The 144,179-nt window shown below is 46.8% G+C and overlaps 4 protein-coding genes across 9 annotated transcripts in view; 2 read left to right on the forward strand and 2 right to left on the reverse strand.

Moving 5' to 3' along the window:
* The window catches only part of LOC140217331 (beta-1,4-N-acetylgalactosaminyltransferase bre-4-like), a 32,140-nt gene extending 7,020 nt beyond the window's left edge, over positions 1 to 25,120 (reverse strand). The window contains exons 1-5 of the mRNA XM_072287838.1: positions 25,030 to 25,120; positions 15,997 to 16,271; positions 6,148 to 6,380; positions 4,250 to 4,440; positions 508 to 630 (exon numbers count right to left, since the gene is read on the reverse strand). Of these exons, the coding sequence (XP_072143939.1) occupies positions 508 to 630; positions 4,250 to 4,440; positions 6,148 to 6,380; positions 15,997 to 16,271; positions 25,030 to 25,037 (830 nt within the window). The 5' untranslated portion in view covers positions 25,038 to 25,120. The remainder of the gene's footprint in view (positions 1 to 507; positions 631 to 4,249; positions 4,441 to 6,147; positions 6,381 to 15,996; positions 16,272 to 25,029) is intronic.
* A 3,473-nt stretch (positions 25,121 to 28,593) lies between these two features.
* LOC126537167 (beta-1,4-galactosyltransferase 4-like) lies at positions 28,594 to 70,270 on the reverse strand. Of its 6 annotated transcripts, XM_050184345.3 has the most exons (11): positions 65,538 to 65,878; positions 63,567 to 63,799; positions 62,326 to 62,513; positions 58,432 to 58,554; positions 53,950 to 54,045; positions 47,528 to 47,802; positions 42,624 to 42,856; positions 40,586 to 40,776; positions 39,953 to 40,075; positions 33,133 to 33,228; positions 28,594 to 29,057 (listed from the first exon to the last, which is right to left on the reverse strand). In XM_050184345.3, the coding sequence occupies exons 1-11, from the start codon at positions 65,806 to 65,808 to the stop codon at positions 28,880 to 28,882; spliced, it is 2,007 nt and encodes a 668-aa protein (XP_050040302.3). In that variant the 5' UTR covers positions 65,809 to 65,878; the 3' UTR covers positions 28,594 to 28,879. The 6 variants fall into 6 exon arrangements, with proteins under 6 accessions (XP_050040302.3, XP_054929740.1, XP_072143937.1 ...); XM_055073765.2 differs by lacking the exons at positions 62,326 to 62,513; positions 63,567 to 63,799 and adding an exon at positions 69,766 to 70,267; XM_072287836.1 differs by lacking the exons at positions 33,133 to 33,228; positions 62,326 to 62,513; positions 63,567 to 63,799 and adding an exon at positions 69,766 to 70,267.
* Positions 70,271 to 75,854: 5,584 nt separating this feature from the next.
* LOC129386344 (uncharacterized) lies at positions 75,855 to 85,362 on the forward strand. Its single transcript, XM_055074201.1, has 4 exons — positions 75,855 to 76,126; positions 79,842 to 81,045; positions 81,868 to 82,079; positions 84,725 to 85,362. The coding sequence occupies exons 2-4, from the start codon at positions 79,898 to 79,900 to the stop codon at positions 84,823 to 84,825; spliced, it is 1,461 nt and encodes a 486-aa protein (XP_054930176.1). The 5' UTR covers positions 75,855 to 76,126; positions 79,842 to 79,897; the 3' UTR covers positions 84,826 to 85,362.
* A 6,346-nt stretch (positions 85,363 to 91,708) lies between these two features.
* On the forward strand, positions 91,709 to 108,900 carry LOC126537163 (solute carrier organic anion transporter family member 4A1-like). The gene is made up of 7 exons (XM_050184338.3): positions 91,709 to 91,886; positions 94,329 to 94,418; positions 96,725 to 96,917; positions 97,664 to 97,823; positions 98,926 to 99,125; positions 102,190 to 102,254; positions 108,133 to 108,900. The coding sequence occupies exons 1-7, from the start codon at positions 91,712 to 91,714 to the stop codon at positions 108,339 to 108,341; spliced, it is 1,092 nt and encodes a 363-aa protein (XP_050040295.2). The 5' UTR covers positions 91,709 to 91,711; the 3' UTR covers positions 108,342 to 108,900.
* The last annotated feature ends 35,279 nt before the right edge of the window (positions 108,901 to 144,179 follow it).

Genomic DNA, 144,179 nt, shown 5'->3' on the forward strand with positions numbered 1-144,179 from the left:
TGATCGCCGAGCATCCGTTAGGTCATGAAGGAAACAAATAGGCTTGGAGGACTTTCAAAAGAACAAAATTATAATGTAAAGAATAAAAGCTTCGGAACAGGCTAAACATGGCTACACCATGCTGAAAACAGAGCCAGATGGTTCCTTATTCTGTGACCCTCTGTTGGGCTAATGGAGCGATCATCGCCCGTTTCGAGAAGGAAAACTGTGCATCGACATAGGGGTGCTATTCTGGACATAGTCAAATTCCTCCGTATTGCCAAATTTGGTAATGGCGGCAGTTTGAGCCAATCAGAGAGGCTGTAGCATTCCTCTGGGCCAATCAGAGCTAACATGATGGCGACGGAAGTCGACAATATGGCAGAATTTGTGAATCTTCAGAATAACAGCCCCGCACGATAGCGTTGCTTGCTGAACGACGACTCTACTGCAAGCATGCGCATACTCATCACAGCGCTCAACATGGCTGCGTCTGGAATTGTCTCTAGAATGAAACGGTCAACGCACCTGATGGACATGTCGTCGTCCTCGCCACCCCATCCCCAGAACACGTTTGAGAAGCCGTTGACCTTCTCCATGTGGTCGCTGCGCAGGGCGCACGCGCCTCCAAAGATGGTCTCGTAGAACGGCCTGCGTGCATCGCAGCGTACATGCGTCAATGCGCTTCGCTGCGCCTGTAATAAAAGGACGCTAAAGAGTAACATTTAATCAAATTGGAACAGGCATGATTTGAAAACTGTATTCATTCACTGCGCGGGATAAGATAACTGGTCGATAGTCACTTGTTTCTAACTTATCGCCAAAATCATGGAGTCGTTGTCTTACAGTATGCATTATTTGCGTCGTCTTAGAAAAGGATGTGTTATCGAAGTTTTCTGCTTTTATTTTTTGGTTTCTTAAGAATGCAGTGTAACCTTCCCTTAACAATAAGAGGACCTGAGCATACGCTGTAACTTCGCGGGGAGCTATTGGTTTCTTAAAAATGCAATGTAACCCTCCCTTAACAATAAACAATACTTAGGCCTGAGCGGGCGCGGTAACTTCACGCACAGCTGGTGTGGGAAGGTGGCGTTCGCACCCGCGTGTAGTTTTTTTTTTTTTTTCCGGGTTTAAAGTCTCCTGCACAGTAATTCTTCCGACATTACTGAAGTTTATCTTACTTATCTATCTTAAAGGGACACAGAACAATGTTGCACTGGGTTGGTACAGCATATATTTGTAGAAAAACAAGAAGGTCACTTAACATGAAACAAGAATCGATAGGTAAAAAAAAAAAAAAACTTGGAGGACGCTTAAGCTTCGCCTAAAGAACGTAACGCGATAGCGTTATTGTACCCAGTTCGCACCGCCCACTCATTCGCTCGGCATGCTATTGAGTCACACAAAGACGAAACGTGCGCCTGAGCAAGCGGAACGAACCAAAGAACTCGGTGTCTCGGAGGGAGAAACAATCTACGCGAGCCAAACGTCGTGATCGGCACGGACAGCCGGGGCGCGAAGCGCCATGAAGGCGGACGCGATCATGGGGCTGACGCCTCGATGGGATCGTCATCTATCTCGCTTGGGAGCACAACGCAGACGCATGACTCCTAGCCCATAGAGTTTATCACTATAACACCTAGAGGGTAATCTGGCGCCACCGTCTATGGGAGTTTCTTAAGGGGGCACCGTGCCGTCATGGGAATGATGGTATATGTGTCTGCGAGGCTCGTGTTGGTTGGTGTTGTAAGAGGCTTTGTCTAAAACGTGGAAATGGCTACGCAAATAACGCGTTCTCAAAGTAAAATCTTCATAAAATGTTTCCATTCAAGCATATTACATCTTTACTCACCCACGATGCATGACCAAGCGAAGAAAAGCAAGAACAGACGACCAACTGTTTCAAAGCGAGCGCGAACCTTGTCGTCTGTCCTCCAACTTTAGCGGCCCGCTGATACTTTTTACGTAACATGTAGTCGTACACACAATTACAAGTTCTCATAGTTAAACAAAACATGTTTTCGCGTAATAATAAAGCTAAAACAGCTTTTCCCGTACTGTTCTAGTAGAAAATGATTCATTGTGACAGACGGAACGGTACTTGCCAACATAGAGTTTCTATGCTTGCCAAGCGCGTCTTCAAGGTGTCCTGTCTCTACGAGAACGATGCCAATCGGAATCAACAATATACCGGCATTCCCATGCATACCACAGCGCAGCAGCGCCAGATTTCCCTCTAGGTAATGTAGTGAGAAACTCTATGTCCTAGCCAGCAGCATGCACACATCGCAGGGGACGCTTTCCCACCAGACGCGCTACGGCACAGCGATCACGTCAGAAGGCTGTTTCACATGGCGCGATTTTCAGTCAGCGACACAGCGAATTCCGTCGCTCAGCGACCGCCGCGACGTCGTGGGCTCTCCGCGACGAGATTCCAACAAGTTGGTCGCGCCGTCGCTCAGTCGCAGCGATCGGCGCGATGTGGGAGGGGCAATGTGTGTTTCACCGCGCGTTGGTAGCTCTGTGGAGCAATGTCGCGCGTCAGTTCTAGCTATGTTTACGGTGTACCCACCAGCGTTTGCGGCTTAGGAGCTTCATACATTTTTTTTCTTTCGCTTACACAATTCGTTTGAAAGGAGAAGCTGCACTATCCAGATCGGGAGGACGCCGCTTCAACATAAGGCACGTACCCACTTGATCGCCGCCGTCGTTAACCGCTTCATCTCTACAAACCGCGCCAGCTGCTTATATACATGCACACTCAACAGTAGTTTGTTCTTCTGCAAAAGCAAATACTCATCCAGGAAAAAAAGTTGCGCCTCCCATAGTAACAACGAAACTAGAGTGTACCACACAGAACCATCCCACCGACGCCGCGCAAGCCGCACGGTCATACTTGCGGTGTAGAGCAGCGCCTCACTCACCGTATCTGCAAGCTGTCGTGTCTCAACGCCTTTAAACGTTAAAAATGGTGTACCTATTCTATTATTGAATAAAACTAGGAAAATTCGAACATTTGACCAGTTTCCATGTTGTTTTTGTTTAACGATGTAGGTATGGATACTTTGTGAGCAGGAGGCAGCCCTGCGCATCGCTGCGACGGATATCGCGCTGCCATAAGCGCATGTGAAAGCTGTGAGCGAAAATCGCTCTGCGACGTGCGCGGCAGAACGATTTTTTTCGCCCCAATCGCGCCATGTGAAACAGCCTAGAGGCGTTCCGCATCGGACGCTGCACCTAGGAATCGCGCTGTGAGCGGAAAGAGGAGCCGCGTCGCCTAAACACGAGGGTTCAAGTTACACACGCTGGAAGTTGGAAGGGGAGAGAGCGAGAAAACTTATTAAACGCAAGGGTATTGGGGCATCCTCGCACCGGTCCGCGCACGGCCCCAATGCGCTCAAACGAGACGAAGGGGAGAAGCAGGCGAGTGGCGCGCCATCTGTCGGGGCAGCTCCGTACATTGCGAGGAGGGGGTCTTCTGTGTTTGCCGCAAGATGGCTCTGCGTGTGCGCCAAGCGCAGAAGAAATGTAGCGGAAACGTACTTCGCTACGTGTTTAACTGCGACTGCTGTAATTTACATGCTCATAATTACCGATATACACCGCAGTATAACTTTCTACGGCACGTTTCTAAGGCAACACCGCATTCACTAGAGGCGCTTTTGTCCCGCTTTGAACCATCGAACTCATGGCTAAGTGGTAGCGTCTCCGTCTCACACTCCGGAGACCCTGGTTCGATTTCCACCCAGCCCATCTTGCAAGTTGTTTTTATTTATGAATTGCCTTCCGCCATTTTTCGCTCACGGCCAACGCCGACGACACCGGCTTTTCTGCGACACGAGCTCCTTAACGCTGTCGCATTAATACGCTAAAGCGATTGCCAGATAACGACGCCACCTTAGTTGTTACCGCACGAGCTACCTTTGACTTCATGGACTTTTGCAGCATCTGTGCGGCACGAATAATTACATCCCATTACGAATGCATCAGCGAATAAACGCAGCAAGCTTTGACAATTTTCTCTGCACAAAATGGCTCAAAGACAAAATGTTGCGGTTTAAGTTTATGACGTCGCGTTGACGCTCCGTGGCTGTGGTTTGCACACGAAATTCAAAAGGGCAAAGTGGGCTCTTTCACTTTTCTATTTTACGTTCTAATAGGTCAGGTAGATAGCTACGAATAAACTTCTTGAAAGAATAGTCCACCAGTGTAAAATCGATCTTCCGTCGTTTTTTTTTTTTTCTCAACGACTCAATGCTATACAGCTCACTTGTATTTCTGGTAGTCGAGGCAGGTGGTCATGTGGAGCGGGCCTCCGTGCTTGCAGGCGTACTCGTTGTGCTTGTTCTCCGGCAGCAGGTCGACGTCATGGAAGATGAAGCAATCGTAGCTGTCCATCGCCTTGGCTATCTCGTAGCCCACGTTGAGCAGCTTTGCGCGGTTGAAGTCTCCCATGCCGTTCTGCGCGAAAGAGCGGCGTTGAGTGAGCGATGACACGCGTAATGACTGCATTTGTGTTTTAGAGGTTGCCTGACTCGCGTGTAAATTCCATTGTGTGGAAGCGGCTAAACGCTCGATGTTTGATGTATGCAGGTGACTTTTTTTTTCTCAGCCATTCGGTAAGAAATTGAGCTTCTGGCCGATAATTGCGAAGAGCGACACGCTAAGATATGGGTTCAATGGAAGGTACTCGGCCAGGCCTTATGGTGTTTATGGTTATGTTATGATCACGTGTGTGATCAGATAGTCACAATGCACGGAGACTAAATACTGAGTTGACGAATATGAATACTTATGTATCGATTAGAGCATGGGAAAAAGTGTGCATTAAAGAGGAGAATTGTATAGAAAGGAACATGAACAAGAACACGAAGGGAAACGCTAGCGAAATGTATCCACCATTAAACATGCATGGGGGCACTGCAATTATATGGTATTGCGAGTCATGCGTAAAGGAGTTTTGGTTTCTCGACGTATGTACATATGGAAACTCGGTGTTGCATATAAAATCAGAAGCGCAAACTGGGCTATAAGAATAAACCAATGGACAGTTGAAAGGCTAGGATGCACGTGAGCATGGCAAGGAATCTACGAGGATACGCTGGCCGGCATGCTCCTTCGAAGTGCAGGGCGCCTATAGAGTCATCCGCTTGAAAGAAACGACCGAGATATACGAAGGACAATATATCGGCTGCTAAGGCTTTCAGGCACCTATATGGAAAAACGTCGACTTACAGCGGAGAATACGAACCAGGAACCCGACTAGAATATATTACGTCAATAGCGTTGGCAGCGACCAAGAAAATGGGGTTTAACGTAAAGTTGGGGAGGCAGAAACGACATACGAGAGTGATGAAAATATCTCCAACAACCGAAGAATGAAATCAAAGCCTACAGGTATTACGATCTTTCAAATAGCAGTGTGTTGCTGTTCGAAAACCATATCAGGATTTCTGAAAGCACAGTGTTATAGGAGAAATTTGCTGGTGGCGACTGAACATGCATAGCGCCGATACCATAGGGCATGTTTCGTTAGCTTTTCGCAGTACAGTATCCATTCGGAGGTCAGTGAGGACGTAGTAATCCTGCCCGAGGTATTGGACTTTGAGGGCAATAGAGCAAGGAATAATGAATATGCAATAGAGAATTATAGCTAGGTGGCTTGAATATTGGTAGCACAATGGCACGAAACAAAGAATAGATTTTCGGACTCTCATTTGCGTACGATGGTTTGTTTAACGCGATGGCTTTCAAGGCCATTTAAGCGCAAGAGGTAAAAAGGACGAACATGTTCTCATCCGTAAACACCCAGTTCCAAAAGGGAACGTCATATAATATCAGTCCATCCGGGAGACTGGAAAGAAACACTCTACCGAATGTGTACTCATACTGTGATTCAATTTGTCCTTACAGAGAGACGAAAAAAAATTATTTCTCGTACTCGAGCATCGACATGACCGGCGAACCTCGCTTAATTCCATTTCCACCAAGTTCCCATCCTTGTTCCAATAATGGAGTTTGGTTCCAACCGACTCACTCACTCGCTCGTGCTCACTCCATAAAAATATTCCATGTATTCCACATCGTTTCCGGCATAATAATATGCGGAAGTCCTATTGTACTTAGTGGACTGCGTATGGAACGTTCCCGTTGAATGGCGGTGCCGACCTGCTCCACAAGGTAGATGGCGTAGTCGAGCTGCTGCCTCTGCAGGAACGGGTGCATGTGCTGCAGGAAGGCTCGCAGGTTGTCCAGCCTGTCCCGGTAAGGCACCACGAGAGCCACACGCTGCCGCGCCTTGCAGTGGGTCGGGAACCAGCGGCCGCCGGGCTTCAGATGCGGCATCGCTTTCTCCAGCTCCTCGAGCGGTGGGCCCTTCCTCTGGATCTTCAGCATGTCGCCTGCGGCGAGTAACGCGGATAGGTGAGAAAGCGTGGGCTTGGGCGAGACGGTGGATGCAGCGTTGGGCGTCATTGTTATAGAGCACAAAAAAGTCGCAGTTTGCCGTGGGGCAAACTATAACGCAAAGAAGAAAAAAAAAGTCGCCGTTATGCCCGAAGGGCGAAGCATTGACAGCGATAGCAATGTACGTATTAAAATATTACAGGAAGTAAGACTAGTAGTTCTATGGAAAATATATAAGAAAAAAGAAACAGGGGCGATATAGCGGTAAATGAGAAATGCGTTAGCATTACGTCGCACGTGTTTGAGGTCCAAGATCCATGATTTCAACCATCATTTCAATATATATTGTGTCTGGCATATATATATATATATATATATATATATATATATATATATATATATATATATATATATATATATATATGCGCATAGTCATGCACACTGGGTTGCATATTGCATACGGTGTTACTCGGTTTACAGAGGAGGACGATTGCAGACTTGCACAAAGGCTGTTTTGTGGCTTCGCGCCGCACTGCCAGGTTGTACCTTCGCATTTGCAATAAGGGTATGCGAGGGGCAATCATGCGCCCCTCTCTACAATTGAGCAGAGGGAAGCGGACAGGCTTGGGCGGATATTTATACTCATTGCGCACAATGCACAAATGCACTTTAACTTGGGCGAGCGAAGGCTACACACCTTAAACGAAAAGAATTCAACGTCGGGAAAGACCAAAGCCAAGGTCGCGTACATGAGGGCCGTAATGCAGTCCATGTACTCCAAGTGCCACAGTCATACACAGAACACGCAAATACCAAACGGGCTGTCGATGTATACCCGCTTGGAGATGGCCGTCGCAGCCGTTGCCAAAGACAGACGTTCCTTGACCTTGTGATTCTGGCATGCGACGTCCACAGCTAGTCGGGCTTGTCGTCCAACCGTTCCAGCAGCGCGCTTGGCACGTTTGGGCAATCTGTGGCTCTCCAATCGTGTCTGTCCTTTTTCGGCAGTTTCGTTGGCACGTTTCAACGCCATGAATTGTCTTCGTTGCTGCAGTCGGTCGCAATCGCTTGGCCACATCTTCGTCGGTCGACTCCCGCTGTCTCTGCCGAGCTCTTTGTTGTTCGCTGCTCTTGGTGCGACGAAGTAGAAGTTTCGCACGCGAAACGCCCGTGATGAAACGTGCCTATGAAGAGGCTTCACACAGATATAGGTAAAATCTAAGTTGGTAGGCTAGTATGGGCTTTCGCAGTAAAAAATGATGGCAGCTTCACTTGAAGGCCAAGCATTGAAAGCGATAGCAAGGTTTTGCGTTGGCGCTGAAGGCGTTTCATAAAGCTGTCGTGAAGAGGAGCACTGTCAACGGCGTTGCAAAACGTCGCATCTCAATAGTGCACGCAAGATGAGAACGAAGGAAAACCATCGGCACTCGTCAGCACCCAAAGAAGAGACTATAGTGATATCAATACCATGACGGCTTGCTATCCGTCCAGTAGTAGACCAGTGTTTTATGCGTCACGGCGTGCGCTGGGCTATTGAGCGGAAGAGCTAATATGTGTGCGCTCAGCGCTCATGCCAGCAGCGGAAACCTGCCCTGGCTCTGGCAGAACCCGATTGAGCAGTGCACGACGTTGCGCCCACTTGGCTTCGTCGCTTTTGCGGCCGAATGCACTGCACTTCTTCGGAGACTTTCTGACCCTTCAAAGGAGGTTAAATATTTTTAAACCTCCTTGGTCCCTACTCGTGCGCGCCGCGCACGCGCGTAAGTATCGAGACAGCACGCCAACGGCGGTGGCGCGAATGTGCCTAGAGTGTCGGTATAATTGCTGTCGCAATAAAATTCGCTTACTAACTGAAGACGCACATGCACTGTAGCGTACACACTGTGGGCCTTCGTGGTCACAACGTTAGAGCGACAGAGTTCCGGCAGCGTAAAACCAGACTCTTGTTACTGTTACGTTTCGCCTACAACGCGCGGTAATGCCGGCGCGGATGCAACGGACGCCGGGGCTTCGTTCAAAGCGGCGGACATTTTGGCCCGTGCGACGCCGCCACGCCTCCCCGCCAAGCGTGTCCAGGCGTGTTTCAGTGCCACGTGTCTTCGTGTGTGTGTGTGTGCCCACGCTTGTCAAAGCGCGGCAGCCGGGGAGCGGAGCTCCCCAAGTGAGGGTTGGCGATGCGTCACTACACTCGGTTCAGCAGGTCTCTCGGCTCAACCGTGCGCGCCGTCGTGGGCTCATGCTCCGCCATCCCGTGACTTTCATCCCGTGACCTTCATCCCGTGACCTTCCCTTTTGGACCGCGACGCCGAGAGTATAAGAGCAGCTGCCCCCGGACGCCAGGGGAGAGGCTCCGATTTGTACTGTTGAGTTACGTGCTCTCCCGTCTCTCCACTTCGGTCGACCTGACCGGCCGCTCTTTTGCTATGTTAGAATAAACAAGTTGTTCTGTTACCAGTCTTCTCTTGCTTTGCCGGGACCTTCAGATGCTTCCAGTGCCCCAGGCCGCCAGGCCAACGCTACCCTTGGGGCTTGCGACCCATTGGCAATAACGGGCGTCAGCACCGAGACCCCAACAACTCGTGCCAGCGGTGCGATTCCAACATCTGGTTGCCAGCGGTGAGATCGCGACAACGGAGGCCAGCAGCGAAGAGATGCGGTTGACTGTATGCTGAGCAGCACAACGACCATCCGGGAGCAGCGCAACGAGCCCTGTGTGATGACTGGTTGCCTGCAGCGGAACGACTGCGCTGAAGTCTTGGCTGCGAGGTTTGGTGAGTGCGGGACTTTCTTCTTCTGAGTTTTGCCAGGCTTTTGTTAGTGTTAGAAACAGAGCTGGTAATTGGGGTTGTCGTTGCTGCCGGGTTAGTTTGCGGCAAGACAATAGTAGGCAGTAGAGAAAGCAGCATTCAGAGCAGCCATGGATTTGAAGTCGTTGCGCAAACCGAAATTGCTGGAGCTTGCGAGAGAGTTGGGTCTGGATGTCTCAGACAAACTCAGAAAACCAGAACTGCTAAGGGCTATTCTTGAGTTAGAAGCTGAGGATGACGAGCTGTCGGAATGCCTTGAGACCATTGAGGAGAGGGAGGAGCAAAAAGAGAAACAGGAGCGCGAACTTAAAGAACAGAAAGAGAAAGATGAGCGCGAACGTAAAGAGCAACAAGAGAAAGAAAGAGAGCGCGACCGTCAACACGCTTTGGAAATGAAGCTTCTCGAGTTAGAGATGGAACGCGCTCGTAATGGAAGTCAGGCACACGGTGCAGGAGAACGAGTATTGTTCAAAATGACTGACCTGATGCGGCCGTTTAAGCTTGGAGAGGACATTGGTTTGTTCCTGGTTAACTTTGAGCGAACGTGCGAGAAGCAGGGGTTCTCTCGGGAAACGTGGCCACAGCGCTTGCTCACTTTGCTACCCGGCGAGGCGGCCGACGTAGTCGCTCGCTTGGAGAGAGAGGAGGCAGAGGATTTCGACAAAGTGAAATCGAGTCTGCTAAAGAAGTACCGGCTGTCAGCGGAGGCGTTCCGTCGGAAGTTTCGGGAAAATGAGAAAGGCAGAAGTGAGTCATATACAGAGTTTGCGTACAGGCTTATGTCAAACATGCAGGAGTGGCTCAAAGCAGAGAAAGCGTTTGGTGACCACGAGAAAGTTCTGCAGTGTTTCGGGCTAGAACAGTTTTATAGTCGGTTACCTGAGAACGTGCGGTACTGGGTCTTGGATAGGCCAGACGTTAGTACGGTGGCTAGAGCCGCTGAGTTAGCCGAGGAGTTTGTGACGCGTCGGGCTCGTGGAGCTAAGGACGGTCAAAAGGGTGAATTTGGCTCCAAGTTTGAGAGGCCAAAGTTCACGCCCATGAGAGCAAAGGGGGACACACGTAGTTCGGATGCGAGTGAAAGCAGTCCGACCGAACGTAAGGAGACGGCGGCAACCGAAGCCGAACGCAGAAAGCGGTTCGAGACGAGGCAAGCGCGCGTTTGTTATACGTGCCAGAAGCCGGGTCACTTTTCGGCGCAGTGTCCAGAAACAAAAACAAAAGTCGTGTTTTTGTCTTTATGCAGCACTGACGAGAACATGAAGCTTCTCGAGCCTTACATGCGAGACCTCCTCGTGAACGGGAAAGAGTGCCGAGTGCTTCGCGATTCCGCAGCTACAATGGATGTAGTTCACCCCTCTTACGTAGAACCCGATATGTTCACGGGCGAGTGCGCATGGATCAAGCAAGCAGTGGAAGCTCATAGCGTGTGTCTGCCGGTAGCAAAAGTGCTTATTGAAGGACCTTTCGGAGCACTTGAGACGGAGGCCGCAGTGTCATCTATGCTGCCCCCCCAGTACCCGTACCTATTTTCGAACAGGTCCGATCACCTCCTGCGCGAGAAGGGGCTTTTGTTTGGTGAGGCTAGCGTTCAGGCCTTAACCAGATCGAAGGTTCGGGAGCTCGCTGCAAAGGCGGTAGTTGCGGGGCCGACGTTGTTGAACGATGAGAAAGGGTCAGAGGCGCAGCAAGCTGGTATTCAGAGCACGCCCGAACAGAATAAAATTGAGCCTGTAGCGTTAAAGGCAGCAGATACTGGAGAGGAAATTCCCGACACGGGAAAGTTAGAAGAGCTGTCTCCAGATTTGCTCATCGCGCCTACGTCAGACGGACTTAACAGGTTGCTAAAAGTCAGCCGCTCGGCTTTGATAGCCGAGCAAAAGAAGGATGGCAGCCTAGAAAACATACGCTGCATTATCAAGGAAGGTATCGCCAAGAAAAATGCTCGCTTTGTGGAAAGAGGTGGGGTCCTGTACCGGAAGTATCTAGACCGCAGAGGAGTGGAGTTCGATCAGCTGATCGTGCCTCAATGCTATCGTCAGGATCTGTTGCGCTTGTCGCATGGGGGTTCGTGGTCCGGACACCTAGGAGTTAAGAAAACTAAGGACCGTCTCTTGCAGGAGTACTATTGGCCAGGGTGTTTTCGGGACGCAGACCACTTTGTGAAGACATGCGACACCTGTCAGCGGGTGGGCAAGCCAGGGGACAAATCGAGGGCGCCGTTGAAGTTGGTACCTATCATTACGGAGCCTTTTAGACGGCTCGTTATTGATACAGTGGGACCTCTGCCGGTAACAGCCACGGGGTACCGACACATTTTGACTGTGATCTGCCCAGCGACAAAGTTCCCTGAATCAGTGCCGCTTAAAGAACTCAGCTCAGTTGAGATAGTCAATGCACTACTGTCCATATTTGCGCGAGTTGGTTTTCCTGCAGAAATCCAGTCAGATCAGGGTACAGTGTTTACTAGCGCTTTGACGACAGCCTTTCTCGAAAGGTGCGGGGTAAGGCTGTTACACAGCTCAGTGCACCACCCCCAGTCGAATTCCGTTGAGAAGCTCCACTCCGTCATGAAGCGCGTGTTGAGAGCATTGTGTTTTGAACATCAAACTGACTGGGAGCTGTGTCTGCCTGGAGTGATGTTTGCATTAAGGACCGCGCCGCATGCGGCTACGGGGTTTTCGCCAGCTGAGCTGGTGTACGGTCGCTCGCTGCGATCTCCGCTTCGCATGCTTCGAGAATCATGGGAAGGCAGGGGCGACGACCCAGTCGTGGTAGAGTACGTGCTTAAGCTCCTCGAACGCTTAAGAAGGGCACAGGAGTTGTCAGGTGAAGCAATGGCAGAGGCCCAGCAGAGGGCCAAGGTTTATTATGATCGGACAGCCAGGGCCCGTCGTTTTGAGGTGGGCGATGAGGTCATGATATTGCGCACATCGCTAAAGAACAAACTCGACGTGCAGTGGGAGGGCCCAGCACGGATTGTTCAAAAACTGTCGGACGTTAACTACGTGGTGAGTCTGCCAGGAAAGCGGAAAGCACAGCAAGTTTACCACTGTAATCTGCTCAAACCCTATAAGCAACGGGAAGCAGTGGTGTGCATGATGGTAAACGTGCCCGAAGAGCTTCCGGTCGAGCTTCCGGGACTAGGCTCAGTGACAAACAGGAAAGACACCGATCAAGTCATTAGTGACTTAATAAGTAAAGCGTCGCTGTCGCCTGAGCAGAAAACCGAACTACACCAGCTCTTACAAGAGTTTCAGGGTCTGTTCTCTGAGAGGCCTGGTAGGACTTCTGTCCTTACTCATGACATAGAACTTACCTCCCCAGAGCCAGTACGATCCAAGGCGTAACGGGTGTCACCCCGCCAGAGCGATATTATGGAGGCTGAGGTAAAGAAAATGCTACAGCTCGGTGTTATTGAAGCGGGTGAGAGTGATTATACCTCCCCTTTGATTTTAGTTGAGGTACCGGGCAAGGAACCTCGTCCTTGCGTCGACTACCGCAGGCTTAATTCCATCACTAAGGATCAACTTTATCCGATCCCTAACATCGAGGAGCGCCTTGAGAGAGTGAGTAGCGCTCAGTTTATTTCCACCCTAGATCTTGTCAGGGGTTATTGGCAGGTTCCACTTACAGAAGAGGCTAGTAGGTATGCGGCGTTCATTTCACCAATGGGGACATTCCGTCCTAAAGTTTTGAGTTTTGGTTTGAAGAACGCGCCATACTGCTTTTCAAGCCTCATGGATAAAGTGTTGCGGGGACAGCAAGAATTCGCTTTACCGTATCTAGACGACGTAGCGATATTCTCCGCATCCTGGCCTGAACATATGGCGCACTTGCGGGCAGTGCTAACCCGCCTGCGCGATGCGGGCTTGACAGTCAAGGCTCCCAAGTGCCAGTTAGCACAGGCCGAGGTTGTCTACCTCGGACACGTGATTGGTCGGGGTCGACGCCGCCCCTCTGAAATAAAGGTGGTCGCTGTGCGAGACTTCCCGCAACCGCGCACGAAGACCGATATTCGGTCGTTCTTAGGTGTCGCCGGCTACTATCAGAGGTACATCCCCAGGTACTCTGATATCGCGGCTCCCTTGACGGATGCTCTAAGAAAGACAGAGCCGCAAACAGTCGTCTGGGATGAGACGAAGGAAAGAGCTTTTAGCGCCCTAAAGAGCGCCCTAACAAGCCAGCCTGTGCTACGATCGCCCGACTACACAAAAGGGTTCGTTGTTCAGTGTGATGCTAGTGAGCGAGGCATGGGCGTTGTACTGTGCCAACGGGAAAATGGAGAAGTAGAACACCCCGTCCTGTATGCTAGTCGTAAGCTGACCAGTCGTGAGCAGGCGTATAGCGCCACCGAGAAAGAGTGTGCGTGTATCGTGTGGGCCGTTCAGAAATTGTCATGTTACCTAGCCGGCTCGAGGTTTATCATTGAAACGGATCACTGCCCTCTCCAATGGCTGCAGACCATCTCTCCCAAAAATGGCCGCCTCCTGCGCTGGAGCCTCGCTTTGCAACAATATTCCTTTGAGGTGCGTTACAAAAAGGGGAGTCTCAACGGTAACGCCGATGGCTTAAGTCGAAGCCCCTAACGTGGGAATCAGCCTCAAAATTGCTTGTTACTGATGTTTTTCTTCCTGAGGCAGGATTTTTAACCTATTGCTTTTGTGTAGTGTTTCAAAGTGATGATGTGCTTTTTAGTGCAATTTTTCCGATTTGTGGACGCGTTCTGAGTGCTGCTAAACTACTGTAAGGAACTAGGCAGCAGTATAAAAGGGGAAAGAGCCTGGCAGGGCTTAGTGAGGGTTGTGCCGTGCTTGCTGACTGAGCGGTTGACTTTCGGCGTAGTTCTAACGCTTGCCGGAAACGAGAACAAAAATGTCAACTCTCCCGAAGTCACTTTGCAGTGTCCTGTGTGCACCTGAACGTGAGAACGAGGCCTTCTCTGTGCGCTGCGCTCAAGAAACGCCAAGGACGCCCGACTTCGGTTATGAGCATCATCGAGCGACATCCCTCCGGACAGCGGATGCAGTCCCCTGACCATCGGGATCTCCTTCCCCCGGCGGGGCGGTCTGTTACGTTTCGCCTACAACGCGCGGTAATGCCGGCGCGGATGCAACGGACGCCGGGGCTTCGTTCAAAGCGGCGGACATTTTGGCCCGTGCGACGCCGCCACGCCTCCCCGCCAAGCGTGTCCAGGCGTGTTTCAGTGCCACGTGTCTTCGTGTGTGCGTGTGTGTGTGTGTGCCCACGCTTGTCAAAGCGCGGCAGCCGGGGAGCGGAGCTCCCCAAGTGAGGGTTGGCGATGCGTCACTACACTCGGTTCAGCAGGTCTCTCGGCTCAACCGTGCGCGCCGTCGTGGGCTCATGCTCCGCCATCCCGTGACTTTCATCCCGTGACCTTCATCCCGTGACCTTCCCTTTTGGACCGCGACGCCGAGAGTATAAGAGCAGCTGCCCCCGGACGCCAGGGGAGAGGCTCCGATTTGTACTGTTGAGTTACGTGCTCTCCCGTCTCTCCACTTCGGTCGACCTGACCGGCCGCTCTTTTGCTATGTTAGAATAAACAAGTTGTTCCGTTACCAGTCTTCTCTTGCTTTGCCGGGACCTTCAGATGCTTCCAGTGCCCCAGGCCGCCAGGCCAACGCTACCCTTGGGGCTTGCGACCCATTGGCAATAACGGGCGTCAGCACCGAGACCCCAACATTACCGAAACTGAGCGGTTCACGTCACCTTCAAGGGCGTGCGGAAGAGCGCGCAATGTCCGCGTGCCCTCGCATGCCCGCAGACACAATCACGTGACATTGACCACGAGACGCGAGGGCAGCGCATGCGCTTCGCTAGTCGTCTAGAATTCTAGTACACTCTAGAGACGCGGTTACATACGACAGTTACGCTCGGAAAGGCCACGCACGCGCCATTGCACCGGGGACAGCACGGCAGCGTCGGCGCAAACACACGTCGACTTGTCCGTCTGATTGCTAGTGCAAAAAACAGGTGGGGTGTATGGAAAGCTATAAAAGATTCGAAGCGTTTCTAGCTTGCAGGTGCAGAGGAAAAGGTGCCCCTGCGAAACGGATATTTAGTCGGAAAGTTCCGTCTACAAATCTTGAAAACGTGCGGTGCCCCATGAATTAACCGTCTTTTGTAATGCAGTCATGCGAAACGAATGACATGTAATATACGTAGGCTGCTCTTAAATTGACCGCAGTGACGCAGAATTTTCATGGCATCGTGTTTCGTGCGTTGTCTACAGACTGCTGCACGCACGAGTGCCTCCAACGGGTGCCTCCAATTATTAAGCTGAATTAAGTCAATTTATTATGGCCGTCTATCAGAAGTTTCTGGACCTATGTCACCTGAGCCAGGTAACCTGCCCCCTGTATGACTTTGTTTGCTTCAAACCTTCAAAGGTTGAAGATGGCATGCTCATTTTCCAAAGCTTAAGAGCGTCGTGTAGGCTTCAGGAGGTTGTCACTCACACCTTGCACAGATCTTGTCACTTGCGGAGCGACATAGAAATGTTTGATAAAGCCAGTGCATCAGCCATGTAGTCCACAAACTATATCTGCATTATTAACGCCACTCGCTGAATACTACGATGGAGAGTGAAGCTTGAGAAACACCTTTTTCCGCGCCAGCGTCATTAAACAGGCGCTGTAAAATGCATGATTGTGAAATTACAACAGTATAATCGCCCCGAATGCGTTACTGGAACGCTGCGTCGCCAAGGTGATCCACTTTCAGTAGTCCATCGAAGCATCAGGTCAGATGGTAGAATGTTTATTAATACGGGTGCTAAACTTACCGCCTTGTCCCCAGTCCACCGAACAGAACTCGGAACGAGGTGCGGCCTGCTCCCTGCGTGCGAGTGTTGCATGCCTCTGGCCAACGGAGGGCTCGACGACGTTGTGGCTCTGTCGTGCAGTGACCGCGTTGCCGAACGCGACAGCATCGCCGACTGCCGGGGCTGCACCGACGCATGCGATCAGCAGCTGGATCACGCCGACGCCGAGCACGCGGAACGCTAAGCTCCTTACGCCGCCCATATCCTCTGCAGTCTTGAACACCAGCGACAGGTGCCTGTAAGATGGTAGTGCAACAACTATTTACTCTTTTAGCAGTAGGAATGTCAAAGTGGGAAAAAGTATGTGACGTGTGGAAAGCCAGTGTGGTATATATATATATATTGCCACGACAAACTTCGTGACATTCAAGTTGCGCGCCCTTTGCATTGGGCACTGTGCACGCCGTACAGTGGTGTTGTTCAGCAACAACAGGCAGCGATCTTCGTGGCACGAGCAGCCAGTTGGACCCGGCTCGCATGCGCCACGCGCACGAGGTGTCACGCGAGTAGAAGAGAAAGATGGTTCGAGCCCAGTTTGAGAACGCGACTGCCGCGGATTTCTGCACGACCGCAGTGACTTTTACTTGTGGGCACAAGTTCGCTTTTAATAAATATCCTTGTTTTACTAACATCGTTACATTTCTGGTGGAGGTGCGGGGTATGAGTCGAAGCCCCACGAACGAAAGTCAGCGTAGCCCCGACAACCCGCGAGTCCATCCCGTGGAACTGACACCTGTACACCAGCGGACCAGCCGCCGTCTTCGAGGTGACTCGCCCGAATTCGGCCCTCTTCTCTTCTTGCCAAGAGAAACTCCCACAACGGACGCCGCCACAATGACTACCCAAGTAACACCGGCACAGCTAGTCGTAAGCCAACCTCGCAAGCCGCCAACATTCCATGGTGACTCGTTCGAAGACGTGGAAGATTGGTTGGAACTGTTCGAGAGAGTGGCGAGCTTTAATGAATGGAATGAAAGACAGAAGCTGCGTAACGTATATTTCGCGTTGGAAGACTTCGCAAAAACGTGGTATGAAAACCACGAACCCTCTTTGACCTCTTGGGAGGAATTTCGACGACAACTGCTAGCAACGTACGCCAGCACGGATCGTAAAGAAAAGGCGGAAATCGCACTTCAAGCCAGGAACCAGCTCACTAACGAGAACGTGGCGATGTACATCGAGGACATGTCCCGCCTGTTCAAGCGTGCTGATCCCACCATGAGTGAAGATAAGAAGCTGCGCCATCTCATGCGTGGAGTAAAGCAGGAACTCTTCGCAGTTCTCGTCCGCAACCCACCGCGCACGGTCGCCGAGTTCAGATGTGAAGCAACGACCATCGAAAAGACGCTGGAACAGCGGGCTCGGCAATACAACCGTGAGGCAAGCTGCGCACCTGTCCATGTCTTCCCTGGAGGCCTGCCAAACGACCTGGAAGCCTTGCGGGAGCTTGTCCGGTCACTGATCAGGGAAGAGCTCAACAAGTTGCAGATACCTCAGGCTCCAGCTGCACTATCTATCGTCGACGTTGTCCGGGATGAACTCAGGAACGTCATACGGGATCCAGAGCGTGAGCCACAGCCGACGCGGCGCACCCCAACGTACGCAGACGTACTCAGGCAACCCGCGGTACACAGTAGTGGAGCAGTTGCGACGACCTTTCCCTACGCGTCGACAGTACGCAGTGCACCTCGTCTACTGGAACCACCGGCTGCCTATCCGCCTCCAGCACGTAGTGCACCTCGTTTTGTGGAACAAAGGCCCCGGAAAAGTGACGTCTGGCGTGACCACGAGCGCAGGCCTCTGTGTTTCCACTGCGGAGAAGCGGGTCACCTGTATAGGTTCTGCCCGTACCGTCAAGTTGGGTTAAGGGGTTTTCCCTTAAGCGCACCATGCCCCCGAAACGGTGAACGACCAGCGGAGATCGAAGAATACTTGTCGATGCGCCAAAGCCCCGTTACTCCTCGCCAACATCAACCACGGGCACCGTCGCCCATGCGTTACCGATCGCCTAGCCCACGCGCGTCTCCAAGATTGCCTAGGCGTCGTTCACCAAGCCCACACCAGGAAAACTGAAGCAAGCGACCTGTGGAGGTGAGGCCGCTGATAACCAGAGTTACGAAGATCCTCCAACGCGATTCCAGTGCGGTGACGAGATAATTCCAGTCTACAGGTGCAGGAACGAATCGATTACGTCAGATTTGCGGTTGATAATAGACGGATGCGAGCTGAATGCCTTAGTCGACACCGGCGCTGATTATTCGGTAGTAAGCTTCAAGATGGCGAAGCACCTTAAAAAAGTTGTGACGAAGTGGACTGGTCCGCAGATACGCACGGCAGGCGGCCATCTTATTACGCCCCTTGGCCGATGCACCGCAAGACTTACGATAAAAGGCTTCACTTACGTTTCTGACTTTATTGTACTGCCAGAATGTTCACGGGAACTTATATTGGGAATGGATTTTCTACAAGCTAACGGCGCCATAATTAACCTACGTAGGTCCAGTGTATCTTTCTCGACAAAACAAGCTATACCTGTGGAAGAATCGGAGGAGCGACGTCTCGCTGCACTGCGCGTCGTTGACGATGACGTAACTGTGCCGCCACGCTGCAGTATAATGGTTCTTGTGGAGAATGAAAGATTTTCCGACCGCGAAGGCATAGCGGATGGAAACATAGAGCTCCTTTTCAACAAAGGTATTTGCGTGGCTCGGGGCCTTGTTCAGTTAAGCGATGGCCGTGCAAATGTCGCACTTACAAATTTTGGTAATGAATTCCAACACATCGCACAAGGAACAGCTATTGCCTATTTCCACGAGTTCTGTGAAGCGACCGAATTATGCAGCCTAACTACGTCAACTGCCCTGCCAGGAACCTGCAGTGTCGACAGATCAATTACCGTCAACCCGAGACTCCCTGAAGCCCAAAAGAAACAGATATATGCCCTGACAAAGGATTTTTCTGACTGCTTCTCCACGTCCTCGAAGGTACGGCGCACGTCTGTTGCGAAGCACAGAATAATAACAGAGGACGCCACAAGACCGGTATGCCAGCACCCGTATCGAGTGTCACCAAAAGAAAGGGAGATCATCAAGAAGCAAGTAGAGGAGATGCTTTCAGATGACGTTATTCAGCCTTGCAGCAGTCCATGGGCGTCTCCAGTAGTGCTGGTTAAGAAAAAAGATAACACACTTCGATTCTGCGTCGACTACCGTAAACTGAACAGCGTAACCAAGCGGGATGTGTACCCCCTTCCGCGTATCGACGATACGTTAGATCGGCTCCGATGTGCAAAGTTTTTCTCCTCCCTGGATCTCAAGAGTGGATATTGGCAAATAGAGGTGGATGAACGGGACCATGAAAAGACAGCATTCGTAACCCCTGATGGCCTCTACGAATTTAAAGCACTTCCATTCGGCCTCTGTTCCGCACCCGCAACGTTCCAGCGAATGATGGACTCTGTGCTTGCAGGATTGAAATGGCAGTCATGCTTAGTGTATTTGGATGATGTGGTCGTATTTTCCACCACATTTGACCAACATCTAGAGCGCCTGCGACTAGTATTAGAAGCTATTCGCGCAGCAGACTTGACAATTAAGCCGGAAAAATGTCAAATCGGCTTCGATGAACTTCGGTTTCTCGGTCACGTCATCAGTACTGAAGGCGTTCGGCCAGATCCCGAAAAGACAGCAGCTGTTGCGAGGTTCCCGACACCCACAGACAAAAAGTCAGTGCGACGTTTCTTGGGTTTATGCGCATACTACAGAAGATTTGTGGAAAACTTTTCAAAGATTGCTGAGCCCCTTACAATACTGACAAGAGAAGATCAACCTTTCATGTGGAAAAGCGAACAACAAGACGCCTTTGACGAGTTAAGGAAACGCCTGCAAGCTTCTCCAATCCTTGCCCATTTTGATGAGACAGCCGACACTGAAGTTCATACCGATGCGAGTAACGTCGGCCTCGGTGCCATACTAGTGCAGTGGAATAACGGCCAGGAGAAAGTAATTGCTTATGCCAGCCGTAAGCTCTCGAAAGCAGAGGCAAACTACTCCGCAACCGAGAAAGAGTGCCTTGCAGTCATTTGGGCAATATGTAAATTTCGACCCTACCTCTATGGTAGACCATTCAGAGCAGTCAGCGATCACCATTCGCTTTGCTGGCTGGCGAATCTCAAGGATCCATCCGGACGACTAGCAAGATGGAGCCTTAGGTTTCAAGAGTATGACATTACTGTCGTATACCGATCCGGGAGGAAACACAGCGATGCCGACTGCTTGTCACGCGCACCCGTCGAGAAAACTGTGTCAGAAGAAGAGGATTTCCCGTTCCTTGGCATTGTTGACGAGTCACAAATTGCTCAACAACAACGAGATGACCCGGAATTGCTTCCACTTATACAGCGCCTGGAGGGACTCGACGTTCAATTGCCGCGTATTTTCTCTAGGGGGCTATCCTCGTTCTGTCTGCGAGGAAGTGTCCTCTACAAGAGAAACTTCGAGAACAGCGAGACAAAGTTTTTACTTGTCGTACCCACATCTATGCGAGAAGAAATTTTGCATGCATGTCACGATGAGCCGACGTCTGGACACATGGGCGTGAGCCGTACAGTCGCCAGGATTCGTCTGAAATACTACTGGCCCAAGTTATTAGCATCAGTGCAGCACTACGTCAAGACTTGTCGCGAGTGTCAAAGGCGCAAGACTCCATCCGTAAAACCGGCCGGCCTCCTCCAGCCAATAGAGCCACCAAAAGCCCCATTCCAACAAGTCGGTATGGACCTCCTTGGACCCTTCCCAACATCATCTTTAGGCAAAAAGTGGATAGTTGTGGCCACGGACTATCTGACCCGTTACGCAGAAACTGATTCCCTGTACAATGCAACGGCTGTCGAAGTTGCAAAATTCTTTGTCCACAATATCGTGCTCAGGCATGGCGCTCCCACAGTTGTTATTACCGATCGTGGAACGGCCTTTACTGCGGACCTAATGAAATGCTTGTTGCAAATGACACATACTGATCATAGGAAAACTACGGCGTACCACCCTCAGACAAACGGGTTAACTGAACGGCTTAACAGAACACTGACCGACATGCTTTCGATGTATGTCGACGTTGAACATAGGCTGTGGGACGAAATTTTGCCATACATCACCTCCGCATATAATACGGCCGTTCAGGAAACAACACGAGTGACCCCGTTTGAACTTGTATTCGGCCGAGCAGTATCCACAACTTTGGATGCTATGTTGCCGTTAGATGAAGAAAACCATAACTCATCTGACCTAGATGATTTCTTGCAACGAGCCGAGGAGGCACGACAGATGGCAAGGTACCGAATACGCCGCCAACAACACATCGACTCCAGCCGGTACAACCAGCGCCGTAGTGAAGCTCATTACCAGCCCGGTGACAAGGTGTGGGTATGGACCCCAGTGCGACGCCGTGGACTGTCTGAAAAGCTTCTGTGCCGATACTTCGGCCCTTACGAAATACTTCGTCGTATAAGCGACGTCACTTACGAAGTGAAATCCGCTGGACACGAGAGCCCAAGACGGCGCAACTCCACGGAAGTTGTGCATGTTGTCCGCATGAAACCCTACCAGGAGAGGTCATGAACAAGAACAAAAAAAAAAAATGAGCGCCCACAGGAACCCTTACTTCCTCTCACGCATCGGGCCGATGCGGTAAGGAGGGGGATAATGCCACGACAAACTTCGTGACATTCAAGTTGCGCGCCCTTTGCATTGGGCACTGTGCACGCCGTACAGTGGTGTTGTTCAGCAACAACAGGCAGCGATCTTCGTGGCACGGGCAGCCAGTTGGACCCGGCTCGCATGCGCCACGCGCACGAGGTGTCACGCGAGTAGAAGAGAAAGATGGTTCGAACCCAGTTTGAGAACGCGACTGCCGCGGATTTCTGCACGACCGCAGTGACTTTTACTTGTAGGCACAAGTTCGCCTTTAATAAATATCCTTGTTTTACTAACATCGTTACAATATATATATATATATATATATATATTAACAGGAACATGTGGCGAACGCTGTTTAAATCATGGATCCAGGACGTCAAAGAGGTGCGACGTAACGCATTTCTCTCGCAGTTACCGCTAAATCGCCACTGAATATTACGCGCAAGCGTACGTGCCCCATTTGTGAAATCAGCGAGATTATGTGTGTCACCGCGAGGGAAGCGAGCACCGGGGAAGGCGCCTGGAGGTGGAGAAGAGAATCACGCACCGGGGAAAGTATGGGCTAGCGCGCTAAGCGCTGAGCTCGTGCCCGGCGCTTGGCGACGACTTCGGGGTCGGTCGACTAGCGCTCGGCCTGTTTCCGCCTGCGTCATTGCTGCGCCCTTCTCGCTTGGCCTCTCGATCACGAGACAAACCCGGTGCGTCCATGGCGCGCACAGAACCAGTAGCATCTGCCAGACAAGTCAACCCAGTGCGCCTCCGCCTACCCTCCTCCTCCGCAACGCTTCGCCTCCTTTCTCTTTCCCCGCTTTGCTAAACGCCACTTTACTTTTCTCTAGGCGGCATTGATATGCCGCGCGCTGAACGCGCTCCTCCGTGTTTTTCCTGGTGCGCGATTCTCTTCTCCACCTCCAGGCGCCTTCATCCTCTGGCACTCGCTTCCCTCGCCGCGACACACATAATCTTGCCGATTGCACAGGCGGGGCACATAAGCTTGCGCCTAAAGCTCCTAGTTGCCCTCCAATGGGGAGCGCGCAGCTTGCGTGGGAGCCGTCATTAAGATGAAGCCATCCACAACCGTGCTCTAACGCAGCTGCATTAGAGCGCGTTCATGGATGCCTTGTTTGAACGCAGCTGCGTTAGAGCGCGTTCGTGGTTGGTTGTTTTTACAGGGAAGCTGTATATGACCAAGGCCCCGGGATTTCTTCGTCTCCGCACCCAAAAACTCAACCAATCACGGCGACAGGCGCGCCGCTGGGTTCCGTGCAGCACCACCAAATGGTGCTCGCATCCACGACAGCGGCGCGCCGGCCGTGTGGGGGAAAGCAAAGAAAGAACCAGAAAGCTCGCCTTCGCGCATAGCTTTTGCCGCAAGCGTTTACCGGCAAAGATTACGGTTGCACGAACTGCAGTTGCCGGAAAGCAGCAACTATAGCATACGAAGCAGGGAGTAACGTAACTACACTTTCATATGTAGAAGAAGAACCCGCTTAGCAACTGATTTCATTTGTGTTCTGATACCGCTATGGAAAGGCCACACATAGTTAGGACTCCTGAAAAGCTGCGTGTATTCAATGAGTGGCGACGGGAACAGCAACATCAATGTGCACAGTGGCGTCGTGCTCAGTCTATAGGCAGGACGCAGCCGTTCCTGCCCAAAGCAAGCCAAGCACAGTTAGGACACATGAAGAGCAGCGCAAGCACGACGAGCGACGAAAGGAACAGCAACGTCAATATGCATAACAGCGTTATGCTCAGGCTCGGCAGGACCCAGTTCAAGGCTAGGTCACATTGGTCTATCTGACAAGGTGATAGCACGACTTCGCTGGCCAACCACCTTCACAGCGTGGATTGCAGCCCATCTTGTTTGATTTTTTTTTTTTTTTTAGCGACTTCTCCTAGGCAGGCTGCATTGCAACCACGGCGTCAGCATTCCCTGTCCCAGCCGAACAAACTCTGACCTCCAACGCCGAACCGGTATAATGCGATGTGAGAAAAAGCAAATTCGGATTACTCGTTTAAAAAACCGCGCATTTAAGTTGTCTATGCGAATGGGACGTACACGAAGCTTCCTTAATTTGCAAGCCTTCCCGTACTTCCCTGATGGTGGCTGGGAGCTGCTGCCTTGCAGCGAATAGCTCATACGCAGGACAGCACTATCACGTTTACTACCCCTAAGGTGTCCTGGCTGCTGGCCTTGTTTTCTACCGAATTACTCAGCGTTAAAACAAATGATAGCTAGATATTCTCACTGCAACAAATATGTGAAAGAGAGGGCACAATTCCTTTCATAAAGCAAACTTTTCCATGCCTACTTTACTAGGGTTTGGGGTTTGCCCATCTGCTTGGTCGGTCTTTCCGGTTGCAGTTTACTGTTGCAATATTTCCAGAGTCGACCCACTCTAGTCGGCGCGCCAACCCTGGATGCAGTGTCATAGCAAGTGGGAGAGGTGGGGGCAATCCCAGAGACAGCATAATGCGCGGTCACCACGGTCAGGCAGTCGCTGGTCTCGGCATCTTGCTCGTTTCACTGACAGGGAGGTAATTATCATGGTGCAAAACGCTATGCAGAATATAATCAGTAGCATGCGATTTGTTTAACCGCTTCACGAAAGCTTCGCTTCTCAGATTCCAACACGTTGGTTGAATCTGCATAAGATGTTCTTTATAATCACTGATCACTACATCTCAAAGGAAATTCAGTACTCCCGAACCACACGCTGCATTGCATTAACATTTGATATCGGCCACGCCGTCCAACGCCGGCCTTCACCGCCGCACAAATAACCGTTGCGGAACTCCCCATAACAGCTTCGTTGTAAAAAAGAAATACTGCGCCAAATATGAAGCTTTCGGCGTGTATGAAGGCTCGTTGGCAACAACAATAGTGTAATACAACGTTGCCAACCTAAGAACCGTGCCAGCAAAACAGTGGGCCCGGGCTTTCAAAGTCTCGAGCACTGTGTTCGCAACGCATCACAGCGGCAATGGCATTTAACGGCTATTAAGCTAGGCACACACACTTCAGTGCCCGCGGAAGCGGACTGGATGGCTACGTAACGTCTTGACAAGCTCGGCCACGGCTGTGCTGGGACAGTGCCAGCGTTCCGGCGCGGCCGTGGCTCAGCAATCAAGTAACCGCTTACCCCTGCCGCCAAGCGCTTCTGACGACTATGACAGCTACATGTGAAGCCAGAGTCCAATGGAATGTTCGCCCACTTCTCCCGACGCATCAACTTGCAAGCAACATATAGCGTTCTTGTTTGCAAACAAAGAAGAGGTGCGTATACAAGGAGCGTACCTGGACATAGAAATCTGGATACGAGCTTCGCAATTTCTTGTTCTTTGGAGCGGCTGCTTTCGTTCTAGAGCGCACTCTTCTTGACGTCTTCTTCTTCGTCACCTGGCCGTGAAAGCACGCGCCCTCGCGGAGCGCGTACCAAGGCGATCGCACAGTGCTATCCATCGCTAGAGTAGTCACATGCCTACCCAACGTTATTATTTAGAACGTTAGATTGACCTATTTTGTTTTATTGTTACAAGAACGACGAGTTGCGGCTAACTTAAGAGCGTTGGTGCGTCCCCTGTCGGCGTGTTTGCTCGCTGTCTTTCTGCCAGAGTAGCAGCAGCGAGACGAAAGGCGGCATCGCCATTGGCCATCGCCTACCCCCTTTCAGCCCGGACGACTAAAGTGGAGAGGGGGCAATCTTAACACGTAATTCAAAGAGTTGACAGAAAACTTTGTGAGTGCGACTGTACAAGTGCTCGAAAGCGTTAACGCGTGTTTTCACGGAGTTTTATTTTGCAAGAACTACATCATTCACCTAGTTTATGTTTAGAGGAAATGAAGCGCGTGTTAGCGCTCATATATATCCAGATAAATTTTGAAAGAACACCACTAAACACTCGTTTTCTGCCTCCTTAGAAGCGTTGCATGAAACGCTTACAATGTTTCTCCGCTGTCCTGCGAGACCCAAGTATGCCAGCAATTTTATATCTAGAGAGATTGCGGCAATGTCGTGGGTGACGCGTACAAACAGTTTTAAAATGTGGAGGTCAATTGTGTGTTTTGAAAACAATTACTTAATACTCGTTTTCTTTGTTTCTCCGTGCGTTAGAAAGGCGCCTATTTGGTTAACATGGTTTACTCGTTCGGCTCGCTGAACTAAAAGAGACACGTTGTTTATATTTCGTTAAAATAGGAAGCATGTTTTTTGGCGCTGCACGATAAAAGTTAGAACTGCGTAGCTCTGTACTATAATTAGAGCATTCGTAGAAAGTTACTTATGCAAGCATTTCAGACGTTTACGAGTGCGTATTACGAACCGCGTAGAAATTTTCCCCAATATCTTGAAATAAGTCAACGTACCTCAAAGCTGACATTTCGAGAAAATATGGGACATATTATAGGTAATGTGTGGGCAGTGTTTCAAGAGTGTCAGTTATTTACGGCCTTTACAACAATGACAAGAAATGTAAGAAAGTGTTCGCAAGTGTTATACGACGATTATCCGGGTTTCTCAGGGAGAACTGTATGCGTTACCGAGTTCCCATTCCGTGGACTAGAGGGCCACTTTAGCCGTTACGTGTGTGGAAAGTGTAACGTTTATTAGGGGCGTTGCAAATAATTTCTGAATACGTGTTTTCTGCTATTTTTCATCATCCGTTATGTACGAGCTTTGCGACAGGTTTTCACCGATGTCCTCGATGAACTAAACGAGGCACCTTGTACATATTTGGTGCAAATAAGGGGAATGTTATGGGTGATGCCTATGAGAAGTACTGAGAGTGTGTGTTACTTAGGCCCTCTGTAGTAAATTGCGTATTCAAACGCTCCGGAGTGTTTCACGAACGGCACAGAACCTAACCCGCTGTCCTGGGAGAACTGTATAGCTGTCACCGAAATCAAATTTAATAAAAATCTTTGTACATATGACCGGAAGTACATATGACCTGCTGCATAGGAAGTTAAGCGTTGGGGCATAAATGCAGCCTTTGTCAAAAAATCCTTTAGGAAGGGCTCGAAAGCGTACGTTCTACAGGTGTTACACTTAACGTACTCGCAAATCCAATTTGTTACAAATTAAGCAAGAAGAACAGACTGGTGGGCTAATTGGTACTGTATAACTTGTGGTATAGCGCACATTGGCACGCAAGCAAACGTGCCTATTTGCGTTATACGTTAAATTAAGGCAGTTTCTGGCTTAATAATGAGCTTTGCAAATAATAACTGAACCCATGCTTTCTGCCTGTTTTCGTGCGATTCCCGAGGCAGGAAGTAGGTTCCAGTGATGTCTGCGGTGAACTAAACGAAGCACCTGGTTTATGTTTGGTGAAAAATAAGCGGTAGGTTATGAGTGATGTGTACGCAAATTTCGAATGGTGTGGGTCAATTACAGCATTTTGCTGTAATTTTTGCAGCTTTTTGTGTGTTTTAAACGAACGGCTTAGAATTTCGCCCGCTGTCTAAAAAATCTATAACTGTCACCGAGATCAAATTTAGTGAATATGTAGGGAACCTTGTGGCCGTTGTGGATTCGAAATTGTATGTGTCTGAATGTCTTTTTGGCATTTCTAGAACACTCCTTCAGCAAGCGCTCGAGAGCTGCAGTCATTCGCTGTTTGTCGCGAGAAAACTCTACTTCACGCGTCATGTTGAGATTAGATGAGAATGGGGAGCATGTTAATGGGGGGCTAATGTGTGGCGAAACTTCAACGTTTCTGGATTAGGATCTTTGCAAATAATTACTGCATTCCCGGTTTCTCCCTATTTTCATGCATTATACGAGACGCCCGCGATGGCCTCGGTGAATTAGACAAGCCTCATTGTTTATATTTCGTGGAAATCTGGGGTCATGTTATGCGTGCATGTAGCAAATTTCTAAGTGTGTTGGCTAATTGTGGCTTTTGTAGTAATTTACGTAATCAAGCGTTCCAGAGCGTCTTAAACGTAACTGCGTATAACTTATCTAGCTGTACTGAAAGGGCTGTGCGAGCCATCGAGATCAAATTTTGTGGAAACGGGGGAACTTTGTGATTGAGGTGCTCGCAAAGTTAAACAGGTCTCGGCAACATAGGGTCGTTGCTAAATATTTCTCAAGTAGGTACTGGAAAGCGTTATTTAGGGGCAGCGTTTCAGACGGGTCATTTGTGGTCAACATTTTAAATTGTGTGGTTTCATACAGGCAACTGAAATTCCTAATGCAACTGCTCTAAAGAAACACCTTCGCTCGAAATCTAGATGTGGTTCTGCAGTGTCGAACAACTTTGCTGTTTATGTTTACTGCCCAACAGTGAAGAAAACGCTCGCAGTTTTGCAAAGCTGTAGAGAAGAGAGAGAAAAGTGCAATATCAAAGGCAGAGAGGTCAGACTTGCGCAACCGCCTTCATACTTAACCTGAACACACCTTAAATGCGTTCATTTATTCTGCTACGGGTGGTGCTAGTTATTCCTGAATGGGTTGCCTTGAATTTTCTAGCTTAATTGGTAGTCTTTGCAAAACACTTAATGTTTGCTCCTTACGAACAGTGTTTGTCCAAGCCGCTATAAATGTCTTCTGTGTTCGTCTTACGGCGGCTGTACATTCCTCTAGCCAGTTATTCTGCGGTAGGATAAGAAGACGGAAAGAGAGAGGAACATGGTAGGTTGTCATTCCTAGGTTGTCATGTATTCGTAAGTCCTCACTGACTTGACTTACCTTGCGATAGTGTTCTTCGCGAATAAGGCCGTGACTGTATATGTTCTACGTTGTACAAAGGGATTAACAGTTCGCCAACAGCCACGTTCCGCAGTCGTTTATGCTGCTTCAATCATACCAAACTGATGGCAAGCCAACGGAATCTGTATTCTCTAATTGTCAAAAAATTTTACAGTTACCACAGTGTATTGTGCCAGTGCACCCAAAGCTGTTCCAACGCGCTGAACAATTCACAAAACGCACGTTTGTTCTCTTAATACGACTGTATTGAAGATTGCACAATAAATTATATCGCAAACGTTTCTGTGTATGCCATCATACATGCTTGATAAAAGGGGTATCACCGCACACGCAAAAGTAGAAGGGAAGGGGGGGGGGGGGGACACGAAACAAACGTCGACAAAACACTGCAAGATCCTCGCTCGCACGCGCTCGTTCTTCGTATAGCGTTGGTCACGTGTGCTTGCTTTCTTTCCTTGTTTCTTTTTCTGGCTCGGACGCCGTGTGCGCAGAGAGGTCCACGATGACGTGCGTGTAAAGCTTCTTGAAGACAATGTCGAGCACACTGTACTGAAGTGTGTTGAGGCCGTCCTTGAAAATGCGGAAGAAGCTGCGCCTCAGGAGCCGGAACCTGAAAGGAATAAATGAAGAGAAATTAAAGTGAGCTCGTGCTCCGCCGAGTGCTCGCAGCCATGCTTTTGCTTAATTCCCGAGAACACCGAGTTTCTCTTCGTACTGCAATGAGAAAAACGAATTGCCTCAATTCTGCCACATCAACACCCTTCGCTGCTTTCCTTTATACCATCTGCCTGGACGGTAACACTGCAGTTGGTAATCATCTGCATGTAGATTCTCCCCATAACATCTCTGGTGGAGGTGCGAGGTCAGCTCGCTACAACACCGGAAACTGGATCTTCGCAGCGGACGGCACGTTGCTGCCTCCACAATGACCGATCAAGCGACCCAGTGTGAAGAACGGCCGTCACCAGTCACTCTCTTGCGCCCTCATGATCACGGGACATTCAACAGCGCAAACGGCGTAAACGCCGATGAGTGGCTGGCTATATGAGCGCATTAGCAGCAATAGCAAGTGAAACCCGACGATAATTCTTGCGAATGGCATATTCTGTTTGCGGGACACTGTGCGACTCTGGTTCGAGACACGTGAGAAAGATATGAAACGTTGGGACGTAAGTAAGCAGAAATTACGTGATCTGTTTGGGAAACCTATCGTACGACAACTACCGGCGTAGAAAGAACTCGCAATTCGCGCCGAGACGTCCACTGCAGAGCCGTACATTTATATTCAGGACGTACGTGTTGGCTCTGTGCCGCAAGGTCGACAAGGACATGCCTGATGCGGACGAAGTCGGACACGTACTGAAAGGCACAGCCGATGACGCTTTCAATCTGCTACTTCGTAATAATTGTTCTACAGTGGAGTTGGTCATCCCGGAATGTCGTCGTTTTGAGCAGGCAAAAAGTCAGCTTATTACTCACCGCTTCGACCGACTTCCGATACGGCTGCCACGTCCTCATGCGAAGGTTTACTCACGCTACGTCAAATGCCAGCTCCAGAAAACGTCATCAGGATCGCCCGTCGAGAATTCGAGGCCATGAAACCCGTTACTCTTTATGACGATATGCCGTGACCTGGCTACTATTTCACTAATTCAGGCCGCGCTTCGCCAAAAGGTCGCGAATATGGGCATTTTACGTGCCTTTCTTTACGGTATAATGCTGCTCCTCACTCAGTCTCTCCAGTTGGCGCTGCTGCTACACCGAACACGACCTTCACGCCACGTTCTCGTAATCCAGATGAATGGCGCACGCTGGATGACCGGTCCATCTGCTTAACATGCTCGAGGATTGGACACTTCGCACGCGATTGCTGCAGCCACTGGCGCACGTCATACCGACGAAACTTTGTAATCGGTGGCTCCCGGAACGTGCACGATCTGCTCCGTTGTTCCGTCCTGGGGCCTCCAAGTGCTGAACGTCTTTCTAGGGAAAACCGGACCAGCCGCTCATCATCACTCCATCGCCGTCAGTCCCGCTCGCCCCAACCTCGCCGCTCTCGGTCTCCCTTCGACCAACAGCGAAAACTTGCCGCTGTAGCCCCTGGAGGTGACGCTGCATTTACGACCCGGCCTGAAAATCCTACGATTGTCCCTCCTACACGATGAAACCTCATTGAAGTTCTGGTTGATGGTGTGGCAGTTACTGCTCTTGTTGATATACCGGCGCAAAAATCTCTGTAATGAGCTTGAACCTCCGCCGCCGCTACCTCCAAGAAGCCCTGACGCCCGCGGCTTCACCTACCGTCTGAGTAGCCGACAAGAGGACACCTGCCGTGCTTGGAATGTGCACTGAACGCATCACCATTACTGGTAACCACACATCTGTTCTTTTTGCTGTCCTAGAACAGTGCCCCCATGACCTTGGAATTGACATACTGTCCACACACGCTGCCCTCGTCGACTGCTCCGCGTGACTACTCCGGCCAGAACTTCCGTCGCGTTCCGACAACATCGCTGCAAACGTCGTGGTCGGTGCTTGGACGATGACGACGACGGCAGTGTGGCTGTCTGGTATGCATGCGCTATCCCTACCATTTAAATGATGCAATGTTGTGCGCCTTCCCTTGTAAATATATCATCTGTATATAGATTCTCACCGTAACAACATGCATTGTCCCGTTGTCGTGACGGCGTAGAATAATACGCTCTCAAAAGCGCGGTTTGAGAATGTTAACTCTTTATTGGGCGAACCTGCGCCCAGCAAAACAAGTGGCGCTCAAAGCTCAACGACAGCGGCGAGCACAGCCGGCGATTGCCGAAAATATGGTCAGTGGGTTAAGTGTGTCGGCTTTTCGGCTTTTACATGACTGGTCGAAGGTTCCAGCGTAATCGCTAGTGCCCGCTGTTGTGATTCGGATGTCCGAACGGTCATTAAGTTTCCGTGGCTGGTGATGTGCCAGGTGCCGGGCAATCGAGAGAGAGGTCCGGGGCGACGTCCAAGAGATGAGAAAAATGGTTTATTTACAAATTGACATGGTGATTGTTTACATGTACGAGCACGAGCACGAGCACGATTATGAGCACGAGTAGGAGCACCCCTCCCCCCACGAAAGTCAAGGTCCACTTTTTAAGCACTTCTTTCTCCCCTTTCTCTCGTCGGGGAAATTTACTGTTCTCGGCCAACCACAATCGTTGAATCATTCGCAAAATCTCGCCATTGACATCGCATCGTTCTGCCGTATATACAGTTGCCCGAACGCCACCGCATACGAGGCAGCGACGTGGCAAACTGGGAACTTAATGCCGAAGTCGTTCCCACCGAAGTTCTCGACGTTGGCCCCTTTAATAAATTAGTGGGCCATACCGTGACGCTCCACTTGTCAGGGTCATCTTTCGGTAGAGTGGTATTCACGGTAGTCATTGCTTCCACGAAGGGTGGCGGCTGTTGTCGCTTCGACGTGAGCGCCTTTATTTGTGTGTCACAGCCTATGTTGAGTCCAGTCTAGTCCAGATGGGCGCTCGTCTCACCCGTCAGCTTTGGTGACGCTGATCTAGTCGCCAGCTCCCTTGTCCCGAGAAAACGGCGATGCAGCGTGAAGAGCCTCTCATAGCTGCACGCTTGCCGGTGAAGGATTAATCGTGGAGAGGGGATGGAAGGTATAATAATGCTAAATGCCAATCGTAACACCGCGTTCCTTCCAGAAAGTACTACGCAATTCGCGTCGCGCATACAATCAGATTACGAAATTCAGTGACTACAGACAACGGATGGGACTATCAACATCATTCAATAAACTTCTGATACATGCAGGCGCGTCCTGTGCTGAGCGACAACGTTGAACATTTGATAGCGGATGAAATGCAATCTTGGAGAACAGGGTAAATAAGTACACCTGTCTTTATATATATCAGGAGGATGTAGGAGATCAATGGGCCAGTTGTAATTTGGAGAACAATCAGGCGTTGTTAACTTGAAGTTTGTCTGTGTCAACGGTTTCGAGAGTGCAACTCACTGTTGCGCTCACTGGAACTAACTATAGTAGGTCCCACCAGCGGGACGCCGCACGAAGAAATTCGAGAATGGATCCCACCAATGCTTCGCAATAAAATGTTGGCTAAGTTTGCAGGGGAGATCAAAGCAAACGAAATGTTGCGATCATGGCCGCGATGCAACTGTGCGAGGAGGCGAGCTGTGCTTCCCACAGCACAAGCTCTCTACAACAGACTCAACCATCAGGCGCCTCTCAGGGGACATTCTTCCCTTGTGCTTTCCAGCTGGCCGGCTTAACCAGCACTTGCAATATCGGCGTTGATTGCGAACGCTGTATAGTCAGAATGCATGCACAACTTACTGCGTTTTTTTTCAATATTCGCGCTGCTAGAACAAATGTCTGCGGGCCGACTCAAAATTCGCGGAAACATCAAAATGAAAAAGCCCGCTTTGTCAAAATTCCTCTTCAAACACAAAATTCCTCAAATTAACTTTATAGAAGCTGATGGCCTGGAGCAAGCAGCACCGCGACTTCTGAAATCCCTGTAACAAAGTCCTCCCACACAATTTTTTTTTAAATCTGCCCTAATATTTTTTTCTTTTCTTTTTTCCGCAAGGTTGCGCGGCCTCTTACATTGCCCTTGATAACTGATGCCTCTTGCCCACGAGAACAGATATCATTGTTTAGAACTTACCGTTCGGGATTTCGGCGCACGTCGACGTGTTTGAGGGAAGTGTACCGGCCGACAGTGCAGTCATTACGCACTATATTGAAGCCGCTAAACCGCAGCCTGCAAGAAAGTGAAACCAAGCTTTGTTGTGTCTACTATATTACACATGTTCTGTCGGTCTCAATTTAATCATGCCAAAGTAAAGTATGCGTGTACTTTTTTTCTCGACTCGTATGACGCTCTCTCCTGTAAAGATTGTTGGCCTATCGCAGCCAGCGCGCTGCACAGGGAAGAGCACGGAGCCGCAGCAAGCTCCTATAGTTTCGGTTTCACCCGTTCTGATAGCCGAAATTCGTTGTGCCACAATTCCACATTGATTCGAGAGGCGCGGCTTTGCGTTCACTGCAGCCTCCTATAGTTTCGGTTTCGCCCGCTCTGATAGCCGAAATTCGTTGTGCCACGATTTCGCGCGTAATCGCAATTTTCCATATCCAAAAGTTGATATGGCTTACGCAGATAGTTTGCTTCAATTTCCCAATTACAATGAGCCCTCTGAAAATAAATGTTCAAAAGGTACTTATTAACTTTTTATTTAATTAGCGAATAATTGCCACCTAGCACTCGTCATTCCGTGGTCGGCACTGCTGGCGGCATGTCTCCGAAGGAACCGCCCTCATATTTGAAAATGCCTATATTTAAATGTTACTTAAATTATTGATAGAAACACCCTGCACAGTACACAAGAAATGTATCTGCCATGGAATACGAGACAACTACTTATCACTATAGTAATGACTAATAATAGCTACAAACTGCATATTATGAAGTCGAGGGTTCGACGGAAACCCGTCTGGTCGGGATGAAGCATGAAGCAATAAAACGACGAACACCGACCAAAAGAAGTGCTAAAAAAGGAATAAATCTAAAAGACGTTTCGGCTTCCCTGCGGAAGCCTTGTTCACAATGGGATGAAGCAAAGTTCACGGAAGCTTATGTATACTTCATAACGTGACGTAGGCAGCGCGTGTATGACAGGGGGAGGGTTCCCTCATTTCGACTGAGCGTGTGACGTGTTTTTTGTATCTCCCAGTGATTCCAGATACAGTCGCGATTTCAGGCTTCTTTCTTGGCCGATAACTCTCGAGCGATTCCAGTCAATCTGGAGATACAAAAAACACTTCACATGCTCAATCGAAATGAGGGAACCCTCCATCCGTCATACACGCGCTGCTTACGTCACATTCAGCTTCCGTGAACTTTCCTTCATCTCATTGTGAACAAGGCTTCCGTATGCACGCCGAAACGTCTTTTAGATTTATTCCTTTTTCAGTACTTCTTTTGGTCGGTGTCCATCGTTTTATTGCTTCAAACTGCGTATTAGTTGATTACTCCTTAAAAATTTATGCTGGAATTCTAACAAGAAATTCTTAGTTAAAAGAAACTCGTTGTTAAAGTGTGCAGTAACGTGCTGCAGTATTTTGCAGCAAGAGACTGCATACAGCAAGCGAAATCTATCATTAATTTTCTGAATAGATATATCCATATATAATGTATTTTCTTGTTCTTCAGTACTGCTTGGGTCCGACTGCGGCATGCAGTATGTATAAGTACAAAATATATACAGGTTGTCCCAGATAAGTCGAGCTAATGTTTTAAAAATGAAAGGCACTCCGGACGCGAGTTGAACCGAATGCCTAATTTTGGCACTGGCCTAGAGTTACTCGGGCTATTTTTTATTTTCCCTTTAACTAAAGTATTAGTTTTGTTTTAATTAATCAACTTTTCAAATATTGGCTGCCAACCCCAAGTGGAATACGTAAAGTTCTAGAGCACTTTGAGAAACCACTCAATAAATTGTTTCCAACACGATATATCTCACGTGGTCCTTTCTTCTGCGTTCCAAAGAAAGCCAGCGAAACATGAAAAAAGAATACCACGTGACGGCGCGCTTGCGCACTGTTATTGTGCTGCTCTCAAGCGTGCTATGGATGAAGAAGGTCGACTGCAACGAGACTGGCCCACGACAGGGCATTTGCACAATCATGCGATAAGAGCGGCATGCCCAAATACCTACACCAGACATAACGCCCGTTCTTGTTGTCGTCATGCTCTGGTATCTTTAGGGTGCTTTAATTCAGGCCAGCATTGGGAACAGTCTACGTAGACAGCTAAGGAGACAGCTTCGAGACCAAATAAATTAACGCGTCTGGAACCGTCCAGCAGACGATGATAACGCGCCTTCGCGACGTGATGTCACCTCGTGGTAAGGGGATAAAGCTAAGTATATATTATTTCTCAACCATATAAAGCCAAGATGCAATGGCTACGTTTACAAATACTCGACGTAGGCGGGTCGAGTCAGAAATCGGGCTAGCCGATCCAGGCGTGACCACGTTTACATGATATCGCCAATATCGCTTCTGACGAATCTTGATAACGACGGCACACAGCTTCGAGCAGAAGACATCAACGCGTTCGAACAGGGCTTCCAGTTCACGCTGCCGTCTGCAACAACTCTATTTCATGGATCTTATCGCTACGGTGAGGTTGCACTGCGCAGTGCTTGTCTTGGCCTTGTTCTGATACTATTCCCGCTGTCGGCGCATAAATCGCGACGCCAATGTGGTCCCACGAAAGTCTCGTCGCTAGCGGGCGCGACCCATCCGCGTTTACATGCATGCACGCTGCAAATGGGTTGGGCTGGAACAACCTATCCCATGCATTCGGGCTGAATCAGCGGGACTCGATGCTCGTTCATCCCCATCGGCAAGCGCTTACATGAACTCGACAGGCATATTCCAGCCCGTCAAGCCTTGACTTGACTAACTTCTGTCGGGCTCACGTAAACGCCATGAATGGAGCCAAGGAACATATTATTTCTGTGTTTTAACTCCTTGCGCGTGCGAGCCTATATGAAGAACACAACGTGACTTACATTAGGCGCACAGTAAATCGTGGTTACGTTTTCTGGTGCGCGGACGACCTTCCCGCCGAGTTTCCAGGCCTCTTGCTGAGCCACCGTCTTATTGAACAGCTACATAACCTGCGTCGTTTCTGACTTTGACGTTGTCTTCGCAAAGCTGCCATCTTTGAACGAGACTGTGGAACGAGGCTTTAGATGGCCGCTGTCTGGCCACTTAGCCGTCTATACACAGCGAGTACTGGAATAGAGCCTTGCAAACCAAACTCGTTGGTGTCAATGTCGCGAGGTGCTGCGCTTTTAGGTTCAATGCGCGCACATACTTTAACATTGTATGATTTTTGTATGTGTTTTAAGCTCTCTTCGCCGTTGATACTTTGTAGGCGCTCTGTGTGTGTCTACAGAAATCGACCTCACAAGCTATCTCGAGTAAGAATTTTGTTTCAGCACTCCTTTCATGTGTACTACAAGGAAATTATATATATATATATATATATATATATATATATATATATATATATATATATATATATATATATATATATATATATATATATATATATATATATATATATATATAGGTTTTTCATAACTCGCCGTGGTTGCGAAGTGGCTTTGGTGTTGCGCTGCTAAGCCCGAGGTCGCGGGATCAAATTCCGGTCGCGGCGACGGCATTGCGATGGGGGTGAAATGCAATAATACCGTATATTGAGGGCATGTTAAGGAACCCCATTTGGTCAAACTTAATTTGGAGTTTCTACGTATTCATAAAAGCTTTCGACTTCCTGGTCATCATGACTAGATGTAGGAGCGTAGACCTGTACAACCTTCATTTTGTACCTCTTATTAAGTTTCACAACAAGACATGCCACCCTCTCGTTAATGCTATAGAATTCCTGTATGTTACCAGCTATTTCCTTATTAATCAGGAATCCGACTCCTAGTTCTCGTCTCTCAGCTAAGCCCCGGTAACACAGTACATGCCCGCTTTTTAGCACTGTATATGCTTCTTTTGTCCTCCTAACCTCACTGAGCCCTATTATATCCCATTTACTACCCTCTAATTCCTCCAATAACACTGCCAGACTCGCCTCACTAGATAGCGTTCTAACGTTAAACGTTGCCAGGTTCAGATTCCAATGGCGGCGATGGGTAAAGTCAAAACAAAATACACTATACTGATGGGCGACTTCAATGCCAGGGTAGGCAAGAAGCAGGCTGGAGACAAGTCAGTGGGGGAATATGGCATAGGCTCTAGGAATAGCAGAGGAGAATTATTAGTAGAGTTTGCAGAACAGAATAATATGCGGATAATGAATACCTTTTTCCGCAAGCGGGTTAGTCGAAAGTGGACGTGGAGGAGCCCGAATGGTGAGACTAGAAATGAAATCGACTTCATACTCTGCGCGAACCCTGGCATCATTCAATATGTAGACGTGCTCGGCGAGGTACGCTGCAGTGACCACAGGATGGTAAGAACTCGAATTAGCCTAGACTTGAGGAGGGAACCAAAGAAACTGATACACAAGAAGCCAATCAATGAGTTAGCGGTAAGAGGGAAACTAGAGGAATTCCGGATCAAACTACAGAACAGGTATTCGGCTTTAACTCAGGAAGAGGACCTTAGCGTTGAAGCAATGAACGACAATCTCATGGGCATCATTAAGGAGTGCGCAATAGAAGTCGGTGGTAACGCAGTTAGACAGGAAACCAGTAAGCTATCGCAGGAGACGAAAGATCTGATCAAGAAACGCCAATGTATGAAAGCCTCTAATCCTACAGCTAGAATAGAACTGGCAGAACTTTCTAAGTTAATCAACAAGCGTAAGACAGCGGACATCAGGAACTATAATATGGATAGAATTGAACAGGCTCTCAGGAACGGAGGAAGCCTAAAAACAGTGAAGAAGAAACTAGGAATAGGCAAGAATCAGATGTGTGCGTTAAGAGACAAAGCCGGCAATATCGTTACTAATATGGATGAGATAGTTCAAGTGGCTGAGGAGTTCTATAGAGATTTATACAGTACCAGTGGCACCCACGACGATAGTGGAAGAGAGAATAGCCTAGAGGAATTCGAAATCCCACAGGTAACGCCAGAAGAAGTAAAGAAAGCCTTAGGAGCTATGCAAAGGGGGAAGGCAGCTGGGGAGGATCAGGTAACAGCAGATTTGTTGAAGGATGGTGGTCAGATTGTTCTAGAGAAACTGGCCACCCTGTATACGCGATGCCTCATAACCTCGAGCGTACCGGAATCTTGGAAGAACGCTAACATAATCCTAATCCATAAGAAAGGGGACGCCAAAGACTTGAAAAATTATAGACCGATCAGCTTACTGTCCGTTGCCTACAAAGTATTTACTAAGGTAATCGCAAATAGAATCAGGAACACCTTAGACTTCTGTCAACCAAAGGACCAGGCAGGATTCCGTAAAGGCTACTCAACAATAGACCATATTCACACTATCAATCAAGTGATAGAGAAATGTGCAGAATATAACCAACCCTTATATATAGCTTTCATTGATTACGAGAAAGCGTTTGATTCAGTCGAAACCTCAGCAATCATGGAGGCATTACGGAATCAGGGTGTAGATGAGCCATATGTAAAAATACTGGAAGATATCTATAGCGGCTCCACAGCCACCGTAGTCCTCCACAAAGAAAGCAACAAAATCCCTATAAAGAAAGGCGTCAGACAGGGAGATACGATATCTCCAATGCTATTCACAGCATGTTTACAGGAGGTATTCAGAGGCCTGGAGTGGGAAGAATTGGGGATAAAAGTTGATGGAGAATACCTTAGCAACTTGCGATTCGCTGATGATATTGCCTTGCTTAGTAACTCAGGAGACCAATTGCAATGCATGCTCACTGACCTGGAGAGGCAAAGCAGAAGGGTGGGTCTGAAAATTAATCTGCAGAAAACTAAAGTATTGTTTAACAGTCTCGGAAGAGAACAGCAGTTTACGATAGGTAGCGAAGCACTGGAAGTGGTAAGGGAATACATCTACTTAGGGCAGGTAGTGACCACGGATCCGGATCATGAGACTGAAATAACCAGAAGAATAAGAATGGGTTGGGGTGCGTTTGGCAGGCATTCTCAAATCATGAACAGCAGGTTGCCACTATCCCTCAAAAGGAAAGTGTACAACAGCTGTGTGTTACCAGTACTCACATATGGGGCAGAAACCTGGAGGCTTACGAAAAGGGTTCTGCTGAAATTGAGGACGACGCAACGAGCTATGGAAAGAAGAATGATGGGTGTAACGTTAAGGGATAAGAAAAGAGCAGATTGGGTTCGGCAACAAATGCGGGTAAACGACATCTTAGTTGAAATCAAGAAAAAGAAATGGGCATGGGCCGGACATGTAATGAGGAGGGAAGATAACCGATGGTCACTAAGAGTTACGGACTGGATTCCAAGGGAAGGGAAGCGTAGCAGGGGGCGGCAGAAAGTTAGGTGGGCGGATGACATTAAGACGTTTGCAGGGACAACATGGCCACAATTAGTACATGACCGGGGTAGTTGGAGAAGTATGGGAGAGGCCTTTGCCCTGCAGTGGGCGTAACTAGGCTGATGATGATGATGATGATGAATTTGGAGTTCCTTGACTACGGCGTGCCTCATAATCACATCGGCGTTTTGGCATGCAAAACCTCAGAATTTAATATTTTTGTTTTGGCCAGGAAAACTGCACGCCACTCAGCACTGGTTAAGTGGTGCCTAGCGCTTCTCCTTGCTATCGCGGTGCTCGCTAAGCGAATCTATGTAGACATTATGCGTTGACAGCACGCACGAGTAGTCACAACAGTGCGTCTACAGCATGCACAACAGTGCTCATCATGGCGGCGTCTAGCATATATATATACAGTGAAATGCGCTATAGTCTGCGCTGCAGCAATCAACACTGAGTAATGTACCGGATGGACATGTCGTCGTCCTCGCCGCCCCATCCCCAGAACACGTTTGAGAAGCCGTTGACCTTCTCCATGTGGTCGCTGCGCAGGGCACACACGCCTCCAAAGATGGTCGCGTAGAACGGCCTGCGTGCAAAACAGCTTTCGCCCGTTTAACAATCCTGTGGTATGCCACAGCTCGTAGAAAAAGAAAGAAGTGAAGAAGAAAGTGAGGTGAACAAAAAAAAAAAAGAAGACGCAAAATCGAAACACATTTCCTGGCGCCACCTTAAGGCTTCCCACCCAGCTGCTTGTGGAACCACCTAACATTTACAGCATCTGCTCGGGATTATAGTAATTGCTTACACAGAGGAGGAACGGTTACATTCGACTTCGAAGAGACCAGAGCATAAACGTATGGTTCGGTCACTTTCTCGGTACAAGAACGGTTCAAAATATGTGACGTCACGCTGCCGCATTGAGGCGGGCAGTTTTATGAGCGAAATTGCAAAGGGGAAAATTAATCTTTTTATTTTCCTCCTTTAAAACGTTCCGCCAGATAACTTTATACGAGTGGCCTTCTGAAAAAAAAAACTTAACAAAACTGAATCAGTTTTTTCTCGCTCTTTATCTAAGACTCAATGTTATATAGCTCACTTGTATTTCTGGTAGTCGAGGCAGGTGGTCATGTGGAGCGGGCCTCCGTCCTTGCAGGCGTACTCGTTGCGCTTGTTCTCCGGCAGCAGGTCGACGTCATGGAAGATGAAGCAATCGTAGTCGTCCATCGCCTTGGCTATCTCGTAGCCCACGTTGAGCAGCTTTGCGCGGTTGAAGTCTCCCGTGCCGTTCTGCGCGAAAGAGCGGCGTTGAGTGAGCGATGACATGCGTAATGACGGCGGTTGCTCGTATAGGCGACAAATGTATAGCATTTGTGTTGAGAGGTTGCCCGAAACACCGCTGCTGTTTTGTCATACGCACACCGTACAGTGCGCTTAGGTGTCAAGAAAAAAAAAACGTTTCTTGGCCCCAGCTATACGCCAAGTTACTCCCTAGAGGAGGAGGAGGAAAAACTTTATTTGCTCTAATTGGTTAGAAATTTGCGGAGGCAGATGCGGTCGGCCGTCAAAAACACCGACACATGGCGTTGGGCGCCTGCGACTATCCCAGAGTTTCACCAAGTACATGGTCACTACGTATTAGCGACCAGTTTCGGCGTGCAACATCACCGTCAGGGTAGTGTTGCGTTCTCCAGGGTAGCGTATTCCACCGCTGCCAAGTTATGCGACGTCTCTTTCTCGAAGCTCGATCGACGTTACTATTGGGTAGCGTGGCGTTGTCGGCAGGCTGCAGGCGTCCGGTAGACCATGACAATTAGGCAGGGACGCGACGACTTCTAGTGCGAACCTTGCACGGTTTATTCAACGGTTGGTGAAAGATAAGAAGAAGCGAATGAAGTGGGGGGGGGGGGGGGGGGGGGGGGAGTACATTGCGGGGCCCTTTAAATACGCCCACTAAAATCGTAGGCGGGATCTTGCTTACGTCAACGTCACGTGACATGCACTGAGTCCCATGGTGCTTGGCGGCGGCACCCTCTTTCCCAGGACGATGTTTTCCCGAGCTTGCCTCCGCTGGGGGCAACCCGTGGTTCCTGGGGATCGTAGGCAGCTGATCTCTTCTATTACGCGCGTCGCTGGTTCGCGGAAAGGGCGTCTGGTTGTGGATGGGCGATTGATCCATTACCCCAGTTGACGTCTTCACAAGCGTGCCTCCGCTGGCGGCAGCCTGGGAGTCCTGTCTGGTTCGCGGAAAGGGTTTTCACGCGCACACACAAAGGGGCCTGTGAACACTGCGGGGCGTCCGCCAGACTAGCAACCATTCGAGACAACCATAGAAAATTGGGAATCCACCCTTCGTTTCGATGAGGCATGGTGGTAGAGCATCCTTTTTGACCGGGGTGTTACACGCCAACCGTAACAGTAGCCACAGTGTTTTCGTAACGATCGAGTCTGGCGGCTTATTATGTTCATTATACGATTTTTTTTCTCGATCATGCATTCTTACGGGAGAGTGGCGCCTTGTCAGATACTGGACATAAGCTCTGCGCGCCAGATCTGCACTAATGCGGAGATTGCTCTTTCTTTCACTCTCACTCACACACTCACTCTCTCATGCATTCTATCATTCCATTGAATTTCGTATCGTTTCCGATATTCCGTAAGAGTGGTAATAGATTTTTTTTTCTTGTCCGTAAACGTATTACATCTTGCGGAATAGCGGGCTACCGGACACGTAAACGTAAACGGTCTATAGAGTTGCTGACGCCATCCTTTGGCGCGAGGTTTCATCGGGGAGGACGGAGTGGTCATTGCAGTAACCAACCATATTCTGTTATAGCTGCTGGTGTAAAGTGTCGGCAGTGGCGTAACCGTTAACAGGAAAAGCGCCCTTTTAATTTTTCTTCCGCAAGGACACCCATGTCACAGGAAAAGGTGTCTAACTCATCATGGTTGGACAAAACGTCACGAGGTGTCGCTACCTGTGTTGTTGCTGCCATCCGCGTCCACCTTACTTCGCTGTTCCGTGAAAGTTAAAACGTTTACGGACTATAGCTAAAACCGTCTAGTATACGGATGGTCAAAACTTCTGCGACCGCGTCAAACGGAACGTTTCCGTGACGTTCTGCGACGGTGCCGACCTGCTCCACAAGGTAGATGGCGTAGTCGAGCTGCTGTCTCTGCAGGAACGGGTGCATGTGCTGCAGGAAGGCTCGCAGGTTGTCCAGCCTGTCCCGGTAAGGCACCACGAGAGCCACACGCTGCCTGGCCTTGCAGTGGGTCGGGAACCAGCGGCCGCCGGGCTTCAGATGCGGCATCGCTTTCTCCAGTTCCTCGAGCGGTGGGCCCTTCCTCTGGATCTTCAGTATGTCGCCTGCGGTGAGTGACGCCGATAAGCGAGAAAGCGCGGGATTGGGCGAGACGGTGGATGCAGTGTTCGGCGTAATCGTTAACGAGCACCAAGATAGGTAGGACATCGGCAACAGGTAGTTGTAGTACAGTCGAAGGGAAATGTTTCTGGGCTACAGGCGCAACGAAAACTGTCCAACCGCGAAACGGCCGTCTAGTGTGAAAGCGCCTTCGCCATGTCTTGAAAACTTGTTTTGACAGCGAAATTAGCGTTTTTAATTGAACTCACGTGAGTAGAATGGCGTATAAATCTCCGTTGGTACGCTGAAACGAGTGAAAGTAGTGACGAAATTTCTGGCTATATATATATATATATATAGTCATATCTTAAGAAGCCAACAAACACTGACACCAAGGACAACACAGGGGGAATCACTTGTGTTTAATAAATGAAATAAAGAAGCGATAAATTAATGGAAATTAAAGTGGATGAAAAAACAACTTGCCGCTGGCGGGAACCGAACCCACAACCTTCGCAAATCGGGCCCCTCTGCTAACCCCCTTTCTTCTCGTTCATATATATATATATATATATATATATATATATATATATCCAGAAATTTCTTTCAGGGGGAGCTAACGCTGCCGTTCGGCCTCCTTCCTATAGAATTCGTCGAGGAATCAAATACATGAATAATAACTGCATTGACGTTGCTAAGTATGCTGCAAACGAATTCTTGAGCGCTACGCACTGACAAGAGAAGTAAAATATGTATTTTTCATAAAAGAATATATTCGTATCTCCCAAAAGTGGTGCGAGAGATAACTTATATCAATGCTTCCATGTTTTTCGTCTCTTTAATTAGTAAAGAAAATATCACAGGAACTTTAGAACTACGTGAGTTCGAAACCAGCAAAGCAGTGCATGCCGCTGATATGAAAACGTAAGGCCCATAAGATGAACAAGTAGAGGACAGATATTTTAATGAAACTTTGTCATTCAAGAACCAAGCTTGTTTACATTTTTGTACATATGCAACGGCCAGATAAAACTCAAAGACGTTGTCCTTCGTTCCAATGTATTGCGCAGGAGCAGCTGTCACCGGTCGTGTATTGTGAGCAATTGCACCGAAATTATAGCCCCAACAGAGAGCAGATATAAAGATCAGGGGTTCTGCAAAATATACATTAGAAATGCGAAGATACAGTAGAATATACAAATGCGAAGATATAGCTCGATAAAAGGCAAGAAAGTGTCAATGGATACAAAGTTCACTGCATGTATAGACAAAACCTCGCAACAAGATATTTAAATACACGTGTAAGTCTCCTATAAATGTACGCACCTAAGCAAAATGTTACTGTTTATAATGCGTCAAACAAGGCAAATAAACATGTTGCTCAATCACAGATTCACATATCACTAGCCAGAAAGCGTCCAAATCTCTGCCAGGCCAAAATTCACTCGGCCAGAGAAAAACGAACGCGCACCGAAGTGCGCCGCGTGGCGGTCGGGGCATTATGAGAAAAACGCATACGCTCTGGCTGGCGCTGGCAGCCTGCGGTTAGTGAGAACAAGAAAATTGAAGAGGCTCAATGTGTCCGCGCGAATAAAACTCAAATTAGAAAAAAATAAATAAGAGCGTAGTTACTATTGCAGGCTTTAGTGTCTTTATGTGGATGCTTTGGCACAGGTGAAAAAAATGTTGATATTATTTCCTGTGGCATGACGGCACAAATGAACCACCACAACGCTTCGTCTCATTGGAGCTCGCAGCGTGCCTTGTCAAGTTGCTTGATAGTGTGTTGATTTGGCGTGTCTCGTTGTGTGGTCCGATGCACGACTTTGGAAAAGTCAACGCATCTTTGGCATCAAATATTTATAAGAACATTAAACTGAGAAAGTTCCGGAATTGGATATCTAAAGTACGACTTTGGAAATGGCAATGCACCTTTCGCATCAAAAGTTTATGAGAACTTTATACCCATAAGGTTTTGGAATTGAAATCCATGCGCTCCGTAGATTCCGCGGCTTCCGCGAGATGCCGCGACGAGCCCGCTCGCCATCACAACGCTCTTGAAACTTTGCGCTTGGAGGGGGCTCCTTGCGTTATGTGACTCCAGGTGCATAGGTGTCGCCACGAAATCCAGCCCGAGTTGCAACGTTCGCGCCAAAATATCTTTTCGAGCGTGGAAAAAGCATTCCAGACAAAATCCAGAATGATTTCCGGCGCCGAGTGTTGTTTTGGTCGGCGGTACATGATGGATGGATGGATGGATACAACTTTCTTGTACGTCCGGCAAGGTTTAACGCGACCCGGGCTCAGGTCTCCCACGGGGGAACGTCAAGGCCCTGCCTCAACGCCGCCTCACGCGCTTGCTGGACTGCCCACGTCTGGATTCCGAGGTCTGAGCTGCGCAGAGCAGTGGCCCACCACAAAAAAATTCAGGGGGGGGGGAGGTCTGAAGCCCCATAGCCCCCCCCCCCCCCCCATCTACGCCTCTGGCTGAAACTGACTGCAGCGACGTCGCATCTACATGATGTCGTGCTTGGCGCGTGGTCTACTGACGCTGGCATGCGCGGGAGCCTTAATATGTGGGCATATGTTAACTAATTTCAGTTGAAGCTAATTTATTCATTACCTCGTGTTTATCAGAAGTTTCTTCGGGTCAGATCGTACATATGTAATCTGCTGAGCTTGAAAGCGCCATGTATGACGCATATAGGCGTGTCGTTACTCGGATCTTGTACACATCCTGCCACCCGGGGTGTGGCGGCTTCGAAACTTTTGACATGGTGCATTGTCATATACGAGTGATCTCTAACAATGAAAATAGATTTTTGAAAAATAGGATTTAACGATGTGGTGGTGCTTTCTTCACTATTTGTTCTTTCAGCGCGACGGACATTAGCCATTTCAGTGTGACTGACGTACCGGCACGTTTTCGCGCTTCTGTCCCGCCATCTCACTGACGTCAGTAGGAATGCGAGGACCATACCAAGAATGAATTTTCCGTCATCCGTGCAGTTCTTTTTCTTTTCATTCTGCATAACAAAAAAAAATGTGGTGTTCGCTTTATAATATCGGAGAAACAAACCCGACGCTGGAGCTACATCACGTCCAAGAAACACGACACTGTAAGGGTTCCACAGTCGAACAGCCATCGCCGTCAATCAATTCTTTAACTTCTTATTTACTCGTTCTAACACAAATGTTGCCGTGGGCCGATTGAAATGGTGCACGCCGCTGAAATCCAAAGCAATTTATGCGACTTTAAGAATGACACCTGTAGATAAGATATCCGTTGACGAAAATTCCCCTTTTCCCGCTTCGATTAAGTCCCCCTCCAATACTACAATTTTGATGATATTGTTAAAGCCAGTAACGAAAGAAGTTAATGGACAAATGTTATACTAATTACCAAGATTAATTACCAAACGTACTGCAACGGCTATTCAACGTGTGTAGTGTCCGCCATGCTAGAAGAATATTAGCGAAGAAAGCATCATGGAATCAGTGAAACCGCATTTAAAAACAACCTATTTTCTTTAAAATAGGGTAAATAGAAATAGTATTTGCAGCAAAGTTGAAGTTAGCGAAATCTATGTGCAGTTTTCTGCACATATTTCGACCAAAAAGTCAGCGTGATGATTGCCGCACAGGGTGAGGAGCAGACGAAGCATTCGCTCCCCGCTGCCAGCGCTCTTCATGACAGCATCGTCCCAGTGCGAACGACGCTATCAGCCGCGGGGGCAAAGTGCACGCGAAAACGTGGCTGGCTTCGCTTAATTTGTACCGCCGATGTGAAAATATCGTCGATGCGGCGTGAAACCGTATGATTCGTCGCCGACTCCCAAATTTATCAAAGTGAATTGTTTTCTTATTCAGATTTGCTTTTTTTTTCGGTTGCCCGATAATTTGGAAAATTCTGTGGCACCTTTCCGCGTAAATCAATCGGCGGATCGGCGACTGTACTTATTTGGATAAAAAGGTCGAATTTCAATATAACCAAATTTTGATATAACGAAGCAAATTGCCAATTTTACCTACTTCGTTATATCGAGGTTTAACTGCATTAATTCTTTAGAATATCAACATGTACTTTGGAAGTAGTGCTGGCACGACAAGTGAAGGAACGTTTATGAATACGGGAGCTATAGCACCCGTATATTATATGTATGCTATATTTGATTATAAAGTTCAATTATAGTTCATTGATTATGAACCGTCTACCAGAAGCTTTCGGACCTGTGGCCGGGTCATGCAAACGGACGCCTGCATTACTTTGTTCGCTTCAAATATTCAGAGATTGAAGGTGGCATAGTCATTTTACAAAATTTAAGAGCACCCTGCAAGCTGCAGAGGTTTGTCACTCACACCTTGCACACACCTGGTCACTCGCGAAGCGACATCGAATTTTTTTATAAAGCCAGTGCATGACCCATGCAGTGCCCAAATTATATCCGTATTATTAACGCTGCCAGGTGAACACTAGGACTAGGAGTTCAGCTATAGAGAAACGCCTTTCCGCACCAGCATTTTTAAACGTACGCTGTAGTGACAATGAAACTTCAGCTGAATAATCGCCCCAAAGGCATTAAAACACTGTGTCGCCAAGGTCATCCACTTTCAGTAGTCGATTGAGACGGCAGGCCAGACGGTGGAATGTTTATGACTACAGGTGCTAAACTTACTGCCTTGTCCCCAGTCCACCGAACAGAACTCGGAACGAGGTGCGGCCTGCTCCTTGCGGGCAAGTGTCGCGTGCCGCTGGCCAACGGAGGGCTCGACGACGTTGTGGCTCTGTCGTGCAGTGACCGCGTGGCCGAACGCGACAGCACGGCCGACGGCCGGGGCTGCACCGACGCACCCGATCAGCAGCTGGATCACGCCGACGCCGAGCACGCGGAACGCTGTGCTCCTTGCTCCGCCTAAATTAGCTGCTGACTTTAAGATCAGCGGCAGATACCTGGAAGTAACATAGTAGCGATGCAGCAAGGACCCGTATTCACACAAAAAGAAATGATTAAGCCAGAACTCTTCGTAAAAGTATAGATACCAGCCAATAGCAATGTCGGACATCTTATTAGCAAAAGCGACCAGCCAATAGGAGAGAGCACTTGCGAATGAAAATGTTTGTAACTTTGGTCCAAGGATGTTTTGTAATTATCACTAAACTGAATGTTGCGTCGTCCAGGGAGATCGCCGGCTCGTTTTAGATAAAATTTCGAGCTAGGCCGCATTTGATGGTTCATCGTTTCGGCCAGGTCACAGTAGATTTCTCCGTAACGCAGTACTTACACCAAGAAACTTCACAAGAATCTTGGACCTTGGTCGAGCCTTATAAGCCTATAAGTCGTCGTTACCCCGGAGCTCTTTAGCTGTATATATGACATGACTGCTCGATGAAAGCGCCGAGGAGCATTCGGCGTATACGAAGGCCGCCTAGCGCCAACCACGGTTTAATAGAGCAGAGCTGCCTGCCGCTATGCGTTACATAATCATGCCTAAATGAAGTTGTACCATTTTAGTGGCACGCGCTCGCAGTTGGAAACATATCGCTGCGGCCAGGAACTCATATCAACTCGTCGGTGACGGAGCTAAGCATACAACTCAGTGATGTCGGAAGCGGCGCGCATGGCTACATCTTCACATACTCGGCCAGGAAACTCGTAGGCGAGCAAGCAAACGTTTCCGTCACCATCAGTACTTCTTTCACAGGACGAGAATCAAAGGGAAGGCTCGTCCGCTTCTGCCGACGCAGCACCGTGCTGGTAACATATATGGTGTCTTAGTTTGCGGATAAGGAATACGTGTTTACAAGCCTGGGCTTACAGAGAGAGAACCATCTGGGTGCAAGCTTCTTGATGATGATGATGATGATGATGATGATGATGATGACGACGACGACGACGATGATGATATCTAGCACTCGTGTCCCTTTAATTGCAAGAGTCTCCATGTTAGAATACGAGTTTAGTTTTCCGCCCATATGCGATACCCAGATACTTTAGGGACTCTACCTGTGAATGGTTATCTGATCATATACTAATCATAACTATCGTCCCGGAAAGCGGGAAGACAAGGACAGCACTTTTGTTTAAGCTTAGTGACAGATGAAGGTTATGAAGCCGCGCTTCTAGAGTACAAATGTATGCATGCAAAGACAGGTAAATGGAATTGATGTCTCTCGCTGCCACGAAAAATGCAATGTCGTCTGCGTATACATACAGGTGCATATCCTGGCGCAGTGGAACTGAACTCATTAACATGTTTAAATAATACAGGAGACAGAATAGCCCCTGGGGCCCTCCTCTTGTTTGCTCGTACTTGTCGGAAAAAAAGCCGTTTTGAAAACATTGAAATTTTCTGTTAAGTATTCAGAAATTCATGCCGTTATATATATAGGAAAATACTACGACTGTAACGTGTCCAGCAGTAGTGGGTACTCGAGATTATCATAAGCATTAGCTATGTCAAAATTCGCTAATACACTAAATTCTTTCCTATGCCGAGTAAGTTGGATACAGCTTTCCAAGTCTACATGCGCACGCCAAATGGAAAGACCAGGCCGGAAATTTATTTGACTTGGACTCGGCAACGCCTTTTCTAATATATGATCCGTCATGCGGCGGCACAGGGTGTCATATTTTTTAGAATATACATACCTTTCTTTTTTATAAAGACGCTATAAGCGCAGCAAACATGGCATTTTTGTCAAGAAGATCGTAGGCGGGATGGACATACTTTGCCGCTAATAACGTGAGTTTAAGAACAATAATTAACAAAATCTATTAACGTTTTCATTAGTGCCTTATGGGTAGTTCGAAGTGGAAATTTGAAGGCAGTCACATTTTTGCATACACTCATTTAAAAAGAAAACTTAACATATCTAACCATGGTTTCAACAGTGTCGCTTTCTTCACTCTGAAATAATGCGGCTTGATGGCCTTTATCGTCAAATCTCGGTTCCCTGCAACGCCACTCGATGGCGCTGCCGTCAGCGCATCGCTTGCCTCACGGCTGTTTGAACCCACTGCTTGTACCCGCAATATCGCGGAAGTTTTGCCGCAGCGAGGTCATGCCTCGCCTTTCCCTTTAAACACATACTGTTAACTATCACGACGTGCTTATCCTTTCACAGGAGCGCCAGTGATGGTGACTCGCTTGGTGTGCTGCTGCGTGCCCGGTTGCACCAGTGTATGCTTAATAAATCGGCAAGCTCACAAGCATCTAAGAGAAGCGCAGTAGTTGAAACTAAAACGCTATAAAACATCCTTTACCCTGAAACGTCATGAAGGAAGCAGTGCCCTCACATCCCCGAGCGATCAGGCGAGCTCGAGATTGGGAGCGAAAACGCCATGCCCGCACCACAAATGACGCTTTCCTTGCGGCTTCCTTCCCACTTTGAGGGTACTGGCTTACGCTGTCTTGCCGAGCAGATAACTTGAGTAGCTGAGTATGTCGGCCACAGAGAGGTGAAGAAGTCGGCGACAGAAGCAGCTGAATGTCGAGACGGAAGTAGACAACTTGGACCACTGGGCATTTCAAAGAAGCTTTCACTACATAAGCGCGGTATCCACGAATTGTTTTTATTACATTTTACTCAAAATTTTCCCGTTTACTAATCTAAGTCAGTGCATCCGCAGTTATGCCAATTTGGGACCCAACGCAGAAAACGTCCTTTTGCTCTGTTAAAACGACTGTATTGCATACTGCGCAATAAATAATTTTGCTGGCGTTTTGTGGCACACGCCTTGTTATACATGCATGGTAAAAGAATTAGCACTACAACACAAGAAATGAATAGGTAACAAAAGAATTCTGGACGAAACGTTGCAGGATCGCCGCTCGCGTGCACGTTCTTCGTATTGGGTTGACCACTACGGCGTGCTTTTCTTTTTTCCCTTTTTCACTTGGGCGCCGTGTGCTGAAAAAGGTCCACCATGACGTGGGTGTAGAGCTTCTTGAAGACAATGTCGAGTACCCGGTACTTGAGGCTGTTGAGGCCGTCCTTGTAGATGCGGAAGAAGCTGCGCCTTATAAGCCGGTGCCTGAAAGAGTTGACGGGAATACAGGCAGCAGAACCAGCGAGTTGCAGTCTACGAGGGCGAATCGGAAAGTATTTGCCCCTATCTTTTATTAGCCAAAATAAGGTAGCAATTACAAGTACACGTACTATTCTACGTACCTTACACTATTTTATCCACACAGTCCCCACACCGGTTCAGACCATTTGCCTCATCGCAGCACTAAATTTGATATGCCGCTGTCGTCAGTCAGCGACGCACGCGGCCTCCCCGAACGCTTATTGTCATGCAAGTCTTCATTGTCTTTTGCGATCTCACAACTCCACTACTTCACACCTCTCAAAGCGAGACACCTTCCCCCGAAAGTGGTCTGCATTTCTCTGTGGATCTGGATGGGCGTTCGTCCGTTGCTCCGCAGAAAACGAATCGCACTTCGTTGCTCGTAGGCCGTGGACGTGTGAAACACAACCGCCATGTTCAACAACTGACAACAGCGCCGTGCCGTGGAGCTACGGGCAGATAAGGCCGGGCCGGTCCAAGAAAGGGCCACCGCTGTGAATGGATATGTTGATTTCACATTTACAGCCGTAATCTGGCTTTAAAAAATAGGGGTAAAGACTTTCTGATTCGCCCTCGTATATACAGCGAAGGTATATACGATATATACGTATATACATATATACACTGTGTATACGTATATACAGTGAGTGCACAAAGAGTCGAAACAGGAGTTTTTATTGACTGCCCGCACAAAGTGACCAGGAAGGCGCACAAAGTGACCCAGAAGGCTTTATTCGGGCATTGTAGAGAAGCTAATGCAATGCGGCCACGTATGCGCGAAGGCGAGCTTTCTGTTTTTATTTCTTTCCCCCGCACGCGCGGCGCCGCCAGTGCCACGGATGCGTAGTGTTTCTGTATATATACAGGGACACTACGGATGCGCGGAGGCTAGTGCCATCTGGTGGTGGTGCAAGGAACCCAGCGGCTCGTGCGGCGCGCGTTCTCCACTGTGATCGGTTGGCCTATTCGGCAAGAGAACAGCGGCACCGCAACAACCACGGTCATGAAACCCGGCGAGGTTCGCAAAGAAAAACTTCGCTTTTAAAAATGCGATCACGTGCGGTAGGGACTTGTGTTTGCAGGGGCTTTTAAAGCGAATAGCTTTATTTGGCTTGTTCGGCCGTTTTTCAGGTAGGTCGGTGGTACGACGGTAGGTCGGAAATGATCGAAATGTGCTATTCGCGTCCTGAGCATGAACGCATGTACCGTCGCACGATGCCGTTAAATACAATTTTTATTAAATTATTAGTATTAAGGCGTGTTTAAATGCAGCGCTACCGCGGTTACAAGACACTCACACCGGTCGCCTCTCTGCCTTAAAAGAACGATTTCACTATTTCTTCCTATCGCGATGCTGCATTTTCTTTTAAAGAGCCCCTCACAAGGCCCCATAGCAAATTTCTTTTATACGCTGGAAGTTGTTACGTGTCCTCTAGGAAGCGTTCTGCCGCAAAAATTTTTCAAATCGGCTCATTAATAGCTGAGACAGAAATATTTCAGTGCCGCGAACCCATGATTTCAGCAGGCGGGCTCCACTGCCAAGCGAGACGCTCTCTCCACTCGCCCCGTCTAGCGTTCGCAAGCGAAATTCCTTCCCTGCGTTCTCCCATACCGGACCTCGAGGATCGCGTGACGCATACGTCACAGGTCCCGCCTTAATTTTTTTTCTCCTCGCTTTTTTTTTTCCTGGGCTACGCATTTTTGCTGACCGCCCCGCGCGCGAGCTGTTGTCTCGTTCGCGCAGCGCACGATTTTGCGCGCTGTGCACAAGGAAACATGACTAGCGGTATCATTCAGTCCTACGCAAATACTGAGGCAGAACAAGCGGATCGCAGAGGGTGATCACGGCGCTGGAACACGGTAGAAAATAACATAGTTTCGGCACCTGCGCACGCGGCCGCACGACCGTTGAAACAAGCAGACGAAGCGGAAGTACATCTCTCTTGCTTCGGTGCGAAGTAAAACAAAAAAACACGCAGGCGTTTCGTTTGTGTGTTTGATTATTTCTCTAAACTTCAATTCGTCAATTCAAGAAACAGATTGCACAAATAACAGATGTCTTGAATAATTCTCGAAGTCACGTGTCACCACGAGCGACGTCACACTGCGGACACGATTACGTAGGCGCAGGGGCACGATTACGTCACCGTCCGGCTTGGAGCGCGGCGGCCGCGAGTGAATAGGGAAACGGCATTCGGATTGAAATTTCAGATCTTTCCGAGGCGCGTAGCGATGTAATACTTTGCAGACACGATTGTTATAGCGCAATGTATGCTCTGCGCTTGTCAACTCAAAATGGCCAGACCTGGTGAGGGTCCCTTTAAATTGCCTGTGGCAGATAGCGTAATTCTAGTCCATGAACAGGTCTACTCGAAGAGGCGTACATTACTCGCACAAAAAAATTGATGTGGATAATCGACTTGTTAAAGAAAATTCACTCATGTTTTTTTTTTAATTAGCTTGTGGCACATGTTGCAATTTACAAATTCTAGCCGGGAAGTTCGCAAGGTGGATCCACTCGGAATGACTTCTCAAGATGGCACAAGTTTTCAGATATTAATTCCCAAAATTTGCTGAGAAATGCATTGGCATTCCAGCTACTTTTGGGCTTCAGTGCATAAAACGACGTTTTGTTAAGAAAGTAAGCGGAACGGCAGTGCATTTTTACCGCAAATTTGACAGCGCCTATCTCGAAAATTGTGTCATTTACACAATTCTTTTTAAGTGAATATGCCTTGCGGTCTCGCCCGCTAGTATTTTCAAATCGCAATCTGTGCCATAAGGTTATTAGTTAAAAGCTTAATTATTGGATTGTTTGTTACTTAGTCGATTACGCATGTTAATCTTTTGTGGAACTAATATTCACCACGCAGAGTAGACCGGCTCATGGACTAGAAGTTTACTATGTGCCATAGGCAACACAAAAAAAGCAGTTTTTGAGAAAGTGTTCGAAGAAACGTCCGGTATGTCTCTCGGCTCGGCTGTGATCACTCTGTAATCTGCAGTGAGTGCAGCGCATACGTTACCTTGACTCGCTCTGCTTTTGATTTTCGTGCTTCATGGCGATGTAGCGGCCGATGCTGCAGTTGGCGTGCACAAGCTTGTAGCCGCTGTAGCGCACCCTGCAGTCGTTACGAAATTTCCACTTACATCGAACGGCCGACTAAAACGGCGCGTGTACTCAAACTAAACCACTTCCGAAAACTTTAGGACGAAACAATGCAAAATTCGTTTCCAACTTCTCGGATCAGGCTATATGGAGCAAGCATTTAAAGAACGCGCTCAGGCAGACCTCTGTCAGCGCTATATCAATCTTTAGTGAGCAGCCGTTTTTTTTTTTTTTAACGCGTTAATATTTTTATCAAGGCGTTATCGTTCTACAGTAACCGACACCACGTGCCACAGACTTCGCATGCGCGCAGTTGGGGGATGTGGTAGCGATAACTGTATAACGGTAACGCTGGGATAAAAGAGAGTTTCAGCAGAGCGTTTACGGTCCGTTCCGCTCAGACCGGCCTATCACAACAATTGGCAGGCAGCCGCTCAGCAAAACGCTACTGGGAACACTGACGCGCGTGCGCACAGCACACATAGCGGCAGCGGAACGTGGGACGCTGGCCACGTTCCGATAGGAAACTGATTTAGCGGTGCGTCAGGGAGCGTGTAGTTGCTTTCTTAATCGTTTTACCGCCAAGCTGAGAGCACGTCAGTGGCATCTCTGGAAGGCGCTCTTGTTAGATAAGCGAAATCAATGCATTCTGTGCAGCCACCGGCGCGCGTGAAACGTGTGCGGAGCGGAGCGCAAGCAAACGCTCTGCTAAAACTGTCTATTCATACTCTAGTCGTATACGTACGAGTTACATCTATCTATGTTCGCCTGCGCAGGTTGGGTAGTGAAACTCAGGGAAGCGTCCAGAATATTGCAACGACAAATATACAAACAGAAGGAAACCGAAAATTAACTTCGCGTTACTGAAATATTTTACCGCCCGTGGTAGCCCAGTGGCTACTGCGCGTTGCGCTGCTCAACTCGAGGTCGTCGCGGGTTCGATCCCGCTCGCGGTGGTCACATTTCAATGAGAGCGAAATGCAAAAAAAAAAAAAAAAACGCTCTCGTACTTAGATTCAGGTGCCACGTAAAGAAGTCCGGGTGTGGTCTAAACTAATCCGGATTCCCCCCTATACGGGGTCATTTACTTTAATACGTAAAATTTAGCGGAAACCTTTACACTTTATTAATGCTTGTCGATCACGTGGTCCCTATAGTTGTGCGAGAGCAAAAGAGCAAAGCTTGTACGTCCGGCCGCTTCGCTCATGTGACTCAAACTGGCCGTCCCAGATGACTCTGGTAAGCGCCGCGCCAACAGTGGGAGCCTCGCCGAGAAGTCTTACGAGAGAGTAGCATAGGATGCGCAGTAAACTTCGGAAGAAAACAAAAAGCAAGTGAAACGATAAAAGGTCCAGTCAGGGGCAATGCAACGGTGAAAAGATTTAGTGAATTAAATAATGACGCGGTTGCGGGCGCAACTTATAATGCTGCTATATATAATTTAGGGAGAACTGGAAAACCGGCGGATGACCTGCCAATGTGTGGGCCTAGCCGGCAGCCGGCAGTGGGACAGAGACACCGGCTGTGCTTTTCACAGTATACCGAGCCGCTTGACGAATCCTGCCGTGGTATAGTCCGGATCATACATCCTCTGCGATGTGCGGCCACATTGTGTAGAAAGGCTAGGTTGAACTTATGATGAGCTTTTTCTGAAATGGTTCCTCATTCACTTTCACAATATGATCTCTATTGTCTATTATTCACTTATAAAGGTTGTGATAGCTATGTAGATTTCATGCGAAAATATCCGCAACTGTGATAATGCGTACACGATCGTTTCAGTGGAGTCCTTCCTCATCATCTTAACGTACTCGATGCCCGTCGCACAATGCCATACGTATTTTTACTTGTTTCAACTGGAGTGAGTCACGGAGACCAAGTGTATGCTATATTTATGTACAGTATGTCCCACGTAACTTGAGCCAAACATTCAAAATATGGAAGGCGGACCAATATGCAGCAACGACAGCCTGTGAAAGACTAACAGAAATAAATCTTCCATTCAAGGACTGCGTCCGGGTAGTCCGCACTGCGATCACCTCAACGTTGCAAAGGGATTGAGACTGTCAAGTTAACAACAAACTACCAAATAGTATAAAGCCCATACTGCATAAGTGGAAGACATCATACCACCAGGAACATTTCATGAAGTTATCCCATGTCGCGTTCGTGTTGGATACACACACCTCACATATAACTTTTTCATCGAAAAATGAAGAACAAGCGGTTTATAATCAATGCCAAGAAACTCTAACTATGAATCAAATTGTACTAACATGTCCGGCGTTGGAGGAAGAAAGACACAAATATTTTTATGAACCTTACAAAACATTAACACCAGTTCATCGCTCCCTGATCCCATAGCTGAAAACGCACTTGTATCTTTATACGGTATTTTTGAGTTTCTAGTAGAAGCAGGTTTCTTAAACAAACCCTAAAGTAATCATTTTTGTTGCAATCATTTTCATCAAATTACATATCCTTATCTTGTGCATGGCGCATCATAGCCGTAGTTGCTTTCGCTCCATAAAACCATACAAACTAACATTACAAATACACAGATGCTACGTAGCTGAACAGAACCGAGGTAAAGTTGTGTGTCGTCTCTTGGAGATACTCAAATTGTTTTTTTCGTTACACATAATGAGATAATTAGTCTTAAATAATTATTCAACTGCTCAAATACTGTAATTAAATGAAAAGTGTCAATGAGAAAATTGTAGAGCAACATGAACAACTCCCGACACAGCTTTCTGTTGCTCATTACTTGCTACTTAAAAGTATTTTTCCGAGCGTGAAAGAAGCCCGCAAATATTCGCGAAACTGCCGCGCGACTGGTCGCTTGAGGCACTTTGCGTGTATTCGCTGGCTTCTTTCACGCTCGGAAAAATTAGTAAATTGAGGGCGCGAATTTTTCACACAAGAAAATCTTATTTGTCTTTTAAAACCAGCGATTCAGTTAGTTTCACTGTGCTGTGTCTCGCGTAATTATTTTCTTGTGCGTAATAAATAAATCGCGCGAAATATGAAAATAGCTGCATGATCAAACGCGACCGCGCGCCCCGACACCAGCGGTGCCAGGCGCTACTCGGAAGAATTAATTATATACGCGCAAAGTGCCTGGAGCGGCCAGTCGTGCGTCGAATTCGCATGTATTCGCGGGCTTTTCTCACGCTCGAAAAAACTTTTACGTAGCACGTGTTGAGCAACAGAAAGCTACATCGGGAGCTTTTCATGTTGGTCTACAATTCTCCCGTTGACACTTTTCATGTAACTATAATATTTCAGAAGCTGATTAATTCAGTAAGACTAATTATGTAATTAGGTGGAATGCAAAAAATAATTCGAGCATTTCCAAGCTACAGCAGACTACGTTCCCTTGGTTCTCTCCAGCTACGTGGCATTTTGCATATCTTTAAATATTTATGCATGATATTTGGGACACCCTGTATATACCAAGATACGGCGAGAGGGGCACTGAATTCGTCGGCACGGAAACATGGAACGAAATACCAATCGAAATAAAGGCTGCCAGCAATAAAACTAAAATGTGAATTGCCATATCTATCTCGCTCAACAATCTGGCTTTATGAACAACATTAATTTTTGTTTTGGAATTTTCTTTCCCAAATGCGTAACAAAAACGTGTATAGTTCGTCAATGTATGTGCAGCTTAATTATATGCGAATGGTTTGCTTTCATAATGGCAAATAGAATTCATTCGTATAGGTTGACGCATCCAATCGCATGACGTATAACCTACTTTGGACCAGCCTCCAGCCACTTAGGCTATCGGTCAAATTACTCTATCAGTCTTACCTATACAACTGAGTAAAGCTGCCTGTCAATATACGCAAATATTCAGTTAACTTGAATGAATTTCTCCTAGGTGGCGGTTGCTATCGGATGAAATAATCGACGGACATAGGACACTAAGAGCGACAATGGTGACCATTCTGTACTGAAGACAAATGAGTGTCATGCACGTGGAGACGGTCGCATTCCACCATAACCTTCAGTTAGCGGTAACTGCGCAAAATATCTGCACATTATTTACTATATCCCGACGCAAAGCGGCTACAATGTTTAATAAGAAAAATGTTCGACCGGCAAACGAGATGAGTGTGCGATTGTGAGTGCGATTGCAGTCAAGTTCCAATCATGGCTATTTAGCCCCGCTGAACATGCAGCCTGTGCCGGGTCAATAAACTCATTGATTGATTGATTGATTGATTGATTGATTGATTGATTGATTGATTGATTGATTGATTGATTGATTGATTGATTGATTGATTTGGTCCTCTTTAATAACATCACAATCTGCCACGTGAGGTTACTGCGCGCTCGTTCTCGCGCAAAAACCTCGTGGCGGTGGTTGCGGCGACGCCGCGCAGCTTACCTCACCGACATGTCGTCGTCCTCTCCTCCCCAACCCCAGAATACGTTGGAGAAGCCGTTGACCTTCTCCATGTGCTCCTGCCTCAACGCGCTCACACCACCGAATATGGTGGGGTAGGACGGCCTGTCAAGGGAGAAAACCGTAGAGTTGGGGTGGTGAGAACAGGGAAAACGTGCAGATTGCAAGAGCGTCAGGCTTATATAAAGGAACACCAAAGTAAAAGCCAGTGCATTCTATACCAGTATCAACCTACGCGATTGAAACACTGAGGATAATAAGCCGTAGAGAAGAAATCAAGGACAGCCCAACGAGTGGTGGAACAGAAAAACGCTGGGCGCAACGTGTGGGTGAAGTTTGTCCAGAATTAGGGCCAATCGTGAAGAGGTACTGCACCCATGACAGAGCTTCACATGGGAAGCTTTCATAGCGAACCAATGTACTTAACCCGATAACCTTTTTCTCCTTATCCGATTCTCCAAATAGGCGTCGAGTAATGATTTAAACGTAATATTCTCTCTAAACATAGGAGTATTAACTACAACCTCAGGAAACAGGAACACGGCCGTATGGATTACAGTGCAAGAATTCTATTCTATATGAAATTAAGAGGAAGGGGTAATGAAGCCATGGATTGGTTATGTGATACCTAGGTCAAATTAGAGTGACCTGATGGCTGTCAATTATGGAGTGTAGTTGCAGCAGGTGACAAAAAATTGCGGCTTCATAGGATTCGAAAATTTGCTACCGTATGATGGAGTCCACTGAAATGTGCAGCAGTGTTGAAGATCTGCATAAGCGTCAAGCTGTCCTGCTAGCACAACCTATAGAGCAGGGCATTCAAAAGGAAAAAACATGTGCGCTGGGCCTTAGCATAGAACATTGGACGAGCTGGTGAACGTTAATGGTGGTATGGGAATAGTACACAAACGAAAACAGAAGGCACGTAAAGCAGGACGTGCGCCGATTCTCAGCTGATCATTTTATTACAAAAAGTAAATGCAAATTGTGCTGTTTTACTTCTACGTCTGCACGGTGGATTACGCCGAAGTGAAGCACTCCGCGAGACAGTTTTGATTCAGGGTTCCTTAACGTGCACCTAAATCTAGATACCCAGGCTTTCTTGATTTCCTCCCCCGGCCCCCGTCCCCATTGTTCATTTTTATTGGAAAGAAGCGAATGTATTTACCGAATGAAAAAAAAAATTCAAGAATAGTTCACGAACACAGCTTTGCTTCGGGGTTCCTTAACGTGCACCTAAATCTAGATACCCAGGCGTTCTTGATTTCCTCCCCCGCCCCCCATACCCATTGTTCGTTTTTATTGGAAAGAAGCGAATGTATTTACCGAATGAAAAAAAATGCAAGAATAGTTCACGAACACACCTTTGCGTCAACGTGAACTCGTGACACACTACATCTCTTCTTAAGATACTCTCATTGTTTCCCAGTAGAAGCAATAGCCGCTTGACTGACGCGATTATCCCCTTTCCTTCTAATACTGAAGGCTTCAATGACCATTGTGAACTTGACTGTATACAGACAACATACCCAGGTCACAGAGGGCTGGGCTTCACTCACGCATACGAAAATGTGCAGCGAGATTGGAACCATTTGAAGCGGAGAGGAAACGCCTGTGCTCCTTCAATGTCATGTTTACACATCTTCCGCTGTGTCATGTGAATGGCTTGCTGCCCGTCAAGGGCTACGGATACGCGACGCCGCGGCTTCACACGATATCAATTTGGAAGCTTGGCACACACCGCAAGTCACTCCGTGTACTCCTACCCGCATTCTCGCATCATTTGCTTCTTGACCTTTGCGTTTTGTCGGTCGCAGGACAGCGCGAAGCGCTTCGTGAAGTTTTTTTTTTTTTTTTTTTTTTTCTGCCGTGGGGGAATTTATGCGGGTAATCTATGTGAGCACACACTTCTGTCTTGTCATGTTGTTGCTTCTCTTTCGTCAGTTTGAGATTTCCATTTCGCAGAGCATGATCGCATTTTTCGAAGTTCGTATAGCGAGTTCGAAAGGCTGCCTGGCGTAATCTTTGCATTTGCTCATCGGAGCTGTCCTATGCATACCGTCGCTACGTGACCTCAGTGGCACCGAAAAAAAAAAGCTACATGACCTCAGTGGTGCCGAACAAAAAGCCCGTGATTATCTTAGAGTGACTCCGTCGTCGTCAAGTTAAGCAACGACTTCTACGATCGTAATATGATGTCCTCAGCACAAATATGAAAATGAAAATTCGATGGTAAAGACATCAAGCTGGTTATTTCTTTCCTGTAACACTTTAGTCATGAGCGACAAGCCCCATCTCGCTCTCTCGAAACACTTTAGTTGTTTTTTCGAGAGTGACATCTAATATCAGATGCATTGCACACCAATTAATTGCGTGTCGAGAGTGCGGAACGGGTTTGCAGTTCCGGGATGAAGTGTTAAAGGAAAAGTAAGTCCAGTTTCCTGACGCGACGCAAGGATTTTTCACCTTGACATGTGTGATCGCACTATCGTCCAAGTTGGTTGAGCGGTTTGTTACCTTCACGTCGAGTCACTCTGAGATCGTCAAACGCGGTATAGCTTTCCCCCGTATTCGTCCGGTGCTCAGTCGCACAAGTGAACACGTTGCGCAGGTAGGCTTTCCAGCACGTTTCATAGCTCGAAGCAGCGAAAAAAAAAAAAAAAAAGAGGCCAAGTCTGTGAAACTTAATTCTCAAACCGAGGAAAGATGGCAACAACCTGTCAAGCAAAAAGTGTGTCCTATGATACTTTATACGCGCACTCATCCTCCCAGGACCTTAAAAAAAACTTCGAAAGGTGCCGTGACACTAAACTCTCGTTTTCTTCATCTGATAAGCTGTCGTGTACATACTTGCTCGAAAGACAACAAGCGATGTGAGAATGCGGACAGGGGCGTATATAGAGTACACCATGCAAAGCCGGTATAAATTTTACGTGCATCGATTGTCGCGGTTGACGTGCGGAAAGTCATCAATGGGCAAGAATGGACGACGTGCAAATATGAAATTAAGTGAGCACTGTCGTTCGCTCTGTCTCATATACGTCTCACCTCACTGCGCGTTGGCCTACGTGTTGGTGTAGCCTAGTCTTTTTTGGCACGGGCATGTTGTCATGGCTATAGCCCATAATATAACTTTCCACCTCAAAACAAAAGCTAGAGGATATATATTCGTCAGTCAGGCGTCGACTGGCACCGACACACGTAGCGAGTCCAATCGTACTGATGCGCAGTCACGTTCCTGATACCTCTTTTTTTTCTTTTTTGTCTACTCATTGATTTTTTATGTAAATAGGTTCCCATAAACGTCCAATATGATGATTAAATTTGACATATCGCGCATGGCATGTCCTGCTTCTCTCGCCTAATGTATTTGTTTGTGTTGCGCTACGTCACCACCATGCTTTAGGCAGTTCACTTATGACTTTCTGGCGTTTTTTTTCTGTTAGGTAGCAGAGATAGGTAATACAGTGCAGTAGTACTACCGTGAATGTGTATGGGAGCGCGATCAAATGCGCTAGTGGCGACACACTGTGACGCTGCGCTTGACCAAATCGTGCAAAGCTCTTCCCTCTATGACCGAGGGTATGCCCCACTTGTCCGTTATGTGCAGACGTGCCGGCAGGGGGCAGGGTCACCACATAGGCAATGTTGTGTCTCTTTTTTCTTCTTCTTTCTAGGTAGAGTCGTGCAACGCAGAAACACGACAGCGCCACCTCTAAAGGGTTATGGTTGATCACGTGTGTCACGAGGTATCGCCACCAGCCAGCACTGGTGCTGTCGCATACGTCTACGCTAACAAATACCCGTCGTGCTAAAGTTCTCTTATGTCAGTGCCACATCGTCTGCGAAGAGAGGAATGGGGCTGAAACGACGCACTTGTATTCGTAGATGTCCAGACAGCGGGAAATATGGTATGGGTTCTCCTGGCACGCGTAGATGCTCCGGTCGTTCTCTGGTATCAGGTCCACGTCGTGGAAGATGAAGCAGTTGTAGTCGTGCATCGTCTTGGACACCTCGTAGCCGACGTTGAGCAGTTTGGCTCGGTTGAAGTCCCCGTCGCCACTCTGCACCAATGATGCAGCCAGCATTTATTCACTTTTTTTTTTTTTCAGGGTGAACGGAGAAACGTATATCGGGCTCTCGTTGGATGAAGTGAGATGAGAGAAATGAGCCGTTATCGCTTCTCAGTTGCACTCGTATCAAACACCACAGACGACGCTTGACATGTTCTTATTCTCAAACGATCGCATACAACCATAGTCATTTTCTTGCATATGAAGTCTGATCGAACGCCTTCCTCACCACCCAAAACCTTCTCTGACTTCACCTTCGCACTATACCGGAAACCTGCGTTCTTAAGTATTTTGTCATACACAGGGCGCAGTTCCAAATTATGCCGTCATAGACGCAACGGACGCCTAAAAGCGTATATTATTCCTGCCTCCTTCCCAGTTTTCAAAAGGACATAATTAGTTGCCTCAGGCTTTTCAATAGCTGGCGATGGGCCTTCTTTCGGCTACTGGATCAACGGTCATTTGGTAAACTAAGTGCGCAACTTAGCCCGCTGAGTTAGGCGGTAATGTCCGCATGTCCCCGAGTTGACCGTGAAACAGAGTTTCCACGAAAATTTCCATGGCGGCAGCTACATTTCTAAGTCTAAAAAAAACTTTCGCCTGTGCTTCGCAGGCTCGTTTAATGCATGTCGCTCAATGCATTATTAAAATGACGAGGTAGTGAATGGACGAATATCTTGTACGCCGTGCACATGAAGTAGAAGGATGATATCCGTAGCCTACTGCGATTTTACGACATGATCAAACATTGCTTTAGAGCAAACCGCTGAAAAAAGAGCTCACGCAACCTTTTACTTGAAAACTTGACCTGCCAGAGCATCCGTAAAATTCTTACGATGTATCTTTTGCACATAACACCCTTTTGGAACCCTGAAGCAATAGAAAGGTATACTAAGGCTGTACTAAGGGGGTTCTGCTAACGAACACGCCCACTCTTGAAAATTGCAAAATGGTAAGCAACAGGAATACTGTTTCGATAACCTATACACACCCACAAGAGTGCCTTCTTTCTGTTCTATCGTTTCTTTCTTGTTCTTTGCGTACCTGTTCGATAATGTAGATGCCGTAGTCGAGCTCCTGTTTGCGCAGGAACTGGTGCATGTGGTGCAGAAAGACGCGCAGGTTCCTAAGCCGGTCCCGGTAAGGCACTATGACGGCTACGCGGTGGCGCGCCAAGCAATGACTCGGCCACCAGCGGCCTCCTGGCTTGACGTGGAGGAAAGCGGGCTCCAGCAGTTTCAACTCGGGCACCACTGTCGCGACGGGGACCAGGCCTACTGCGGTGCGCCAGTGAACGGTTGTAGACGAGAGGGCTATAACGCAGGACGTTGCAACGAGGGCCGCGAGCGCCAGAGCTTCCGATGAGATAGCATGTTTGCAATCGTTGCACTGGTCTAGCTTCCCACGTGAATTCGTGAAAATTTCGCGTAATTCCGTAGCGATCCGTCTGGGTGTATTGAGTTCCAAACATCCCCATCAATTGCTGTGCGGGTGCCGCGACGCAACCATTCGAAGTTTCTTAAGCAAATTCTGCCGTGGAACACAAAATTAATACAACACTTCAGAGGCCGTTTTCTGAAACGATCCTTTTCGGCGATAATGTCGCCTCGGTCACGCCTTCGCCATCTCTGCGCACTGATTGGCTGTTTTAGGAAAATCGGATGAGCTACGTCACCCAATTTTGCTCAACCAGCCAACCAGCGCGTGCCTGTCGGCGAAACTATCGCCGAGGCGATAGTATGGCCGAAGTGGATCGTTTCGGAATACAGCCCCACATATGAGTAGAACAGCGCACGTTTTCTTGTTAGAGAGAGAGAGAGAGAGAATAAAGGCGAGCAATTAAAGAAAAGGAAAAATAGCAGAGAACTGGCAGTAGCCTCGAAGTCTGCGTGGTTGAAATCGAGCACAATATCAAAGTTATATATAACGGCGGCGCATAGCGAACCAATTGGAAGCCGATATCAAAACCCGGGGCGGCTTGCAGGAACATCTAATAACGAAAATAATAACGAATGTAAGAACGTGTTCTTAAATGTTGCATAGACAACGCCTAGACAGCACAAGAACGCGATCTTAAATTCGTTATTATTATCGTTAATAAATGTTCATGCAAGCCGCCCCAGTTCCGCAATTAAAGGAACAATGCATTAAGAGTGTTACAGCATTGGGGGCGCCAGCGAGAGCGAAAGGGTATTTATTTATTTAAAGTTGCGGCAGGCGGTCTTCGTCGAGACGTCCAGTTTTGGTTATTGCTTACAGTAGTTGCAAACGAATATTACGTTCTGTCTCGCGAGCCGCTTGAAAAATTGTCCACTCCCGTGAAGCAACCTCCACAGGCGATATAGCTTGCGGCTGGAGCGTTCCGACGCGCCTCAGAACTTGTTGTGCGTGCAGGAGCACGTATCCTCCTTGGCGGCAATTACAACGAAGATTGACACCTGGGTAGCGCGACACGGACCACTACTTCGTGGAGGAGCAACTCACAGTGGCGGATGCTCATGCAGAGTTACTGTATATTGTTCCCGCACCCTGCGCGAGCCATATACCGCAACTCTACATGATGCTCACACCGGCAAGCGCCACCTCCTCGACGACACATGAAAATGTCTCGCGATTGGTGGCGTTCCCTCGCACAACCATCGTCATGTCACACAAATGCGAGCGCGTTTCGACGTCCTGCTGCGGCGCCTCTCATTGATACGGCAGCTTTGCGACTGCAGTCCGGGAGCTGAAAGAATCGAGCAGCTATAGCGACACATCCGAAACGGTCGCTTGTCGACCAACGCGACTCTCGCTTCGCGACCGACTTGGTCGCACGACTTCCGCGACTCGCCGTTGTCACTGCCGTTTAAAAGTGGCTGAACTGCTTTGCTGTTATCATTAGAGAACGGTAAATGACCCCAGATCACCGTCCCTCAGACACTGAGCACGGCCACAAGCGACGCTTCGACGCAGTGGTGGTTCTCGTCACAAAAATGCGCAGTACGTGAGACAGGCTTATTTTTTCTCGCTTACTGAGATGTTCCGGCTCCTCCTGGCAAAGCGTTCGCGGAGCAGCTAAACCGGCGTGGTCGTAAGATGTGTAAGCGGGACCAAGAACGTTGCGGCCGATCTCCAAGGGGCCGGCGTGAGTGCCGGCCGTGGTCGTCGTCGTCGTCGTGGTTTTCGCGGTCGCATCCCGGCTGGCTCCGCTCGGGGCCTGCTGGCGCGGCGCGGCGGCTGACGGTTGCTCGAACCGCGCCTGGAGGAACACTTCCACCAAGGGGGCGGCCGCCACCAAGAGCATGAGGAGCAGGAACGCCACTCCTCCACACCTCGCAACGAGCCACGCTTTGATCGCGGGAAAGAAGGAACGCCTGAAAGGGAACCAAAGCAGAAACACCCGGCGCGTGGAAATCCTTTGATCCGAGTCTGCAGCAGAAAAAAAAAAAAACATCTTGATTTGGTCTATACTGTGAGTACTTAGTTTTTCGTTTCAACAACGAGAGAGAGATAGAGAGAGAAATTGGAAAGGCTCGGAGATTAAACAGACGAGAATACCGGGTTTTCTACCCTGCAGTGAAAATAAGATGAAAGAGGGAATGTGGACCAGGGACGAGCACAACACCTGACGAATATGGCGCAATTCGGCCTGTTCAAGCGAATTACCGGCAGAGGTAATTACTTTGATGATAAATCGCAATGTGCAGGTAGCTAAATAGGAATATCCGCTACTTAACTTTTTCGATAGGTCACTATAAAGTAACTGCAAAAAGAAAAATAAATCAAGGACACCTAAGCATTTACGAGTTGTCAATGTGAAAGCATCAATGTACAATTGAACGCCGCCGAACGGTACATGAACTCCTCGCGGGCAAACGAACGCGTAGAGACGCTTGGCGCGTTTTGATTTGAAATTACCGAGGTGCAGAGTGCAGGCGAGAGCTCGCGCAAGGAACACGAGGAACACGCACATAACGCAGGCTTCCGAGAGCGAGCGTGACGTAGCGTCGCGGAGATACCCTCTTCCCTCACGTAACACCTGGCGCGCTGGCGTTCTTTCGCCTTGAGTTCTCGAGTTTCGCCCGCTCAGCTCTCTGCCCCGTCGAGTCGCGCTCGTGTCATGGCGTCGCAGCCAATGCTACGTCCTCCGGACGCCGGCTTTTCACTCAATAATGAGTCATTTGACGCTTTTGCATCAAAAGTCGGACATTAGGGAAGGCACGTCTGCTTGACATAAATCCTAATATTAGCATAGTTTTCGAGATACCCGTTCATAAATATTCCAGTTAAGATCTTCTTAAACCGCCGGCCGGATGTTTTTGGAAAACTTAGGAAAAGGCAATCCTGGTGGCCTGCGAACCCGGATGTTAGAAACGATAAAGAACCTTCGCCATCTTGCACGCGCCATTGCACCCGAGTTGGCGTCTCTGCCGCCCTACGGTGACACTACAGTTGTCTCCCCTGGCGTTCGGCAATGTGTCCACAAGTCTTTACAACAGTAATGGGAGAGTGGCTCGGCGTAAGCAAGAAGGCCGTATCAGCTAATGGCCGAACCAAGAAGGTTAATAATTTGAAGCTCGACATTTCGGCACTCAGTGAATTTGTCCAAGTGAGGAGTTTTTTTTCGAAATGAGCCAAATCCACAAACCGAAACTGGGTCAGATAAAACGGTAATGACAAGAAAAACTAGGCAACTTTCTCATAGAAAAATCGTTGCAACGAAATGGGTCAAATAACGCCAGGCGAACGTGTTCGCAGATCGTATTTCGTATCGAAATTGAGCCAGATCCAGCTGTTGCACGGATCAAAATGAGCCAAATCCATTTGCCCAATAGGAGAGCGCTTTTGGCATGACGTCATTTAGCCATCGCTGCCTCCTTGTCAGTTCCCGCCAAGGAGTTGGTTCCCGCCTGACAGCTCAGAGTGTTTCGTTCGTGTTTTCGCGAGTTCTTCGCTTTTCTGATATCGTTGTTCATGGATTCGGATGGCAATGAAGAGATCGGCGAAAGATCTATCCCTAGACGTCGACGGCGAAGTGACAAAAAGCCGCATCACCACCGTAAAAGCAAGAATGCGCCGTTGCCAAAATGTAAACACGCGAAAAAGACTCTCAGGTGTGCGCTTGTGACAGAAGCATCCACTAAACGTTTCAAGGAGAAGTTTTACGAACTGTGTAGCGTGGAACAAAAGGCGTTCGTTTTGATGTACTGCACGCCAACAGCCGTAAAACGTAGGAGAGGAAAAGAAGCGGAACCTCGTCGGAGCCTTGCTGTTGTTTACAAGGTACGGATAGAAAATGGCCAAGAGATTCGTGTTTGTCGCGATATGTTTTGCGCAGTGCTTGATATTAGTCACAGCACAGTTACTCGCTATATAAAGCACAAGCATGAAAAAGGTGAAGTGAAAGCCGACAGTCGTGGAGGTGACCAGAAGATCAAGCGCTACGGTCGAAAGCGATCAGCTGTTGTGGGTTTCATTAAGCGACTTCGGGCAAGAGAGTCGCACTACAACCGGAAGAAGACAAAGAAGTTATACCTTCCAAGTGAGCTGAAGAGCATCCGAAACCTGTGGCAGATTTATAACCAACAAGCACCCGAAGATGTGAGGGTGAAGTATGGCTTCTTTCACCACATTTTTCGAGCGACGTTCAATCTTTCGTTCAGAACACCGAGGACAGACGTTTGCTCTGTGTGCCTGAAAAATGCGTATGAGATGAAAACTTGTGGAGATGTTTCACAGAAGCAGCGTGTCATAACAGAGCAACGTGTACACAAGTTGAAGTATAAGGCTTTTTATTCCCTGCTGCGTGAGAAGAGGGAAGACTTGAAAACATTCTCATTTGATTGCCAACAAAATCAAGTGCTCCCCAAAGTTCCGGACCAGGAAGCCTACTACAGCCGCCAGCTCTATCAGTACCACCTCTGCGTGGTGGAAAACCAGGCAGATGGATCAATGCCCAAAGAGGCCATCCATTCCTACACATGGAGCGAAGATGAAAGCTCCAAAGGAAGCAACCAAGTAGCCAGTGCGGTACATAATACACTTCGAAGCGCTAACTTCGAAGGAATTAGAGAGGTGCGGTTAGTAGCCGATGGCTGTGCTGGACAAAACAAGAACAGTGCTGTGCTTTGCATGCTTCTTTGGTGGCTCCAGAATGAGGCTCCAGCAGGTGTCTCAGTAGTTTCCCTTGTGTTTCCTGTCACAGGACACAGTTTTTTACCCCCAGACAGGGTATTTGGCAGAATTGAAAAAGATGTTAGACGACACGAAGAAATCCTGAATCCACAAAGCTACCAAAGGATTTTTTCAAATCACGGCACTGTGTTAGAGCTTGGAAAACATTGGCATGCGTACGACTGGAAGGCCTACTGCACGGCGGTGATGAAGTCGACATCCAGCTTGCCGTTCAAGATAACCGAAACGAAGGTCTTCTACATTCAAAGAAATGCAGCTGGTAGGAGTCCTCAGATTAGAGCAGAGCCTCACTATAAAGTTTCTGTGTCAAATTTCGTGTCAGTGCTGAAAAGGGGAAGGTCCCTTGCACAAGCACCCATAAGATGTGCACTGTACGCACACCACGTCAACGAAATGAAAGTCAGAGATGTGACCAGCCTTCTTGTGAAGCATTTCGGAAATTCCTGGCAAGACAATGAAGAGCTTGCGTACTTCGTTAGTGTCTTCAGGCGCGCCCAAGGAAATGATCCTGCGGAAGAATTAGAAGAGAGCTGCTTATGCTGCCAAGAAGACGCACCTGCTCTTCAAGTATAGTTCTATTGTTCTTGAAGCACAGCAAAGCCCTGCTGCCAATGTTGTTATAGCTTTTCTGTCATTATTACATGATGCCATTCTGGAAAGCCAATTTTAATAAAGTTTTCATAACAATACCGCCTAAAATCCAGTGTTTCAATTCAATACGAGCCAAATCCAGAGTTCTCACCCTAATATTGGGCATATCTGCCGCATAATTTTTCATTACTTGTGGTCGTAAACTTGCCCTAGCCGACATGTAAAGCATATCATATAATAGCTTTGCTAGCGTTGCATTTAGGTCCGGTAACAAATGTTTGCTTTTTTCTCAACTTTTGTTTACGTGGTTTTGACCCATTTCGAAAAAAAACTCCTCAAGTGTCTACACGTAAATGAAAACTCGCTTCCGTACATGCTTACGCAAAACAAGGGATGCATTTCTTACACTCTTTTGAAATGGTTATCCTCTAGTTATCTTAACTATCTGTATAGAATGCGCAGCACGCGAACTCACCAGGATCGTTTCAGACGCATCGCCTGTCTTACCATTCGAAAAGGCATACAGGCTACTGAAAGCAGGCTCGCCAAACGCATACGAACGCTTTGGAACGCGAGATGCGCAAGGCTGCTGGGTAAGGAGACGACTGGCGATGATGATAAAGTTGATACTAGCCGCTATAAAGATGACCTCAAAGACAGTGCCGTATACCCACCCATAGGTTTTGCTCAAAACATGGCGTCCATGACGCCCCATCCGGTGCGTGCAGCACGGAAAAGCCTGACCTTGGAAATTGGATTTCATTGCCTTGAAGTAGCCGACGTGAGGGGTGCGATCAAGGAGACATAAATGTGGAACCGATCTCGAAGCTCGTACTTGGACCGTACAGCAGGCACCGCAAGCAGTCAGTGACGTCGTGACTATCTTTTTTTTTTTTTTACGTTACCTAAGAGAGTTCTTTTTTTCGGAAATGGAATGTGAGACCGAAATAAAAGAAAGTGAGAAGAAAAAAACACTGAGAGTGATTGAAAACTTAAGACGGGGATCGAATACGTGCTGTGTGTGAATAAAAGTAATAAAGAAATCTACTCAAAAAGAGCTAGAGAAGGAAACGCATAAAAAAATTTGTCAATTTAGTCCAGCGCAGTAGCGAAGGAAGTCTTCCAAGGCAGTACGTCGTGTATTCATGTGGGTGTGTTCCAGCATAACTGCTCTGTAGGAAAGCTGACATACGTTGGTTGGTTGCGTATAGTTTCATGTTATAATGAGAAACTCTATGGTTGGTTGGTTGCCTGGTTGATCCTACGTAATATGGCGTAACCCACGACGGGGTGCAGTCGATTAAGCTAGTGGTAAAAAAAAGGTAATGCTGTAAAATTAATGAGAAGGTAGATATCACAGCCGTATTAATAGTACTTTAATGCAGAATCACAATAAAAATCTTAATTATATGAACCTTGTTATTATCAATTTAAAATAAATATACTCAAGAGATATTTTTAGTTATATACGATAAGGAAAAAAATTGCGAGTTAGCATCAGAATTTCGAAAAAGTGATAATGATGATGATGGTGGTGAAGATGTCCCTACACTATGGCTCAGACCCACCCTTTGGGATCGGCCAAGGATTGGGCACCTGAACTTTTATATAATATATTAAGAAACTACAAGTAATGCGCAATTGAGCGATCAAAAGTGTCAGATTAACAGTTTTCCTAAACAGAACAATTAATAATAGCAATGCTAGGATTTATCCCAAACATGTCACTAAGAGTACTAAGATTAGAAATATCAAATGTTATTGGTTTTGTTGACTGTATGAAATCACAAACGGCATCAAAAACCTCCATGTGGCTAAAACCCGGTACTGAGGCATCGAAGGTTAGTACTATTTCTGATGTTAAGTTTACCCCAAATTTAGAGCAAGCGCGAATTCAATAAATCTTTCTCTTCGTAATTTCGACCTATCAAAAAGTAATGTTCTATGGATTCTATTTCTAGGCAGTATAGACACAGGGGCGATATCACCAGACCAGCCATGTGTAACTATAGGTTTAATGGGAGGACACGGCAGCGTAATCTGATTATCATTACTTGATGCACCACCACTGGATTTCCCACGGAAATTTTAGGTGCTGAAATTTTGCCCACAATGTTTTAGTTTCAGTGACGTATACGAATTGAAAATTTTCGATATCTAATCGCTGTTATGAGAGCCACTACTGGAAGAGCCGATATTGTCGGTCCACTCAGGGATGCTCGGGCTAACGAATCGACCATTTCATTGAAATGTAATCCGCAGTGACCTGGTACCCATAATAGTTTTACGAGGTTTACCTGTAGAGCGACTAATATTAGGAACATCTTTATGGCTGGTGAATTGGAAGAAGCTGTAAGCGAAATACAGACTGAAGGGGAATCTGTTATAATTACCGCACTGATTGCGTTAAAAAAGGAATTTCCGGCGCGCTAGAATTATTACCAATAGCTCAGCTTCAAAGATAGGGAATGAAATCTGGTAGTCTTAAAGAGAATCATGATGATCATGATCATGATCATGATGACGAAGTAGAAGAAGAAGCCTCAAGTAATGGCACAAACCTACACCCACTTTGGAGGATAGGCCACGTACTGGGTGGTTATATGAGTGAGAAATGAAATAAACTAGTTACTAAAATACTAATAAAAAGGAAAATAAATTAATAATCAAAGATGAGAAGTAAACCAATAACAAATGAAATCAATCAATGTATAATAAGGTAGTCAGCCTTGCTTAGATAGGAATCGTAAATAGTAAAGGATAGACGTAAAAATGAGCAAGTTAAATTTTCAGCCATAATATTAAGAATATTATACCTGTGAATTTGTGTTTTTACGTTAAATTTTCTAAATTTATAATTTATTGAAGAAGAAATAGATCAACCACGAGAAAAGTGAACTATTAATAAGGCAATCTTTTAACTGTCACAGAGGAAATCACAAATGGCTAGGCAAACGTTCCTGTGGCTGTATCCTAATACTGTTGCTTCAAGGGAGAGTATAACAGTACTGCTTAAAGACAGTCCTGGATTTCGAAGTGGAACTTCTAGACATCGTTTTCAATGAGTAGAAAACCGCCGACACGATAATAAAAAATGATCGATGGATTCCGGCTCATTGCAGAGGCAGCATAAGGGGATACCGCCAGACCAGATCTGTGCAAGTAAAAATTAAGTGTTGGATTACGGCAACGGGGCAACCTTGTAAATGATACTTCGAATTGCCGGTTAGGACACCATTGTTGGTTCCAAGAATAATTTCAGTACATAAAATCTGCAGATTTTGCTAATGACAGGGCTTTGTTGTCTTCGGTGAAAGAAGACTGCCTATAAGTGGCTGCAGTGATGTGCGCACTTGCCAGCAGCACAGATATCACCGACCTGTTAAAGAAGCTCTTGCTAAGGAATCGGCTGTTTCATTCATATGAATTGCTCGGTGGCCTGGGACCCATACTAAATGAGCTAAACTTAAATTGGGCGGAGCTAGTGTATAAAACGTGTTCAAAGCTGTCGAAATTGTAGACGCATTAAGTGCGCTGCTTACAGAAAGAGAATCTGTGACGATAACTTTTGTAGTATAAAGGGGTAATTTTCGCAAGACAAGAACTATTGCCAGAAGTTCGAATTGATGTGTAATCTAGTAAGCGAAGTAAGAAAGACCAATCGAGGGATGGTGAGTAGATTCTCACGCCAGCCTTCTCTTCACAGGAAGAGGCATCAGTCGCTATTACATATATTGGGAAATGGGCCAAACAGTCCTGAAAAAGGGCATTCAACTATGTTGGGGGCAGCAATTTTGCGGTATTGGGGAAAAATGTCAGCAAATTCAATTTTGAGCGACAGCCTGGAACTAATCAAACGGAATGATTTCCCTAAGTCGAGCATTGAAAGGTGCAAATTGTGCCTGCGCAAATACAACCTGCAAGGTATGTAACCGTGGTCCCGTGTTAAAAAAAAGATGAACTTGGTTCACTAATAAATGCATATTGTCAACGTAATAGAGGATGATCATAAATTCTTACGTAGGTTTGAACCGTAAGCATGCAGAATCACGTGTAAAGAGTAGGTAGGCGCGCTTTCTGGTATAATACATTATTAGCAATGAATTTAGGAAGGCCTAAAAATAGTCGAAGAGCTTCTCTTTCGAAAAGAAAAAGTGGTCTTATATTATATTTTGCACTTCCAGAGAACAAAACGTAGACAAATTCTAGAATCGGTCGTGCATACATACGGTAAATCACAGTTAGTGTGCGACTTCGCATACCAGAAGGCTGGTTACTAATTATACGTAGCAAACCTACGACGGGTGCCCCTTTCGTTGTAATATTTTCTTTGTGAGAACACAGGTTAAGTTTTCCGTCATATGTGATACCCAAATAATTAAGCGACTCTACCTGTAGAATTGTTCTCTAATCATATAGTAATGATAACTGTATCGGCCCGGAAAGCAGGAAGACAAGGACTGCACTTTTGTTTACGTTTAGTGACAGATGAAGATTGTGAAGCCACGTCTCCAGAGTACAGAGGTATGCTTGCAAATTCAGGTAAAGGGAATGGATGTCTCTCGCTGCCATGAAAAATGCGATGTCGTCTGCCTAGACATACAGATGCATATCCTGGCGCAGTGGAACTGAACTCATTAACAAGTTTGAGTAGTACGGTAGACAAAACAGCCCCTGGGGCACTCCTGTTGTTTGTTTGTACTTTGTAGAAAAAAAAGCCGTTTTGAAAACAATTGATCTATTTTGTTTCTGAAGTATTCGAAAATCCATGCCGTTACATATATAAGAAAATTGGCCAGCCAAGCGAATGCGAGAAAATTGCTAGTACCGCCTTATCGTCGTCCACGGGGGCGTCTGTGGCTATTATGTTATCTGTCGGTACGTGTGCAAGGTAATCTTGCAACTAGTCGTTTAAGAACCTGACTGCGGCGATCTCTTCATCTACTCAGGTGGTTCCAGCCACTAATTTCGTTGTTGTTCCCCCATTTCCGTTTTTCAAGTTCGTTCGCAGTCCTATGTCAATTTCATCGCCTTTATATAATTTCGATTATGTGTATATCAACCTTTATTTTACTTGATTTAGTTCTTCCCACTTAAAGCCACCAATTTTTGTCATGTTCTTTTTCGATGATCGTCTGTCTGCTCGCTTGCTTCTTTGGGAGCTTGCAACAGTTCATCATAAACAATTTTTTAAAGAATACACTTCAGTACTATCGTTTTCTACGTACTCTTTTTCGAACATTGAATATTTACGTCATGTTTTTTTTTTCAATATTACTTAGATTAACTGCTAAGCAGTATTAACTGCTTGTTCTTCGATTCTCAGGTGAATCTTCAGGGGGGAAAATTTCAGGCTCTCTTCAGATCTCTCAAGAGGTGAACGGCAAAGCCTACTCTTCCTCCTCTTATCATTCGCTTCTTTCTCTTTGCCTCTTCTCTTTCTCTTCCTTCTTTTAGTCATTACTACTCACTACTAAGCATATTTAGTCATTTGTAATGAATTGTGGTCATTACAAGCCGTCGTTTGACATATTGGTCATTAGTAGTCATTTTAGTCATTACTACTCGTTACTAGACATTTCCAGTTATTCCTGATCAATTGTGGTCATTACAAGCCGTCGTTACACGTATTCGTCATTTCGGAGTCATTAGTAGTCATTATTAGTCATTACTAGTCATTATTAACCTCTACCAATCTCTATTATAGCGTTATCATTCACTAACTGTCCCTATCAATAATTTTTCATTCTTTAATCTGTCTTTAATCTGTCTTCATATGGCGTGATGACGCTTCGACGGATACTCCGGCGGTCAAGTCTGCTGGCACAAACTTCACCACGAGCCTAGAAAGGCTTTCGCCATAAAAAATGGAGTCACTTCAGCATACTCCAAAGTGGGTGAAAACGAAAACCTTGCGCGCTCAAGAGACATTCATTAAATTGCTTGACATACTCATTCGAATGCGTCATTACTTCTAATTACTTGTTTTCTACAACCAAACGTATTCTGTTCGAGTGCCTTAATTCACGTTACCTTGGTTGATTGCGCCTTAATTAACTTTGCCCAAATTAACGCCAAAGGTCGTGCATTCGCACTCCCACCAAAGGTGGAGGGTGCGACTCCCATCAAAGGTCGTGGGTTCGAGTGCCTTAATTATCTATATACTAATTAACTGTGCCTTAATTAACTTCACCTTAACACCAAAGGTCGTGGGTTCGACTCCAACCAAAGGTGGAGGGTGCGACTCCCACCAACGGTCGTGAGTTAGAGTTCCTGAATTAACTCTATCTTAATTAACTTAGCTTTTTTTTATTTGCATATGATGAGCGGCATTGGAGTCAGCTGTGGAAGAAGACGAGGACGAACGCGTGAGCAGTGGCACGAGCGCGTCTCTGCGCGAGGCGAGCTCACGTGACTTCCGGTGCCGCACGCCGCGTTTTCAAGGCCACAGTCTGACTTGGCATTTAAGAGGAAACTTTAGCACGGGGCCGAGCTAAAACTTCCTCTTAAGGCTTTCGGCTTAATAAGAATGACTGTAATAATTTCTGTCCGTATTATTAACACTGCTGCTGTTTTCTCATTGTTCTATCGCCCGCTTTTTCTTTAGTTCCCCGTTGTGGGTGCCATAATGCCTGCGATGGTCATCTTCATGACCATCGTGGTCGGCGCGCCGGCTGCCCCTCGTGACCAGGTGCGAGCGCGGTGCTCGAGCGACTAGTGCGAGCGGTTGACCAGTATCGTCTCGCCATTCTCTTCCCGGTTCGTGCTCCGTTCGACAAACAGCTACCGAAAGTCGTGCCTACTTTGGGTCGGTCTCGGGCTCTTCATTGTACGAGGTAGGAATTCCCCCCCCCCCCCCCCCCCCGTGTACATCTTCCGCACTCGAACGCAAAGAGCTCTTTGCCGCGCTAGGCGTAATGTATGGAGGCATTGACGCGCGCCCTGGTGGCGTAATGGCTGTGTTGTGCTGCTAAGTCGGAGGGCGCGGGATCAAATCCCACTGTCTGCGGCGGCATTACGAGGGGAACAAAAACGTCCGCGTACCCTCATTGAGTGCACGTCAAAGAAACCCAGGCGGTTAAAATTTTATACGGAGTCCCCCACTATAAGGTGTGCCTCATAAATAAATTAGGGTTTTGGCGTATAAAGCCCATGCATAAGGTAATTATGGGGACACCTGACCGGCATTCGCAGCTTAACGCGTTGCTGCACCACTGATATCGCGACAGGTTAATAGCGGTCAGGTTTAGCGCACATTTCATTCGTCCACGAATTGCCTCGGTTTTTCTTATCTCTCTCGCTCCTTCGGACTAATCCTCATAATGCTTTGTGTCTTAAAGGTGACTGTGCAGGTGATAGAGTAATCCCGCTAAGCTCAGTAGCGCGTGCTTGCGTTATACTCAGTTTTGGCTTCAATGCTATCAGCGACGGTTTGTAATGTTATGCGATAACTTTCTTTCGTCCGGCGGCTTCTTCTTTATTTTTTTTAATATGGTCGAACTGTCTCCACTGAGGGTACATGCTCTCGCACAGCAGAGACGCGACGTTCGTCGACCGACTATAAATAACCGAGACGCACGTCTTGTCACGCGCGAGCTTGGCAACATCTGAAAGTTCAGACACGGTCGGGGGTGGCGCTGTGTCGCGTTCATCCGCCACGTAGGCTGACGCAGTGTTCCTCACAAACCTCCCGAAAATTTTGTAAAAATTTAGGAATTTGGGCTCCCTCCGTAATTTTGAGGACGTTGCGTCAAGGTTTAAGAAACCTAATGTACTGAAAGATCTGGTGGCGCAATACTGAAAAAAAAAATTTTGCGTTGTAATGCGTTGTTCTAAAAAAAGAAAGAGAATTGTAATGGTACACGCACCATCCTCTCCGTGGCACCCTGCACGACGTCGTATGCCCGAGAGGCTAGTTACTTCGAACAAATTTCTGCAGACAAAGCAGGTCAAACCAGCAACAGCAAAGTCAACAGCAAAGTCATGATGAAGTCACTACATGTGATCTGAAACAGTGGGTTGTGTCCGCGGAATTTTCACGAATATTTAGGTTAACAGGTTGGCACGTGTGTAACGGTAGCGAGGCGCTTTCGTCGCCAAGTCCGCTGCGCGTCCCTTGTCGAGATGAACCGTTTCGACTTGCCGGCTCACCACAGCTTTGCTTAGACCGACTCCGACAGTGCGTGGGCTCTGCGTGATTTCAGAGCGAAAGATCGGAGTAGTGTCTGATTTGGCATCCGTGAGTCAACGACCGGAGAAGAAACCGTCGGTGCACCGCCGTTGTCATGCCATCGTCGCCCCGCTGTCGTCTTTCCTTTCTCGTCATGCCGCCGTCGTCGCCACGTTATCGTGAATGTTATCGTGAATGTTATCGTGAATGTTGTCGTCGGACCGTTTTGTTCATACGTGCGGCCATCATCGTGCCGTAATCTCTATTGTCGTCATTCCATCATCGTCGCACCATCGTCTCCACGTTGTTGTGCCGCTGCAAAAAGCGTGTCGGTGATAATTTTCGCCGCCATCATCAAGCGCCATTATGGGCGCCATCAAACGCCGTTAGGGCATCATCTGTAGAAACTTCCAAAGTATTGTTGGGGAGTTCATTTCATTTCTGCTCCCCTCTCCCCCTTCTCCCGCCGTAAAAGCTATCCGCTTACTTTTGACAATCATCTTGAATGGTTTCGGTGGTAATTTTATTTAAGTAAGCTTTATTTTTTTCCGAGTCGATGTGCCCAGGCTTGACCCACGTACTCCTCATGGGCTCTCACAAATAGTAGTAAGGATTCATCAAAGTTCCATGGTTATATTCGAGCTTCTTCGTGAACTGGAAGCGCACCTCTGTGGGAGCTCGACGTCCCCCACTATTTAGTGGGCCTTGGTGACCGCTGGCAAATGCCCTGATGATGATCATTGATCACGAGGAGGTGGCGTTTCGCAGATGACAAAGGGATCCTTGCCCTTAGTCTTCGCGGAACAGTTTGTGCCTCCCTGCTGATCCAAGGACATGGCGGTAATAGCTACTGTAGTCACATACTATAGCCTTTCTAGAACTGACGCAGCACGGAAGCTTCGCCTACTTGCTCGGCAGTGCACCGCGTCGCAATGGAATGAGCCACATTTAAGAAATACGCGACTGTATACTCACTTGATCCCAAACTAAGTCTACGAGCGCCATCACAGCTTCGCCGTAGAGACGCCACGCTTTTATATCGACTTTGGTTGGGCGTTGCCTTTACCAAAGCCTATGCATTCCGCATAGGGATGACCGACACCCCAACCTGTGACCACTGCGGCCATGAAGAATCAATTGACCATATTTTGTGCGCCTGCCCGCAGTACAGTCGCGATCAATTTGAAGGTGATCGCTCGAGCTGCGACCGGCGAGCCTTCCAAGCAGCATAGCGGCCGATTTCGGAACTGCGAAGATAAAAATTGCGCTGCCTTCTTCCCCTTTTACGCTCGTACAGGCTGCAACCGTCACCCCCAAGACTAACTCGACAGATTTTTGTGTTTGTTACCGTTTCATGGCAATGATGTGTGCGCGTCCCTGCCTCATGCATACATTGGCTAACAATGACGCCTCTGTGCAATAGCTGATAAGGCAATCAAAATGAATTCGCAGGTTATCTCGTGAAGGGTGACGAAAAGCTGCGAGTTGCCAGACGGGAGTGACACCTGCTCAGGGAACAGCAAAAGAGACAGAGGGAAGCTATCTGATGTTTCCCTCTTGACTGACGGTGATGACGTAACGTGGCGCTGCTCCTAGTTTCGGTCGCCGCTCGAGCGATCACCTTCATATTGATCGCGACTGTACAGTCCACAGAGGGCATGCCTTCGCCACGAACTTGACCAATTAGACGACCAACCGCTATCCGAAAAAAGAATTCTACAACATCGAAAGGACCTACCGTCACAGAAAAAGGCCGTGCAAGCGCTATTGCGCTTTTTGCGATCTACCGGCCTGTGTGAACGACTTTAACTGGAACGCCTTTGTGTGTGTGTGTCTCCATGTGTGCGTGTTTCTTTTTTTCCCTTTTTTTAGCGTTTTCCTCTCTGTCATCTTTCTAACCCCATTCCCCCATCCCCAGTGTAGGGTAGCAAACCGGAGACTCATATCTGGTTAACCTCCCTGCCTTTCCTCTTCATTCTCTCTCTCTCTCTACTATAGCCTCAATTGTATAAAATTTACCGGTCTCACATGTAGACTTCTTATACAGACTGCTTATGACAGTCTGGTCACCACAATGCTGATAGTTCGTTCCTGGTGCTCAACCGGCAGCGTACACCGCACCTGTTTCCGGAAAATCTGGCCGCTCCCATGTTCTCAACGTTCTTCTGTTTCGCTTGGCGCGATGACGTTACGACCGTCCTCGGATGTGGCGCCTGGCGCTCAATTTCATTTCACTTCATAAGCATGTTAGCTAAAATATTTAATGCTATGACACCCGCCATAAAAACGCTGCATTTTTCAGGCTGCACAAAGTTGCGAGCGTTCATTATTGTCCAAACTTTGACTCATGAATCATCGCCTGACTTCTTCTCCCCCTGCAGAAGGTCAAGACAAGGCGATCGACCGGTAAGGACGTCATCAGGATAGGTGAACGACGATGGCCACCGACCAGGCAGGGAATGCCGGAAAAGCAAACGAAAGACCACCAACTGCAGCTGCCGTGCCGTTTCCCACCGGAGCACCGGCCCCCACGTCATTACGAGGTTCGGCGCCACCAATCGCTGCAGCGTCAAAACGCGATGCCCTTGCTCCCATTGCCTGTGCGGCGCCGCCTGCGGAAGTGCGTGGACCAAAGGCTCCGGCGGTCGCCGCGCCGCTAACGCCAAAGAGCGCTGTGCTAGCTGGCGCTGTGCCGTCTGCTAGAGCGCATTGGCCGGCTGCGGCAGCGCGGAAGCCGAAACGTGGCATGCCAGTTCCAGCGATCGTTTCGATGTCAGCGCTGAGCCCGCCGAGTCCGCTGGGTCCAGCTATCATAGCAGCACCGTCGATGACGCGCGGACCACTGGTGTTTCGGACGAAGAAAGACCAGGCCATCCAAGCGCCGATTCGGCCACCGGTCTCTCCGGGGCCCGCACACGGCCCAAACGAGGGGGTCGCTCCTCTTATGCCACCGGCGGGCCAGCAGGCCAGGGGGAACCAATTGCCGCCAGTGTCAGCATCGCCATTCCTGCGACCTATGACCATCGGTCCCGGGGGCACTCCCGAGCTCGTAGCCTTCCCGCCCAGCTGGCGTTGCCGGCAGGCGCGCGCCGAGCCTGAGGCGGCGTTAGCAGCCCAGGACGTTCAAGCCGCTCCGGAGCAGAAGGGACTTTATCCGCTTATGGAGCTTGCCGACGACGACGACGACAGCCTGACGAGTCGTCCCGGCACCCCTCAAGAAGCGCCGCCCGAGAGAGAGGATCAGCAGTGCGGCTTCTTCTGGTTCCGGCCGCCTTTCCTGCGCGTCTTCCGCACTCCCGCCTGGGTGCTCCTAAGCCTGTGCTCGATCGAGTTCACCCAGAGTTTCGTCAGCAGCGGCGTGCTCAGCGTGGTGCTGCCCACCATAGAGCGGCGCTTCAACCTGAGCAGCCTCGAGACCGGCATGATCCTGAGCGCATTCAACGTGATCAACTGCTTGTTCATCGTGCCTGTGGCCTTTCTGGGGAGCACGCGCCACAAGCCAGTCATTATATCGTCCGGCATGGCGATCATGGCGGCCGGCTCGTTTATGTTCTTCCTGGCCTACGCGCTCGCACCTTCCTACGCGTGAGTCCCGCTTTGACGTGGTAGGAAAAACGTCACATGGTACTCGGCTTAAATGAGGTCCACAAGGGGCAGGAAAGGAATTGCATTGGTGCATACTTAACGTAGTATGCGCACGCACACACAGGTGGAGGTTATTTCGCGATAAATCACAGTGTGCTGGTGGCTAACAAAAAAAATTTACTCATTAGCTTTCAGTATTTGCTTTAGGGCGCATATCCTAATAGCAAAATTAAAGCCGAGTGGTATTATGTCATATATGCTTAGTACACATCCTAAGACTTGCGCCACTTTTGATCTATCCGTGCTCAAAATCTAGCCGTAAGAAAGTGCATTGGTGTTACAGTTAACATCATCATGAACTGCATGACGCACGCTTTTGCGGAAACAGTTAGCTGAAACGCTAATGTATTCACAGCACACTACGAGGCCGGCTATATCGAAAATGGTGCTATAGTCTTACGATTCCAGATAAGTAAACATGACTTCACCATTGCTTAGCCTCAATTTCGCAACTGCAACACTCACCCTATAAAGTAAGCGATAAGAAAAGTAATTGTTCGTAACAATCAAATTTCTCATAGTTGGCGCACCTCCCACAAGTGCGCCTGAAAAAGTCAGAGAAACGACGCAATATGTCACAGGCGATCACTTGTTATCGTCGTATCCGTTCTAAACAGTAAAAGAGAGAACGGGTGGCGTACACTCGTATATCAGTATTCTGAGTGTTGGCTAATAAAATACTGGGTGTCAGTGCAACGCGTATTAGCGGTACATATCGTCGGTTCAAGCGGCCGCCGTTCTCTCCTTTTCTCTTTCTTTCAGCTACGGCGCCGAAATGCCGGACCTGTGCTACGCGACGCCCCCGCCTCTGAACCAGACAGTGGACACGTGCGGCGAGCAGAGCATTCGCGACTTCCGCTTCCTGCTCATTCTCGGCAGCATGCTGCAGGGCGCGGGCGTGACGCCGCTCCACACGCTGGGCATGTCCTTCCTGGACGAGAACTTGCCCGTGAGGCTCACCTCCATCTTCATCGGTGGGCAGCCCTCCTTCCTGTCCCTAATCTTCGCACACTCAGTCGCCCGAAGGCTTTACAGAGAGGAGCAAGGGTACACAGTATAGTGTTCTCGGGCGACCACTTTTGGAGATAACTCTCGCGATATACCGCGTGACTATCGGTGAATGCGCGTCAGTTTGCGTCGACAGCGTTTCTCCATGGCACAATGCCGAGCGCGCTGTCCTGGCAGAGTGCCAGAGAGTGTCCCCGAAAATGGTCGCCCGAAGGCCTTACAGAGAGAGGAGCAAGGGTACACAGCATAGTGTTGTCGGGCGACCACTTTTGGAGATAACTCTCGCGATATACCGCGTGACTATCGGTGAATGCGCGTCGGTTTGCGTCGACAGCGTTTCTCCGTGGCACAATGCCGAGCGCGCTGTCCTGGCAGAGTGCCAGAGAGTGTCCCCGAAAATGGTCGCCCGCGAACACACCGCCTCGGTCGTGACGTTGTAGGAACGGTGATGATGACTAAAACTGCCACAAGCGTGAGTTAAAAATTCAACTCGTTATTGCACGACGCACAACACTCAAAGCACGACGACTCTCATGGGTCCAGTGTGTCCGCTATTTATACATGTCTCGTGGTACAGTCTATATGGCGATCGCCCGTGCTCGCCTACGTTCGCAAATGTATACAAGGGCGTTCACTTCACGCACGCAGTTTGATTATAACAAGGCTCTTGCTCAATGCAACCCGCGACAGCATTTTTTTTTTATACAGTGGGCTTATATTTTGCGCATGACGATAACTTGATAACAGTGATCATCTGGTGAAACGCATGAAGTTTACAAACGCTTTTCTGCGCTCGAACGACCAAAATACTGGAAAATGTGATATCGGCGACGTCTCATTGCCTTACCGGCGTTTATGCAGGTTTTTACCACGAAATGCAAGAAACGGTAAGTTTCGCTTCCATTTTGGCCTCTCTTAATCAAGCATTTTCCGCCAATGGAATTAAAATGAAGTTATTTTTAGTCTTATTATTTAACTATTTACCGAATCTCGCTCCCCTACAGTGACGTGGCCAGGGGAGGAGGAAGGGAGGGAGCAGGCACACGTGCCCAGCTTTCCCGTCCACCCCCTCACTACAGTGTACTACACTAACTCTCCCCGTCCCCTGTGAAGTAAATACTTGTCCCTCTTTCCATACCCCCCCCCCCCCCCCTAAAAGGAAAAGAAAAGAAAACACACTACGCCACTTGGAAGCCCTCGAACGCTCCCTGAGTGGTCGAGCGTCATAGCGTCCTCCACTGCGCTAAAAGAATGTGACCAAGCCTCATTAGGAGTTATACGTATGAGTAACATGTACGTGTAATACGTATTCGGGTATTAGCCTAAATTTTCAATAAAAATTCAACGTCGATTGATTAGGCATAGCTATATAGATGCGCTTAGCTGCTAGAGTAATAGAATGCAAAGGGGTGTGCTGTTGCTTTCTCTTAATAAGCCGCGGCTCTCGTTGCCACAAGCTGTCAGCGTGGTTAAATGGCACGATAGCTCTGTATTGGTCCTAGCTTTCCAGTAACAATATGCTGCACGCCCATACTAAGTCGATTTCGTGCTTCTAACGGCAATAACGGAAGTTATTATAGTTGGAGTATACTAGAAATGCATCCATGGTTATATTGCGCTTAGTTTTACAGTGACGATGTTAAGTGAAGGACAGGACGTGGACGTACATAGCGCAAACTACCAACTGTTTATTAGTGTTAAAGAACGCGCTTATATAAAAGGAGATATGGCGAGCGGGGGGAGGGGGGGGAGATATAAAAAGATATGACAAGGTGACGACATGTGATCATAGTTCGGGCAACGCATACATCGTTCACTTGCACCCGTTCACCCTGGCAAACTCGACCTCAGCTTCGATAAGGGCGATGGACGGAGTGCTTACGCTCTCTTTTTCTTTAGCTATCGCAAGCGCCTCCCACATAGGCGCGTTCTTTAACAGTAACAAACAGTTGGTAGTTTGCGCTACGTGCGTCCACGTCTTGTCCTTCACTTAATATCGTCAATGTAAAACTAAGCGCAATATAACCATGAACGTTCACCAACTAGCCCCCTTCATTGCTTTAGAAATGCATACTATAACGGGGTTAAATGCAGGGTGTAAGATGTATATTTTATATATATCTTAGACCGTGGTTAAATGTGATACAAGCAGTTACTCCCGTAAAAGTCAGGTCGTAAAAGAGCCCCCCCCCCTCTCTCTCTCTCTCCGTAGTGTGTAGGTCGTTCCAATTTGTCCCCGTTGGTCAGTGTTTTGTCTTCTTCGATAGCGCGAGACATCAGGTGCTTCTTGGTAATTTGAAGTGAGATAACTGCGTAGGAACCTGGACGGACGGGTACTTCGGCGTCTGTGCGTCTTGACAATTGTTGCCGTTGCTGAAGGGTCGACGTGAAAGGTGACCACTTGCGTAGAGTTAACTATAAACGGCACTCGTATAGTTTGAAGGTGCGCAGCGCTGTAATGCGTGGTTGTCCGTTTATTCAGATAAATAGAATAAATAAATAAATAAATAAATAAATAAATAAATAAATAAATAAATAAATAAAAAAAATTGCGCATAATTTTGTTAAACTCGTTGCTACCTTTTTTGTTGCCTCCCCCATTTGATTATAGGAACGTACAGTGCCATGGCCGTGCTGGGACCCGCCTTTGGCTTTCTCGTTGCCGGATACTTTCTATCTGTGTTCGTCGACTTGAAAGACGTCAGCCAGTAAGTATACAGTGGCACGCTCTTCACCCTTCTAAGCCCTAAATCTCTCCTGGAACATATTTTGGAAGTCGTAGAAACTCTACCGCACGCTTGTCGCACGTAAATGGTTCAGACATGGCAAGTACGGAGGGCTCGAAACACTCATTATTTTCATTATTATTTTCATTTTATATTAAAGTGCACGGAGGGTCTCAAAACACCGGACCTGGCGTCATCGACATTATTGTCACGTAATGGCGGAACCAAAATTGTGTAGCAATAAGACTATGTAGGATGATGTTGCTTGTTTAAAAAAAAAAAAAAAAAAAAAAAAGCTCAGCGTGCGTTTTTTGAATGCGATCGCGTGTGGTGTAGACGCAGTGACCACATCAACGGAGTGAGTCAATGCGTCGTGACGTCATGACGCTCCCACCTCCTGAATGCAGATACCCAAATCGTGGTTCGTCCTAACAAGTATTACTAAACAATTAATTGTGCGCTAGCGCTTGCCAGCATTTTTTCTAATGTTTAGGCGGTTTGAGCATTCATTTAACGAAAAAAAAAGAAACATTACAGGGCTTCTAAGAGCAGGTTCTGAAAAGTGAAGCGGACATTAACTGAGAAACGTTATTCAGGAGCCGTAGCTGCCACCTGTTTGAGAGTCATCGTGTTCACACGCACGCCACCCGTAGCCTGAGAACTTTTGACAGAGGACTGTATACAGAAGTGTGCGTTGTATACAACTTAAAAATACTTCTCATGAGAGCGCCCGTTATAAGCTAAACAAATCGATGTGGGCAGATGTCTGCGCAGTTAGTTGTACGCGCTTCATCGATTGTCTTCGGTTCATACCCTTGCGCCAAAGCGTCGTCTGGTCGAAACCAGTTTCAAACCCCGCCGTAAGAGCTAGAGAACCCCTCACAGCTTCAAGTGAGGATTTCTTCAACTGAGCCACCAAGTAGTTATATATAATCCTTTATTTTGTCGAGCATGAGGTCGCGGGTTCGATCCGCGGTTGACGCTGCCGTCCCGGCGACGCATTCCGGTGGGGGCGAAATGTAGACGTATGTGTTTGTTTGTTTGTTTATATCATTATCCGTTTAATTTAACACTGCATGGACTTGAAGCTGTGAGGTGTTCTCTAGCATTCAAGGCGAGATTGAAAGTGGTGACCAGTAGACGACGCTCTGACGTAAGGGTCACGTGCTCAGTTGCACGTGACCGCGATTCTGATTGCCTTGCTCCGCGAACCACTCCAACGCCACATTGTAGACCCAGGTGGACCGTGCTCAGTGCAGAATTCGGTCGTAAAGACCCGCGTATAGTAAATACACAGCGCGTTTTTTTGTGTGTTGCGCGCTTTGGTGCTGTTAGCAGCTATATTCCATTTCCTTTTGCGACTGTAGTCTCAGTGGCACGAATGGTAATGATCCACTTGTCACCCTCTATAGGCTCGGCCTGACAACTCAAAGTTCGGTGTGGATCGGCGCTTGGTGGGTCGGATTCTTGGTGGCGGCCATAATGGGCGGTATCGTCAGCATACCGATGTCCGCTTTCCCTAAACACCTGCCGTGTAAGTTGACGGCACGTCAAATATGCGATGCGTTATTGTTGTATAAGGGACAACATTGCAGGTCCGGCATCGTTTGTCACGAAGGCGACAAACCTTCTGTGCACATGGCGTGGATGTTGAAATGTCTCTATCTCTTCATTTACCCTTGCGTCTTCGTGTGTGACATGTACTTCATATATATATATATATATATATATATATATATATATATATATATATATATATATATATATATATATATATATATATATATATATATATATATATATATATATATATAACAAATCGAGCACGACTGTGGCCGCCTGTGGTGCTCAGGATAGCTAGCGGACCCCTGCCTGACCATAGTGAATAACGGCGTACGCGCGACGTTGTAAATCTTATTTTCGTACACATTCTTGTTGAGAATATGGGGAGAGGGAAGCTGTCTACGCGTGGCGAACAGCAAAGGGTAACTGCAAAGAGATCTCTGTATTCTCGGCTGTCTCTAAATATGGGCCGAAGGACGGCCGAACTTGGAACCTCGTATAATGCATGCTAGCGTAAATGTCTGGAAAGGTGCTTTTCCTATTTATAAAAATAATTTTATATGATTTATGTTAATCTATGACATCTTTGAGCGTGATATACGACTTCTGTCACAAAAATAAAAAAAAGCTAGAAAAAGGAAAAGAACCAAACATACGAGAGCGTTTCTTACTGATTACTTTTAAATGGCTCATGGTTTCGCTGTACGACGACGCCTGCGGAAAACACTATTGCTTTCCGAAGTTAAGCATCGATCCATATGGTGCTAAAGTTATGTTTAACAAGACAGTTAATTTGTTCATGGCGTGATTTTTGCAACACGAAGCATTGAAGTCCGGAATTAAAGAAAGAATGAAGAGATCGCGAAAGGAGGACAATAATAACCCTTCGCCAGGCCTTCGTTCTTTTGCAGCGCGAAGCACTTCAGTGCTTCGCGCTGCAAAAATCAAGCCATGAACTTGAGATTATCAGACAGTGAACTTTAAGTGCAAGCTCGAGCGGCGCTATATCATGGTGGGCGTTCCAAAGTAAATGGGCAGAACTGTCGAAAAGAAGCACGCAATATATTCTTTTCGTGTGCGCTGCCCTTTCCGCTGGAAGTATATATATAATTCTATGGTCAACCTACTCACCCAACAGCACGTTTTAGTTGAGGGCGGTATCTTTTGACTATGGCTCATGTTAATAACGCTGACATTTACGACGTGTCTGTTTTGGCCAACTGAGCGGCATACGTAGCACGAAGCTATACAAAGGAATCCGGGTTTCTCAGAAAGCAAGCAACCTTTACTGCATCGAAGTATGTATGTAAGCTAGAGAATAAACTGTCGCCGAAGATTCACTCTTGTCTCTACCACGCCCACTGGGCCCTCATGTCCTCATTTGAGGACATGAATCCAGACATTACATGAAACTGAATACAAGCAGTTCTTTTTTTCATAAATTTCGGTTTCTTATGCGGTAAAGAGGCAAAATAACACGGTAGAAAAGATATAGGTATGGTAAAAATATTCCAGGGCCGAAAAGGTAAAGTGTCTGCATTCTAGAATTTCATTTCTTGGACGCATAACTAGCCTACGGCTACGGGTCCAACCAGTACAGGACACACCTTTATTGTGTTTTCATGGATAAATAAAGAATTTGAATTTGAAAACAAAATTTGACTTTGCCAGATGATGTAATAAGACACCGCCGTCTGGTCCAGTCTTTCTGAATCTTGACCAAACTGAGCACACCAGAAGACCATCAGATCGCAGATCTAGCTGATATTTTCTATGTGTTTACCGTGCACCTTCAGTGCTCTCGAGATGTCGTGTGGTCATGTTGACAGAACCTAAGAAAACTCAGAGTCTGTTGGGTTTTCATGCGGTTCTTGCTAAAAATGACAGCTATCCACTCGGTTCCCCCGATTCTCTTTCCCCACTGCTTTACAAACATAAATGACATACAGTCACAACCTTTATGGCAATAAACTGTGGAGCACGTACCGACGATGATTATTTATTGGCATCCACTTTGAAACAGGGCTGTGTCAAATTCTCACCTAGCCTGCTTGATTTAATCAGGCACGCGATACATGTTTTTCTTCCTGGCATTCTTGTATATATCTTTTCCTTCTTTTCCTTTTTTTTTTCTTCCTCAACACTTATCTATTTACCCTGTACACGAAGCATTGAAATTCGGAATTAAAGAAAGAATGAAGACATCGCGAAAGGAGGACAATAATAACCCTTCTCCAGGCCTTCGTTCTTTTTTCTTTTCTTCCTGTACTTCAGTGCTTCGCGCTGCAAAAATCAAGCCATGAACTTGAGATCATCAGACAGTGAACTTTAAGTGCAAGCTCGAGCGGCGCTATTTCATGGTGGGCGTTCCAAAGTACATATGGCTGTAGCGGATCCGTTCGTACAAATATCTTTCCTACTTCTTCTCCAACAACACTATAAACATCTCTTGCTTATCTCGACTGCTGACCGGTTGATGCTTCCGTCCACTTCTAATCCAAGCGCTTCTGGAAGGTGGACGTAACCTAGGGGTCTCTCTGGATGAATCCCTTCGCATTCCATTAGGATGTGCTGAGTGGTCTCCGGATTTTTGCTGTGGCATACACGTGCCTCACCTTGTTGCGAATATTTTCTCCGGTATGTTTTTGTCCTTAGGCAACCGGCTCGAGCCTCAAATAGCAAGACATAGCCCTTTGTGTTATCGTACAGGTCTTCCCTTCTAATTTCTTTCTTCTCATTCTTGTAAGCCTCCATGCTCCTTTTCGTTTCCAATCTATGAATCCAAATAACTGTCTCTGTTTCTCTCGCTTTCTTGCTGATGACTCCTGATTTTCTATTTACAGTTTCAATTGCCCTGTACTCGGTTGCCAAACTTTCTTGGCCTCTTCCTCCATGCTGTTGTCCACGCTTTTCAAGTACAGATGCTAGCGTATTTTAGGTGCCCATTTATGTTCATCCGTGTTCCTGAGTCTTTCTTCAAAACTAATTCTAAACTGACTTCTAAAGAGGCCCAACGCATCTCACCCTGCACCGTCCCATTTGTGGTTTTACTCTGGACTCCAAAAGCCAACAGGCCTACCGATCTTTGGTGAACTTCCAAAATCGACAAGATATCCGGTTTTAAGCATACAATGGCATTTGCGAACGTTAGCATTAACGCCATTACTCCTTTCCATATTCCACGCACTATCTCATGTTAATTGTGGCCCCACAGTGCTCTGTTTCCTTATTGCAGCATTCCGATTCCCCTTTATTTTCAGATTCTCTTGGTTGGTGCTTCAATAAGTCGTTCATCCGTTTACGTATACGCCAAGGTACTTATATTGCTTTATAAGTATGACTTGTTGTTGAATTGACACCACGTAATCATATACTTGTCTCTTCATTAAGGATCATATCTCCCGATTTCTTTGTGCTAAACACAGATATTCGCAAGTGTCTGTAAATATCTTTAATTGTCCGCTAGTAGCACTATGTCGTCTGCATACGTCACTCCAGGGAGTTTTTGTGGCACCGTTTGTCCGTTATGCATGTAGGATAAATCAAATCCTAATTCGCTGTATTGCAGCCGTCTTTCTATGCGCTTAACATACTGTGTGAACAGCAATGGAGACTGAGGACATCCTTGCTTCAGCGCTTGGTGAATTCCAACCACTTCATTATCTTTCCGATCTTCCCATACACCTTGTACTCGGTCGTCTCCGTATATCTCTCTCAGCAGCTCCACGAAATCGTCCTCTATGCCTTCGTGCTTAAGAATATTCGATAACAATACCCTGTCTACGTTGTCATAGGCTCCTATATCTAGAAATGCTATCAATAAAGGTTTATTCTGGGCTACAGAAATCTCCATACACGGAGTTATTACAAACATGTTATCCTCTAAGCGTCTGCCTGGTCTAAACCCCCATTCTGCAGTTTCCCCAGTACATAATTTTTCTCCACTCACTTCGACAGGTTCAATTTTATGCCTTGCATTATCATTCTATATATCACTGACGTTACTCTAACTGGCCTGTACGCGCTTGTCTTATCCTTATCACCTTTGTCTTTGTATAGATGAGGTTCACCTTTCTTTTACTCGGTACAGACGGAGCACCCTGGCTGGCGGCTGGCGCATTCTCGTAGTTCATAGGTTTAGCGAACGCTCATGCTCTCGTGTCGTTTGCTGCCGTGGCTACCACGTGGAACCTGGAAATGACGAAGCATGTGGTCTCATACGCATGCGCACTGACGTATAGGGTCTGGCAGGCGAGTGTAGCAGAGGACGCGCGTGCGCAATGAGAGAGTGCGTCTGCCAAACAACAAGCTACCATGCAGAGTGTGCCAGCTGCTCGCCATCTCCAACTGTATCCATTCTGTACCGCGTGACCCGCGGTCGCGTGTTTGATGTCGTAAGTCTTGCGAATTGTATATCTGCTGGAAACCGATTGGAAACATGTCGGTATAGTGGTATAAAAGTGAGAAGCGGTGAGCACAAATTTATTTGTTTCAACATACTGCAGCCGCGAAGGGCTATCGCAGGAGTGGGAAAGTACAATACATGGACAAGCATATAAAGAGCACTGAACATCGATGATTAGTAATATACAATGGAAGTTCATCGAGTGGTAAAAATCTTGCGTAACCAGGCAGAGCATTCCACAATTCTATAGAACGGACAAAAAAAAACTATTTAAACGCATCAGTATGATGGTGAAAAGCGGACATATCCAACTCATGGTTATGTCTGATAATTGTGGGTCTAGCTGGTGCGATGTATTTGTTAAGTAGGGGAAATCGTGGGGAGTTAGAGTATAAAGAAACTTCAAAGATTTAATGTGACGACTCGAAGAGACTCTACTAAGAAAATGGGAACTGGGTGAAGAACCTGTCAAAGCGACGATAAATGAAGCGTACAGCTTTCTTCTGGAGATATTCAATTTTGTTGATATCAGATATTTTGTGTTTGTTCCATATGACAGAGCCGTACTGCAGTATTGGATGAACCAGTGTTTAAGTGAGCAGTCGTGTGCTAAGTGAGGCTGAACGTAATGTGCGTTACAAGTGGGCTAACCTTCTAAACGCACGGTTGCACATGAGTTATACGTGATTCGACCAAGATAAATCCTGATTGAATAGAAGACCTAGATGTTTATACTGTGAAATGTCTCCTAGAGGGTAGCCATTATACGAATAGGTAAACGAAGGGAAAGAACGTTTCTTAAACGACGTAGATACAGTTTTGACAATTTTTTTGGCAAATGACGTACATACAAATCTCCGTGACGTCGCGGTGTGGATGAGGTAGGTGTAAGCGCGCCTTTTCAATGACGTGCGCAGCGTACCAGCAATGCCAGATGGTGCGTCGACTGCAGGCGAACAAGGGCTATATCGAGCAGGACAGTACGTACGGCCAGTACATGAATGAACTCCCGCGCTCCATCCTCTCGCTCCTCAAGAACATCCCCTTCGTCATGATCACCCTGGCATCGGTCACCGAAGGTGCGTATAAGCATATCACTTAATGCTGCGCGCATAAATTCCACCTGGCTCGCATGCAGACCTGGATATAAGAAACAGCCAGAGTAAGCGCACTTTATTATTATTATTATTATTATTATTATTATTATTATTATTATTATTATTATTATTATTATTATTATTATTATTATTATTATTATTATTATTTATGAGAATCTCCTTCGAAACTGAGCGGCGACAAATAGTACCTATACTGGCTGAGCTAATCGAATAAGGGACCGATATTTATCGGCATCGCATTATACCAATGCCTCCTTAGTCTGAAAACCTTGAAACCTCTATATCTACCTTGTACTATGTCTGCAAAAGATCCGGTCCTATCATTTTATTCCCCGGCGTTTTTTCCACCAATACTCTAAACGTATCTTGCCTATCTCGACTGCTGAACTGTTATTCCTTCCACCCTCTTTAAATCCCAGCGCTTCTGGAAGGTGGGCGTATCCTACCGGTCTCGCTTGGTGAACACGATCGCATTTCATTACGCTATGCCTAATTGTCTCCAGATTTCTTTCTTTCTATTTTTTTTTCTGGCTGCAACACAGTTAATATCTGCACCATACACCATCTGTCGGCGCAACCTGCGCAGAGACTACCGGTTTAATGACGTGAAAGCTACTAGCGAGCGAACGCTAGCGACAAGCATTGCGATAAGAACAGGCTCCACACTATACCGCCGCCGTTCGTTCCGCCTGTCCCCGCTGTCTCCTGCAAAATATGGCGGTCACTGACAAAAGCTGGTCTATGTAGACTGCTTCGAAAGGCTAAAACACTATTATGAACGTACCCTTTGCTGCATAGTTTCATACGACGAACGTTTGAGCGATATCTCGCAGCTGACAGTGTGTAGCAGTTAAGCCAACGTACGTTCGAGTCGTGCATGTGTCGTGCGCACTGATTTGTCAAAACTTCATTCATATGCCTTTGGACAACCGTGTTTACGTTAACTTTATTATCACAAATTCTTTATGCGGCACTGCTTAGCCTCACTAATCCTATGATTTATATCATACGATTGCTGTCAGACCATAAGAAACAATGAAAGCATTGTTTTTGATCGGCGTCCGTTTTACCCTTGGCAATGAAAGCATTGTTTGAACATTAAAAATAATCACACATGGTATATGGTATCAATCCGATATTCATTTATGTACTGGGGTATAAGTGATGAGCTGAAGTAGCTGTGAACTTAAAAGCACCTTGGTGCTGTAAAGAAACATTGTGAGGGTAGCACTCGGACAGAACTTGTTGCCGCACAGAGCAACAACCGCCGCACTAAGTTCGGCCAAATCGTTGAAAAATACGCGCAATCTGCCCATGAATCCCGCATGCTTCCAACGTTGAGAAACCGCGGCGTGTGATTTCCTTGTAATAGCTTTGGTATGCGACTCAATACTTTTCTATCCTCAGAAATCAATCAATCAATCAATCAATCAATCAATCAATCAATCAATCAATCAATCAATCAATCAATCACTTATTTACCCGGGAATTTCCCAGGAAACACCTTCTGATTCGGGAAACCCGCTCTAACCCCCTAAAACATTGCTAAATTTGGCACGTGAGGAACAAAGTATTTGGAAATTGTTCACTTATGCAGAGCTCGACGCCTGTCTCCATGTTTTCAGTGCAAATAGTTTTGGTTTCTACACGCCTCTATCCGCGAATCCCATAAATCATGGGACACGCGGGCGAATGTTAAGCACTTCACGAATGTAGTAAGAGCACGGTCTCCCACACCAGGTGGCATGCGCGCTTGAGATCTGGACCTACGACGCGAGTCCACTGTAACAAGCGCCACGACGGCTGCTCCGTCTTCTGGGTCTTGACTGATGCCGTTAGAAAACTATGGTTGATGCTGCTGTTCGGACGCACGCTTAAAAGAGCGCACAGGCGGTCAAAGTTAATTCGCAGTTCGACATTATACCGTCTATTATAGTCGCACTGTCGTTCTGGCACGTTAAACCAGACCACTCCTTATCCCTTCGGACAGAAATAGCCCTCTTTTACGCTGAAAATTTAAATGTCCGGGCAAAGAAAAAATTAAAAAAAGGGAACGTTTGAGCAGTTGCATGCGGCGCTGGTTATTTGGAACTCTTGTGTTGGTTTTGACAGTAACAAACTTCATCGGCAAATTTCGCAAGACTTATTTTGAGGCAATTGATTTTCTTCTCGTATTATAAGTACCGCTTCTTCATGTGTAAAGTCCACATTTGTGTAGGCAACGAAACTCTCAGAAAAAGTTAGGAGTTTCTTTATTCCTCCTGTTTTTGCTAAGGATGCTGAAGGTGTAAGAAAGTAATAGCATACGAATTAAAAGTTTCACTAGACTGGAATGTTTGGCGTCAGAATGGGACAAAATGCACCGGCATGTTTTATTATACTTTTCTTCATTTTTTTTTTCAGCAATGGTTGGCACTGCCGTTGCTGCCTTTTCGGTGAAGTTCTTCGAAGCCGAATTCGCTATGACACCTTCAAGAACAGCCGCTGCTCTGGGTAAGACGCTTTGCTGTTTTCCCTGCTACGCGTCTGCGACAACAACAACAAAAAAAAAGTGCTGGCGACTCCTTTAAGTGGCATTAACTATGATACTCCTGTACTCCCTCGCGGGAAGGTATAACACTGGAACAGAAGTTATCGTCAGTCGAAAAGTCTAAGAAAGGATTGGAGTTAAAGAATTCTAGCTCCTTTCATTTGCTTGACTCCGTTTGGACTGACTATAAAGTCCCATTTCAGAGTTATCGCTCTCACCGAGGGAATCGCATGCGCCCACTCTGCTCGGGCAAAGCCGAGCAATCGTACTCCACCACAGGTGTATACACGGCAGCAGTCTATATAGTACTGTAAGGTTGGGGAGCTTCGAGAAATTGTTACGGGATGAGCATGTTGGGGGTGGGGGCGGGGGGGGGTTCGTCTCCCGCGAAGTCGGATCTCGTCACTGTGGCGTCTCTCGAAGTGGCGCTATTGCTCTCGGCCGTTAAGCACAATCATTCCCCAGCACTCCCTAGCACTTGCGTTTGTTTACCTTATTCAGGGCTAGGCACCCGTTACTTTCAGTTCGCGAATGGCGCAGCAAGGAGCCTGTCCAAGTGCTCCTTATATTCTACAGCTGCGAAAATTCGCTCCGTTTATTCGGCGCTTATTCTTTCTCCACGCAAAAGATGTCATCTATCGCGCGTGCGTTTCTCTTGTATATAGCGATACTCGTCCTTGTCCGGACAAGGACCTCGCTGAGGATACCCAATTTTTGAAATAAGGTATACCATGTGTTTGGCGCATGATAGCCTAAGTTGCTTATGCGCCATAAAACCCAATACAATACAATACAATCGTCCGACCCTTCCAGTTCCCGAATAGCGTTCTTGACAGTAGTGTGGCGAGCGCATGCATAATATCCTTCATAACGCATCAGAAATGTACAACGTTCATGAATCTGCAGAATGCCAGTGAACGTGCTTGTTTTGTTCAAGGTACATATGCACTGGGGCGCAAGGGCCGGATTCGAGCTCCGCTAGAGCGAGTGCAAGAACGCGCGCAACACTTGCGATTCCGCGTGACCAGTGTGTTTTTCTTAGAAAATGTTCAAGAAAGCAAGCCGTTGCTGATAATGAGCTATAAACCGCCTTTTTGGGCGGAATAAGGCAAAGTTAACCGTGTCACGGTTGCCGTAGTTGCGCGTGTCTCTGTCTAACGACGATTCAGGTGCACGCATTCCCTTTCGATCTCGGCTACCGATCGGCGATCGGTCTCGGTTATTGCATTGCAGTTTCAGCCCCCAGTCGACCATATATGGTCTTGCTGCTCCATTCGCGATTCCTTATAACCAATAATACGGTTGGGGTTGTGTGACCCGCACACTGTTGTGCAAATGATCGCAAATCGCCTGAAGTGTCTCCGAACATTCACTTTGGCTCCATTCAGCAAGTCTCTTATGATAAGACGCTCACAGCTTTGCTCACGAAGCAGGGTCTACGTTAGTGCGTAGGTCCCTAGATTTCTTTTTCTTTTGATTTTTTTAAAGGGGGAAATATAAGGCCTTAGTGCGTATATACGGGGTGACCATTTTGAAGTTTTCTGGAATTTTTAAAGATCGCCTGTGGCAGATAGCATAATTCTTGTCCTTAAGCTAGATTATTCGAAGAGGAGTACATCACTAGGGCGAGAAATCGAAACACATATTCAAATGATTAAAAAGAACTTCGCTAATTAACTTCTCAATTAATTACTTTACGGCACATACTGCAATTTACTAATTGTAGCCGGCGAGTTTGCAAGACGTGTCCACTTTAAATTAATCTCCAGGATGGCACCATTTTCAACATAGTATTTCCGAAAGTGTGGGACGAAATACATGGACGTTCCAGTTACTTTTGTGCTTCAATGCATAGACGAGCGCTTCGGTAAAAAAGGTAAGTGGAACAGTGCATTTTTACGGTGAGTTTGATGGCGGATGTTTCCAGACTGCTGTCATTCCGGACATTCATTCCAAGTGGATACGCCTTGGAAGCTCACCGGCTACAATTTGTAAATTGCAACATGTGCCGTCAAGTAATTAAGAAGCTAATTAGTGAATGTTTTTATTAGTGGCTTATGTGTTTCCATTTCTCGTGCAAATAACGTCCGCCTCTCTGAATACTCCAGCTCAAGGGTTGGATTTGTTATCTGCAACAGGCGATTTTTTTTTTAATTCCGGACAGCTTAAAAATGATCACTCCGTACATTTACGCAAGCTCTTGTGCATTCTCTAATCTGGAATCTTTTTCACGAGGCAAGCTAATGCTAATGAAAATTGGCATTTGCAGGCAGCATATTGATTCCGGCCGGCGTAGGCGGGACCTTGATGGGCGGCGCACTGGTGTCCAAGCTGGACATGACCATCCGCGCCATGTTAAAATTGTGCTGCGTCACGAGCGTGATCCCTTGGCTCTGCATGTGGATCTTCATGCTGCACTGCCCCAACCCGCACTTCTTCCACGGGGAAGTTTGGAGCAGCAAGTGAGTCTCTGGACGTTAACAGCGTAGAAGCAGTCCATATACACATACCCGCAGTGAAGTTATCTATCCTGTGAGATGACCAAATTCATTAGCCACGACCATTTATTTACCTTCAGTGCTATCACACACTAGCTGATTGCAGGATCGCGGATGATAAGGTAGCGTCTAACGACTGCGCTGCAGCTGGCCGACGAGACTGGGGCGGTGTTGTGTCAGTGCGTGGTCTCTTGGCTCGGAACCGCTTCCAACAGAACGCGTTATACCTGAGCTAGCGAACGCGTCAACGCTACACGAATGCCTTTGTCGCTTGGCAAGCACCGAATAGCGCGCGTTATTTGGTGCTCGCCGAATGTCTCGCAACGTTTCGACGATTCGCCACAACGAACGCTTCGTTCTGCTAATTTCTACAACTTGGCACGGGCACCCAGCGCCGCGGGTGCTCAGTTTTGCTTGCGTTGCCTGACAGATTTAAGCACTATTAGCTACGCTGAGACATTTTATAACAGGTAGCAGCGGCCGTCACCGTTCCTCTGCAAGAAATAACCAGACGACGCAACACATTTCGTCACTGTGCGCGCTCTACGCGTCACTGTGCCAGGGGTGGACTTGGAGCCGGCGAAGGTTTCTTTTCTTTTTTTTCTTTTTTGACGAGTTTGCAGCGAATGTCGATTGGCCTTTGTCGCGAACGAGAGTGAATGTTTTGCCGACGAGCTTACATGTGTACGCGACAATCTGTTCGTGCGCAGCCGCAGCGTGGCCTTCACCAGCGAGTGCAACGAGAACTGCCACTGCGGTACGCAACTGCTGGACCCCATCTGCTCGGTCGAGAACGTGATCTACGCGTCGCCCTGCTTCGCCGGTTGCGCCACGAAAGAGATCGTGCCGAACCCCGAGGACGAAAACTGGGTGGGTACACACCGTATGCCGAATTCGAGGGCTGTAGGCAGGTGTAAGCGCGGTCAGAATGAGCGTGACCTGCGAGCAAGCGAAGCGAAAATTCATAGCGTGCTTTGATTTGGATGGAGGATAATGTAACTCCGTGGGGTCACAACACTCATCCGGAGTCCTCCACCACCACGTTCCCCATCGCCAGCGATGCAGCTTTGTGCTGTATCATCGTCGATTGCTATTATTTGAATGTGTACCCTGCGGTTATTAGGAGACAGCACTTATATAATAACCCGCTTATCGTTAACCGCGTCCTGTATGGAAGGAGAAACGTCGTTTTCCGCTTTTGGTAGTTATCTACATAGTCGGAACCTTGCGGCATTATCATAGGTGGTGTCGTCACCTTCGCTGTCGATAAGGCTGAAGAAAAGCTCTCAGATCAGACAGTCGTTGATAGATAGGGACAGGGCACCATTCTTGTAAGCGCTCAGGTATAAAGCATAAGATGCGATTTAATCGTTCCAGTCGCGAAAATCACTAAGCGGCATACAGGGAAAACACGGGAAATGCGAGAGATGGAAATTCAAGACGGTGAGCAACACGAGAACAAGGTGAGAGCAGGAGCCAACGTTTCGACAAGTGGACTTGTCTTTTTCAAGGCTGCATACGTGTTTTAAGGTCTAGCGGAGAGCAACATGTCAAGTTCGGCTGGTCGCATGCTATTTCTCTTTCTTTCTTTCTTCCTTTCTTTCTTTCTTTCTTTCTTTCTTTCTTTCTTTCTTTCTTTCTTCAGCGTCTTTGATGTTAAACTGCGCGAGAGACTCTTTGTGCCAGTCGTCGAGCTAGTCTTATCACAGCGACAGTGCACAGGTACGGTCTTAACTGCTGTTCCGAATAACGAGCATGAGTTGTACAAATCACCACGATGCATCACCATGACGTAACACACCGCAATGCATCAGTGGTGCACGCATATAGATATGTATGAAAGGCTAACTACCACTGGGCGAAAGGAAAGCGTTATGGAATGGTCGTTACAGGGCGTGACCCTCATGATTGAAAGAATGGACGTTGTCGGTCCCATCTAAAGCGCCCACCCCCCTCCTGTTTCGTGTCGCAGGAGCTGCAAGTGTACAAGAACTGTTCCTGCGTGCCGACCCCGCCTGGCGCGCCGATGAATGAAACCGTATACGATTTCGATGCGACGCGTCTGAAGTGCTCGACCAACTGCAACCTGCTGGTCATCTACATGGTCGTCATATTCATCTGCGTATTTTTCTCTTTCTTCGGCGCAGCTCCTTCCATCACCATTATGATGCGGTGAGCAGCGGCACATGCGCGACGTCTGCTAGACAGTTTTAGTTTAACGTTAGCGTAATAGCGAGGTTAAGGGAAATAGCGTTACCGTTCTATAAACGAACTTTGCAGGAAGCGAGTTATAGTATAGCGTCATATGTCGTACTTTTATGAGATATACTATATTTCGCATACAGAGTGCACATAAGAGATTTTATCTATTTGCCAAGCCTTGCCTGTGCGTCCGAAAAATGCGAGAAGCAGCGCAATGACAGCCGGGAGCGCACTGTATTTTTAGTTTCCATGTGTGCTGATCCGCGGGGAAAGCAGGATTTCGCTTAGGTGGCGTAGTCATCCCGAAAGTTTCTCTCATTAGGCCTAGACTAGTTCGAAACGACGAGCGAGGTTATTCATAATACTCTGTCGTCGAAGCTGCCTGAGGCTAAGCGAAAGCCGTTTACGCACTCATTTACTACGGATTAAGTGAATTCGACAAAACACCAAACTCAGTTCAAAATGGGTGGCCGAGACCGCTGCCGTGTTTTTGCGTAAACTACGTAAACCATACAAAGCGGTAACGTTAAATCCGAAAAAATATCATGCGTATGATAAACGCTATGGTTTGTTAAGCGTTCTGCGCATGCGCATTTCAATCCTGTTTTTTCCGCTAAGCCCGCTATTACGCTAAACAAGCTAAACGGAATTTTCGGCTGACAGAATGCTCAGCGCAGATAAACCGCAATGCGCATGTCGGGTACCTCAAATACTATGTGAGCCGAGTCACCGCGCGTTGGATATTTCGCCCCGGACCCTCTCTTAATATTCCCGCTGCTCATTCCCCACGAAGTTGCCTATTGAACCTTTTCGCGGAGCAGTTTGTTCTAGAGAAACCAGATGGCGCTTTCGGCGGCGCGCCGCACGTAGCCTCAGCGGCATCTCACGAATACGAAACCACTGCCGCTTCCACTTTGCTTCTGTCTGATAAATTGTCGGAAATACAACTGAGTTTTTGCGAACGTACAGCGCTTCAATCATGCTGAATTTAATCATGTGGATTGAAGACGTGTGCAGTAGTTGGTTGCGAAAGTAATGCCTGGCGTACTAAGGAATGGAATGAATCTGTGTGGCCAAGTTCGCGGACTGCTGCTACAAGTGTCCGTACGTGTTACTGACACTTCGAGATGTACGGCTTTCCTCGCGGACACAGAAGTTTGCTCATCCGCCAGCTTTGTATCGCTAACATTCATAGAAAGTGCTTCAGCCCCGGAACGTCGGCAAGAATCAGTACCACTCGTTAAACAATGGCAAAGGGAGTAGCGCCGCGTATTGTCATAGTAAGTCGCGCACAGTATCAACACACATCTACCCCAACTGGCACGAAAACTTACGCCGTCTATCGCCAACGTGTCAATGAATGAATGGGCGCACACTTGAATATATGCGCACTATATGCGCACAATAAATGACAGACTACACCGATAGTTCACGAATGGTCGAAGCTGAATGTTTCGTGACGTAAGCGAGTTACTAGCGGTAATAATCTTTGCTACAAACGTACAAAACAGTACGTTTCAAGCCTTGCATGCAACAAGAACAGATCTATCGGAACTGAGCACACCTGCATGCAATTAGGCAGAAAGTAATCAGATAGCGACCACACTGAGGAAACTTACTGAGTCAGAAGTGTGACAAGCCACTGTTTAAAAAATATTTGCGAACTAAAGAACGAAGAGCAAAACACACTAATCCTGATTCAATTCATGAGCGGAAAGTTCGGATAGCTTGGAATGCGTATTTAGTCCCGCTTTTTGAACAAGCTGCTCGTGTCGTTTGGACATCTTAATCAGCTCCGAAAGCGCTTTCGCATGTTCCCTGAAGCTGTGGCCGAAGCTTCGTGTCGTCCACCCAGTCACCGTCTACGATATCTTCCGAAACAGAGGTTCGCTAAGCCGCACCGGCGTCATACACATCCATGCACAAAGGCAATGGAGGCAGTTATGGCAAGCAATGGGCGCGTCACCACGTGATCAAACATGCATGGCAGCGCCCACGGGACCGCCGCGAAAAGGGTCAATAGGCTCTGGGCAACAAAACTGCATCTGAGGACTTACCCTTTCGCGCGATACGTACACCACGGCGCACTCTACGGGGAGGAGAAATGTGTACTTCACCCGGTGGAGGCCCCTTGTGAGGTTAAATGTAGCGCGAATGTCCACCGATAGAGCCCGCTACCTGACACTACGTAAGAGCTTGCAATGTGAACCTTGCGAAATGGGTTCCAATATGCCAATGTATTTCACACCTGTAGCTGCGATTGTTAGAGGGCATATATCAGCAGGTTTGGGCATTGAAGAGACAGGCGTGGCGCGTAGATAGCAGATCGCGCGGTGGCAATCGTGTCTGACATGTATCAAGCGCCTGCACAGCGTGAAAGCAGCTGAAGTTTCAAACAGTTTCAAAGTCCGCGCGCTCTTTCTCTCTAGGTAGCCCCGCTTCCAGACTGAGTCAAACTCACGCGCCTCTACGTAAGATGCGCTGCTTCCAACGTCACCGGTTAGGGCACGTGACCTCCGCAAATTGTCCAATTCAGAACGCGCTGCATCGCATCTGGGACTGCGCCGCTAAGCACAAAGCGGACGAAAATAAAACGAAGATAAGGGGGTGGTGCTCGCGCCGTACACGTGACACGGTCCCTCGGCTCCGGTATGGGACACGGCACGAAAAAAGTCGCTTGCTGACCCAGACTGTCTTCTTTGGCAGTGAAGCAAGTTTGTATAGGTGTTCTGTGGTGAAGCTTGCCTCCTGGCAGCATGGCAACGCGACATTTCATTTCTCCTATTTTGTCCAATAATAAACGAACTTGAAAATTCTTGCAGTAGGACGTTCCCTATACATGCAACTGCAACTTGCAATGTATACCCAATATTTGTGATGGATTAAATGTGAGCCATTGGGTTTCTAGGAGCTGTAGTTTACCTGAATGCCTCTTGAGCGCGTCTGTTTTCGATCCTTGTGTAACGCGATAGACTTACGTACAATGCTTAATGGTTCAACACTGTTCATCGCCTATTTGTGCCTTTCCCGACAGCTGCGTCGAAGAGAAAGAGCGAGCTGTGGGCCTCGCCGTGAAGTGGGTCAGCGTCCGCCTGTTCGGTGCGTGCTGGAAGTTCATATTTACAAAACCTGCTTGTGTACAGTCTGCTAGTACATGAAATAATTCTACATCGCAAAATGCTGCCTGTGAACTGCATGCAGCGTCAACTGAATCCTTCTTTTCCGTAAAAAATGTCAGCCACGCTGTTCTAAATGCAAACGATGCCGTGCCAATCCATTCGTGGTTATTCTATCGTCAGAAGGCAGGTGTGGGACTGATTACTGGAATGCAGGCGTGTACCGATCATGAACGTGGTACAACCGGCCCGAATCTTCACGAATCTTACATTGCAGATCGGCCTCCTCCTCAAGAAGAAGCTTTAGCTCGGATGCTCCTATCTAAATACATCTAGAAGGAAAATTCGTTTTTCTCGGCAACTACTGCACCAAACTTGACGAGGTTTGTTGCAGTTAAAACAAAAACTTAAATGAAAATAAAAAATAAAAACTTTTCGTTTCGATTTCTTCATTTAGGTTGCCAATTTTTTATTAAAGATGGGAAAAAATTCACAAATGTTCAGAAGACGAAACTATCAAGTTTAAAACTCTAACTCAACAACGAAAAATAATATCGCAATTCTGTGAATTGCATCTAATAGTACATCTACAGCGGACAAAATTGGTATATTACACATGAATCTCAATAAATTTAGTATTACGGAAATACGGCTTTTGCAGAACCCTTGTACGCAACGTAACCAGTTCACGTAAGATACAAATTGATATACCATATTTGTCCGCTTTAACTGTTATAATAGCTGCCGTTTACAGAACCGCGATATCTGTTCTTGATGCAGAGCTAATAATTTTTAAACGTGGTGCTTCTATTTTTTTCGAACTTTTGAATTTTTCAAGATATTTAAACAAAATTGAGACCCTAAATCATAATTCCGCTTCGAACAGACACTAGAATTTAACTTTCTCTCTCAAGTGCAAAAAATTTCAATAAACGCGATCGAGGGGTTATCCCAGAAAAGCGTTTCTGCGTTTTACATGTACTTGAATAGGCCGCGTCGGAGTTAGGCCCGAGCTAAAGCTTCCTCTTAAACAATGTGTCGAGGTTTCAAATACATGAATAATAACTGCATTGACATTGTAAAAGAGGCTGCAAACGAATTCTTGAACGCTACACACTGTCAAAACAAGTAAAATATGTATTTTTTCATAAAAGAATATACTCGTATGTGCAAATAATAGTGCCCAGAATACCTGATGTCAACGCTTCCATGTTTTTTGTCTATCTAGTAAGTAAAGAAAATATCACACAAACTTTAGAACTATATCAGTTCGAAACCAGCAAAGCAGTGCATGCTGCTGATATGAAAAATGTAAAGGCCATGTGAATGTAAAGTTGAGGGCAAATGTGTTAATGAAACTTTGTCATTCAATAACCTTGTTCACATTCTTGTACATATGCAAAGGCCAGTCAAAAATCTCAATGACGCTGTCATTTGTTTGAATGTATTACGCAGGAGCAGCTGTCACCGGTCGTGTATCGCGTGTAATTGCACCTAAATTATAGTCGCAACAGAGATCACGTATAAAAAGCGGGAGTTCTGCAAAATATAGGAGGGCGAGTCAAATGAAAATGAGCCAGTGCGAATACATAACAAATGGTGTACTTTATTTAAAGGTAGTCTCAATGAGCATTTAGACAGTTGTCCCATTGACTAGCGAGTCGCGTGATTTCCGTCTCATAAAGCTCCTTGGGTTGCTGCTTCAAAGCCTGGAATTGACTCTTTCACATCATCGTCCGACACGAATCTGCTTCCCTTGGGCTGTTTTTTCAGCTACACCAACATATGGATGTCCAAGGCGACAGGTCTGAGTTGTGTGGCGGATATTGCAGCGTTTCCCAGTTGAATTTTGCCAGCTTTATATTAACCACATCAGCGACCTGGGGACGGGCATTGTCAGGGAACAAGATGACCCCATTCGTAAATTTTCCACGTCGTTTGTTCTTGATTGCAACTTGCAGCCGATCCGGCGTTTCACAATATCGGAAATATTTTATAGTCTCTCAAGATTTAGCAAATTATATCAAAAATGGATCTGACGATAGAAAAAAAAAAAACTCAACACCTTTCCGGCGGTAAAGACGGCCTTTGCTTTCTTTCGGGGTGGTGAATTCGAATGTTTCCACTGTAAGCATTGCCGTCGTGTTTCAGGCTCGCCGTAGTGGCACCATGGTTCGTCCCCGATCACAATTGCAGACAAAATGTTGTCACTCTCATTATGATACCGGATCAGATGAGTCAAGGCAGCGGCGAACATCTCCGTCTTCTGGCGGTGGTTCAAAACCTTGGGCATCCATTGCGGACACAAGAGCCGATAACAGAGATGTTCATGAATTATGCGTGAACCGAACCATGACTGATGTCCACACGCTGTGCCAGTTCATCGATGCTTATGCTCCGTTCTTGTCTCATCAGATCATCAACATTTGGAATTTTGTTGGGGGTGATTGCACGATGGCTTTGGCCCGGTCTTGGATCGTTTTTCATATAGGAGGTTTCATATAGGCGTTTGGCAGGCATTCTCATATCATGAACAGCAGGTTGCCATTATCCCTCAAGAGAAAAGTGTTTAACAGCTGTGTCTTACCAGTACTCACGTACGGGGCAGAAACCAAGAGGCTTACGAAAAGGGTTCTACTTAAATAATGGACGACGCAGCGAGCTAAGGAAAGAAGAATGACGGGTGTAACGTTAAGGGATAAAAAAAGAGCAGATTGGGTGAGGGAACAAACGCGAGTTAATTACATCTTAGTTGAAATCAAGAAAAAGAAATGGGCATGGGCAGGAGGTGTAATGAGGAGGGAAGATATCCGATGGTCATTAAGGGTTACGGACTGGATTCCAAGGGAAGTGTAGCAGGAGGCGGCAGAAAGTTAGGTGGGCGGATGAAATTAAGTTTGCAGGGACAACATGGCCACAATTAGTACATGACCAGGGTAGTTGGAGAAGTATGGGAGATGCCTTTGCCCTGCAGTGGGCGTAACCAGGCTGATGATGATGATGATGGTGATGATGATTATGATGATGATGATGTATCGTGTTTGCAACTTTCACGTCCTTTGAACCGTTTGCTCCAACGCTTCACCGTGACCAATCAAATGAAATGTTCAACGAACACGGCAGCCATATGGCGACTAATTTCTTTTTGGGAAACACCTTCAGCTGTCAGAAACGTCATGACACCACGCTGCTAAACTTCTGAACTACCATTACGTCACGCAACCATGTTCAGCCCAGTGTATGACAGCATTAAAGAACATTTATCCTCACACCTGCGTGTCACTATTGTAAATGAGAGATGCCTGTGTGCTACGCGCATGCCTCGCAGATAATGAATCGAACCATTATTGCGCGGGGTGGGTAGGCTAACTTTCATTTCACTCGCCCTCATACATCAGAATTGCGAAGATACAATGGAATATACAAATGCGAGGATACAGCTTGATAAAGGGCAAAAAAAGTGTCATTATAAAGAAAGTTCACTGCGCGTATACACAAAACCTGGCAACAAGATATTTAAGTATACGCATAAGTCTCCAATAAATCTACCTAAGAAAAAGTCAATGTGTATAATGCGTCAAACAAGGCACATAAACATGCTGCGCAATCACAGATTCACAGAATACTAGATCCCGCCCCACTTCCATCACTCTCCCCGACGTATCGCGCGCGACGGAAGGCGGCGCGCTTGCTCCCCGCTTTTCTCCTTTGCGCACAAAAGACTGAGTCACCAACGTCGGCTGACCCATTCCACCTTCCCCCCTTTTCTTTCACTCGCACATACAGCATGCGGCGCGCGGTCAGGATGTTACCGCCCTTGGACTTTATATGAAACATGAGGGCGACGGCGACGGCAGGAATGCGCCTGGAGTGTCCATATAATTACTATCGCAATAATACAAGAGTATCCGGCAACTCAAGCATACCGTGGCTCATTTCCTTCCGCAAAAGAAAAAGTAACGATATCGACCTTTCACCATGCCACAATTCGCTGCGCCGCAACAATGTATTTTTCTTTTTTACTTTTGTGGGGCGGTAGCACCGAAATGAAAAAAAAAAACGCAAGGGAAGGTTTGTTGGCCACAGTCCAATGCATACTTTGGGCACCTAATGTGGCTACCAAAGGAATATCGAAGCAAACTTAAGACGTTTGGTCCACCGAGAACCATACGCATACTGCTCGGTATCCTACATCAGCGAGACAATAGTTTCCGGAGAGGTTGCGCTCAAGCAAACGCGGTGCAATCTGTCGTGTCCCCACAGTGATGGGGGCGAGCGACCATTGTTTTTATCTCGTCTGCTAGCCACAAAGCATCCAAAACGCTGCCAGGCGAAAATCCACTAGGCCAGAGAAAACCGAACGCCCACCGACGTGCGCTGCGCGATGGTGGGGACAACACGAGAAAAACGCATGCGCTCTGGCTGGCTTTGGCAGCCCGCAGGTATAGGGCAGCGAGAACAAAAAAAATTGAAGAGGCTCAATGTGATCTCGCGAATAAAAGTCAAAGTAGAAAAAATAAATAGGAACGTAGTTACCTTGGCTGGCTTTAGTGTCTTGACATGGATGCTTTGGCGTACGTGAAAAAAAATTTGATATTTTTTTATGTGACATGACGGCACGAATGAACCACCACAACGCTGCGTCTCATCGGACCTCGCTGCGTGCTTTGTCAACTTGATTGATTGATTGATTGATTGATTGATTGATTGATTGATTGATTGATTGATTGATTGATTGATTGATTCTTTATTGGTTTACCTTGTCTGATAGTGTGTTGATTAGGCTTGTCTCGTTGTGTGTTCCGATGTAAGACTTTAGAAAAGTCAATGCACCTTTGGCGTCAAATGTTTATAACAACATAAAACCCACAAAGTTCCGCAATTGAAAATCTGAAGCACAACTTTGGAAATGTGAATGCACCTTTCGCATCAAAAGTTTATGAGAACTTTATATCCATAAAGTTTTGGAATTGACATCCATGCGCTCCGTAGATTCCGCGGCGAGCCCGGTCGCCATCAAAACGCCCTTGAAACTTGGTGCTCGGATGGGGCTGCTTGCGTTATGTGACTCCCGGTGTATGGGCGTTGCCGCGAAATCCAGCCCGAGTTCGCAATATTCGCGGTGAAATGTCTTTTGGAGCTTGAAAAGGGCATTCTAGACAAAATCCAGAATGATTTCCGGCACCGGAGGTTGCTTTGGTCGGCCGTGCATGGACAGCACGAAAAAATTTCGGCGGGGGGGGAGGGGAGGGGGCTGGAGCCCCATATGCCTCCCCCCCCCCTGGCTACGCCCCTGGCTCTATAGGTTTTCCCTAAATACGCCCTAAAGTGCTAACTTGCCCTAAATAAGTCCAATACGAGGCCTAAGTAATTTGAGGCGTTCACTTTACATCAATTAGAGTAAAAGTAAATGTGGCATCAGGTGGCCATGATACAGTAGGTATAAAATGACGCCTGACGCTGAAGTTAGATGCCTATTACCTCCGAAAAGCTTAATAACACTGATGCTACCTTGAGAGCTTACAAAAAGTAGCAATATAGTATATCCCAGCCCACGCGGCCCTTGCCGTTTCTTGCAGCTGTGAGCGCCGCTTGCCTATAGATATGTAAAAGTGGCCCCTTACTCCATTCATGGTGTGTTGTGAAGGCACAGGGACAAACAACGGCTTGTCATTGGACGGTTGCTTTGGTTAACGTGTTCAATATTGGCAGGCGCTTATCCTTACGGACTACCAATGCGTACGGACGCGGTTTGCGGGCCACGCCCCTTGTGTACGTCCTGCCGTCAACGCAAAAAAAAAAAAAAAAAGAAAAAAAAAAGCTATCTCCGTCATTCAAACTTAGACATCACGTCATCGCAGGCAACATCCCAGCACCTCTAGTGCTGGGCTCCGTGATCGACCACAGCTGTGTAATGTGGCAGGAGGTGTGCAACGAGCGCGGCGCCTGCCTCCTCTACAACAACAAGTTCCTCGCGCTCAGCATGCTCCAGTTCCTGGTGCCGGTCAAGACAGGCTCCATCATCCTGTTCGGCGCCGCCCTAGTGAAGCTGCGGAATCTCGAAGAATAAATAGACCGACTTCCTCGTGCGACCGTTGGGGCTGCACCCCCTCCCTCTCCCACGCACGCTCCCCCCCCCCCCCTCTTTTTTTTCTGCTAAACACTGTTGGTAAAGAAATATCGCGTATCTTTTCTTTCTGTTTTAAGATTATTTTGTGTCTGCTTTTTCACCCCTGTGGCGTCTTCTGACATTATTGCTGGACCGATTCAGTGGACAGTGTAGCATAGGTGGGCGTTGACAAAACGCCTAGAATTTTCCGTAGACCGCCGCGATTTGAATGTGGCGGAATTCAGTGCCGTGAAACAGCGCGTCGCAAATCGCAGCACGCTCTGGTGACACGCTTTGGCTGGGCGAGTGCTCGCTCCCTCATCTAGATGGCGACACCATCCGGCCTTCAAGCAAAACCTGAGCGCTAGCAGCGCTGGTACCGCGCTTGTCAATAAATGGTGGTGTGTGATAAAACGTTTCTGCTGCGTTGATATTTTTGTGTGGTGACCAAAACTGAGAGTAGTAGCGGGACCACGTGCAGCAACGTGACAACGTGCGTGCGCTCATCTAACATTCATCAACGTATTTCCTTATAATGATCCTAACGCAGTGTGTCCAGGAGATGTGGGTATATCTGTCGGATCTTGCATGGCTGTAATAACATTGCTGGTAACGTTGGTCGCGTTAGCGCTCGACAACCACATGTAGGAGAAAGAGCGAGCTTTTATGTTGAGCGTCGTAAAACGCCTTGAACAGAAACGGTCATTAAAATGAGGGTGACCGTGAATGTTTAATTTTTATTGAAAGAAAGCAGCCGTATCGGCAACAAGGGCACTAAAAGCAGAAGGCTGCGCTAGAATATATATGAGCATATTTTATAAAGAGATCACGCTGTAATGTACCTTAATGTGCGCTTGCTAGAGGCGAGTGTAGAGAAATTAGTTGCAGTGACGTCCTCACGGAGCGTCGGACCTCGTATCGAGAAACATGCAGAATGTGACAACGCCCACCCCAAAGCTACACCGAACGCTTCGTGCTCATTGCTGTAGAAAAGGCAGTGGGGGAAAAGTGACAGCGTGGTATTGTAACATAAAAGGCTTGTTTTGCTACGAGAGCCCGAACTTTGTGTGTCCGGGCCTTCGAAGGTACCCCGACGGCTGACACGAAGAAAACAAAGTGCAGCATTCGGTCCCGTTCGCGGCGTACAATCGCCGCCGTCGATTTTCGCCTGCAACCGCGCGGCTCGGGACCGGGGAACGTGCGCGCGATTCTTCTGCGGCTCGCTCCTCAACGGGGGACGGTATACCAAAGGTGGGCTCGGACGCGATCAATGCCAGACGAAGGGTGGAGAGGGGGGCACCGTTGATGTGCCTGCATCTGCGCTGCTGCTCCTGCTGCTGCAGCAGCAGCAACAGCAGCTTTTGAGGTTCATACTCCGCCTCCTACCTCCGCGCCGCTAAGACTCTGCGCCGCCTGGTACGTTATTCCGCATACAGATCGGCGAATTCCCGCTGTCATCGTGAAAATGCAGGGCTGCATGTTGGCACATTGTATGCCATAGTCGTTTGCGATGATGTGGAAACACGGTAGTACGTTGCCTGACTCGTGTGAGCGGCTATTAGGCTATTTGGCAGCTGGCCTTAACATTTAGATGAAGTTAGCTTACATTAGGGTTGGTTGCCTTCTTCAGAATCCAAAAACCAGCGGACATCTATATGGTACTTGTTATTCGTACGTAGTCGCGTTAATTGCTTTCGCGCCGCTGAACGTGGCGGCGATTATAGCCTGTTGGCAGAACGTAGAACCGTGCGCATTTGCGATTTATGAGCGCCTGCCCATTGCAATTCGCAAACTATAGAGCGAATCATCAGCCAGTGCACCCCGCACGGCCTACAGCGAATGGCGCGAAGCACCGCCTTTGTCTGCCTGCAGCGTTCTACCGTGTTCTTATCCTCGCCCGCCGTATAGCCTCTTTCGCCTGGACCCGTGTACGTGCCCGGCGGGCTCCCTCTCCGGATATTGTGTTTCCGAATCGCGTGGTGCGGCTATATGACCATTTGTAGGGTACTCGATTGACCGTCGGTGTCCGGGATGGGTGGAAGCTGCGTCCGAGTGCCCCCTCCCCTTTCTCGTCCCCCGCTTTACACGGCAATGCGCTTTTCCCTGTAATCCCGGCGATCAGCCGAATGCGCTCACGCAAGTCAGCTCCCATGCTCGCCTCCCCTTTCATTTCGTCGCGAGTGCAATCGTATACAAAGGAGGAGCAGCGGTAAAAGCGGCAACTGCGAAGGCCCCGCAGAAGGTGCTTCGAGTAGACAAGGATACAGAGGCTCACCCACGAAGACGCGACGGTGCTGCCGCCAATTTTCGGTGGTAGCCAAGGGGAAGTGAAGTGATCCACAATGCGTGAATTCCGCGAATGCCTTCTCGGGTGTGTACGACTGGCATGATTTTTTTTTCCAATTGGGAAAGGGGGGGCATAAAGTATACTATAATATGTGTGAAATTTGTAGCACGTTCCTTAGCAAAAATTATGATAACGCTTTATTGAATGTCTCATTGGCCTGCTAGGGGTGATGGGGTTGGGGAAACGGGAGATGTCGAGGAATTGTCTCCAGTACAGTGCTCGCTTGCCGGGTACTGTCAGCCTCTGAGTGCTTTCGTCCAAGGGGGTGTACTTCGGGCACTGCCATAGCAGACTATTCCAGCTTTTATAATGTGTCACCGTTGATATGTTCATAGTCAACTAATTAAGCGGCAGAAGCTGTCAGAAAGAAAACCTTCATTTGGCCCCGCTCGGGACTCGATCCCGACTCCTTGACCTGCGAGCAGTCATCTTACTTTTATGCGTTGCATATTGCAATCACTCAGTTCAGCCCTTGGGCGCGGCCGGGCAGCCACCATTGGGGGTATGAGCCATCATAGTGGCTCATACCCCTACACTAGAGTTTTATGCGTTGCATATTGCAATCACTCAGTTCAGCCCTTGGGCGCGGCCGGGCAGCCACCATTGACCTTTAGCGCAACCACGTGACGTGACGTCACGACAGCCGGAGGAAAAGCTGGGCCCCAACTCGCGCGCAATATGCAACGCATTCTTGGCTTAACCAAGCTAAGCCTGGCCATTTTTATCCAGTCATACGCACCAGTGAGTCGCTCGCTCTGTAGAGAGAGAGAGAGAGAGAAGAAAAGGCCGAGAGTTTGGCCATGTTTGCGCTTGGTCTGCCACCCTACACATGGGTAGGGGGAATAGACGTGATGCAGGAGCATACATAACAACGTCAAAACAATATGCATGGGTTTCCATAACAGTGCCATACTGCTGCGAGACAGAATCTTCGTTGTATGCATCTTTATGCTGCTGTACTTGCATCGTGGCGCGTCCTTGCATAATTGTAACTTGTTTTGAGCGTGATTCAGCTCGTGAAAGAATCGCCACCCTTGTCTAACAGCAAAACAAAAGCAAGCGCTCTGGTAGCGACGTCTTAAACGGCAAGAAAAGACCACGCGCTGACCTTTGCCGGCGGTTACCTAAGTCGATCCGTCGTTCCTGTGTAAAGAAGGGCAGAAGTGCAGCACGTTCGTTTGTCTTCCGCTATATACATATTACGAAATCGAAAAGGCTGTACTCAGTCAGAAATAAATTGCAACAGCTGCGTCATACGGCGAAATCCTGCGGCGCTGTCTGATTAAACCATGCAAAATTGGGTTACTGCAATGAGCTTTTCTTTCGACGACGTTAATAGCACCTGCAACGGCGTACCATTCCCCCCAGAAGTGTACTTTTATCGCTTTCTCCTTTCTGCTCTATAGCTTCTCAAAGGAGCGTCTTGGTACAAGCACGACCGCTCAAACAAAACGCACGCCGTGGTACATCACGGAAAGTTACGACGTCGCCAGCGGCGCTGCACTCACCGTTCCCGTCGCCGGGAACGTGCTGTACGTTTGACTAAGAGGTCATAACTTCTTTTTATGTGATCTGGCGGAATTTGAATAAGATTCCTGGAAATAATTCCCACTGGAGACCGTTTCGCGCATGCACTTTAAAGCTGCAATGTCTTTCTATCTATGAACTTGAAACCTCAATGCAGCGCAGCGTATAGGGCTTTCACTATAGTTGTATATGACGTGCACTACTGCGTTGTTGCAGTAGTGCACGTCATTGGGCGCGTCAATGCAGCAAGTGTGTGGCCGCTGCGAATGTTTCTTCGGGACGTCTCAGTCGACGCATCTGCGAGGCATGCGGCCAGTAAGCTCTGAGGGGCAGCACGCTGCACGCAGCATGCTCGTTCGTGACCAATCTCGAAACATTACCAGTGCAAAACCTATTTCTGTAGCACATTCGTTAGCTTTCTTTCTTTCTTTCTTTCTTTCTTTCTTTCTCTTTTCTTTAAATGTGGCATGTGCAATTAGTACGTCCCTTAAATTACGCTCTCACGCTGAATCAAGTGGGGGCGAGTTAATCAACAGAAATCCAGTCAACATGGGTAATCAAAGCAGCAAACCTCGCCGCCGCGTCCGGCCTGCAATTCGTTTAAGCAACAAGAGGCTGCTGTGCTGCGCGTGGCTATAAGCCGCGTTCAGTACTTCCCGGATGTGTCCGCATGGTCCGTTCCCCAACCGTGTGCCGCGTGGATGAATCATCCCCGCGCGGAGCACGTCTCGGAAGAAAGAGGGAATTCGCGCTGCCTCCACGGGAACTCCGCGCTCACCTTTCTTTCTTTCTTTTTTAATTTATTTAGTTTTTCACCTCGCTCTGCTCCGGGTTTTCCGACTCTCGACGTTCACATGCGCGGCCTGTGGCTCGAGTATCGCCGCCGTTGGTGGGCGGCTGCGCCGGTGAGAGGATGCAGCTTCAGGGGCTGCGAGTCTGCGAAGGGAAGAGGGGAGGGTGCGGGTGGCTGTTTTGGGGAAAGAGGGAGGCTGAATCGGGGGTCGGACTCTCCGCTGCATCCCCCGACGGTTTTCGGGGACCGTCTCCAGTCTTACCTTTCTTTCCAAGCTCCAGCGCCCGTGTTCTCTTGGTCAATGGGAAAAATCGATGGTTTGCCTGGCACATGCCCCACGCTCCATGCGACCTTAACCTGCTGCTTCTGCCCCTCCTACCGCTGATGCTGGCGCGATGCCCTCTTTCCTTTGGCACTTTGGCACGACCTGTTCCGTTTCGCACTTCGCTTGTCCATCGTTTGAGCTTTTTTGACGTGCACACCAACCCTTTACGGTTTTCTCGGAGAGTGACTGATAGATTTGACACGCCATTACTCTCGCCTTATATCGGGTACTAAGTAGCGTGCCCAGGCCGCTCTACTCGTTTAGTGAGTCAGTTTTGGTACACAAGCCCAGCCGGCTTGTTAAGTCTACAGCTTGAATGTTGTTACAGGCACGAGAGGAAGCTGGGTTCAACTCGCGTCTACGTACATGGAAAGCGTTTATATCTTTATTAATGTCTTAAACGACCATGAGCCACTGAAAAACAAGAAAGGCAGTAAAAAAAAATAAAGCTTTAGAAATAGAGTAGGTTTAAGAATGTTCACAGCTTCTACAACCAATGCTAGTGAGTGGTCACCACGAAGGAAAGTTGGATCACGTAAAGTGCGCCAAAACTTTTTTTTTTTTTTACTTTCATAGGGATGACCGTAATGACCGCTCATGTTCCTTTCATAAGTCTCATTCAAACATGTGTAGCTTCAGAGCGTACTTTGAGGGGACGTAGTAACATCGATTTGTTGTGCTCGGTCACGAGCTTACATTTTACCTACACGTAAGTTGCGAGCCACAAGTTTTACTTACTACGAGTAAAGAAAATGCGCATTTATTTATACTATGGCGAAATTATTCTACGAGGTCGTTCTTTTTTTTTAACAGGTACTTATTCTGTTAACAAAAGCTGTTATGATTTTCTTCTTTCTATTTCACTTTTTTTTTTTTGCATTAGGCACCATCGACGAACATGAAAAATAACACCGCTTCACTTGGCATATTTGGTTGGCCTCACATAATGGCATAAAATCATCGCCCCCGGGTTATTCAGGTATCTGAAACTTAAACTACGTCTGCGCTTGTATTTGTGGGCGACTTTTCCTCCACACACGAACAAAGTGAGCTGAAAGATTAGAGGGCGAGCATCGAAACTAAATAAAGACTAAAGAGCTCTTAGAATGATACTTACGGTAAAGCACTAACAAAAGTAACAAAGTATGTGCCATGAAACTGAACGAAAACTGTGCAGGTGGTCGCTGTACAAAAGAATTTTCCCTCACCACGCGTGCACTCGTTCCATTCAACGTGCCGGAGGGGGGAAAAACATCGCACTGTGGGCTTCTCTGCAAGATGAGTCATACTGCGGAGAAGCCTCCGCGTCGCGCTCTCCCGTTTCCCTGCTGTTCCATTTTCGTTTGGCACTGGCTGAAACCGCTTGTGCGGGCCAACTCGCGGCTTTTGTGTTCCCACTGACAGAACGAAAACGCTCGTAAAACCGAAGAATATATATATATATATATATATATATATATATATATATATATATATATATATATATATATATAGCGGTAGATGAAATTTTCCAAAAAGAGAGAAAGAAACGAAGGAAGAAGAAAAGAAAGCGAGGGCAGAAAGCAAGTAAATTCTAGTGTTCTGTTACAGTCCTGCGATATTGGTGACCTCCATGCAAGGGAACTGTAATGTGCTCAAAAACGATGTGTTCACTGAACACGGAAAGAGCTTGTCCTTAAGACGCCAGGTATCAATTTCAACAAATTAGTTTCCATCCTTGCCCCATGGCAAGATTGAATACTAAGTATGCTTTACCTTCTTTGTGGACAACGTTTAACGCTGCATCTCAATTATAAAGTGCGTTTAAATTATTCTGTTTTGCTTTATTTCTTCGTCCTTGAAACCGAAATAATCAGTCTTTCAAATCTTAAAATCTGCCATTTGCACTCTATGCATTCTCAGAACTAAGAAGGCTGCAGATAAACAAAAATGAAGTATTTTTTTAGAGGAGTGATCTACACGTTCAAATGACGGGAAAATAAATGATGGCATTAATGTCGCCAAGGTACTGTGATCACACAGTGGACATACGATATAACAAGCCTGCAATTGTTGTCGCCTTCAACATATGGTACGTACCCACGAAATTGGGAAATGATGATGATGATTGTGATGATGGAATATTATTATTATTATTATTATTATTATTATTATTATTATTATTATTATTATTATTATTATTATTATTATTATTATTATTATTATTATTATACCTTAATTAATGGCACATACCCAGTGTGGGGGAAGACCACGAAGTGGGTGATATACGATTCAGAAATGAAATAAATTCGTTAATAAATAAACAACTAATAAAAAGGAAAATACATGAATAATCAAAGATGAGAAGCAAACCGATATAAATGAAATAAACTAGCGTATAACAAGGCAGTCAGCCTTGCTTAGGAATAGCAACATTAACTTATCAATAAGATACATAAAGTAAAGGATAGACGTAAAAATTAGCAGGTTAAATTTTGGATAATAATATTAATATCATAATTTTTTATTTCTGTTCAACTTTGAAAACTTTATAATTTATTGAAGGAGAAATAGATCAATCGTGGAAAAAGCGAAATATTAATAAGGCAATCTTTGCATGTCATGGAGAGTTGTCCTTGTTTGTATTTCTTCTTCTTCTTCTTCTTCTTCTTCTTCTTCTTCTTTCTTTCTTTCTTTCTTTCTTTCTTTCTTTCTTTTTGTTAACATTAAAGCCCACGACTTCACCATCTTTTTCCCCCTATGTCTGTTGTCGAAATATCTATACCCATTCTAATCAGTATCCTCTACTGATCCATATTTACTAGAGTGCTGTTTTGTTTTTACGGCGAAAGTCAGATTTCGCGGCAACGGTTGCGATTGTCAGCATCAGGCATATGAGCATCATGTCTTCTCAGCCGAAGGAGTTGCCAGAACAGAAAACAGCGTTCGTTTGTAGGTGTAGGTGTAGACCCTTGGGTAATACTGGCACCTACACACTGTGGGGGTTGGCCAAGAATCGGGTGGGTCAATGTAAAGTGTACAAAATAAGAGGACAAAGTTTTATAATAAGTAAGTTAGAACCGAAATATAGAGACAGGAGAGGCTGCATGGTTTTATGAGAATTAAAGTTATATCATAATCATAAAAATAAAACAATTCAAATTCAGTTTCGGGTGAAATCAGAGGAAGCTTAAAATTTTGAATTTATAGTTTAAACCTCATTTATTGATCCTAACAGAAAATCTTGGATGGCAGTGCTAGCCTTCCCGTCGCTTTGCCCAACGATAGAGGCAACCAAGAATAGTAAATCTTGAACAGTTAAATCTAATCTAAGGAGGCTTCAACGATGATTAAATCCTGGTACGCGACATGCGACACGTCGTCGTCGTCGCTATTGTCATCGGGCCAACTATATAGACCCCGCTAAGTCAGATTACATCAATGACGTGGCCTTTCAAAAGTCTATACCTGCATTTATCTGGCGGGAAAATTTAGGTTGCCAGCAGTTAAAATGAAGGTCATGGTATCGCATTTTGAATTAATCTCACGCCAAAGCCAGTACGTCGGTAACGGAGGTCCCATAATCAAATGTCCCAGATCGAAATTGTCAGGGAATTGTCCCTTAACAAGGAACAAGTCGAGGTAAATATGCAAGCATGACAAACGGTTGCAGCTAACGTAAGATAAAATGTTTTGAATGAGCAAAAGAAAGCAAGCGAAAAAGAGGACAAAAGTAAATATCGCTCTGAGAATAAGCCTTGTGCTTATATGTCATAAAAACAATCAAGGAAATACCGATATAGCAGTGTTAAAAAGAGATGTACGGAATGACTATACAAGGAAGCAGAAAAGTAAATAACCACGTGACAATATGTTTGAGCATGCAATATAGAACCGTTCGATAACGTATTGATGAGATATTCTTTGACATTGCGTTTGAAAGAGTGATGAAATGTGCATGCTTTGGCATCAGGTGGGACGGTATTCCAGAGCGATATGCTTTAAAACATGCAAGGTTCTCCCCACAGTGGGCGCGGGGTAATTACCGCCTTCTAATCCGGTTTACCGCCCGCCGCTCTATAGTTGACCGTCCACGCCTTTCTGGGCCGAACTCGGCCATTATATAATGCTCGACTTGGTCAAAGTCGCCGATCCTCTTTTTCGTCCTTTTTCTTTCTTTTGCGATTCCCAGTTGTTCCTTCATTACATGTGCAAATATTAGAAATACATCTAAAGCAGAAGTTTAGAAAACTGCTTCTTTAGTGGGCTGTTGGCAAAAGTTTGTTAGGAAATGGGGTTTCGGCAGGTCCGATCACACCGCGGATCGCGTGGCTTCTCCGTTGACACAACTACGTCATTTGTTACCGTCGTAAAGAGGAGAGACTGGATCGTTAGGTAACCACTGCACCCTATTTTGCCGTCCGAAATTGAAAGCGAGGGAGGCAAGCTAAAATATGAAAAACTGGCATCACGATTCGTTACTGCTTCCATGTGCACGAAGGAAGCGCTCCTATTGGCTCACGCGCGTTTCGTGCGCTCTTTGACAGCGGCGTGCTGTTAATTTCTTTATCCCGGCGACGCTTGGCGATCGCGGTAGACGGTGTCGCTGGCTCGCGCTTCTTGCGCTAATGCGTCCGATATCCAAAACTACTTAATCTATCATTCAAAATGAAGGAATGGTCGTATAAAAAAAAAAAAGAAGGCGGAAAGATATGCTCATCTGCTTGTGTAATCCCTTCCCCGCGGTCGCAAGCTGTCCGCCCCTCAGGAATTTCTGTATAATGCCCGGAACACATATAATACTGAATTTCCCGTAACTAGTTCACAGTTTAGTACAGAATACGCAACTCGTTAATTATTCGACGAAACATGACTAATCACAACTTATGGATAATCAACATGCGCAGTGATAGAAGATTGCGAGCACGAAGAATAGCAGCAGAGCGCGATGAATGAAGGTAGCATTAACATCATCAATCGTAGCACTTGTTCTAGGAAACTGAAGTTGCGGGAGATCCGTGATCTCTATTTTCCTATGAAGACAGACAGTATATGGAAGATGATTCTGTGTAAATGTCGCTACGACTCGCCTCCGGGACGAACATTCGGATCACGCGGCCAAAAAAAAAAAAAAAACGACGGCGAGTACTTCACACTGTCGCTCGGACAACGAGTACATTCCTGACGCTTCAATTAGCGCCGAAGGTTGCCCCGTGTTTGTAGCGGCGAACGTGAACGAGCGTGCCCGCGCGTGTAGGCGTCTGTCCGTGCATTTGTAAGCCTGCTCCAACGCGTGTGGAAGTGCGACGACGCTCGACACGGGAAGAGGCTGGAGCAGCAGCTGTGCCCCTGGAAAGCCTCGATGTGCCGACCGACCACCGGCCTCGCATCTGGTTCGGCGGATGGTTCCTTCGCTCTCCAGGGCTAGCCGCTGTCCACTTAGCGATGTAAATAAATGTGTTTCTTTTGATTTATTTTTTCAGTGTCGCCTCGTCACTGCCGGATCCTCTTCAGGTCAAGTTCCAGGCCGCTGAGCCAACATGCGAGCCCTGGTATATAGTGAGGAGCTCGTGCAACATATATGCGCACATAACCCAAAGACACGAGAACGTTTGATTTTGAAAAAGAGCGCGTTTTCACGATGACGTAAATACGAAATAATTTTTTTCGGAATATTTAATTGGGCTGTGGAATATTAAATGTTCATTTTAACCAGCTCCTAAAATTATTATTTTTTAGATTCAGATCTTACGATTATGTGATTGTTAATTTACATTGAGGAGCTATACGAATGATGTTTGCGGAGACCTAAAAGCGTAAATGTCAAAACACTTTTTATTACACCACGAATGACAATTAGTTAGATAATTGCTAAGTTTGTGTTGCGGTTCGAAGAGATTTTTATACGGGTGTGTCAGTGCATATACCGTAAGCAGGGGATACAGCCAAAGTAGTTTTGCGTGTTTAATTAGACCGTGTCCTAGCAGAAAAAAGACATCAAAATTCGCTAGTTTATGTTCTTGGTTTCCTTAGATCGTTATCTATATAATCCTGGCTTCGATGAACAAGTAACTACTCCCGAAAAGAGGATGACAAAATTCATGACGTTACTAAGAACGCAGTGCAGGAACTTCACGGTGGCGTCGCCATGCGTGCATTCATCTTCCTTATTATTTTGACTTTCTTTTTGCTTACGAAGTATGAAGAACACTTTTGACATTTTACAATTGTAATTTGTGACCACAGCTCTTAATTAAAATACTCCGCCTTGTTGTCCTTCTAAGGCTTTTATTTGAACGGCCATCTCTGCAGTCTAAAAGTGGTACAGCGTAACATAGAAAGGAAGAAACAAGCCGAGCCGGCCAGATAAAAGAGCAGAGCGCTGATTTCCAACTGAAGTCAGCGCTCTGTTCTTTCATATGGCCGGCTCGGCTTGTTTCTTCCTTTCTATGTTGCGCTGTACCAGTTTTAGACATACCACCTCGCCCAATCCTCAACCCTATGAACCTCTCTGCAGGATCGTTCTGACATGAATTCTGACTTGTTGCTTGTAAAAGAACGCCCTGTAACAGGGCTGAATCTGCAGTCGTCACCGAGCACCCGTAATCCCGTGATCTGTTACGTCACGTTTGCTTCTCTATATATGTAACTTGCTCAACCGCAATAAACTTGTTGTTCGCCTAACTGCTGGCTTGGCTACACGCCCGTGCTTCATATTTTGTGTGGCTCCCGCCTGTTAAAGAGACCGCGGATACAGCTAGTGGTATTATTTCGGCTAGGTCTACATTTACTTCTATTGTTCATCATAAAAGTTGTAAATGAAATGTTGTTAATTGTATCACGGCTGCCGAACTACAATCGACCATTCGCATACGATCTTCGCCACAATATGTTTTACATTAATTTTACAGACGGCGACTTTTATCGCAGCTTACATTTTATCCTGCAGTATTGTTTAACTAATGCCACAGCTGGTCTTCTAAACGCAACAATTAACTGTCTTGTTCCCGGTCTTTTTCTTTCGTTTTTTTTTCTTCTGTAAGTTATAAGAAGAGGGAAACCAGTAGGCAAGCGAGAACAAAGGCTTTGACCGAGAAAGCTGTTAGGCAGGCGCACCAAGTTCTCCGAGTGAATGATGATTCTCGGGAATCATTTGAAAATGCTGGGGCTACGGTTCTTTTACGGCTTTATACGCTGCTCCTTAATTAGATAGCAGCACGCATGTCGGTATGCGGCCAGCGGCCACTCAACTGCAAATGCGAAATAAAAGAAGGAATAAAAACGCGCTGCATTCAGGGACTACTCCAATCGGGTGGGCAAGACTTTCGCCGTGAGAGCCGCTGCAGGCAAGGTCCCGTCTGCCTGTCTTTCTCTCTTTCACATTGCGCAGTTTTCGAAACTGACAAAGCTGCGAGCGCGTTTAGCGGAGATTTCATTAAGGAAAGTTTTATTCACAAAAGCAATAAATAAAATATAAGTAAGCAGAAGGGAGAGGAGGCGAAATACACGCTCAATGAAGCGGACAGCCTCGTTCCATCAGGAAAAGAAAAGAAAAAGAATCCTAAATCCCTCTCTTTGTTGCCCTTAATACCTCTCGCAGACACAAGTTCATTACCGTACGAATTATTGACAGCGCGCAAAGCTAAATTCAAGAGCGACGAATGAGCAGCGTAACGGCAAACACAAGAACGAGCCGCCGTCCCTGCTCGGCGCGTTTCTCGGATCCTCCGGTCGAAAACAAACCCTGCATCGCAATGCTGCAATGGAAAGGACACAAGTAGAGGGAGAGCACGAAAAGGAGGGAGAACAAAAAAGTGAGGAAAACGAGAAACCAAGCGAGAAACTTTTCTTCCTTTATTTCTCTTTTTCTTTCCTCCTCGCCCCGTCGAAGCCTCGCCATCTGAACCGCATTTCCCGTTGTTCGCTTCGTGACGTCACCGCCGGCGTTGGCGGTCATTGGCCCCGTGGCGAAGGGGAAACGCGACTGTTCCCTAAACACACGAGAAGGAGGAAAGAGACGGCGTCGCGAAGGAAGGCGAGAGAAGGAGTTGGGGAAGCGGGGTGGGTCTGCCGCCTCGGGTAAAAGACGGTTATACCAGCGCACCACTGGAGCGGATCGACACCGGGCCGCACCTTCGCAGGAGACGAGGGAGTGACGCCGGAGCAGTCCCATAGAAGAACCTGTTGCTGGGAAAGATTGTCAGACGCCGTTAAGCAAAGGCATGACCGGTTGACGAAAACACGCAACGGCCGCGGCAAAGGAGCGAACGCGATGCACACACGCATACGAAAGGAGGTGAACGCAGGCGCACACTACGAACTGTAGAGTCGAAACGTGAAAACATTGAAAGTACGTTCGCGAAAAGAAAAAGGGTAAAAAGATCGCATACTAACAAGAACTGAAGGCTTTGTAGACGTCACACCCATTCGTCTCAACACGTCTGCAACGCCGTTAAAGCGATTGCGATAACGTCAGCAAAAATCGCACTCGGGTGGTCAGGAACAAAATTTAAATCGAGTACAAGTGAATTGAAGCTTCGCTGAGTCTCTTTTAAGATGTCAGCTGTCTTGAGGTAATCAACGGGAGTGTCACGAAAAGGGATATAGGAAAAGGGGAGAAAAGGTTTTGTCCAGAAACTTCAGAGAGGTGTCAATTGCCTTTTTTTTTCCACCAGCGACGTGCCGCACCTATAGCAATACGAAAGGGAACATTCAAATTGCATTCAAGAGGCCGTATGGCTACAGACACATGTCTTGCGTAAAAGTGTTCAATGAGACTAAATGTTCAATGGGAAAGCAACTCATTGCTTAATGACATGTCAGACCCAAATCTACGCATCGCGAGCATTCGTTGTTTAAGACAAATTTGGCATCCCCTGTTATGTTGTTCATGGCTGTACGTTAACGGCCGTGGTTATGAAATACCCCCCACCTCTGGGGATGTTTTGAAGACGAGTCGGTTTATCCGCAATCTGGAGAGAGAGGAGGTGGACGCCATATCTAGGCAGGATGCACAATAGATGTTCGATGGTTTCGTGGCGCTCACAATAGTCACACGTTCGTCTGTCGACCATTCATATGCTGAAAGAATATGCGGTTGCAAAAAAAAAAAAAAAAAAAAAAAAAACTTTCGTCAGCCACAGGCAGTACAGCAGCGTTGTGTACCCGTATGAATAAACAAATAGCGCTGTGCACCTTTCCGTGCCTGTGGCGTATAAGTGATGCAATACTTTCAGGATATGCTGTAGCCACTGTCTCAACGCCTCCAAGTCGGTTAAATCCAACTGCATTGCCTAATGTCACTCGTACTTAGGCTGGCTGGGGATATTTGTAATGCAACGTGGTTCTTTCGAGCACACAGTCGTGTTCAAGTCTCTTTAGTGTTGTACTGTTCACCTCCTCTTGTTCTCTCATGAAGAGAGAGAGTAGGAAATGTTTAATGATACGAAATGCAGAGAGGTCGGCCTGAGATACATTCCTCTAGCCAGCTACTCTGTGTTGGGGGAAGGGAAAAAGAGAAAGAAAGAGGGAAGAAAAAAGCGCATTATGGGTGACGATGATGAGGAAAGAGCACATAAAAAGCACATAGTAAGCAATTTCGACTATTTAAAGCCTACAGTCCAGGCCCATGCACTTTTGTGAAGACGTGTGATGAACCCAAGCGAAGGCGGATGAGTGAATGGATATTACTGCGAAATCAATAATTATGCTGGCACTGGCTTAATCATTACATAGCTTTATGCGGGACATAAGCGCGCACCTCTGCATCCACTATATCATTCCGGTCGGAACGGTAGTTGGAATCAGAATATGCATGTGCGCGTGTATACAAAATAAACACGGAGTTCAGGGATCAATGAAGAACGCGTGGTGTAAACCAAAATATGACGGCAATGTGACAACGTTTCACAAGAATTCTAAAACTATATCAGGCGGCAACTATATATATAAAAGCGAGACAAAACATCACTTATTACACACAAACTAAATTAGTATCAGATGCTGTCAGTCCCAAAAGACGAAAATTACGCATTTGCTGCTACAAACATCGGTGCATGATTTGCGAGTTTCTCCGCTGCTCGTCTGACGCGTATCGCATTCGCATTTTGTTGCCGCATGTTACAGTCATCCCGACTCTCTTTTCGCAGAGAATCGGCTCTTACTTTTTCGTTATTCTTTGAAGTTTTTTTGTACCCTTTCTTTTTCTTCGAAAAGCAAGAAACTCACCAGGACGACTAAGCAAGCTGTGTTTAAAGGGTTCGCCGGAGCGAAAATTTGAAGGCCTCTTCAAGGAAGCTTTCATCTCCGCACATACTGCGAGTAAACGTTAACTGGCTGACTGCGGTGAAACAAAGCGTTGCTCTAACGCGAAGACAGGTTCTCTTCGCAGCATTTCCCCTATATTACGTAAGGCCACCTCGCGTGGGATAAGAAGCAAGAGACCCTGCTGATCAGTGTTCGAACCAAGCACGGTATGCAGATCCTTATACCTATCTATACACGATACACTAATGCGAAATGAAGACAGGACAGCATGTGTTCTCTTTCTCTTGGTATGCTAAGGCATTGGAACTTTTGGTATTTTGCTTTCATGGATACAATCCCGTTTACGTAGTTTCGCGGGATTATAGCGGTGGACGCATCGGCGTCTGCGGAAGACAACGTTCCATGTACACTGCTAAGACAGAATACTTCATTGGCACTGGGCCAGAAAGGCTGTCGCCTATATATATAAACGCAAACGCGAGCGCGAAAAGTACCCCCGAAAGTAAACGACCAAAAATACCCCCCTCTTATGCGTATACTAGGGGAGAGTAAGAAGGAAAGACGGAGTTGGGTAGGCCATATAATTCGTAGGTCAAATAACCGGTAGTCTATAACAATTACATAATGGTGCCAGGGGAATGGAATTAAGCGCAGTTCTGGACGGGTGAAGTTAAGAAATTTGCAGGCGGATGGTGTCAGCTGGAGCAAGACAGAGATAATTGGAGATCAATGGGAGAGGCCTTCGTCCTGCAGTTTGCATTAACTAGGGAGGATGAATATGATGATGATGATGATGATGACGACGACGATGACGACGACGACGATGATGACGACGACGACGACGACGACGACGACGATGATGATGATGATGAACGTCAAGCTCAAAGTGCGTGGGGCTGAGTATGTGAATATTCTTGCTGTGGTAAAGCTAGGGAAACGATGGAACATGCTTAATTAGAATGTGAAGACATCTACCCAGCGGTCGGTTTAAGCTCCTCTGGTCCCCTTGAGGCCCTTGGGTTCACCAACAGCACAGGGAAAAGTAAACAGTCCGCAATAGAGATTAGTAAAAGACGATAGGAGGTCTGGTGGCAGAAAATTAGGGAGATCACTAACAGCGAAGGCGTACAAAAACAAAGTTCCCAATAGTGGTTCAGAAAGTTGGATGCTAAGAATTCTTCGTGTGTGTGTATGAGAGTGTTAAAGATAGGCAGGGCATTAAGCAAAAATAAGAACAAGAGCTTCGTGACGCAACGCACCACCCCGTTTCAAAAGGGATGCTCATAGCATCCATCCCTCCGTCGACGCTATTAAATGAAACATTCGGTTGGGCTTTACAGTGCATTTACGCGTGTTAGAAGGAAGCAAAGGCCGTTATTTTGTTTTTTATTTCGTGAATTAAGGGATAGTATATATAACGTATGCCTTAATTATGCATGCCTCTACGGTGTACTAAATATAAGTTACCAAGAGCTTAAAGGGCATGAAAAAAAAAGAAGAAGAACAGAGAGATGCCCCGCGTGTTTTATATCCTTCTCGAAGTGTTACGGTATAAAACGAAAGATATAGAAAAGAGTCATGGCATTTTTTTTCTTCACTGGAAATATCACGTCAGTATAAGAATGTTGTATCACATGTATGGAGCTGCGAATAGATCAGAAATGACGAAAAAGCGAGGCATGTACGTAGGCGCCGCTTTTAAGTTCCCGCACTTCCTTCCCGTGACGTCACAAATTGGGGCAGCGTCTGCTCGGCAGTATAGTTATTAACAGAAAAAGAAAGGCCCACAACAGTATAGCTCAGTGGCTGTGGTGTTGCCCTGCTGAGCACGAAGGTCGCGGGTTCCATTCCCGGCCGCGGAGGTCGTATGCCGATGGAGGCGGGACGAAAGAACGATCGTGTGCGCGTTAGAGGAACCGCGGGTGGTCAATATTAGCCAGGAGCCATCCACCATATGGGGTCCTTCATGAACCCAGTGTGAAATTCTCTCACTTCGCATTCGGTGCCAACCATTATCCCCGACGCACCGAGTTCAGGGACCTCCGGTGGGTGCAGATCCACATGACGCCGCTCCTTTTGTCGATGGGGCGCCTTTGAGCCTTGAACGAAAGAAGTAAAACGAGGAAGCAGCTAGGAATCGATCCCGTTTGGGGCGTCGCGCAGATTTCCTGGAAGACCGTTTTCCCGCTTCGGGAGACCATTGGCTTGCGCGGGAGCGAGAGACACGTAGGGAGGTTGTTGGTTTGCCAGAATAAGGGAGGACAACAAAAATCAATTAGACTAAGGAAAAACTTCCTAATTTTTCTAGATGCGGTTGAGCAAGCTGATTGTTTCTTTAGACGCAGTCACGTTGCTTCGAAGAGTGGCGAAACGCTGACTCGATTGCTGTCGAAGCAGTCGGACGATAGACGGAATGTTGCACAAACGATGCTTAACAATCTTGTGTAACATTACGCCAGAGTCGCTTACTTTCTTTCGTTTTCTTTGTTTCTGCGTGCGTGAATTAATTTCCCTTTATTATTGCTTTCAAATTATTAACGGAAAAGGAGGAATCAGGCCGTTCACTTCAGTATTATCGCGAGGAAGTCCATGGGCTGTGCGTTTATATTGGAACTCTGATTACTGAGACACTGAAAAAAAAAATGATGTGCTGGTCTTCTCATTGACCTTATCTCACTTTCTGATTTATTTCTTGAGCTGCTGTACATAATCTTAACTGACTACTAACGCATGATCAACAACTAATCAAGAGTGTGATAACCATGTGTAAACAAATACGCCTAGCACGTCAAAAAAGATATTTTACTTGCGGGACGTTTGCTTTCTTCATTCATTTTTACCTCGCAATCATAAGGCTAGATATAGTCGCTGTGAGCACGCACTTCTCTTCTTTGGTCGAGGCGGCTCCCGGTCATCTAGCGTGCTGTACCATATACATTGTGCAGTCACATTTCGTTTTTACTCTGCGCCAGTCGTCAAGTAAGATTCGTTTTCTTATCTTCTCTCTCCGTATCCCATGCCGCAAATTTTGTTTTCTTGCACTGCTCTGGGGTACACTACTTCCGCGTTCTACATAAACAAGTCAACTTATCTCGAACGGGCAAACGAGAAAGCGAGAGAGTACGCGAAGGCGATCGAGTTACAACTACAGCTAGCCGGGACTGACGCGTAACCGTAATTTCCGCATAGTGCTCAACGATCTGCGGAGTTGGCCCCTTTTCCCCCGGTTCGCCGTCAGTTTCCCGCTTCCTGCATCCCCTTTCTCCTTTCCTGTGCTCCACCCTCGGTCTCTTTCCTAGTCGTGGAGTCATTTCGCGGTCATTCCGTCGATGCCAGGGCCCTTCACCTCGAAAGTTCAAAGTCCTCTTGGCCGGGGACAATGCGTCGGGACTCTTGGGGAACCGGCGGTACCTAGTTCGCTGGCTCCGGTTATCCCTAGGGCGGTCTCCTTTTCCCCTAGGACTCTGACCCATGGTCTGAGCAAGGTGTAGAGCGCTCTCTCGCTGCGTCAAGAGACGCGTCGTGTCGTCGCATGTATTTAAACTCGCGAAAAAAAAAAATCTCAGTTGGGCATCCAGTGAGACCAGATTTTTTTCACGCACATACACGGACAGAGAGAGAGAGAGAGAAAGAGAGAGAAGCCATAGCTTGTTCACGTCACTTAGTGTGAGGTGTAGGTGAGCAACGGCAGCTCTTCACATGGTCCTCTCGATGTTCTCAAAGAAAACAAACAAGCTATGTGAAAACTTACTAGATGTATCGTTGCTGTCGTGCGCTATTTGATGTCACCAGGAAATTATAGTGACATCCACAAAAATTAACGCGGAAACTGCATTTTTCTGCACTTTTCCAAAACAGTCGACAATGTAAGTCACAAATTACTATTGCTTAAGCTTTCATTTTTGATCGCAAATTGCTAGCCTGACTGGAATGATTCTGTTGTTGTTTTTTGTAATAACCGCTACCAATATGCACTGCTCTTAAGTCAGTCTTGCCGCAAAGCTCTGTCCTAGGTCTACTATACGTATTTTTTATCGGTATTAACGATTTGTTTACTTGTACATATTCGCCTACGCATCTATACGCATGATGACTGCATATAATTTATTGTGGCGCTTCCTACAATGACGACATATGTGCCCCGAAATCTGACTTAGATAATATAACGCTTTCGTAACATGAATTGTTAATGGATACAAACGCTAACAAGTGCAAACTCATGTGCGCGTATCTCGTCGAAGCATTTTTTGCCACCTTTATTTTATGAGCTAAACAATGTTTATCCTATGGTCCATTCGACTGGACACTTTCGAGCGCTCTAGCGCTCTCTCTCTCGGTGTTTTACATTCGGTTAGTTTAAATCGAGCGTTCGGAACACATTCGACTTGTTCATTCATAGCTCCGCGCTTGAGCTCAGAGCACTCGGAGGTGCTCCCACCTCATTGAAAACGAATTTGCATCCTTAAGGGTGTAAAACTGCTTAGAGTGCACCTTCAACCTGGAAACGCAACCGGGATCTGACAGAAATTCGGATCACACGGCTACACCCCGGTTGCTCTGGCATCTAGCACGGTCGGCTAAGGCACCCTTTCCCTGGTACCACTAGAATTCGTCTCGTCATATCGAAACCTTGGCGTGATGATTAATTTGACATTAAATTGAAAGCTACATATCGAAATAATAAATATCAGGTTAGCCGCATGCTATTCGCTAACGTTCCAGTGTCACTAAAAGTATACTAACTTTTCTACGAAAACCCTCGTTCGTTTTATAGCATAATGCGCTGCCTCCATTTGGGAGCATGATCGTGCTTACTCACAGCACGTTCTTGAACCAGCTCAGATTACCAGCGCGCGTTTTATTATTTCTACCTACAGCAGCATGCTCAGTGCTATATATTAAGAGGGCAAGTTTAATTACCTCTTTTTTTTTTTGCTCCTCTGTCAGATCACAGAAAGGTCTTTTTTTTTTCGTCCGTGTGTATTTTAAAACAAAACGTATTACGGTAAATCATTACGCAACCAACTTATTCCAAATCGAGCATATTATTTTTCTCGCATTGATCATCGGCATAAAGTTGGATAGACTCACTGTTACACAAATTTTGGTCATTTATTTCATGTACTTCTGACGAATGGAACCACCTTTACACTGATATCGCATCCATATATCCTATTACAACTCATTTCGAAAAGCGGTTCATTGCCTTCTTTTTTTTCTTTTTTTCTTTTGAGATGGTCCTGCGTAAATAGAAGAACGTTAACTGTTTCTTATCCTTCTCACGCTAAGCGGGAGTCGCATGTCTGATATTGGTTGTTATAGACCGTTTCATCGGGCGAGGAGGAAAGGGCGCGCGGAGAGCCTTTCCTCCTCTCTGGCTTGGGCGACCGGCGCGGCGCTGCTTGAAAGTATTGCTGTCGCGTGCTGCGGAACGATTTCGAGGTGTTTTAGATCTTACTTTGTGCAATTTACGCCATGTTCGTTGATACAAGGTCGTCAGGGAAGCCTTTCGGTGCATCGGTAACTACTGTAGGCAGAAATATGTCTTGGGGGCGCAAAAATGTGACACGCATAATCAGCCGCGGTGTACGAGCATTATCAGTCGCGGTGCGTGTATGTGTTGTTTGCTATTTTGCTTATATCGATTTAAATTCAACAAAGAAAACCGGCGTCTCTGTATTGCCAACATTAAATGGTAAATCAGCTCACTGTCTGATGGATTGGCGTAGGCAGTAAAACATAAAACATAAGAGCGCATGCTCGTGCACGGCCAACCTAAGGCAACCACGAAACATCTGAGCGGCAGGCGCTATCAAATATTTTTGATACACTGGCATCGTTCTCACGCATTTCAAGTCTACGATCATACGATCTTGCAGTTCGGCCTGGTGTATACGCCTCTTACGAACGAGCCCGTGATTTGATCGATGGTTGAATATGGCTTCTGCTATTCTTATGTATCTTCTTAAGATTTAGAACTTATTGACACAAGGCAAATGTTTGCTGCTGCTTTTACGTACTAGAGCGTTCAAGTGAGGAAGGAGCTGGTGTTGAGCGTTCGCCCAGCATCATGTAAGCACGCTCAACTGAGGAATGTGATTAGCGGGTCATCTGCTCCAAAAAAGAAAATCATAAAAAAAAAAATCAATCGCTTCTACTTGCATGCTCACACAGATATGATAACGGAATTCCACCTGTGATATCAGATTTTCTTTATGCACTGAGCCCGCTTTAACGAATCCGCAGATACAGCGCATAGCATTGTAATAATTAAAAAAAATTATTTGGATAAATGCAGTGGGGGCTTTCAAAGCAACGTAGCACATATGCCCCTTTAACACCGCGCGTGAGTTCTAAACTATCAGAAGTGAGAGAATGCTAGTTACTCGCAACTGGGCCGCATTCTTCTTGAACTAGTATATGCTGCTGAGCATTTGCAAGAGCCGCCATGCAACACAGTGGCCTCCGCCCTCATGTGTCATGGCGTACCTCGACCGTAATGGAATGTTCGCCAGCCACTGCTCGCTTTTGTATTAACGCTACCGTACTTTCGTAAGGTCGCAGCACTGCACTGCCGGAGTGAGACAAGTTTTCCACTGCGATTAAAACAACGATAAAAAAAAAGAAGATTATCGTAGTCCACTGCCTGATGAGCACAATGTACCCTTTATCACAGCCCCACAAAAATAACGTCACCTCTACAATACAAATCACAGAGTAACGTGGCAAATCAGCCCTTCGCAAGAGCAGCAACGCTTCATAATTATAGTGCTTCTTCACTGCATTAATCGCGTTCTTGGTGCACTAGAGTAACCTGTGCGAGGGAGTACTACGCGTCCTTGAAAAACGCAAAAAAGTCGACTTGCCACTATGGCACGTCGACCGCTTTACCATTTCACTCGCCATTTCTTTTCCATTTTAGTCGCCATTTCACCTCGAAGAATCAGGCCTCAAGCGCATGCTGTGAATGTAATGATAATTCGAGCAAAGCGGTCTCATTATAACGAGTGTTTGCAATGCTCAGAAATATTGAGTATCTTTTCATCGTTATTTGAGCTGGCTGACGTTAACAAATGTGTTACTTGGCAGTGCGTCCACGCCAAATGAAAAAAGATCATGATATGCCAAACCAGGACGGCCTTGAAGTAGAAACTGGCTGCCACTTCAGAATGAACTAGGAATGTTGCCGTATGGTACTAACCGACGCCGACAGATGGCGCCACCACACAAAGAACGTCCGTTTATCAGGAGATTGCAGCACGATTGTCCCGTCGAGACCGAAGGCCGTGCTGTCTCTTACAGAGAGCTAACAGACCATTGGCTATGTCTTACATAAAATTAATAGTAGTACTATTTTCTTGCGTCATAGGCGAACTGTTATTTCATCTATATATAGATCTACGTAGCGGCGCGGTTAATCTGCAGTAGTTCTGTGCATAGACGCGAGGTTATCTACAGACTGCCTAAACATTCTAAAATTGTCGGTAGTTCCTACCGGTGGTGCGATACCTAGATTGTAATGCTCATACAAGACTTTAAGCATGTCGGATACACATGCGACCCTAAACTTGCTCCAAGTCATAACTGCTACCTATTACGTATGCCATCGCTGAAGTTGCGTGTGGTAAAAATTATTACCTACCCATTTGTTGGCGCATAGGTACAAGATTTCCAAAGCCGAGCTGACGATCTGTAGTTTCATAACCTTAACCGACCATACAAAAAAAAAAAAAAAGAAAGAGCGGTCTTTCGTAAGCTCAAGACTGTTACATGTCGCACGTGCAAGGAACAGCCAGTGCAGTGAGGAATAAGACCTGTTTTTTGAAGGATAAAGGGCCTTTCTGGCTTTAAGCGGTGAATTCAAGGTCAGAAGCCGCCGGCCGTACAGAGAGATACGGTCGGTCGGCAAGGGTGTTGACACTTTGAGAGTTGACCCCGTAGCCACGGTCGTTGCACCGCTTGCATGGGCTTCATTCGCTTCGCAGCAGCGCGAAGTAAACAAGATAGCGTTCTAGAAATTTTGTGCCACTAATGTCGCATTAGTACCGTCCAACAAAGATTCCCAACGCCAATTCTGGCAAAGTTTTGCGCACTTGCCGCGCGCGCGTATACTTTTTTTTTTTTCTCCGCGCCGGTAGCAACCGCCGTTTGGGTGCCCTGCCGCCGCCGCCCGACGCGGGCTGTCATCTTCAAACATGGCGGTTGCGAGCAGACGCACATGTGGATCGGCAGCGTGAGAACGTGCGGATTTCTTCGGTTCGGCCGAGTAAGTACCAGCCGTCCACAGTTTTGTGAAGAGCAGCAGTACCTGCGCGATTGGCGGGTCTGATTGTCATGCACTGCAGAGTGGTAGGGACACTCCGCGAGTCGCCGGCGCCGCACGCCCAGTCTCCGGCGTGTGTCCGCCCTTTGTCAGTTCCCTGGGAGCGTCATTCGCCGCCAATATGGCGTTCGCCGGCGCTGTGCTGGACTAGGACTTGTAAAGCGACTTTAACCCCATTGTGCTTTTTTCTTCTCGCTCGCTCGTAACGGCGTGATGTAACTTGGACTACGACCAGCGTCGTTCGCGGGCGGCATCGTGAGCCTCGCGCTCGCGGGAATATTTTTGACGGCGCGCGGCGGCGTCTGACAACAATCTCTCTCCACTGCGTTTCCCTTGCCGCTCGCTGTTCGTATGGCGTCACCGACGGGGCTGTTTCATTTCCAGGACTGCGGTTGTTGACATTTGGCACGGTTCGCGAACTAATCCCGCGCATCCTTACCGCGCGGACGGAGCAACCGCGCGGCACCATTGTCTGCCGGCCAGTGCAGCCCTGCTGCATGCGTAGTTGTTTCCCAGATGTTGCCTCGAAGACAGTCGAGACCTCCTTTTCGCTGTATTTTCTAGAGACTTCTACCGCTGCCGCTTCAACTTGGGTCACCTGTTTTGTTCATTGCTTCCGTCTACATTATAAACGGCACTGATCGTACTAAAAGGTCAGTGGCCGACCGCGGTAGCGTTAACAGTTCCGTGTTGATTCTTGCTATATGTTTGCTTTACTACCAGCGACTGAGCTCTGATGAGATCCTACGTTTTGGTCGCCGTAGCGGCTTTAATTTCGCGTTAAAAGTGCTGGTGCGCCACCTTTTGGCGCAGTTTCATGTGGTGAACTGTCCGCATTCCTCATGCGTAGTGGACATGCGCCAGAGTACTACTCGGACAGCGCTTTATGTTAATATTGCGATAACATGTTTGCAGCGGGTCGACAGCTTACAACTGACATTTTCAGCCCTTCTACACAATTGAAATTACATCTGTTTGTCACATGTTCACAGGAAGGCGTTTTAATTTTTCGCTCGCCTTTATTTTGCACTCAAACACGTGAATTTTGAGATTTTAGGTAGTGCGCAGCCCGAGCTGTCTCGACGGTTATTCGCGATTCTTTTGTTTAGTAAGCCGCCGCCTCGCGTGTTATTTGCTACTGATGTCAGAAGGAGCCTTTTTATTGACAGCAACATTTAAAAATTTGCCACAAGCACTGTCGATATTCATTCAGCTCAATCCGCATTAAGCATTTCGTGCGCGGTCGAAATCAAACGCCCTTGAAAATGGCCGTACAATAACCTGCCTCGATTAGAATTCGAAAGTGTGCTGTTGACAGGACTATCACATTTCAACATCGTCAAGTAAATGACATTCCTGCTTGTTGAATGAAGTTTAACCATTTTAGCTATCACGCTAACAATAGCCTGTTGCTGTGGGCGCGTCAACGCGGATTTACCTGCATCAATGAAAAGTGCGAACTATTCTTGGCGTATTGCATTGACACAAGACCTATTGCACAATCAGTCTGTTGCAGCCTTTCCTTAGAAATGCGTAAGCGTGTTTTGTAACTCCTCCCACGTCATTTCCATCTCATTGCCCCACAATTGATTTCTCTGGAAGCCTTGTTTTGTAACCTACCATAAAGTCCACAGTGGCGGAATCTGTGATTCTTTTACAGGTGCATTGCCCTATTTTTTCATATAATGCACTGTCCCTGATTGCTCTTTCTTTATGTTACATTCTTTAGGCATATGATAAGTACTTTATTTTGATTATCATTTGTGTTAGCTGTGAGTGGTTAGAACATTGTATATAAACCATTAATGATATAATGTAGGCAGAGCTCACATTGTTGCAATTTACAAGGTATAATTGTTTGTTCAGTCTTGCACACTGCCAACACAAGAACTATTCCATTCCTATAAAGAATTTTAGCTTTAGTGTTGCGTTAACTGTGATAACTCGACATGTTATAATTTATGCAGCAAACGTGTACAAATTTTTGTCTTTATAACCAATTTGCACAGACAACTTAGATAATTAACTAGATCATGGCTCCTTTACAGCAGCCTTGTTCCCTTCATAACAACATGAGGCTCGGCCATCTGGAAGCTGAAATCTGTGATTCTTCTGTGCCTGTCATTCCATTAAAGTGCTTTGCTCAGCCATTCAATAATGGAGATATGAGTGTGTTCAGCAAAACTTGCATTTGCACCCCAATGCTGTAATTGTGAAGAAAGATTTGAAATCATTGCAATGGTGGCCAAAAACCATGTTACATGTTTGTAGGCCTCTATTAGATTCTGAATTTGCAGTAACAATTAAATGACTTCCCTACGGGCTATCTTTCTGTAGTATCCAGGTGATATTACAGTGATATTGTGCTACGAAAAAAATGTTTCCTTATTTAAAACATCACTTTCGGTGGTCCCAATAAGACCACGGCAGCATATGATAATGTTATTTGACTCACAATTAGTGGGAATTTGTTTTTGAAATTACCTCGCAGGGAATGAGATGAGTATTCCCCACTCCCCCAAATATGCCCATAATTGTGCTGTTCTTGTTTGATATTCAGCATTTTCATGCACTGCATCTTCATTTAATGTTTCTGCATTGTTTGAGTATACTAGACCTGTCACACATATGATGTAGCATTATTTCTGGTGTCTACAATTATTCATGATGCAGTGAATCACCAATGATGTCATTCTGTCAGCCAAGCTGTTTGGCATCAAGTTTATGTGTTCTGGTGGTCTAAGGATGCCTGAGAAATACATAGCAGTTTTCTATACTTAAGACAACATGATGCATCTTAAATATTGGAATGATTATGGCACTCTCCCGTGACCATTAGGAGAATCTAGAGAGATGTTTGACGAAAGCCAAAAAAGTCAGTTTGAGGTAGAACTTTGTTGTTCTGCTGAACTGCTCAGGGAAAAGCTTAGCGAAAAAAGTGGTATAAAGGTCGACATTTTGGAGAGGAAGCATAATTGTACCTAGCACTGCATGTACAGAGGCTCTTACTTCTGGACCGATTGCCAGAGGTACACTTACAATGCGCTATGATGACTACATCCTGTCATTGCAGTAGATAAGCTAGGAAACTAATATTAAAATATGAATACTGCTTATTTCTTAAAAGCTCTCACATCCTTAAAGGGTAATAATAGGCATACTCCAAACAAAGGTTGGCTTTTAATTTTCTTTTCTTGCTCAAGAACCATTGTTTTCAGCTGCTGTTAGTGCAATGCTGTAGGGGTTGAAAACAAATGATCGTTCTCCCAACTTTAGAAATGACAGGGTGGGTGTTATAACAGCCAAGCTGTCAAACTATGGAAAAAAGTACTTTTAACAAATCCTCATAATTATACTTTTGGTTGCATATCACTTCAGTGTTTTCTGTACGCACTGCTTAACATATGAAGCGATATATTGTGGTCTATGGCTAAAGGAGCCACTGGATATCTAAATGGCTAATGGTATCACGCTTTATTTATATTTACCCATGTTCAAGCAACGCAGTGACAGCAAAAGTGAAGGCATGTTTCTCATGCATTTGTCGTCATATTGTCATTGTCATGCCATCATGTTCGTTCCACCTTTGTCATCCCATTGTCATCGTACAGTTGCTGTCATCTCATTACACTAATCAAAAGCATTAAGTTAAGCTCAGTTTGATTACGCATTTCTGGAATGTTGAATAAGTGAGTCTGGCTGTGTTCTAAATCTTAACTAACCCCGAACGGTAATGAAAACGGGAGACCGGCGGTCAGGCCACCTTGAAAATTTTCACTCTTGCTTCTTGTGACATCATAATTTTGATAGCGTCCTTCTGGAATATTGTTATAAGATTGTCAATAAAGCAAGATTAAACCTATGACTGGGGGCCTTTGCTGCATAAGAATACATCCAGTAAGCAAAAATGCAATCAAATCTGACATCACTGAAGTTCGGCTCCATTTCTTGACAATTAAGTGTGCAATATCGTGATCCAGCCAACAGTAGAACAAAGCTACAAAGGAAACACATGTAGGTTTCTTTTAAATTTTTCTCACCAGTTCGGGTGTGTAAATTAAAAAAAAGAAAGCTGGTCCTTTATTTACTCTGCTAATGTGGCATCTTCCTGTGGAAGAAATCTGAATAGAATTTTGAAGAATAATTAAACTGTCTCTACTGGTTTAGTGTTTCCTTTTAGTGCAGATTTATTGTAATTTCTTGTGCTCAAGTGGATCACAAAAATCTTTTGCATGGTCCCACAGTGTGAAGACAACACGTACAGCACTTGTTAGCTTTATCTGCAAGCCTTTCTCCTTCGTAAATTTTGCAATGAGATGCCGTGGCAAAACAGTTTCACATACCCTGGTTTCTGTGTGACTTTGGCATTCTGCTGCTGACGAAAAAGTCATGCATCTGTTTATTAGCCGATGCAAGGCCCGAATCGATGAAGCATTAACTCCAAACATTTTGTCCTGCTGGTGTACTGCAGCTAACACATTGCACTAGAATCGGGCATGCCTCGGCCTCCATCTGATCTCCACCAAGGATTGTATCCTACAATGAGTGGATGTGTGGGGCGCTCTCGAGGCCCTCTGTGCATTCACCCGTAAAACAGGCATTGTACACCTCCTTCAGAGGAGCTCTGGGGGACATCCTTGGGATCTGCCACTGACTCCCCAGTGTCCTTCCTTTCTCCACTGCTCCCTTACGAACCTTTTCCCCACTAAGGCAGTAGAGCTAGCTTTATGCTAATAAACACTGCATTTATTTATTTGTTTGTTTAGTTTCAATACTGCCAGTCTCATGAGACCAAGGCCGGCGGATAGTACTCTCTCTCTCTAAAAAAATTATGGGGTTTAACGTGCCAAAACCACTTTCTGATTATGAGGCACGCCGTAGTGGAGGACTCCGGAAATTTAGACCACCCAGGGTTCCTTAACGTGCACCTAAATCCAAGTACACTGGTGTTTTCGCATTTCGCCCCCATCGAAATGCGGCCGCCGTGGCTGGGATTCGATCCCGCGACCTTGTGCTCAGCAGCCCAACACCATAGACACTGAGCAACCACGGCGGGTCTCTCTCTCTCTCTCTCTCTCTCTCTCTCTCTCTCTCTCTATATATATATATATATATATATAATGGTAAATATTAACAGAGCACTCTTTAAAACAATTAAAAATAATAAGGCAACTAATACAATTCTAGTGTAGTTTAGTAACAGTACTATAACAATAGCAGTACTGCCATGAAAGCTGGATTCTATTGGGGGGGGGGTGTAATATAAAAATTCACCCATACTTGCATTTAGGTGCACATTGAAAGACCGCAGACAGGAAATAAGTCATTTCAAGCCCTCAACTAAAATGCCTTCATGGATCATAGTGCAATCTTGGGATATAAAACCCCTTCACTGAATTGCTGAATTAATAAATGCCTTGGATGTGACCACATAAGTGACAACCTAGGTATATTTCCTGCTAATAACATAGTTGCAGCATTGTGCTTGCCCAGTGGCTTGATTTAATCCTCTGCAGCAGCCTGATGAAGTGCTTCATTTATGCTGGATCGTAACAAATTGTCCATTTTGCAGAAGCATACACATTTGGGCTGGTTTGTTCATGATTTCAGTGGAAACAGTGCAACAGGACGCGAGAAAGGGACAGACAGACACTTATTTTGCTGTCTCTCCCTTTCTTGCACACTGTTACTTTGTGCTGTTTCCACTCATGTACATTTTGCTCTCTGGCCAGGTAAACAAAACAGTTTTACCATCAGAAAATTTGCATAAACTGCTCTTGTGTTGTCAAGGTTTTCATTTATTAGCCTTAATTTTATCAACCAGTGTGTACATGCTTGCAAGATTTCACTTTTGAATGCTTGTGTCCTCTGATGTGAATGTCAAGGATATTGCATTATTATAGAAGATATTTCTTCACTAGTTATGACCCCGATGAAACAGTGTTTGCCAGTGGTCATTATAATTGAACGCACCTACATGTCACATGGAGCATACATCATGACGTGTGGAAGCTGTGGGCTCGCCTCCTACTGCTAAAATGTATTCCCTTTAATTAGGCATAAGAAGCTGAATACTAATTTAGCTTTTACTACAATTGTCAGGCGCATTAATTAAATCACATTGACAGCTCACATACCATAGAGTTTTAGTCCAACAAAACCATACTCTGTCTCAAAATAAAGTTGCTATGCAGTGAAGTTTTCATGGTGTGCTAAAACACCAACCTGCCAACATGTGGTCCATGTGCACCACATATTATGCAATAGAATGTAGTTCCGTGCTTAGGCATTGGCTATATTGCAGATACATAGGTTTAACATAGTGAAGTGCTCCCTAAATGTTTGTATATTTTTTATTGTCCTAAATAACTACATGTAATATGTACGGGGGGGGGTTAATAGTTTCCAGGCCAAAGGTTGCGCGAACACGACATCGTACCCATGTGGCGTGTCATGTGTCAGTTTATAGGAGCCCCAAGGTTTTTGTGAAGAGGTTAAGGGACACTGTTTTTCACCACCCACAGCTTCTGAGTGCCTTAATTACTCTAGAAGCTCTGCAAATTGCTTGAGAGTGAATGTTGTCGAACACGCTGTGGCATGGGAGCTTTTTCCTACCCGTGTACCTTCCCTGAATGAAAATTACATCAGCTTATTGACAATCATCGGGATATTTCTTTTCAAATTTTGCACATTGTTGACCATGTTTATAATATCTGCGGTAAAATTTTTACCACCAAGCAGTGAAATTCTTCACAAAGAGGCATATGGTTCAATAACACCTTGCAGTTAGTACAAGAAGGAAGTCAGTTGACAGACTTCTTTGCCACTGTGTGGAGTGCTGTATTGGTGCACCTTTTACAGACTACTGAGGATAGACAGAAGCACGTGACACATTCATTGGGGACAGTTGCGAGTGAAATACCAACACCGGGGGTCTAAAAAGGAAAAACATGCTGCTTTGCTCAGAAAGGCCCACAACATGATGAGCTTTCACCACTGCTACTGCTTGAGGTGCTGTGTACCAAACATTCTGAAAGCCACGATGATGCCTAGGAAATTTGCCACGAATGTGTTTGTTAAAGTGAACCTTTCTTTGGGGCACTCAACGCGTTTTACGTTGTGTTGGTCATGGTGCATGGCTGGAGTGCGGGGAGAGCAGTTCGCTGAAGTGAACACGTGCTCTGGGAGTGTATGTGAAAGCTTCGTTTACTCTGATTCCTACAGTGCATGGGATCTGCGTGATCTCTGTTCGAACACTTCTCTTCTCCAGCATTGTCAAGCTTAAGGTGTCAGTGAATGACACTCCATATGCCCTGATTACTTGTAGATGCTCGTCATGGCAAATACTATTGTGGATGGACAGGCGGCCTATTTATTTTCTTGCATCATCTTTTCCACTCTCGGAGAAAGTTGCAGATGTGCAGATTGATATTTTGCGAATTGGCAAGATCTGCATGTTGGCTCTTCTGATTGGCTCATGTGCCCCATAGCTTTCTTGCACGGCAAGTTTATTTTGAGATGAAGTATACAGAAATTTGGTGCTAGTGTCTATGTGGGTTTCTGTAGCGCTGCTGCAACCAGTGTGGTGATCATGGGAAACCACAAGCATTGGCCCAGTTCAGCTGATGGCTTACCACGCGACTTGATGGTGGCTGTACGAGTACTCTTTCCGACTAGAAAACTGTATTGGCAGATTGCCTAAACATTCATTTATGCTTCGTGAACAAAAGTTCAATCTAGAAGCATCATATAGGGGGTAAAGCATAGTTAGGTTATGCAAGTGTTTCTTTTGCCAGAGCACTGTCTGCTCATGTGACGATGCCATAGTCACACACACATGTGCACACACAAGATAGGTTCTACAAGATAGTGGCACCAACACGGACTTGGTGAGACGAAGTTTGATTCGGGAGCAAGACCTAACAGGAGAAACAGCAGTGGTTATCATGGTCAACAGCACGGTCAGGCACTTACCTGAGGCCAGAATTCAAGTGTCTACTCCCTACTACTCCTGATGGCTGATAGTCAAGGGCGTAGATAAGCCACTATATGATTTAATGTTGGGCAATCTACCTGAGGTAAGTAGCATGGATGTCACTGATACAAAATGGAAGAGCAGCCACGCTGACACGGGAAAAGAGAAAGAAAAACAACAGGAGCACGATCCTAACATCGCAACACAAAAAATAAAGGCTACGGAGGATAGTCCCGCAGTATCGTTGGCGGTAGCTACAAGATTTAGCATGCAGCGAACATTGAGGGCACTGAAAGTACCTACAACCGAATTACTTTCGGTGACGCCAACAGAATTTGCAGAAATGCAAAGAAAGAATGATTCCATACAAACCTGCTTTGAGAAGGAAGGAGAGTCGATGACAAATAAAAGAGGAAGGACCATTTTCGAATTCCAGAGGAAAAATGGATTGTTGTACTGAAGATGCAAGTTTACCTCGGGTAGAGAAGTGATGCAGTTGGTGATTTCTATATCACTACGACAGACAATCTTGAATTTGGGGCACGACAGCATCATGGCCGGACACCAAGGCTGAAAAAGAATGGTGGCTAGGATCACAGGATAATTTTTCTGGCCAGGACTACAAAGCGCAGTAAAGAGATATGTGAAATCCTGTGACATTTGCCAGCGGACAATACCAAAAGGGCGAGTGAATCGAGTTCCACTGGGGAATATGCCAACCGTTTACATGCCATTTCAGAGAGTAACAACAGGCATTGAGGACCTATAAAGCCAATATCAGCAAAAGGAAACCGCTATGTTCTGACGATGGTCGATATGGCGACAAGATATCCGGAAGCCAGTGTCGTAAAAGGCATAGATTCAATTCAAGTTGCCGAGGCCCTAATAGAGATGTTTTCTCGGTATGGTCTTCCACGAGAAATTCTTAGTGACCGGGGATCCAACTTCACATCTGACCTAATGAAAAAGTTCAACAGGTTGCTCTCAATAAAGGAGTTGCTCACAACGCCATATCATCCTATGACAAACGGCCTTGTGGAAAGATTTCACGGCACATTGAAGAACATGATAAAGAAGATGTGTCAAGAAAGACCTACGGATTGGGACCGTTGCCTACCAGGATTGTTTGCATACAGAGAAGTGCCACAAGCAAGCCTCAATTTTTCACCATTTGAGATGCTGTATGGACGCACGGTTAGAGGTCGGTTAAATATATGTACTCAAGGAGGTATGGGCAAATACCTCCTTGGGCAAAAAAGAGGTATGGGGACACACACGCGCACACACACACACACGCACACACACACACACACACACACACACACACACACACACACGGAATATTTGCTAATAACATCTTTAATAAAATAAATTTTGCTATTTATATTGATCAACTTTAGCATGCATGTTGAAGATGTATTGAAGCCTGTTACTGCTTAAGGGTGTGCTCACTTTATATGAATTTTGTAACTGTACTGCCAGTTTATATTTGTCGGCAAAATTCTTCATTTCAGTACAGTGGCGTCCTGCCTAGTTTTATGCTATCGTGTTTAGGAAGGCATTCTGGGCAAAGTGTGAATGCAAAACCAGTTTGGGCAGGGCACCAATATTGAAGGGGATGGGACATACAATTTCAGTTTAAAGCCGGTAATTTTCCTTGTTTCTGGACCAAACGAAAAGTTCTGCAAGGGAGATCCTACAACATTAAAACAACATAGCAAGTAACACTGAGTGAGGTTCTGACTACATGTCCGCTATAACATCTACCCGAACACAGATAAAGGGCTCCATTTCATGTTGGTGCAGACTGTACTTCACCAGAGGTTCGCATAATGCGTATCTCTAAACTGGTGCTTGTTCAATTAAAGCAAAATGGGCACTGACTGGCTGCGATTTTTTTAATTGCAACATGTGCACTAAATTTCCTAATTGGAAGGTAACTACAGAAACTAAGCACTAAGCATTTTATGGGTGATATTAACCCAACTCCTGGTGTTGGTGGCTGCTGTGAATTCTGGCCAGCGAAAACTATTTTGTCTCAACAAACCTATTTTAAATAATTGGAGGCAGTTCTGACTGGTACACCTGGTGTAGATAACACACTGTTTTACTGCTTGCCCTCCTTATCAATGCCAAATGTAGCATCCGGTTATTTCTCTGTTATTGTGACAGGAATTTAGTTTTTAAAAATCCAGCATAACCCATCTCATTATGACTATTGACAATGATGTTGATGGTTCACGCAATTTGGCAACACTCCGTATTGCTGAAGACACGCTTATAAATAACGGTAGTGGTCACTCTGAGCCTTCTGTTGCTTCAGCTATATGTGTATACACTGTTCACTGCAATCAGTCCTCGTTGCTATGGCATTCGCTTGCCAAGGTCGGCATGACAACGATGCAGTAACAATAAAATGATGAAGGAATGACGACGACAACATGATGACAGTGGGATGACGGCGAGTGTATGATGACGAACGACAGTATCGCGAAGACTATGATGATGACTTGATGACTGTGTGATGACGATGGGCTGACATTGACGGCAGCATGAGGTCGGTATGACGACTACATGACGGCGCGACGAAATCAGATGATGCAGCTGGAGTGATGATGACAGAATGACCACGATGGCATCGCGATGATGGTAGGACAACGAATGCATAACGACGGTATGAGGATACAGGGTGACGACAACGTCATGACGAGCGAGATGACTAAGCTGGAATGACGACAATGAAAAGGCCATGACGGCATCACAACCGTGAGCACATATTTAGTGGTCCAAGCTATTAGACAATTTGGTTCATTTATGCTCCATCCATCTGACAAGTCTTCTAGGAGGGCCGAATGCCCCTTGAGATGTGTCCATCCACACCGCATCGTCAGCTCAGTGGCTGCTAAATTTGCGGTATACGATGTGCGTGCGCAAAGGTCAGAATGTGTCGTGTATCGCTGTAACGTATAGTGTACCACGCAAAAATAAAACTGCAATCCTGCCAGTAATCAGACGGTTAGGCCCGCAACTATATTTTGTGACGCAAGGATATTGCTCTTGTGTACGCCTCCTATCTTGGCAGCGATGCAAACGACTTGTGAGATGGAATATAGGTCGGCGCAGAAGGCGTGACGACGATGGCATGAAAAACGTCAGATGATAAAGCTGGAGTGACCAAGACGACGGTATGACAAGGGGTGACGAAGCCGAAATGACGATGCATCAACCACGAGCACATACCTAGTGGCCCAAGCTGTTCAGACAACTTGGCACACTTGGTCAGCGTAAAAGGCGTGACGACGATGACATGATGAGCCGGATGAAGAAGCTGGTATGACAACGATGGAACAACCACGACAGCGTCATAAGAACGAACCTAGTTGCCGAAGCTGGTTGTGCCACTGGGTTGGTGTAAGAGGCTATAGTCGGGTAAAACTGAAGGCTGGAGAGGCCCAGGTGACCGAAGTGAGGCAGCCGATTGCCTCCGCGACTGAATAAATAGCACCGCTCAAAAGTCCCGCCCAGTTCGAAGCGCGGGCGGCCATGTTCTCTGTCAGTGGGGTCCCCGGCTCTTGACGTCAGTTTAGAAAGCACGCCCATTGGTGGGGGCTCTTGTGTGCATCCGCCTTTGATGGGCAAATGTCGCTGCCTCCTAAAGATTTGCCTGGCTATAGATGGATTTAGATAGGCTCAAAATGCCCCAAGAAGGGAAAGAATGCTAATCACATTAAAATATGTTTTGGACCCTTTAAACTCTTAGATTTCCTAAAAAGAATGGTTAGCACTAGGGAAATTCAAGCATTGTGACCATGAAGTGACTCGGAATTGCATGGGAATCGTTGCATACTGATGCTTTGCAATTCTGCAGCACTTATCAAGAAATCTTGAAAGTCACTTGTCATTTGACAAGGCCCAAATCATAAGTTCATGTAGGGGTCACAACACATGCTTTTGCACCTTTGAGTTTCGTGATCCAAATAGCTTATACAAACATGAGTGCTTGGGTATTGTGGGCAGTTTAACATTCTATTCAGAAGTGGTACCATGCGCGAAGCGACGGCACACTGAGGAGAGTGACATTGTTTGGTATGTGCCGCTGTTGCTGGATGTCACAAGCCTGAGCTTAGCAAGCAACTTCTATCAGTAATCAGAGAACATCAAAAGCACTTATGAATGCAATTCAAAATACGGAGGCACGCTTCAATTCCCAGATTATGAGCTTGAGATTTCAAGTCTTAGTGACGACCTGTGATCAAGTTTAGGT

The sequence above is a fragment of the Dermacentor andersoni genome, chromosome 4 (genome assembly GCF_023375885.2).
Source record: "Dermacentor andersoni chromosome 4, qqDerAnde1_hic_scaffold, whole genome shotgun sequence".
NCBI lineage: Eukaryota > Metazoa > Arthropoda > Arachnida > Ixodida > Ixodidae > Dermacentor > Dermacentor andersoni.

Coding starts and splice junctions, on each gene's coding strand:
- LOC126537167 (XM_050184345.3), bottom strand. CDS start 65,808: ATGCTCTTGGTGGCGGCCGCCCCCTTGGTGGAAGTGTTCCTCCAGGCG. Junction 62,514..63,566: donor GCATCTACATTATCGAACAG/GTACGCAAAGAA, acceptor TCATTGGTGCAG/AGTGGCGACGGGGACTTCAA. Junction 42,857..47,527: donor GGTGGACTGGGGACAAGGCA/GTAAGTTTAGCA, acceptor CACTCACCGCAG/GCGACATACTGAAGATCCAG.
- LOC129386344 (XM_055074201.1), top strand. CDS start 79,898: ATGGCCACCGACCAGGCAGGGAATGCCGGAAAAGCAAACGAAAGACCA. Junction 81,046..81,867: donor GCGCTCGCACCTTCCTACGC/GTGAGTCCCGCT, acceptor TCTTTCTTTCAG/CTACGGCGCCGAAATGCCGG. Junction 82,080..84,724: donor GCTCACCTCCATCTTCATCG/GTGGGCAGCCCT, acceptor ATTTGATTATAG/GAACGTACAGTGCCATGGCC.
- LOC126537163 (XM_050184338.3), top strand. CDS start 91,712: ATGACGTGCGCAGCGTACCAGCAATGCCAGATGGTGCGTCGACTGCAG. Junction 94,419..96,724: donor AAGAACAGCCGCTGCTCTGG/GTAAGACGCTTT, acceptor TGGCATTTGCAG/GCAGCATATTGATTCCGGCC. Junction 99,126..102,189: donor TCCATCACCATTATGATGCG/GTGAGCAGCGGC, acceptor CTTTCCCGACAG/CTGCGTCGAAGAGAAAGAGC.